The 141,055-nt window shown below is 44.1% G+C and overlaps 9 protein-coding genes across 23 annotated transcripts in view; 6 read left to right on the forward strand and 3 right to left on the reverse strand.

Annotated features, from left to right (window-relative positions):
- Positions 1–12,776: 12,776 nt before the first annotated feature.
- On the forward strand, positions 12,777–16,395 carry LOC133500277 (protein NDRG1-like). The gene is made up of 12 exons (XM_061818774.1): positions 12,777–13,034; positions 13,247–13,352; positions 13,667–13,787; positions 13,861–13,923; positions 14,014–14,074; positions 14,336–14,422; positions 14,538–14,594; positions 14,685–14,851; positions 15,018–15,117; positions 15,230–15,265; positions 15,358–15,409; positions 15,515–16,395. The coding sequence occupies exons 1-12, from the start codon at positions 12,984–12,986 to the stop codon at positions 15,703–15,705; spliced, it is 1,092 nt and encodes a 363-aa protein (XP_061674758.1). The 5' UTR covers positions 12,777–12,983; the 3' UTR covers positions 15,706–16,395.
- Positions 16,396–19,289: 2,894 nt separating this feature from the next.
- Positions 19,290–81,823, forward strand: LOC133500276 (focal adhesion kinase 1-like). Its single transcript, XM_061818773.1, has 34 exons — positions 19,290–19,596; positions 25,218–25,244; positions 31,228–31,431; positions 38,481–38,758; positions 38,846–39,012; positions 41,831–41,918; positions 42,090–42,169; positions 42,268–42,330; positions 42,421–42,475; positions 43,458–43,598; positions 44,713–44,790; positions 45,496–45,603; positions 45,978–46,095; positions 47,389–47,419; positions 47,579–47,649; positions 48,493–48,549; positions 51,281–51,378; positions 53,250–53,334; positions 53,427–53,527; positions 53,594–53,709; positions 55,011–55,111; positions 55,202–55,291; positions 55,435–55,639; positions 61,506–61,617; positions 67,009–67,086; positions 67,187–67,375; positions 67,738–67,863; positions 71,051–71,113; positions 74,286–74,325; positions 74,716–74,819; positions 76,786–76,941; positions 78,936–79,016; positions 79,108–79,193; positions 80,454–81,823. Exons 3-34 carry the CDS (start codon positions 31,359–31,361, stop codon positions 80,578–80,580), a joined length of 3,366 nt encoding a protein of 1,121 aa, XP_061674757.1. The 5' UTR covers positions 19,290–19,596; positions 25,218–25,244; positions 31,228–31,358; the 3' UTR covers positions 80,581–81,823.
- Positions 81,824–83,089: 1,266 nt separating this feature from the next.
- Positions 83,090–92,680, reverse strand: LOC133500430 (lipid scramblase CLPTM1L-like). 10 transcript variants are annotated; one of them, XM_061819083.1, is made up of 18 exons: positions 92,418–92,680; positions 92,210–92,301; positions 90,348–90,507; positions 90,050–90,171; positions 89,886–89,964; positions 87,859–87,976; positions 87,640–87,734; positions 86,503–86,587; positions 86,337–86,437; positions 86,207–86,260; positions 86,075–86,125; positions 85,915–85,997; positions 84,792–84,848; positions 84,675–84,709; positions 84,291–84,346; positions 84,159–84,203; positions 83,947–84,080; positions 83,090–83,808 (listed from the first exon to the last, which is right to left on the reverse strand). In XM_061819083.1, exons 1-18 carry the CDS (start codon positions 92,616–92,618, stop codon positions 83,739–83,741), a joined length of 1,638 nt encoding a protein of 545 aa, XP_061675067.1. In that variant the 5' UTR covers positions 92,619–92,680; the 3' UTR covers positions 83,090–83,738. The 10 variants fall into 10 exon arrangements, 4 of the variants coding, with proteins under 4 accessions (XP_061675067.1, XP_061675069.1, XP_061675070.1 ...); XM_061819085.1 differs by lacking the exon at positions 84,792–84,848; XR_009794892.1 differs by lacking the exon at positions 83,090–83,808 and having other exon boundaries at positions 83,993–84,080; positions 85,915–85,953.
- Positions 92,681–93,048: 368 nt separating this feature from the next.
- mrs2 (magnesium transporter MRS2) lies at positions 93,049–103,411 on the forward strand. Of its 2 annotated transcripts, none has more exons than XM_061819089.1 (12): positions 93,049–93,675; positions 94,424–94,488; positions 95,524–95,560; positions 95,965–96,077; positions 99,562–99,723; positions 99,810–99,940; positions 100,813–100,929; positions 101,362–101,431; positions 102,082–102,164; positions 102,244–102,361; positions 102,550–102,659; positions 102,760–103,411. In XM_061819089.1, exons 1-12 carry the CDS (start codon positions 93,261–93,263, stop codon positions 102,785–102,787), a joined length of 1,449 nt encoding a protein of 482 aa, XP_061675073.1. In that variant the 5' UTR covers positions 93,049–93,260; the 3' UTR covers positions 102,788–103,411. The 2 variants fall into 2 exon arrangements, with proteins under 2 accessions (XP_061675073.1, XP_061675072.1); XM_061819088.1 differs by having other exon boundaries at positions 93,050–93,675; positions 102,550–102,663.
- A 1-nt stretch (position 103,412) lies between these two features.
- On the forward strand, positions 103,413–112,352 carry fez2a (fasciculation and elongation protein zeta 2a). 2 transcript variants are annotated; one of them, XM_061819091.1, is made up of 9 exons: positions 103,418–104,180; positions 105,631–105,739; positions 105,904–106,047; positions 106,147–106,279; positions 107,190–107,449; positions 107,529–107,609; positions 109,804–109,879; positions 109,969–110,034; positions 111,405–112,352. In XM_061819091.1, exons 1-9 carry the CDS (start codon positions 103,897–103,899, stop codon positions 111,419–111,421), a joined length of 1,170 nt encoding a protein of 389 aa, XP_061675075.1. In that variant the 5' UTR covers positions 103,418–103,896; the 3' UTR covers positions 111,422–112,352. The 2 variants fall into 2 exon arrangements, with proteins under 2 accessions (XP_061675074.1, XP_061675075.1); XM_061819090.1 differs by lacking the exon at positions 111,405–112,352 and having other exon boundaries at positions 103,413–104,180; positions 109,969–110,488.
- A 2,603-nt stretch (positions 112,353–114,955) lies between these two features.
- On the forward strand, positions 114,956–116,995 carry clec3ba (C-type lectin domain family 3, member Ba). 2 transcript variants are annotated; one of them, XR_009794896.1, is made up of 4 exons: positions 114,956–115,342; positions 115,416–115,511; positions 115,727–116,316; positions 116,440–116,995. XR_009794896.1 is itself a non-coding variant. In XM_061819093.1 (3 exons), the coding sequence occupies exons 1-3, from the start codon at positions 115,243–115,245 to the stop codon at positions 116,125–116,127; spliced, it is 597 nt and encodes a 198-aa protein (XP_061675077.1). In that variant the 5' UTR covers positions 114,956–115,242; the 3' UTR covers positions 116,128–116,995. The 2 variants fall into 2 exon arrangements, 1 of the variants encoding a protein (XP_061675077.1); XM_061819093.1 differs by having other exon boundaries at positions 115,727–116,995.
- Positions 116,996–117,201: 206 nt separating this feature from the next.
- Positions 117,202–126,542, reverse strand: LOC133500429 (CUB domain-containing protein 1-like). Its single transcript, XM_061819082.1, has 9 exons — positions 125,864–126,542; positions 124,872–125,078; positions 124,300–124,662; positions 123,860–124,228; positions 121,612–121,809; positions 120,322–120,690; positions 119,375–119,722; positions 119,205–119,292; positions 117,202–117,957 (listed from the first exon to the last, which is right to left on the reverse strand). The coding sequence occupies exons 1-9, from the start codon at positions 125,922–125,924 to the stop codon at positions 117,525–117,527; spliced, it is 2,436 nt and encodes an 811-aa protein (XP_061675066.1). The 5' UTR covers positions 125,925–126,542; the 3' UTR covers positions 117,202–117,524.
- Positions 126,543–126,587: 45 nt separating this feature from the next.
- On the reverse strand, positions 126,588–129,450 carry LOC133500434 (transmembrane protein 158). The gene has a single exon (XM_061819092.1). It carries the CDS (start codon positions 129,385–129,387, stop codon positions 128,701–128,703), a length of 687 nt encoding a protein of 228 aa, XP_061675076.1. The 5' UTR covers positions 129,388–129,450; the 3' UTR covers positions 126,588–128,700.
- Positions 129,451–139,617: 10,167 nt separating this feature from the next.
- The window catches only part of lars2 (leucyl-tRNA synthetase 2, mitochondrial), a 39,320-nt gene continuing 37,882 nt past the window's right edge, over positions 139,618–141,055 (forward strand). For all 3 annotated transcript variants that reach the window (XM_061820682.1, XM_061820683.1, XM_061820684.1), the window contains exon 1: positions 139,618–139,762. The gene's annotated coding sequence lies outside the window, so the exon portion shown is untranslated. The remainder of the gene's footprint in view (positions 139,763–141,055) is intronic.

Below are 141,055 nucleotides of genomic sequence, written 5' to 3' on the forward strand. Positions count from 1 at the left end.
ATGTGAATGTGATGTGAATGATTGCTTGTGTATGTTTCCCACTATCGAGCGGCGACCAATCCAGGCTCGATACCCGGCCTGAACGTCACCCGGGGGAGGCTCCAGTTTATCACTATCATGAAATCATGAGAAAATGGGTGGGTGTCGTTACCCAAAGAAAATCTCACACAAATACATATGCTGCACCTCCAGACTCAAAGGTTGACATATTTCAGGCTCACAATGAAATTTTACGATATGGCAATCGCTTCATTTTGATTGCGGCAGCAATGACACAACCGCCCTCAGGTATTTATATTTTTAAGAGCATAAACAATTAATTTCAGGCACTCAGTAAACACTGGACACACACACAAAAAAAAAAAAAAAAACCCAAAAAAACAATCATACGCTGCCCTACAGGTGGTTGATATGCAACAATCTGTGATCAATGCCACGAAGCAAGTCAGAACAGACTTTGCCAATTTGATCCGGCGCGAGATTGCCATCTGCGTCGGTGCCGCAAACAGCACCGCGGCGGGTTTCAACACGGTCGTCGCGATGTTCTCAGGAAACACGAGCCGAGTTCCCGGAGGTCAAACCTCAGCTGGCAGTCTTGTGATTTTTGAATAGCCCAAAGGACACTTCGGGTGCAGGGTGCCGACTCTCGCTCACGCCGTTGCACCAAGGCCGCCGACTTGATTCGATCCGTAAACCGCTTGAGCCTGTTGCTCTGCCGCCTCTGCCAAGATTTTGCTCGTTTGAATTGTTTGCTCGCTCATTCAAGATTGGCTCTTTTTCTCTCTGAGTCTTCCTTTGTTCAACGGGTGAATGTCACGAAACATGTTTTAGCACTCCGGTCGTTGACGTGCGCGGAGGTTAAAAGTTGGTGACTGGCTGTCATATTTGCGATTAAACAAGCATCCTGACATAAAAAAAAATAGGTTATCCGGCCATCAATTCTCACTACGGTACCGCCAGGGTCGTCGGTGTTCTGGTGCCAACCGGGGCTGACGTTTGGCAAGAAGTGGGACACGCCCTGAACTGGCACGTATTGACAAACAACCGTTCGCGCTCACATTCATACCTACCAACAATTGAGAGTCGTCAATTGACTTACCGTGTATGTTTTTGGAATGTGGGAGGACACCAGAGTACTTGAAGAAAACCCGTTGTGTTGCATTTCCAGCAGTTTTTGCAACAAAACAACGTTACAACTTGGCGCAATCGTACAATGTATGACGTTAAGAAGATATTCTCATCCATCTACATTTACTGAGATACATACAAATGATCATTTCATTTAGTAATCCATTTTACAATTCAAAAGGGAAAGGAACATGCTGCATTCACATTTATCCATCCATCCACATTCTTTGCTGCTTATCCTCACGAGTGACAAGACTAAATTTTGGGGGCTTTTTGGGGATAATTGTTAATTAAGTGTTAATAAATGCTCGTCAAAATTTAGAACGACCGTGCTTTTTATTGCCGGCGGACCAGGCAGGACTCCACTCATCCATTTTCTTTCCCGCTTATCCTCACGAGGGTTGAGGGGCGTGCTGGAGCCTATCCCGGCTGTCAACAGGCATGAGGCGGCGTACACCCTGGACTGGTTCCCAGACGATCGCAGTGCACATGGAGACAAACAGTCGCACTCACAATCACACCTACGGGCAATTTAGAATGTCCAATTAATGTTGCATGTTTTTTTTTTTTTTTGGATGTGGGAGGAAACCGGAGTGCCCGGAGAAAACCCACGGCAGGAACGGGGAGAACACGCAAACTCCACACAGGAGGGTCCGGGATTGAACCCAGGACCTCAGAACTGTGAGGCCAACGCTTTACCACCTGACCCACCATGCCACCAATTCACATATATGTCACACCATATTTATGTATTAACACTGAAACTGACACAGACATCCATAAATATAACCACCAACGTATTTGTTTATTATTAAAAAGAAATCGGCTTTAGACTGAATGTTTATCTGCATTACATGTGAACAAGTGGGAATTTTTGTCTGTAAAATGTCACTTTAAAAATGACAAATCAAAGCCTTGGCTTATAACAACTAGCAAATATTTTTATGAGTGTACAATAATACAAAAAAGAGAATGTGAACACTAATTAGCATTCAAGAAACGGGACTCGCCGCATCGTGCATTCCTCTCACAGGTCTTTTCTTCCGGAACCTGCGCACGTCACTCCGGGCAAGTTGTGCCACTTCTGATAATAAATTTTTTGTAAAGTGCACTTGGAGAATTGAACACGTATGTAGCAAACAAACATTTACATAACATAACTTAAATATTGCAGTTGGATTTTGCAAGCCTACTAATCAGCAGACGAAGGTGTGAAGGAGCTTGAATCCGACTTCTTCTAGGATGTCGAAACACTTCATTCTTTTTTTGTCCATCATGGACAACCATGGAGTCGAGCATATTTTTAAGAATCTGCCATTTTTAATCCTAGACAACAACATTATAGATCATACATACGGATAATATTTTGATGCAGCACATTTACTGTCTCTCTGCTGCCATCCGGTAATGACGTGATCCCTCATTGCCTCGCTTCTAATTTTGCTCAGAAATGTCTACTCTGACTTTCCGGTGTATTTCTATTTTATGAATACAACAAGAGAACAGCTGGACATACTGTTATTAAAGCTAAAAGTCATATCTCCCGGTAGAGATTTATGTTTTCAGGAATATCATTTGGCAACAATTAAGAGCTAATTGCAAATACAGCGAGGATTTGTAAAACCTTTTCTGGAAGACTTTCTTGAATTAGTAAATTATTACAAATGACGGAATTAATGCACAAATATTAATTTACGTTTCCAATTTAGATCGGCTGTGACATCTAATAGTGTTTAAGCGGCGGCGTCGCCATGGCGCTGAGTAGTTTTGAGACCGTGTAATTTGATCGATACAAATAGTTACATGAGTACTAGCAGTAAGTATTATTTATTGCATGTTTTCCCAGCACTGGTGCTGAGTTCACTCCAGGGGACAAAAAAACTAAACACGGAGGGTCAAACGAGGATGGCAAACAGGAAGTAAAAACGAGTGTTGACATAGATATATTATAATTATCGTGGAGCACATATGACTCGCAATGAGAAGATGCCGGTCCGGATCTCTGTCGGACCTGCTGCGTGTAACGTTTCCCCTTTCCTTACATTCACAAATTTGTTTAGGGGGAACTGAAGATCAGTGTTAGGGGGGCTACGACAATAAACCTTTGTCGTAATAAACACATACAAAGATTTTATTTTTTTGGGGGGGGGGGCTTGATGAGTTTTTAAGGGGGGGGGGGGGGGCGCAGCCACTCTAATGTAGGCCTAGTGACGCCACTGACCAAAAGCATAAAGGTTAGTAAACAAGCGAGTGATTCAACAAAACTAAATACTGTCCACCCTGAAGAGTGGCCCAAGTCCTGACCTCAACCTGATAGAGACGCTTTGGCATGAATTTAAGACAACTCATTCTACATATCCCAAGAATATGAAGCAATTTCTTCAACCGGAGCAATCCGAAATTCTGTCACACCGTCGGGGACGTCTGACCGACAATGACAGGAAACCTGTGGTTGAAGTTCTTGCTCCCAGAGGACGTTGAAACATTTGACGAAATCCAAAGGTTCGCGTGCCTTCTCAAACCCGCAGTGTGCTGTTTACACGTAACATTCAGTAAAAACACAGAAACATACCGTAGAACTCTTTGTGAGGTATTTAACAAAAATGCTGTTTGTAAATTGTAGTAACTTGTGTGAAAATCAGGTCATATTATAAAAACAATTCATGCAGACATACAGATAATACAAAAGGTTTCACACACGATTTCCAACAGTATTAAAATCTGATATATTTTATTGTATGTGCAGATTGATATAAAGTTAGATAGCTAGGTTAGAATAGTACAGGACATGTATGAGGGCTGCAGAACAGCAGTGAGGTGTGCCCTAGGTGTGACAGAAGAATTTAAGGTGGAGGTGGGACTGCATCAGGGATCCGCTCTAAGCCCCTTCCTGTTTGCGGTAGTAATGGATAGGCTGACAGATGAGGTTAGACTGGATTCCCCTTGGACCATGATGTTCGCAGATAAATGGCTGTGCTATTAATCCACTCCATCCAGGTAAAATAGCATCATATTATGTTGTTAACGTGAAAAAAAATAGAATGTATATCTTTATGAAGTGTAATTCAGCAGAAAGGCTCCCTCTTTGTCTCTCAGATAGGAAACATTTTCATAAAAAAAGGGGCTGTGCTTGCATCAAGCTTTTTATTTGTCAGTCCTGTAAAATATGAACAATATTTTCATTTTGTTTATTCTGCCTCCCAAGGCCCCGCACAACAGCATGGCAAGCGTGGGGGGACGTCACCTGAAGCAGATATGGAAGACTAAGGTTTTTACAACTTCCTGTTGAAGTTTACTAGGATGAATCAGAATTTAAGGTGGAGGTGGGACTGCATCAGGGATCCGCGCTGAGCCCCTTCCTGTTTGCGGTAGTAATGGATAGGCTGACAGATGAGGTTAGACTGGATTTCCCTTTGACCGTGATGTTCGGAGATGATACTGTGATCTGGAGTGAAAGGAGGAACAATTAGAAAGATGGAGGCAGGCACCGGAAAAATGCAGCCCTATGGGGGCACAAACCAGTGCAATCTGTAGGCCGGTCCCAAGCCCGGATAAATGCAGAGGGTTGCGTCAGGAAGGGCATCCGGCGTAAAAACTGTGCCAAACAAATATGAGCGTTCATCTAAAGAATCCCATACCGGATCGGTCGTGGCCCGGGTTAACAACGCCCGCCCCCGGCACTGCTAACCTGCAGGGCGTCGGTGGAAATTCAGCTACTGTGGGTCGAAGACAAAGAAGAGGAGGAAACCGGATCCAGCGTCAGAAGAAAAAGAGGAATGCACAGAGCCTACAACTGAGTGTAGGGACTTTGAATGTTGGGACTATGACAGGAAAAGCACAGGAGTTGGTTGACATGATGATTAGGAGACAGGTTGATATTCTGTGCATCCAAGAGAGCAGGTGGAAAGGTAGTAAGGCTAGAAGTTTGGGAGCAGGGTTTAAATTATTCTACCACGGAGTAGATGGGAAGAGAAATGGAGTCGGGGTTATTTTAAAGGAAGAGCTGGCTAAGAATGTCTTGGGGGTGAAAAGAGTATCAGATCGAGTGATGAGACTAAAATTTGAAATTGAGGGTGTTATGTATAATGTGGTTAGCGGCTATGCACCACAGGTAGGATGTGACCTAGAGTTGAAAGAGAAATTCTGGAAGGAACTAGATGAAGTAGTTCTGAGCATCCCAGACGGCGAGAGAGTTGTGATTGGTGCAGATTGTAATGGACATATTGGTAAAGGAAACAGGGGCGATGAAGAAGTGATGGGTAAGTACGGCATCCATGAAAGGAACTTTGAAGGGCAGATGGTGGTGGACTTTGCAAAAAGGATGGAGATGGCTGTAGTGAACACTTATTTCCAGAAGAGGGAGGAACATATAGTGACCTACAAGAGCGGCGGTAGAACCACGCAGGTAGATTATATTTTGTGCAGACGATGTAATCTGAAGGAGGTTACTGACTGTAAAGTAGTGGTAGGGGAGAGTGTAGCTCGACAGCATAGGATGGTAGTGTGTAGGATGATTCTGGTGGTGGGTAGGAAGATTAAGAAGACAAAGGTAGAGCAGAGAACCATGTGGTGGAAGCTGAGAAAGGAAGAATGTCGTGCGGCCTTCCGGAAAGAGGTGAGACAGGCTCTCGATGGACAACCGAAGCTCCCGGAAGACTGGACGACGACAGCCAAGGTGATCAGAGAGACAGGCAGGAGAGTACTTGGTGTGTCATCTGGTAGGAAAGGGGAGAAGGAGACTTGGTGGTGGAACCCCAAAATACAGGGAGTAATACAAGGAAAGAGATTAGCGAAGAAGAAGTGGGATACTGAGAGGACTGAGGAGAGGCGAAAGGAGTACATCGAGATGCGACGTAGGGCAAAGGTAGAGGTGGCAAAGGCTAAACAAGAGGCATATGAAGACATGTACACCAGGTTGGACACGAAAGAAGGAGAAAAGGATCTCTACAGGTTGGCCAGACAGAGGGATAGAGATGGGAAGGATGTGCAGCAGGTCAGGGTGATTAAGGATAGAGATGGAAATGTGTTGACTGGTGCCGGTAGTGTACTAAATAGATGGAAAGAATACTTTGAGAAGTTGATGAATGAAGAAAATGAGAGAGAAGGAAGAGTTGAAGAGGCAAGAGTGAAGGACCAGGAAGTGGAAATGATTACTAAGGGGGAAGTCAGAAAGGCACTACAAAGGATGAAAAATGGAAAGGCAGTTGGTCCTGATGACATACCGGTAGAGGTATGGAAGCAATTTGGAGAGATGGCTGTGGAGTTTTTGACCAACTTATTCAACAGAATACTAGCGGGCGAAAAGATGCCTGAAGAATGGAGGAAAAGTGTTCTAGTTCCCATTTTTAAGAACAAAGGGGATGTTCAGAGCTGTGGGAACTATAGAGGAATAAAGTTGATGAGCCACACAATGAAGTTATGGGAAAGAGTAGTGGAGGCTAGACTCAGGACAGAAGTATGTATCTGCGAGCAACAGTATGGTTTCATGCCTAGAAAGAGTACCACAGATGCATTATTTGCCTTGAGGATGCTCGTGGAAAAGTACAGAGAAGGTCAGAAGGAGCTACATTGCGTCTTTGTGGACCTAGAGAAAGCCTATGACAGAGTACCAAGAGAGGAACTGTGGTACTGCATGCGTAAGTCTGGTGTGGCAGAGAAGTATGTTAAAATAGTACAGGACATGTATGATGGCAGCAGAACAATGGTGAGGTGTGCCTTAGGTGTGACAGAGGAATTTAAGGTGGAGGTGGGACTGCATCAGGGATCAGCTCTGAGCCCCTTCCTATTTGCAGTGGTAATGGATAGGCTGACAGATGAGGTTAGACTGGAATCCCCTTGGACCATGATGTTCGCAGATGATATTGTCATATGCAGTGAAAGCAGGGAGCATGCAGAGGAACAATTGGAAAGATGGAGACATGCACTGGAAAGGAGAGGAATGAAGATTAGCCAAAGTAAAACAGAATATATGTGCGTGAATGAGAAAAGTAGAGGGGGAAGAGTGAGGCTACAGGGAGAAGAGATAGCGAGGGTGGACGACTTCAAATACTTGGGGTCAACAATACAGAGCAATGGAGAGTGTGGTCAGGAAGTGAAGAAACGGGTCCAAGCAGGTTGGAACAGCTGGCGAAAGGTGTCTGGTGTGTTATGTGACAGAAGAGTGTCTGCTAGGATGAAGGGCAAAGTTTACAAAACAGTGGTGAGGCCGGCCATGATGTACGGATTAGAGACAGTGGCACTGAAGAAACAACAGGAATCTGAACTGGAGGTGGCAGAAATGAAGATGTTGAGGTTCTCGCTCGGAGTGACCAGGTTGGATAGGATTAGAAATGAGCTCATTAGAGGGACAGCCAAAGCTGGATGTTTTGGAGACAAGATTCGAGACACCAGACTTCGATGGTTTGGACATGTTCAGAGGCGAGAGAGTGAGTATATTGGTAGAAGGATGCTGAGGATGGAGCTCCCAGGCAAAAGGGCGAGAGGAAGACCAAAGAGAAGGTTTATGGATGTGGTGAGGGAAGACATGAGGGCAGTTGGGGTTCGAGAGGAAGATGCAGGAGATAGGCTAAGATGGCAAAAGATGACACGCTGTGGCGACCCCTAACGGGACAAGCCGAAAGGAAAAGAAGAAGAAGAAGGAGGCAGGCACCGGAAAGGAGAGGAAGGAAGATTAGCTGAAGTAAAACAGAAAATATGTGCATGAATGTGAGGGGCGGAGGAGGAGGAGTGAAGCTCCAGGGAGAAGAGATAGCGAGGGTGGACGACTTCAAATACTTGGGGTCAACGATCCAGAGTGAGGGTGAGTGTGGTGAGGAAGTGAAGAAACGGGTCCAAGCGGGGTGGAACAGTTAGCGGAAGGTGTCTGGTGTTCTATGTGACAGAAGAGTCCCCGCCAGGATGAAGGGCAAAGTTTATAAAAGAGTGGCGAGGCCGGCCATGATGTACGGATTAGAGACGAAGAGACGGGAAGCAGAACTGGAGGTGGCAGAAATGAAGATGCTGAGGTTCTCGCAAGGTTCCAGAGAGCAGACTTCGATGGTTTGGACATGTTCAGAGGTGAGAAAGTCTGAGGATGGGAGTTGCCAGGCAAAAGAGCGAAAGAGAGGAAGACCAAAGAAAAGGTTGATGGATGTGGTGAGGGAGGACATGAAGACTGTGCGTGTTAGAGATGAAGATGCACGAGATAGGCTTGGATGGAAAAAGATGACACGCCGTGTCGAGTCCTAATCAGGAGAAGCCGAAAGGAAAAGAAGAAGAAGAAGAAGATTGCTATAAAACTGGTGGGAGCGGCTGCTGTGTGGACATTTAAATAAGAAGAAGAAGCTTCAGAAGCTTTGTCTTGACCTTTCCAGCAAAGTGCAGGAAAGACAATAAAATTAATTCTTTCCTTGATGGCCACACACGGCACTCATACTATAAAAGGAATCACAAAACGCGCCTGTGTGCTTTCTCACGTACACGTGCAAACGCACACGCATACACCGCGTTGTGTAATGCTCATCAAACTATGAAAACATAAAGAAACATGTAGACTCATTTAGCATGATCCCATGCAGGCAGTTGTAAAAAAAAAAACGAAACAACAACACGCCCACTCAAGCATGTAGCAAGAGGCAGCAGCTGCTGTGTTATATTTAGAATGTTTTGAAAGCTGAGAGTCAGACATTGAGACTTCACCTGCATGCTAGAAGTACTTGCCATGGCAGCATATTGTCGGCCTGACAAAGAACGTCTGTAAAATGAGACGTCATTTCCCCCTGAATCTTGCTTCTTCAGCTTGCTGACACTTTCGGGATCATGCTTGCGACTTTGTAGGCGCGCTTTAGGGTTTTATTTCTGTTCGAGCAGGACTGTGACCCAGCGAGGGCTAACACCTAAGTCACATGCCCTAAACGTTTTGCTCACATGAAAAAATGGCTGGATTCAAACACGCATACATACATATATCCATTTTCTGACCCGCTTATCCTCACAAGGGTCGCGGGAGTGCCGGAGCCGATTCCAGCTGTCGTCGGGAAGGAGGCGGGGTACGCCCTGAACTGGTTGCCAACCAATCACAGGGCACATGGAGACGGACAACAGTCACACCTAGGGGCAATTTGGAGACCCCAATTAATGCTTTGCTCAACAGCACCTCGAAAATAGTCCGAAAGCAGCATCTCTGCCAGACTTTTCGCAATTGAATTTAGTCTACAATGGGACTGGGATCATCATCGAAAGGCCGAGCAAGTGGTTACAGATGAGCTTCTCCTCCATATACTTGCAGCTGTAGCTGCAAGTGCACTATAAAGTATTTTCCACGTTTTCAGTTGCCGCAGGTGCTGTAATCACGTGGCGAAAACGTTTTGCCTGAATTGTTTCTCATGTAGCATCAGGAAAAGCCTACATGAATTATTGAATGAAATGGTGGTGGTTTTGGAGCGCTCTGATCTAAAGTAGCAGAAAGTAGCTCAAATCTCCACCAAGTGGCTTCTACTGGTAAGTGACACAACTGAAATTTTACTGTCCTGTACTTCCGACGCTTTGATACGGAGTGGTACACACACTGACCAAAATAAAAAAGACTGGATAGCCGCATACACATCGAGGGGTATATTGCGTTGGTTGGCCGCCATCTTGGTACTCCCCAAATTAGTGGAGGACATAGTTTCCAGGTTGGATTATGGCGGGGGGGTTTTCCTCAAAATTTGGCATGTAGGATTAAAACTGATCGTGTGATCTTGACGTTTTTTCAGTTCTGGTAACATGAAGGATTTTTAAGCCCACTTGGTAAGACAAAAAAGGTGAAGAGCAAAGGAAAGACGTATAAGACCGTGACTACCAAGAAACCTTGCATATTACCTATGGCCCCATTTCCGTGACATGTTAACTTTTCCAAAAATACACCCTGAAGCACTATCATCATAACATAGCCCCCCCCCCAAAAAAAAAAAAAAAACTAAGCATTTTTTGTCATACAAACGTCAATCAGTTAGATATATTTTTGGAAAAAAGGACTCGCAATGGGAAAATACATGCTAAACGTGTTGTTCATTTGTTGTCTCTGCGACGTCCTATTTCAGACAGAAGATTTAAACTCGTTTCCTTGCATTTGAAAATCTAAATTCAATTTGCAGAGTTCTGTATAATGAAATTCATCCAAAAAAAATCACATAAAATGTGTTTTCTTGCTCATCCACTGATGAACTTTGGCAAAATATTGACGTCGCTTTTTCGCGAAAAACCGCTGGCCTATAAAGGTGAAGCAGAGAGTGAACAGTGAACAACAAGGACCGTAAAACTTTGTTTGAGTGAATTAAGATATCAGAAAATTAAAGAAAAACCCTACAAACAATCTTTGACAGTGTCAAAGTAAATCTTTCTAATTTACCCGTGGAATGTTTTTTCAGAGCCACGAAACTGGTGAGGAACGCACAGGTCGGCATGCTTGTTTTGGGAGGATCAAGATGGCGGATGGCAACTTCAGTTTTGGTGGCCAATGAACCATCCAGTCTTTTTTTTTTTTTTTTTTAGATCAGTGGGTACAAACGTCTAGGCTGGAAAAAAAAAATTAAAACATTAAAAGCTGTCTTGTAATTAATGTCATCTTTGCCAGAAATGCAGCCAAGTGATTGGCACGTCTGCCTCACAGTTGAGGAGTCCTGGGTTCAAATTTGCGCCTGTGGACCTCCTATGTGGAGTTGCGAGTTCTTACATTCATACTTAATTGGGTTCTCCCCAGGTACTTTGGTTTCCTCCCACATTCAAAAAGGCATGCCACCTAGATTACTTACCCAAACAACAACAACAATCAACTTGCATGCAACATCACTCACCGTAGTGATTAACTCGCAGTCTCGGGGTTCTAATTAACTTTAAAGCTTTTTCGGTGCCAAGACCCAAGCCGAACTCGGTAGAACAGGTAAAATATGTTGAGTGACCTTTCCTGTAAATCAACATAGCTGCTGAGTAGAAGGCCCTTTGACGCTGTCATAAAATAATTCCAAAAAATGTGGGCCAGCAGTCAGTGAATAATTAGGCCAGCGGGTCAGCGTTTCATTAGCGTTTGAACGATGCTAAACGGGCTTCACGCTGACGCGAGGCTGAGTAAGACCCATCTGCTGCCCTCGACTTTCCAGCCACGACTAAAAGGATTACCCGGCTGGAGCTGTGCACTTCTCACAAGTGTAAATAACTCTGAAAGACGGAACTCTGCGCAGTCTGCTTTGTTTCCGTTCAACCAGCTGTTACTCTGTGCTGTAAACACTTGAATGAATCCTTCAAACCCCAAAAAGTTTTCAAACCAGCAATGATGCAGAATTCTGATATCTGACTGCGCGTTGGTCACTCTTGTATATTTGCGTCCTTAGTGTTCTGCATCTATATTAAATACGTCAATGTAACAAAGTTTAAGCAAGCAGTTTTTGCACTCCAGTACGAACACTTCATTTAAGTAACATGAACATCCAAACATTTCCAGTTTATCAGTGATTAAAAAGTAACACATTTTTTCACATTCTTTTTGAAATAACCAGATATCAATCATTTGTTGTATAACCCCACCAAAACCTTTGCAGTTCCACCTCAAGTCCAACCCAAAAATGATATACAGGACCTGCTTTTTATTATTATTATTTTTTTTTTTTTACGCTGTTTGCCCTTTATAAACTGCAATGTTTTCGTGTCTGCGAGGTTACACAATGTGGAAAATATTAATGCTTCCAACGCCGTGGGAACATTTCTATCAAAGGCCCTTTTCTGCTCCAGCGTGACTGTGCCCGAGTGCAAAAATTGAGGGCAAACTCAAATGACGTCGCCCCCGATCGGAGCTTTTGTCGGAAGAAGGGCAGCGTTTGCGAGTCAGGCCCTTTCTTCCGAGATTTCCTTTGACCTTGTAAATTCTCTTCTGGATGAATAGAGATATTCCCAAATCGTGTAGAAAATCTTACAAAAGGCTTGGGAAGACCAACGCCTTGTTTTTTCGGTCCTGCGGCTGAGTGCGACCGTTCCTTTCCATAATGTTCTGTATCTATTTGACTTGACATTGCACATTACATATTTTTGCCTTTGACACGTCTGCAGCGAGACCTCAGGGCGGACGTTCAAAGTGGTCAGCGGTACATTAGTGGATTGCAGTCAAGTGTCAAGGACGGCTTGTCCGAGCAAGTCCAATTCTGTGAGCAGATGGCGGGTCCAGATTAAGAAAATGAGCTGCAACCTCATGCCTTGCTTGCTGCTGACGCATATGTGCCTTGTTTGTTTATTGTTATCAATTTAACGCAAGAACATAACCCAGAGAAGCAAATGTTAGAATAATAACATGCTGTCTGATCTTAGATTTACAATTTTATCAAGTATAGTTTTGGTAAGTAAAAAGATATACATATATATAATGAATGTCACTGTCAATGTCACTTTCATAAAAGAAGTAAAACCGTATGCGTATTGATGCAGTCATGCATGAATTGTAGCATTTCTGTTTTGCTTTCTGGACCATAAAATACATCATAACACTGAACAGAAACATCATGTGCTGTATACAATCATTATGCGCTTGATTAATTCTTGGTAGGGAATCCCGTCCTGGCCTGTTGGTGGGGCTGAAACAGCCTCAGGTGAGATTAAACCTGGGGCCAGTTGGCCAAATGTGAGCCAGGTTGGACTTGAGGCTTTAGCGGCAGATCAGCGCCGGGGGCGTACATAAAGCCGCTCAAGCGGACGCCCTGTCGCACTTCCTGCACTGGTTGCGGCGTACTTGGGACTCCCCGAGGGTATTCCACTGCAGAACAAAATCCGCATTTACAGGACACCTCGCTGTTGAACGCAAGTTCTCCCCCCGTGTCTGTAATTTTTGGGCCTTTGGTGCACCAGTTGTCATGGTTCTGGAAGAGAATGAATGCGACTCTGTCTTCGAGCCTCAGATCACTGTGAGTATTTTTAAATATTGCACAGTTGTTTTGATGAGAAGACCTTTTTTTTTTTTTTTTTTTTTTGGGAATGTGCTGCAACATAATGTTCATTGTTCTCCCACTATTTTACTCAACTTTTTAATTTTGTTCAGCGACAGAACGACCCCGTGACCGGTCTTCATCCGGACGCGTCTAAAAGTGTGAATTCTTTTGTTTTTCTCTTATTCGAGGAGGAACACGTCGACACTCAGTACGGGAAGGTCCACTGCGTCATGACGGGAACCCCCAGGGCAAATCGTCCCGTCATTCTGACCTATCACGACGTCGGACTCAACCGTATGTATTTCTTTATATCCACTATGAATCAATAATAGTATCAAGTAACTATTATTCCAATTACATACTACATAAAATCACGATATAGTTCATTGAAGAAATATCAATCCTCCTGCTAAATGCAAATGTATGGTAGTATCATTTTTGAATGTCACAACAAGCTACAATAATTGTTATTATCTTTAATTATCAATTGTCTTGTGGAAAGTAATTCACACACTTTGAATTGTAATAAATTACCTTTAATTTCAATAATATTACAACGGTTGATGTGTGCATGTTTTCTTTCTTTCTTTCTTTCTTTCTTTCTCCAGACAAGTCGTGTTTTGAGGCTCTGTTTGCACACGAGGACATGCAAGAAATCCTCAGACATTTCCCCGTTTGCCACGTTGAAGCCCCGGGACAACACGAAGCGGCCAAAACATTCCCTACATCGTGAGCGGTCTTTACGTTTATTCTTAACAGCGTAACAATATCAGTATTACATTACTGACTTGTGACATTGTAGGTACTCCTACCCAACGATGGACCAACTGTCCGAAGCGCTGCCTGCTGTGCTCAAACACTTCGGGTGAGGCGGACCTGATAATCCTCAGGTTTTACCACGATAATCTCAAACTAATGCCGCAGATCCGGGCTTGACGCTGAATGTGATTCTCAGGTTGCGCAGTGTGATCGGACTGGGAGTTGGAGCAGGCGCCTGCATCTTGGCCAACTTTGCTGTTAGTACACAATTCTTCCCTGAATCCCTTTTGTGAGCGTGACAATATTCTTGCTCAAAGTGAAAATATAGAATATAGACAATGTAGGTCTGTACTTGAATTAAATAGCCTTAGCGAATTCTACCAAACCTAAGAAACGAGACCTTTCAATGCCATATGGCAGCTGTTGTTGTCTTATCATGGATGCACTGTATTGCCTAGACCTGACATGACTACGGACGCCGCTATCTGCATTTATACCTTGTGTACGTATGTTTTTAGCTGAATCACCCTGATCTGGTGGATGGATTGGTCCTGATCAACATCAACCCAAACGCCGAGGGATTAATTGATACCGTCGCAAACAAGGTCGGCAGTTGAGTGTGTCTGGTCTGCGCGTGAGCGATTGGTCACACCATAGCGTGAACCGATTGACTGTCAGACTTCTGCTATATAAGCGCATGTTTGTCCCTCTGCACTCCAGATTACCGAGTGGACTCACACGCTCCCTGACACGATTATCACACACTTATTCGGAAAGGTTAGCGGCAGTGGCAACAAAGGCACGAGTTGATGATCTGATTCCGCGCGGTCTAACGCTCCCGGTCTTCCTTCCGCGCTGACGTTTTAGGAAGAGATCCAATCCAACCACGACCTCATAGCTACGTACCGCCACCACATCACCGCGACCATGAACCAGCACAACGTGGTCCAGTTCTTCCGCGCTTACAACAGCCGTGGCGCCCTTGAGGTGGAGAGGCCTGTTCCTGGAGGAAACGTCAACGTCAGGACACTCAAGTAAGAAGCACCTTCCGGCTTTTACCGAACAGCTGTGGCCAAAAGTCCAGTTTTTTTATTTCTTTTATGTTACCAATCCCATTTACTCTGCTGTCAGTCATATTACTAGACTTGACATATACGTGTCGTTGCGTGAAGCACCTCTCCGCCCGTGTGTTAAACCCAGATGCTCCACGTTGCTGCTTGTTGGAGACAACTCCCCGTTTGTGGAGGCTGTGGTTGACTGCAACTCTAAACTGAACCCCACAAAGACCACATTGCTCAAGGTAAGCAGTCACATCGGTATTCTAATATTCGCACTATTATCGCTCGGGTAACTTATCAAACTGAAAGAGATGAATGCAAACGTGACCCAATGAAGCTACTTTGCCTCTCTAGATGGCGGACTGTGGCGGACTTCCGCAAGTGGCTCAGGTGGGCCAGTTTGTTGAATGATCACTGCAGTAAATCTCCACATTAAACAGCAAATAAATCGTAAATTTGGTATATCCTTCATCTCTTAACAGCCAGCCAAAGTGATTGAAGCCTTCAAATATTTCATCCAAGGCCTGGGATACTGTAAGTGATAAGAAACACACCTGGGAGAGTTCACATTTAATTACACTTCAATGAATATTCCTGAATAATCCACGCTCACAATGCCACAAATATCGTCATCCGCAGTATCCAGCGCCAGCATGACCAGGCTGCGGTCACGCACCACCTCGAGCTCCAGCGTCTCATCCCTGGAGAACTCTCGGAGTCGGGCACACGAGAAGCGCGGACGCTCCCACACCGACGTCTCCATGGAGAGCCTCTCCAACGGCAACATGGACCGCATCGTTTCCAAATCCACGCATGAAGTGGCGTGCTGAAGCCCGCCGCCTGTGCTCACCCGCCTAGCTTGCGCTCGCACCTGGTTATTGCCTATCTCCGCAACTGCACATAAACGTCACAGTCGTAAAAAAACAAGTGACTGCTGTATGCTTTTATTGAGCCTCATTTTCATGTTCGCCATAGTCAACTTCTTGTCTCAAAATGTAGCTGAAAATTTGGGTTTCCAACTGAGGATATTTATTGTCCTTTTCTTACCTCGGAGAACTGATAGCACAAAATATATTGATATTCATGTCATTGTATTTTAGATTTATTTTTTCATCTCTTCTTAATCATCCATCCATCCATCCAATATACAAGCCGCTTATCCTCACAAGGGACGCAGGAGAGATGGGAGCCTATCCCATTTGGCTTTGGGCAAAACTGAACTGGTCGCCAGGGCAGATATCGGGAAATGTTCCCACGCTCTCCAAACCAAAATCAAGTTTGTGTATCACTACACCATCAGTGACTCTCTTTTCTTAATTTTTTTTTTTTTTTTTTTTAGATGTAATTACTGATGAAGAGTTCAAATCGGTACCTAAGGCTAGGTGTTTATCGACACTTCAATTTACACCGCTATACACAAATGTGTGAAGATACACTTTTAACAACTTCTTTTAAACAGAAGTTACTCATAGAAATGTGTGTATAAATCAAATGAAGTAGGATAATCCTATATTCGTGTTACAGAAGTACGGGATAATTCATCATACAACAGATTAAAAAAAAATCTATAAGTATGTCATAAAAATGTTCATGTATTCTTTTATATAAAAAAATACAATGAAGATTTTTCATTGGTTGGTGGGGGGGGGCTTGTAGTAACTAGTTGAAACGAAACATTGTAAAATATTAAAAGATGCATACAATATTGTGTTGTAGCAAATAAAATGATACACCCAAACAGGAGTGGTAGCGTTTCTTTCTTTTGATCGGTAGATGGCGCTCTGCGCGTTGCATTTGATCCATCGCATTCGTGGAAAGCGTCAACACGACTGCCATCCATCTGGCATTGCATTAGATATGTTTTTAATACGGATTATGGTATTAGCCGAAGCCTCGTCTTTTCCCAGATGGTCTGCATTAAATAAAAATGTGTAAAATTATTCTGATTTTTTTTAATACTTCTTTGTTTCCATCCTTGCAAAGTCCATGACACAAAAACACATTTTAATTCATTTTAATTTTTTGCAACTTGCAACACTTCCATGATGCAACAGTGAGGTTATTGCATTCCTATTTTTCTATGCAGACACGCCCAGTTCATCGCACACATCATGCAATCGATGTCACCCCCCCCCCCCCCACCCCGAAGATGGTTTGTGTGTCTGTGTATGCAGGTGCCCCCCACCCCCCCGCATGAATGAATGTACTGTATGTGCGGGGGGGAATCATAAGAAGCAGTATGAATGCACTGCGTGTTTAGGTGTGTGGGTTGATGAAAATGGATGATCCAAATGGCAACACGAGCTGTCAGCGTTGAAAATCGCACATATTTGTGTTTGGAAGATTCAAAGGCGGGGAGGGGGGGGGGGGGGAGGGGGGGGTGTCTGGATTAGCGACTCTTTGCACTGTGACACTGTGATGAATAATTTATGAAAGGAATCTCTTCGGGATTTATTTAAACATGAGACATATGCCCTGGCATGCTTAAGGGCCAATAGATGGGCCATCTTTAACTATAGATTATGTGACTGCTTTTGGTAGTTTGAGAATAGATTTAAACAATTGAATCAGAGAAAGAGATCGTTGGTGTTTTATGTACTGTACTCCTAAAATTATACTTTTCCCCATATGAAGTCTTCTAAATAATCGCGGCCCCGCCAGTGGGGAGTTTGCATGTTCTCCCCGTGCCTGTGTGGCTTTTCTCCGGGCACCAGCCTTCCCGCGTTCAAAGTGTAAACCGCCTCCTGGGATAGGCTCCGGCACTCCCTGCGACCCTTGTGAGGATAAGCGGCTAAGAAAATGGATGGATGGATATATACACACCCATCCACACATACAGTATAAATCTATTGTGGTCTTGGTCAACAGATGAGGCAATGTGATGGAAAATGTACACCCCCCAGATGAAAGTACACTTTATTTAGTGCGCGTCTACTTTAAAATGGTCAGCGTAAGGGTTTGTATGTTTTCTCGGATTTAAAAACGAATGGCGAATGAAATCTGCCGATTCTTTCCTCTTCTCCCACCATGGCTTTACCCAACAGAATTCAATTTCATTTTGTCGTGATACTGCTTATTACATGTGGATGGTGTAATGCATATATGATTGTGATTGCGTTTGATTCTAAATTGGAATTTGCTTGTTTGAACAACTCAGCACTATATTTGCACTTCTCTATTTTAACTGTAGAGGTTTGTTCTGTGCTTATTACTGCATATGTTGATTCCCGGATTGTTTTGTTTTTGTAACACATTGCATTCATGCAATAAAGCCATTCATTTCCTGGACTGCTTATCATGCTCAGGATCAGAGCAGAGGCTGGAGCCTGTCCCAGCTGACTTGGGCCAAGAGGCCTTGGACCATCCATCCATCCATCCATCCATTTTCTTGGCTGCTTATCCTCACGAAGGTCGCGGGGAGTGCTGGAGCCTATCGCAGCTGTCAACGGGCCTGAACTGGTTGCCACCCAATCGCAGGGCACATAGAGATAAACAGATGCACTCACAATCACAGCTAGGGCCAATTTAGAGTGTCCAATTAATGTTGCATGTTTTTGGGATGTGGGAGGAAACCGGAGTGCCCGGAGGAAACCCACGCAGGCACGGGGAGAACGTGCACACTCCGCACAGGCGGGGCCGCGATTGAACCCGAGACCTGAGAACTGTTTACCAGCTGAATCACCGTGCCACCGGCTTTGGACTAGTCGTCAGTCAGTCCACAGGCAACTCGAATCGGAATCGAATGGGAAGTTGTGCCACTGCAACGCGACCAATCACACTGTATTTTCCAAAGTAGGGTAGCATCTCTGCAACAGCTGGTTAGTTGCATTTTATTTTCTTCAAAATATGAGTTGACTGCCGACCCTTAAATGACGAATGGGTCGATGGATGGGTGAATGGGTGATTCTAAATGTGCGTGTGAACGGTTGTTTGTCTACATGTGGCCTGTGATTAACTGGTGACCACTCCCGGGTGTTACCCCGCCTCTCGCCCAAAGTCAACTGGGATCGGCTCATCAGCTCACCTGCATGCTGACTGCAAGATTCATAAAGAAAACAAATTGATGGCTGATCACATATCGTCTAATTTCATAAACGTTTCTAGTTTTGTAAGACCCACCAGGTCAGAGGTGGTCTGTTAGGAAAAGAATCTTCATCCTTTGATCCTTTGTGAGGATAAGCGGCTTGTATAATGGAAGAAAATCATCTGTTTTCTCTTCTTGACATTGGGATTGTGCTTGTGTGACGTTTCTCATCTTGTGTGAATGTACGTAAACAAACAAACAAAAAAAAAAAGAACAATAATGGATCCATGTTACATACGCGCGGCGATACCTCGGAAAGTCGTCGCGGGCCCCTGGCGGCGCTGTGGACGTCTCTGGGCCCCCAAATCCTCCCGACCGACTGCAGCCATGTTGGGAAGCCTCCGCGCTCCAGCTGTAGCGACGCAGCACGGCCCGGCACGCCACGGCGCGGTTGCTACGTCGCGTCAGTGACGCCGACAACCGGGCACGGCGCTGTTGTGGACTCGCGCAGACAAGGCGAGGGGGACCCGACAGCGGGCAGGCTCAGCCTCCACCAGTCGGACTTCAAACCACCGGGACTCATGTGTGAAAGCCGAGCCTGCTGACTGGGGGAGGAGGGAGAAAAAAGAAAAAAGAAAAAAGAAAAGTGGCCTTTGACTGGGAGTAGGTGCGGCCCGGCTCCGGGAACCCCGAGCGGGTGAGTATTGATCCGCTTTGGGAGCGGAATGGGTGGGAATAGTCTGCCGCTAGCCGAGCTAGCTTAGCATCGCAGGGCTAGCAGTCAGACAATGGGCTGGATGCTGCACGGGGCTCGTGTTATTGTACACACATATTTAAGGTTCATGGCGCACTCCGTCATCCGAACACTGTGCTCATTTTCCACACGGTGCAGCCATTTGTATTCCAAGCTGAGAGGTGTGAGTGGTGCAGTGGCCGAAACCACCCCTCTGGGCTTCTCCGGTAACTTGGGTGGAAAAGGTGAATACCGGCACTGATTTATGTCATCCACAATCAAAAAAAAAAAAAATCGGAAACGTGTTTTGTTTCCAAATAAGCTCTCCCCGGTGTGGTGCGTTGTTGCAAGCATGTATTTCTTTAGCAGACAAAAGATGTTTTATAACCATCTTCAAGTGTTTGACTCGTTGGCTGCTTGTGCAATCACAAGATTGGGCACTGCTCACAGCTCTCATATTAATAATTTGATTCACATGCCACAAATCACCAGGTTCAACTGATTCTTGTGTTGAAGTGGAGAGAAATAAACCTATGATGTCATTTATTACATTGTCCTTTGGGTGCCCCCGTGCTCACAAGACCCCCCAGGAAACACCCAATGTTGGATGATAATAATCAGGACTTTTGTTCATTAAGATCATATGTTTGTCTTTATGTACAAGTCAGGCTACTGTTGCCACTTCTGACTCACTGCTTTCGGACATGTCAGCATTTATTGTTTCTAGGTCATTCATCAGGAAATATCATCTGTTCTTTCATTCCAAAGGTCAAACGTTATTACTGGATAATGCTACAATTCACACCTTCACTGTTATGTCTGCAGTCTTTTAATTATAATCACCTTTTCCATCAAAAATTATGCTAATGTCATCTTAAATTTAAATTGTAATTTGCCTAACGGTGACTAGACATTTTTTTTCAAGCCCCCCCCCCAAAAAATGATGCCCCCGGTAAGGCTGAGCTCGTCTCCATGTGTCACTTCTCACATTTCTGCCACTAATCCGAAGAGGCGGGGGCGAAGGACGCAACACTGACAACGTTGGATCGATGGTCACACCTGTCCGGCTTCTGACACGGGGAAATCGAGACAAGGGAGAGGGGGGGCGAGCGGTTGAAATCGGAAGCCGGGGGCGGGAGTCGTGCACCGCGGGAAGGGAGAGAAATCGACTGCCGGGGGGCATGTGTTGTGACACTCAAAGGTGTGGGAATTGGAAGCAATCAGAGGCGGGTGTCCTCCCTCTGCGATATGACGACATACGACGCAACGAGGAAGTGAAGAGGGGAAGAGAAGGGGAATAGATCCAAGTTTAGAGCGGAGGTGGAGGGTTAGGGTTCGGGCCAAAAGGCTTCCAAGATGCACTTCTGGGATCTTCTAGGCTGCTCACATAAAGGTAAGTAGGTGGCAAGATGGCTCGGGAGGGTCCGTTTGGCGCTCGGGCGGAAGGCAGGTAGAGAACGTCTGACAGGCTGAAGGCTGGAAAGGAATTTGCGTCGCTCGTCACCGTGCAAGCAGTTGCATGTGGGAGCCTCGCACGCAGGCCGAGTGTGCAGCGCAAATAAGGACACGGGACGCGTCCGATACGGTGTCGGCCTGTTCTGTTTTGCTTCGATAAAACTGTCCGCTTGCTTTGACAAATTAGTGGATGGGAAGGAATGAAATTGTTGTGATTTCTAAGCCTCCTGCCAAGACATTTTTTCCACGTTGTTTACGGTTTGGTCTTGATTGGTTACCTCGAATGCTAATTCTCTTTTCCTGTGGTTGTGCAGTTTTTTAAAATCAAATGTAAGGATGGGATGTTTTGGAATTTTACTGTGGCTCTTACTCTGTAACTGAATGCTCCGAGAGAGGTTAACAGTCGAGTTCACATTTATTTGCCTTTCTTCTCGTACAGAACCAGACGAAAGGAAAAAGGGGCATTGCCGTGTCTATGTATGGCTTTACACAGCAACTTTTCTTCCCTCAAACATTTAATTAGATGCGTTGCGGTGTCAGCGTCTGCTGTGGCGTGTACAATACCCATTCCTTGTTGGCGTTGTTCACGCAAACATAGCGACTCTGGGAAGATGCGGAATATTCCCAGCCGTAATGTTCAACCGCGAAACGGGTTTTTGTAATCGCTCGTTTGTCGGCCATTTCCTCTGGACTCCCTTAAAACAAGGATGGACTTCAAAACGGTGTCGCTTTGGTTGCTTGCTTATACAACACGAGTGTTTTGGAGATTGAAAAGTACACAAACCTTTGAGAGCGGGTCTCAGAGTGGAACTTTTTTAAAATGTTGTCATGTTGTATATTCAAACTAAAAAAAAAAAAAAAAAAAAAGCACTCATCTTCAAAAAATAGAAATGGCAAAAGACATCACCCCAGTAGTGTTTGTGTCTTCTCCAGTAAAGTGTACATTTACTACATTCGTTGGATTACTTACCATAATCTTCATAAACATTTCATGTATACACAGCTGAAGCAAATTCAAAAGTTGGTTTGTCTGCCTGGAATGTCTCCTTACAAAGTGGGATTGCAAAACCACTTGCACCGGATCAATTTTTGTATGGAAGCACCACTCTTCTTTCTTCTCTTCCTTTTGGCTTGTCCTGATGAGGGGTCGCCACAGCGTGTCATCTTTTTCCATCTAAGCCCATCTCGTACGTCTTCCTCTCTAACACCCACTGTCCTCGTGTCTTCCCTCACCACATCCATCAACCTTTTCTTTGGTCTTCCTCTCGCTCTTTTGCCTGGCAGCTCCATCCTCAGCACCCTCCCACCAATATACTCAATCTCTCGCCTCTGGACACGTCCAAACCATTGAAGTCTGCTCTGTCTAACCTTGTCTCCAAAACATCCAACTTTGGCCGTCTCTCTAAGGAGCTCCAACCTGCTCACTCCGAGCGAGAACCTCAGCATCTTCATTTCTGCCACCTCCAGTTCTGCTTCCCGTTGTCTCTTCATTGCCACCGTCTCTAATCCGTCCTTCATGGCTGTCCTCACCACTGTTTTATAAACTTTGCCCTTCACCCTAGCTGAGATTCTTCTGTCACATAACGCACCAGACACCTTCTGCCAGCTGTTCCGACCTGCTTGGACTTGTTTCTTCACTTCCTTACCACACTCACCATTGCTCTTTACTGTTGACCCCAAGTATTTAAAGTCGTCCACCCTCGCTATCTCTTCTCCCAGGAGCTTCAGTCTTCCCCTACCGCCCCTCTCATTCACGCACTTATATTCTGTTTTACTTCAGTTCATCTTCATTCCTCTTCCTTCCAGTGCGTGCCTCCATCTTTCTAATTGTTCCTCCACCTAATCCTGCTTTCACTGCAGATCACAATATCATCTGCGAACATCATGGTCCAAGGGGAATTCGGTCCAACCTAATCTGTCAGCCTAACATTACTATTATTATTACTGTTATATTACTATTGCGTTACTATGGAAGCACCATTACAATGCAAATATCGGTATCATGACTGGTACTCAGTCATAATTTAATTACTTAGTAGGGTGAAGCTTTGGTCTAATAAAGGATAACCCGTGGAGACCGTATTGCGATATCTTGCGTTTTGGTCGGTCAAGATTGCTTTATCCATCCCTCCATTTTCTATACGGCTTGTCTTGTTCAGGGTGACGGAGAGCTGGAGCCTATGCCAGGTGACTTGGAGCAAAAAGCGGAGGACAGTACACCCTGGTGTGCTTGCTGGTCAGTCGCAGAGGACATATAGGGACAGAGAAACATTCACACCGTCACCGAGTGAGAACTGAAATTACCCAAGTCAGCCAAATGTACAGCTACACCATCAGTAGCGCAAGGTTATTGGACTGAAATGAATTCCTTGACCTACTGTACGTCACTCATCCAATAGCCCAGGATAATTTGAAAGGATTTATCAGATTCTTCCCATTAGTTAGCCAGTGTAGTACCTTTTTTTTTTTTGTTTTTCTTAATCATATTGGTTAGTACTGTAACTTTGAAGTTTCAGAATGCAGTGGAACGTCGACAGATAGCAAGTAGCGATGACTTTTGACCTATGTCAAACCTCTCGGACCAGATGACATTTCAATAATCTGTCTGACGGGAAATACATTTTTTTTCAAGGGTCTGTTAAAAAAAACACGTCGGTGCGGGACTATTTTGCGGTGTTTAGACAAAGATCCCGCGTTTTTTCGTTGTGGGGAGCATCATTTAAATGGTTCAAACACAACAAATTTGACCGAGCACTAGAAAAATGTAAACAAGGAGGAGAATGCCATGTTCAACAACACCACGCTGGAAAAAAAACAAACCAAAATAAAAGCCCAAGTGGCCAGAACAATGAGAAAGTTAGAGTAAGCATATCATTAACAGTATTTATTAATTTATTTGCAATAATTTATTTAATTACAGTAAGTTGCACCCGTTATTACTGTTATGATGATGTAACGTCGATTTAAACTTATCCCAGTGGCCAATCCTTGAGTTCCCCCGAGAGGTCATCGGTGGTTTAACTGTTGTTAACTATTGTAAACTATGCAGGAGAATACAAAGATACTAAAGTACAGAGTACCCAAGTATATTCAATAAATGAACAAGTCATGTAAACGGTCACATTGCTTCATCTTGCGATACATCGGTGATGTTGTCAAAAGTTGCTGATCGGCGATCGACCCCAATAATCCTGACCGTGACTGTAAAGCCTAAATAAAAACTGTTGTGCAATCCCCTCAGAGTGGCGTCAGTTCTTGGTTTGCGGCCAGAGGCGGTCATTCTCTCGACGCTGAGCTGGAGAGAGAGAGAGAGAGAGAAAGAAGGCGAAGAGCATCAAGCGTAGGAGGAGTGTAAAGCTTTTGTGTTTACACCATTGAAAAGATTTGAGGGAGCAGCAATGGCAGATGTTTCGACGCTTGCTCAGATGACCATTTTTCATTTTGGGTCATTGTTTGTGAATGTCATGTCTGGGGGAATACTAGGTATATGCAGATCAAGTAATTAGCTTTTTTTAAATATGACCATAACACCAGAAAACATTGAAGTACTGCATATGTGTTCGTCTCTATGGAAACTCTGTGGGGCTGTGCAGGCCCCATTCCCTCCCCCAAAAATAATAATTTAACATATTGTCTCGCTGTCAATAACCAGATCAGTATAATCTAATGTCATTCTTCAGCAAGCACTCTTGGTTATGTATTAGTCGAGCAGATTTGTCATTGTAATATTTGAGGAGCCTTTTGTTTTCCATTTTGTAACGTACAACATTTGACGCTGATCCGTCGGATTAAATGAATAGATTTTACAAACTGAAAATCAATCAATCACTGAGCTTTTGCAAGTGAATTTAAAAAAAAATATGATCACAGCATCATGTGAGTCTGTGAGACTGTCATTCGCTGTCTTGACTAGCAATGAAATCAGGAAAAAGGTGGATGAACGGTCTCGTAAAAGTCAAATCATTCGCACATACTGTATGTTGCTACTTCACGCTCATGAAGTATTTCAGTGTTGTTTATCACTTATATTTACGTGTATTTCTATATAAATCAATCATGTTCAGCCATCAGTTGTAGTGATTCAACAGATTCCAAGTAGTAATTTCTCTTTAATCCTTTTTGTGTTTCAGATATTTCTGGAATATCCCACTATGCTGGTGAGTGCACTTGTGCCGTACCTCTCTTATGTTAAGTACGCATCCTGAATAGATTATCTAATATTTCTGATGCTGGATGCTGTCAGCAAAGCTTTTTTCTTCACTTTTGTGCACTTGAAAAAAAGATAATTTCTCGTATTATTACTAGGGTATTATAATGAATAAACTCATACTTAAGATAAAGCAATATTAAAGTGATGGGGACATGGAATCACCTCAAAGTTCTTGCTTGGCATTCATATGAATTGTTGTCAAAGGAATTATATGATCTTCCTTGAAATTATGATTTTTTTTTTTCCACTCTTCTCATTTGGGGATTGCAATTTCTTTCTGTGAGAGCTTTTATTTGTGTGTGTGTTTATTTCCTGGCACGGATTTAGGTTTTGAACTAAAGCTAGAGACTTTATGGCTTTGTAGGCCTTCCTTGGCTGTTGCTAAGTAACCGTATTACAGTAGGATGTTGTATATTTGGAATTGGAAATCCGCTCCCCTCCAAAGGTACCGTAACACAGAGGACGGTTCCTCCGGTTTTACTGGAGACTGAAAACGTTTGGATTTAGTGACATATGAATGTGAGACTAGAGAGCAACAGTTCAGGATTTTATTATTATATTTATATAAAATGTAGAATATGAAAACTCTACAGTGCTGCCCTGCACCGCCGACCCTTCCTTTCTCCAAACCGTTGCCTTTCCATCACCTTCAAAGGTTTCATTTATCATTGTCTCGTCAGTCCATCCCATAATTCTTCATGCTCCTCTCTGTGCTTGTTGGCAAATTACAGCCTGGTCTTCCTATTCATCTTGCTAATGCATCTCCTCGTGTAGCCGCCGTACATTTGTTCATGAAATCTTTACCGATCAGTAAATTGTGAAACTTTCACATCCCTCCGGAGATTGTTGTCGATGTCAACGTTGTTGAAGGATATTTCGTCGTAGCCCTCATAACTGCTGCTGTTGTCTTTTGTCAATGTGTTCGGCGTACCCAAATCTAAATCCGAGCGTAGACTTTCAGTGTTGAGAAACACGCGTCAGTCTCGTTCCGCTACTTATGCTTACATGATAAGTGGGTGGATTAAAAAAAAAAAAAAAAAGCGGTATCTTCCAAGTGTATAGTACCGTAATTTCCGGCCGACAAAGCGCACCTGGTTACAAGCCTCACCGAGTACATTTGTAAAGGAAATACCATTTGGTAAAATACATACGGTGCAGCTGTGTAAAAGCCGCAAGTGCCCACATTGAAACTCACATTGAAACACGAGCTATTTACAAAGAAAAATGGTACACAGAAAGGGTTTAACGGTAGCGTTGCGCTAACACTAGTGCTAACGCTTGCGCCGTGCTAAAGCTACCACTAATGCTAACAAGGCCGGATAAATTAAAAACTTACCGGCAAATATCACTGAGACACGCCAGTAACACAGCAGAAACATGCTAGTACAGCGCTAACACTAGCGCAGCACTAACACGGCCAGTAAAAGTCACTTCCTCGGCACATATATTCCACCGGTCTCATTCTTACCTTTTCTGCTCGAGTGCCCCCATGCAGCCGTTAGAAAAAATGCACAAATTAGCCGCATCACTGCATAAACCGCAGGGTTGAAAGCGTGTGGGCAAAAAGTCGCGACTTGTAGGGTGGAAATTACGGTAAATCCAATTGCAAATAATTGAAAATGAAGTCTGAAATGTTGATCTCATCAATTCACCTTTTTATGTCAAACCAAGATGTTTTCGTCCTACAACAGAAATAAACCAAATGGCCTCACACTTTTGCAAAACCTTTGGAGGGAAGTGTATGTGATGCTGGAGGAGATTACAAACATAAATCACGTTTCCTAACTTTTACTTGGCAAACCTCAGCGGTAAATGTGTCCCGGAGCTGAAGTCGGGACTGTGGCCTGTAACTTGATGAGAAGATGCACTCGCACTGCTTTGGAACACAATGCGGTGACTTGTTTAACCTTGGGAATACTGCAGATTAGAAACAGCGCATTTTATCATCATACGACTGTTACCTGGACACAATTTCGCTGTGAAAATCTATCATGTAAAACTGTCCAAGATCCAGATGTTGGGGGTAAGCCCCGCGGGGCAAGAGGCAACTTGTTTGACTGCAAGAATAAAAAAATAACAAAAAAGTTTGGTTTTTTTTTTTTAAATGAAAAAATTGTCTCTTGGACATTTTTTTTTTTTTTTAAGAGTGTCCAAGGGATAATTTATTGATTTCAAGATTTCTACATGTACTTTAAAATTATTAAAAATGCCAAATTTTAATGTCACATTTAAAGAAAAAGTACTAACGTGCTTAAATATCAAACTCAATACTTTGCTTTTAAAATGCCCAAAACTAAATAAATCAAAAATGTGCCTTAATCAAAAGCCTTTGAATGTTATCTTTTGGAAGAAAAAAAAAAACGTAACAGTTGTCATAGCACATAATCACGCGGAACAATATTCTTACATGTGAAGTGCAAATATTTGTAGTAATTGCATTGCATCTGACAAGCAAAACTGCAACTTGTGTCAGTGTTTGGCTGCTTAAAAATTTAGTCGGAGACACTGGCAACAATTTCATATCACAAGATTTGGGCTGCCGCCTGCAAATAAAGATTATAACAAATGTACAATGAACAGACTGTATTATCGCATTCCTCATAATTAAAAAAAAAAACAAACAAACCCAGGGGGTTGTTTACTTTTATAGAAAACTGTTCAACATCACAACAGGCCATTGTGAGCCAGATGGTTCTTTTTCAATGATTCCGCTTGGATAAATAGCGAGTTAGCCATAAAAAAACAGCAATTAATGCTTAAAAGTACAACATCTGATGGGAGTGCAAGAGAGCGCGAGCATAAACCGGCTCAAATCCTTCAAAGACCCAAGAAAACTACATGCAAACAAAAGCGACAAAAATTTCAATTTGAAACTGGTTCAGCCACACAAACAGAAAAATAGAATATACGAGTATGTTTTGAATGTTTTCAGTGGTGAAAAGCTGAAGCTGCTAGTTGGAGGGTAATCCTATTTACATTTCAGCATCTATTTTTGTTATTACTCTTGTGGCGTCTGACTCAACGCCAACCCCTCGCAACAAACACACACACACCACACACAAATCTCTGCCGGTTTGCACTTTTTAATACCGCAGTCTTCACTGAAGCCATAACGGAGCTTCTTGCGCCCTCACAAATTCTCTTTGGGTATATACCGTAATTAATCAAAAATAATGTGCAATTTTTTTCCAAAAATATTGACAAAAAGTTAATAGAGCGCATTATATTTAGGTATGGATGAAAAATAGAAAAATACAATCACATTGTATAGTCGTGTATCGGTACATAGTGTGGTAAAAAAAATTATACTTATACATTTCGAGATGATATTCAATGTCTTATGTTACACATTTTATATATATTACAGCAGGGCTCAGCAATCTTTTTGAGGCTGAGGGCTACTTCGTGAGCACCGATCGTATGAAGGGCTACGTGACCTGTTTGCGGCAAATTTCAGACTCAGTTCATTACACATACATAACATTTTTTTTGTTTTGAATTATTGTAGTAAATGACAGTACAGGTATTTTAAAATTTTAATTCACGTAAGCAAGTCAGATTCAGAATTTAAAGCACAAATAATACTAACAATTTGTGGCCTATTGTATTTCTAGAACATACCTCGCAGGCTACGGGTTAGTGACCCCTGTATTGCGGTAATGAGCGCCCCCAACCAGAGCTCTCAAAGTTCCTCCGGGAGCTTGCATTTTCCGATCGTTAGCGTAGCATGCTTGTTGCTACTGCACCGAAGATCAGAAACGACTGCCCATGAGTTTGTTTCAACTTAAAACTAAGACAAAAAATGTCGACTACAACGGCTAGTTGTGCAGCCCCTTTTAAAAGAAATGTTTCATCACTCGGGCCAATGACGCCGCCAACCCGGAAGTTGCGCCGCAGTCCGAAACAACGATAGCGTAGTGGGGACATTAAAAACAACGGGGAGTGCACACAATTGAAATGATCGCTTTTTAAAAAAAAAAATGTGCCCGTTACGCTCGTTTCTACGTAGCTTGAGCTCACGTTGTTTTGATAGCCACCTGACACCAGACTGAAAGATGCTACGCATTGGAGCCAAATGGAGGGGGAGAGATTGCGCTGCGCAACCCAAACTGTTGGGATTAAAAGAAATATTTCAAGTCATCAATGATGAGTTCAACAGTGACGCACCAAAGGTAGCTACTATGGATCTTTTTCGAATTAGAGATGAGTCAGATGCTTCTTTTGAAGGCTTGGCCAACGATGTGTAATGTCGTGGATTAATTGCACTATGCACAAATGTTTCATTTCAACAATGGAATAGAGTTTATATTTTTAAGACTGAAATATGTGTTAACAGTATTAATAAAATGTTGTGCCATCATTGAGCGTTTATTTTAGTTGGTTGAAGGATTCTGTTCGGACAATTACAGGGACCAGGACGGGCGTGTCCTGTGCCCAGTCCCGAGATTAAATTATGGCTACATCAGCACGTGCACAATGATTATTATTAATGATTGTTGGACAGACAGTTTTTTTTTTTTTTTTTAAACAATAAAGGTACAAACCTAACAAAATATAAATACAGATCATTCCTAAGCATATGGGTAGAGGCAAATTGGTGGTCCGCATTGTACATTGGTAGAAGGGTTTTCCTAATTTTTTTTAGGTCAACTTTGGGGGTGCGCATTATACTTCAGGACGCATTATACTCGAGAAATGACGGTAGTCGATATGTACTTGCTTGGTCTCCTATCAATCTCCCACTTTCTGTCATTTACGTGTTTATCTGTATTCGCACGCTCACACTTTTGCATATGCAAACTCCTTTTCTTAAGCTTGAACAAACACACACACACACACACAGTGGTGCACTCAGAGCTGAAACACTGCACTGCACGCACACCGCGCTCGTGATCAGCTGCGGCAGCCTGCGAGGCGATGTTCGGATCCCCGTCGCTGCAGAACAGCGCCTGACTTGGAAACGGATCCCCGGCGTCGTTTCCCCACCCTCGACCCGCGATTGCAACATTTTCCCGGACGCGCTTTCTTTCCGCTTTGGTCGCTCCCGCCATCATCCGTCTGGTCTCTGTCAATTTGTCGCTCTGTGACATCAAACACCTGCTCGACCTCGTTTACCTGGACGCTTTGCATGATTTAAAGCTGAGCTCGTCTCTGTGGTCTTTTCCTCACGTGACTTTCCGCACTCTTTTTAATCTCCTTTCCTGCTTTTGGTCTCTTTTGTGTTTCCTGCTCACCTCAAAGTCAGCCGCTGCCTTCCATCTCTTCCTCGCTTGTGCTCCAGTTTCCGTTGCCCTTCTTTTCTGATGCCAGTTCTTCCTTTTTGGTAACCTTGCGGAATGACAACATCAAGCCAGCTACCTTTTGTGGACCCTGAGACCGAAGGCTGCAAGTGGACGATAACGTGGATGTCGTGACTGCTGGGAGTCGCCACTCTTTGGAATTGAAATCAAGGATTGATTATTTGGATAAACACCCGCTACGTGAAAATTCAAATCCGAAGTTCCTTGTGGATTTATTGAACTTGTGGATGACCTGAGGTGCAAAGATCTCCTCATGAAGGGAGTCAGTATCTTCATAAGGATCATTTTATGAGTGATGACGGACTTTTCCTGATTGAAGGTCACGCTGTGTTGCATCAGATGATGAGATTACAGCACCCGAGAATAATAGCACTTTTGTATTTTTATGAATTTATTTTTTACGTCAATGTGTTCCATCACATCAAGCTTGTCTCATGCCTGACCACTTGATGGATGATTCGGGATGAATGCATTGACCATCTTTCCTTGCCTACCCATTCCTATTTGGCACTTTTGTCAGCTCTTGCTCCATGGAGCGCCCCGATTCTTAAACTTCAACAATGACTGCAATCTTCGAATTAGTCTTTTTTCCCCTCCTTTGATTGCATTTAATTTTCTTTTTCCCTAAAGGAATACTCATTGAGTCGCCCCAAATGCTCAAGGAGACCACCGCGCTTAGGCTTTATGCTGATTTCAGTGCCTAGCAATTTCATTTTTGGGGTGCTGTGGCCAATATTGGAACAGCGCCTCCTACACAACAAATGGAGAACAATGGCTGCATCCCGCTCTGCTGGAGCAAGGGGGCGTGCATCTACGCCCAGCATCGTTTACCAAGTATGTGCAGGAGTTTATTCAGAGAAATCTGGTTCACATCAAATGAAAGTAAATCTGATACCCCGAAGCCTAAATTTTAATGTTTAATTGGATGGCCAGGAGGAGCTTGAAATACTCTTGTGTTCAGAGTACAAGGAGCTGTGTTTTATGACGTACCATCATTTTACTGTTATAATTCCTTTTCCGTTGCGTACTCAAAGTTGTCATATTGGACTGAAGTTGATATATTTGCAACTAAATTGATTCATTTCATTATAATTTCAAATAAATTAATTTAAGTGAATGATGACCAAGACAAGGGGGCGTTCCAAAAGCAATTAGTCAAATAATTGCACCAAAAAGAGATTACTATGATTTGAAATGATTTTCATTTTCTTGAACAAAACTTAATCAAGTCAACTTGTCCATGAAATATGATCCTTTAAGAACCCATAACTCCTTTAAATGGTTATGAAACAGTGACTTTTTTTTTTTAACCGTGTACACCACAGGTGTCAAACTTGAGGCCCGGGGGCCACATCTGGACTGCTGCATGCTTTTATGTGGCCTGCGAAGGCAAATCATGTGTATCAACTTCCATGATTTAAAAAAAAAATAAAAATCTGTACCAATGTTTTAGAGTCATATCATGAAATGATAACATTGAGGTATTGCAAGCATTTTTTTTTTTTGCAAACATGAATAATAGTTGAAATACCCATTACCCTTCATTTCTGTTTCCAAAACTGGTTCATAAATTTAATGTGTAAATATGATGAGGCTGTTTAAGATTTCAGTGGTTTCACAGTCAGGGAAAACTTGAACTACAATGTGGCCCGCAATAAAAATGAGTTTGACACCCCTGGTGTACACCATGAAATGGCTAACTGGCCCATGCCTGTTTGGGGAGTTCATCTGTTGTAGATGCTTTGTTGTTGTTGTTTTTTTTAGCCATGATTTCTTGGACTTGTTTAAAAGGGTGCTGCATTGACATTTGCATTTTTGGTACAAGTAGTAGTTGTAGTTTAGTATTGAAACACACAGTACTGTATAGTAGGCTTTGAGTCTTTATCTTCTGTGGACAGAGACAATCATCCTTGGCACGGTGAGCCAGAAGGCATTGGGGGGAGGGGGAGGAAATTGTGTGAGGATGAGAGAAAGACGAGCGGGAGGAAGGAAGGAGCGAGGTGGTTCAATACAACCGGAGGATCATATTTAGATGTGAAGGAAGGAACTGAAAGGTCTGAGAGTGACGGGAGGAGATTAGTCGGGGCATTGCGGGGGCTACGGTTAAAAGGGTAAGGGTTGCGAAGGAGCCGTAAAACGGGGTGGGCGGGATGCAGGATACAAATGGGAGCAGCGAGGAACTGCAGAGAAATAAAACGAGTGGTTTAAAAAAAAAAAAATACGTCGAGGCCAAAAAGAGGCTCCCCCAGGATTGTGCCAGTAACCCAGATAGCAATTAGATAAGAAGAGAAACCGTCTCACTGCTGCGCTTTTGGGCTAAATTTCAACTCTCCAGCTTTCTGTGGTTCACCAAGCTTGCAGTCAAGTCAGTGGAACCCCACAGAGAAAAGGGGGCCGTTGGACTGGCAGCCGCCTGCCCGCGTGGCCGAGTTGATCTAGAACTTCATTTTCTTTGCCAATGTGCGAGGAGATGCAAATAGAGATTTGTCAAACGCGTCAGTATTGAAGAGCCATATTGCCGTGCGGTACAACAGATTTTTTTTAAAGCACATTTGTCCAGTAAATAAGGGGGATGCAATTAGCCGTTTAGTTCCTTGATGTCATTCTCTGCAGGTGACAAAAATCATTTTGTCCAAAGCTGATTTATCATATTGGGTGTATGTGTGCGTTGCCGACAGACAAAACGTAAATCTGACAGCCATTCAGCCTCAGCTCCAGTTCAGGGATTTAAGCTTGCCCCTGTTGTGTAGCGCCAAAATAAAACAGAACAATACCTCTTTTGATGACTGCTACTTACAGCCTTTGATCGCCTTTAAGTCTTGTGTAACAACGTTTACTACACTAAGTAGCTCAATATATCGCAGTACCAGTCTTAATGTATTTCAACTTCACAAAATGATTAAATAAGCTGCGCTTTAAGTCTAGTTTTAATTTTAAAAGGACCAAAACCAGCAGAACGTGCTTTGTTAGTCTGTAAATTTAACAGTTGTGCCTTGTAACTCAAATTATTTGCATCTCAAACCAAACTTTCCCAACTGCGCTGAATGGCTGTGCTTACAATCCACTCCATCCAGGTAAAATAGCATAATATTATCTTGTTAACATAATAAAATAGAATGTATATCTCTATGAAGTATATTTCAGCAGTCTCTCGCATAGGAAGCATGTTCTAAAAAAGTGGTTGTGCTTGCATCAAGCTTTTTATTTGTCACTCCTGTAAAATATGAAGGATATTTGTATTTTGTTTATTCTTCCTCCCAAGCCACCGCACAACAGCGTGGCAAGCGTGGGGGGATGTCACCTGAAGCAGATATGGAAGACTAAAGTTTTTACAACTTCCTGTTGAAGTTTACTTGGATGAATCAGAATTCAAGGTGGAGGTGGGACTGCATCAGGGATCCGCGCTGAGCCCCTTCCTGTTTGCGTAGTAATGGATAGGCTGACAGACGAGGTTAGACTGGAATCCCCTTGGACTATGATGTTTGCATATGATATTGTGATCTGCAGTGAAAGCAGGGAGCAGGCGGAGGAACAATTAGAAAGATGGAGGCACGCACAGGAAAGGAGAGTAATGAAGGTTAGCCGAAGTAAAACGGAATATATGTGGTAAGGAAGTGAGGAAACTGGTCCAAGTGGAGTGGAAGAGTTGTCGGTACATGTTTGGTGTTCTATGAGACAGAAGAGTCTCCACGAGGATGAAGGGCAAAGTTTATAAAAACAGTGGTGAGGCCGGCCGTGATCTACGGATTAGAGACGGTGGCACAGAAGAGACAACGGGAAGCAGAACTGGAGGTGGCAGAAATGAAGATGTTGAGGTTGTCGCTTGGAGTGAGCAGGTTAGAAATGAGCTCATTAGAGGGACGGCCAAAGTTGGATGTTTTGGAGACAAGGTTCGAGGGAGCAGGACTTTGATGGTTTGGACATGTTCAGAGGCGAGAGAGAGTAAGTATATCGGTAGAAGGGTGCTGAGGATGGAGCTGCCAGGCAAACGAGGGAGAGGAAGACCAAAGAAAAGGTTGATGGATGTGGTGAGGGAAGACATGAGGGCATTTGATGTTAGAGAGGAAGACGCACGAGATGGGTTTAGATGGAAAAAAATGACACCGTGTGGCGACCCCTAACGGGACTAGCCGAAAGGAAGAAGAATCTCATTTTCAAATCTTATCTTGGAAACATGATATTACGTAGATAAATGTTAGATTGGTGCAGAGTTTAACATGCGGCGCTTGTGCACCTGTTTACATTGAACTGACTTTGTAAAGGTTCATAAACTTGTATAGTCACTGCTATTGGTAGTCTAGTAAATAAGTAGAGGTCGAATAAAAGCAGGGATTTTGGTCCTTACCTGAATCATCTCACACATATAATCCAAGCCTGTCCAGTGGACACGAAAGCAACACCGAGGTTTGATTTATCTCCTCCGTGCTCAAGTGTCACCTAGTAAACTCGGAGGTACTAATTAATCCAATTTTTAAGCAGGAGCTGTGAAAACGTAATTTGATGGGTTAGGTACAACAGTAAACAGTTTAAAAGATGAGGCACAAAATGCACGGTTTGGTTACAGTTCACTTGCTGCCTCAGGAACGTCCCGATTCAGGCTATTGTTGTGCGACTGCAGTTACGATGCACGAAGGCCTACGAGGACATCAAACAAAACACAGTGTAGAAAAGTCAAGGTTATGGGGTACAATGTGCGAACCTCAATTTGTAGCAGAGAAAAAAATTCAACCAAACTATTACGGATCATTTGTGGAGGTGGACGGCGGGTGAATATTCCCTCCAGAGAATGACAAAATCTGCTTCTCGTACTTTTTCTGCTTCAGTGACAGTGAAAGCAGTTCGGAAAGGTCATTGAACACCAGAACGCGCGCGACATTTCTATTATGTCCTCCGAGCCCCGTCAGGCTGTCAGTGGCAGACTTCAAGTGCCACTTTAGCCGCCTTGCAGGTGTGAGCAGAGGAAATGCTTCGGAAGAACACAGTGCGTCCTTTACTCGGGGAACACATTCGCTCTGTCTGAGTTTGGACCGCAGCGTTTCCCCCTGCTTCAGAAATCATTTACTTAATATCACCTGATTTGTGTTGAACTGTGGGCCTATTAGGTCTCCATAAAAGGACCTTGTGTCATTGGTTTTTCCGAGCTGCTGTTGACTCATTTGCTTGAGCGGCCAGCTCGTGGCTTGTATAAAACGCGCACGGGCACAAAGTCACGCACTGTGTTTGAGTGCATAGGCCCAAAAACGTTTCCCTTCTCCGAGTACTACGGCCGTTAGGTATCCGGGTATTTGCATTTGGCACTTTAAGATCATTACATGAAGTACGACCCTAAACCTGCACTTGCGTATTATAATAGTCAACTGTGCACGATAAGGTGAAATCATATAACACATTATGTCATTAGTCTCACATTGATGGTTTTTGGGTGGTTTTTTTGACAGCCCCCTATTGTCTGGTTATTATACATTTATAAATTAATAATTACTTAATTATTAATAGGCGAGGGTCTTCTCTAATTATGATTTGAGTCATCTCTAACGCCAACTCCACTGCTGTTATGATATATATGATGAATTCTTTCAGACATTTATCAGTTATAATCTTTTTTTACTAAGAGATGGTAGGATTATTAAATTAATCAACTAATTCAAAAATTAATCAACTAATCTGTTATCAAATTAATCCACAGATTTTTGATAGTCTATTATTTAGAGGCATTAACTTAAAAATTCAAATTCTGAGGTTCCTAGTAACAATTAATAATACTATGTATTATGCAGTAAAGCAATTCTATTTATGTATTTCTTTATTTAGATTTATGTTACGTTATGTTCTCCTTAATTATTAATATGAAGGGGTCTTCTACTTATGATTTCAGTCATCTCTCACACCAACTCCACTGCTGTTATGATATATGATGAATTCTGTCAGACATTCATGATTGTTATAATCTTTTTTTTTATTACGAGGTGGTAGGATTAATAAATTAATCAACTAATCTGTTATTAAATTAATTCACATATTTTTGATAATCGTTTGTTTGGAGTCCTTTTTTAAACTAAAATTCTGAGGATCCTGGTAACAATTAATAATACTATGTATTAAGTAGTAAAGCAGTTCCATTTATTTATTTATATTTATAAATGTTCTACTTAATTATTAATATGAAGGGGTCTTCTACTTATGATTTCAGTCATCTCTCACACCAACTCCACTGCTGTTATGATATATGATGAATTCTGTCAGACATTTATTACTGTTATAATCTTTTTTTAATTAAGAGGTGGTAGGATTCATAAATTAATCAACTAAGCTGTTATCAAATTCATTCACAGATTTTTGATAATCGACATTTAAAAATCCTCAGAATGTGAGTCTCCTAGTAACAATTAATAATATTATGTATTATGTAGTAAAGCAGTTCTATTTATTTATATTTAAAAATGTTCTATTTATTGTAAAAACCAAGCAGAGAGGTTATTTAACCCTAACCATGCAGCACTAAGGAAACTTTTCAAAATATTCAGTATTGATGAAAGCATACACAATTGTTGTGATTAAGTAAGGAGTTTTGTTATTTTGGAAGGTTCATACGATCAGTGCTCACAAAGTAGCCCTCGGCCTCAAAAGGGTTGGTGACCCTTGCTCTAGTCCCCCTCCATAACCCCTCTGGACTGCTTTCAACGCCATGAGGATATCGGCTGGCATCTTGTTGGGCCAAAGCTCCTCGTGGTGGGAGCGTCGTAGTCAAACGGCCGAATCCAAATGCGCTGCGATTCTCTGCCGAAACGCTGTCAAGAGTGTGAAATGATTTTTCAGCATGCAAAAATAAAACTAAAAGGGTCGAAAAGGCAGGAAAAGTACAAACAAAGGAGAAAGATAGCAGAGGAGAAGAACTGTCAATATCCCTTTGCCGTCGAGCGTTCCGCATTCACTGCGTGATGGCTAACGTCCGCGCAAACATGAAAACGTCGTCAAACAAACCAAAACATTTCTGCTTCCAAGGTGAACGTTGGGTAATGGACAACCAGCATCGATCCGTGCTGTTACTCGTGGTCGTTGACAGCTTAGTCAGGTGGTGTGAACATTATTGGATATAATGAGTCGACGAGGGCTCTGAGATGAATACTTCCTGTGGTGTTTTTTTTTTTTTTTTTTTTTGTATCTATGCCAATTTATTCCACCAATGACTTCTTCAGGATCTCCTGATTAGTTTTCGTTTTTTTGCCGTGTCATTAAAAGATATACATGATATGAAAATGTACCGGAATTCCCGGCCTGCAGAGCGCACCTGGTTGAAAGCCTCACCGAGTACATTTGTAAAAGAAATAACATTTGGTACCACATTGAAACCCGCGTTGAAACACGAGATATTTACAAAGAAAGACGGTACTCAGAAAGAGTTTAACGCTAATCCTAGCCTGCGCTAAACGTAGCGCTAACGCTAATGCTAACAGGGTTACAGGTTAAAATAAAACTCATTGGTAAATATCACTGAGACGCCAGTAACACGGTGCCAACACCCTAGCACAGCGGTAACGCTAGCTCAGTGCTAACAGGGCCGGTAAAAGTCACTTCCTCGGCACATATATTCCACCGGTCTCATTCTTACCTTTTCCGCTCGAGTGTTCCCTTGCGGCGCACAAATTAGCCGCATCGCCGCATAAAGCGCAGAGTTGAAAGCGTGTGGAGAATAGTCGCGGCTCGTAGGCCGGAAATGACTGTACTTTGAAGCTGAAAAAGGCAGTGTAATAATTCCAGATGTTTATACTCTGATTAATTCTCATCAGACGAGGTTGTAATTTTGTTTCGCTTATGTAGAATGATTAAAAACTTGAAGAATTTCTGAAGGGACTGGTAAACTGATCTTATTTGTTTTCCCACAGAATATGACGGCCAGCTAGCCCCAGTAAGAACATCCGAGTCAGGCATGGCAACGTCTTCCTACTTGGAGCCGAACCTTAATCACTCCGCAGCAAGTGGGTGTGGAGTGAAATCCCGCTCCGGCGGATCCGGCGTCGGTACCAGCGGCTCTGCTGGCGGTCTTGAGCGGACTCCGGGTTCTATGGACCGGGTTCTGAAGATCTTTCACTACTTTGAGACAAATAGTGAACCCAGCACCTGGGCGAGCAATATCAGACACGGTGATGCTACGGACGTCAGGGTATGTTCGATTTCGATTTTTCGGCGTTCGTCGTCGTCATTCCGTCATCGGCCCCTCACATTGTTCCTTCCTTCCTTGTTTCAACAGGGCGTCATTCAGAAGATCGCCGAAATCCACAAATTGCGCTGCGTCACCTCACTTGGCCTGCGTTTAACCCATCTGCACACGGACGCGCGGCATTGGTTGCATCCTGACTTGGGAGTCTGCCATGTCAGGGAGAAATATGAGAAACAGCACCCGCAAGAGGAGTGGAGGTACATCCATCCAACCATATTCTTTGCCGCTTATCCTCACGAGGGTCGCGGGGACTGCTGGCAGGAGGCGGGGTACGCCCTGAACTGGTCGCCAGCCAATCGCAGGGCACATAGAGACAAACAGCCACACTCATAATCGCACCTCGGGGCAATTTAGAGTGTCCAATTAACATTGCATGTTTTTGGGATGCGGGGGGAAACCAGAGTGCCCACCCGGAGAAAACCTGCGCAGGCACGGGGAGAACATGCAAACTCCACACAGGCAGGGCCGGGATTGAACCCAGGACCTCAGAACTGTGAGGCCAACGCTTTACCAGCTGGACCACATTGCAAATATAGAAAGGTTTTAATGTTATCATCTTACTATTTTATCTAGCTCAAAAAAGCTCAGGAAAAGCCCATTAGAGCCATTTAGGACATGACGTGGGGGGACAAAAAAAGGTTGGTTTATTTTAGGTGGAGGAGAATGTTTTTGTTTTATAAAATATTAATCCCACTTTGGTGACTGGGCTGTTTTGTTTTCTCCTTTTATCTGTGTTGTTTACCCTTTGCGGCTCCAATTGCCCAAAACAATTTCTTGCACTTTTTGGTTTGTTTTCAAATCTCTGGTGTTTTGTCCAAGCCACCCAATGGGCTGCGGCTGCTTATGGACAGATGGAATCTTTGAGGAAGCCATTCGAGCATCTTTAAAGCTATCCGTAAATTGCAATTGCCTGGATGCGTGCTTATTTGACGATATCATGCTTCACCGGAAGCGATTCACTCAATGCTGCAATACATTTGAAATAAGTTTCTCATTTTGCAAACATGAAGCAGACGCGCAGCGCCTCCGGGGGCCGCAAGCCCACAGGAGTTGCTGCTGCTGAGCTATTGTTAGAACGGAGGCAGCAGCAGCAGCAGCAGCAGCAGCAGCAGCCCAAGGGATAGACCGACTCCATCGCGCTTCTCTCTATCTCCCTTCACTTCCGGTACTTTCTCTCCATCTGTCTCTTGTGGCCGCACTTACCATTTTTCACTTTGATCCGCATCCTTTCTTCCTCCCACATCTTTATTTTTACATCTGGCTCTCAGCTTTCCAACTACTTTATCTTCTCTCTACCACCTTTTGCTTCATTCATTATTGAACTGTTTTTTTTTATTTTCTTCCCATTTTCTTCTGGGCCTTGATTTTGACTCATCTGTTTGTAGGCCCGTAGCATCCCGACTCATAATTCTCCTGACCCAATTTCCTCCATTGTAGCCATTCCTTTATGTCAATCGCATAATAAGGTTATAACACTGTTCTGAGCTATTTTGAAATAATTGCATTGTGCCTCATCGGTTTAAATTTTCCCTACAGGGCTCTTTTGTGCATTGTTGAACAGTGTACATTGTTAATATACACTCAAATTAGTGACTTCCTTTGACATGGTGCTACTCTTGTATTGAATAAAAATGCAGTATTTAGAGTTTTAAGTGGCAAAGCAGATCACTCTTAAATCCAGCATTTGATTATCTAGTTTTATAATGGTCAAAACGTTATTTTTGGTATACAGTGATGCCTCAGTTCTCGACCACAATCTGTTCCAGAAAACGGTTCGAGAAGTGAATTGTTCGAAAACCGAATCGATGTTTCCCATCACAATGAATGGAAAAAGAAATAATGCATTCCAAGCCTAAAAAATGTGACTTTTTAAAGCATTTTTAAAAACTTTTCCTGATAATAAACTGCATTGTAGAAATACATGTATAGTTTAAATGCTTTATTTAATAAAATAATTGAAGAAATATATTTATTTTTTGCTTAAAATGTATGCTTTAATAGTAGAGTACGCGAGGCTTGGAGTGCATATGTGTATCTGTAGCGAGTTGGCCCCCAGCCTTGTAAACTTTTTTTATTAACAAAAGTGCAGAATAACTTTAAACAAGCAGCTCGCCTTCTACGGAGCCATGATTGGGGGTTAATACAGTCGTCTTCAATAAGAAGAAAAACAACAGTCACTACCGGGACACGTCTGCGTACAGAGGCTGCGTTATACACAATAACAAAAGAGCGCTGCTTGCGCCACGCGCAATGTTATATCCGGGTTTTTATTTGGGGGGCGTTTCCTGTTATTTCCGAGTTTTTCAGGGGTGTGGGAATTCACAACAAAGCCGTCGTGGGTCAGCTGGTCTGGCCGCACTCAATACGGGGGCGTTCGAGTACCGATTTCCGTTTGAAAACAGAAGCAAAAAAATCTCAAAATTTTCATTCGAAAAATGATTTGTTCGAAAACGGGGACGTTCGAAAACCAAGGCTTCGCTGTATTTTTATTATGTGCCTTTCCTCCTGATATTTTGTCTTTATATGCTATTGTACCGTATTTTCCCCACGATAAGGCGCACCTCATTATAAGACCCACCTTCAATGAATGGCCTATTTTAAAACTTTTTCATATATAAGGCGCACCGCATTATAAGGCGCATAGAATAGACGCTACAGTAGAGGCTGGGGGTACGTTATGCATCCATTAGATGGAGTTTAGGCTCAATATTGATCCATATATAAGGCGCACCGGATTATAAGGCGCGCCGTCGGCTTTTGAGAAAATTAAAGGCTTTTAGGTGCACTTGATAGTGCGGAAAATACAGTATATCTTTCTGCAGTGGGCATAGGTGGTTTGAAATCATTTCCGGGGATTCTATTGCTTTAATATGTGCTGTTGTCATTCTATAAACAAAGACAATAACAAGAAAGATTTGTGTCATTGATAAGATCAGGATGCTGCAGTGTTATTGTGTTGCGCGTGAAGGTATGTAATATCTGGATTGTCATTAACGTTCTGTCTTCACTTCTCAGGTATGAGCTCCGAATGCGCTACTTTCCTAAAGGTTACCTTAGTCATTTCTCAGAAGACAAACCCTCGCTCAACTACCTCTATCACCAGGTGTGATCACACAGAATGCGAAGAAACGGATACTAGAGCGACTAAAAATAATAGTTTAAATTCCTGTGACGTCCACAATTGCTTATGCTTGCAACACTTTTTCTCCTGCCTTTAAATCAAGAATTACCTTAATAGCGATTGTAAGATTTGTAATATACTTTGTTTGAACAGGTAAAGAGTGATTACATGCAACATATCGCCGATCAAGTGGATCAAGAGGTTGCTTTGAAACTCGGCTGCCTAGAGATAAGGTGGGACAACGCACACAAGTAGTACCTCTTGCTCAGTACTCAAAAAGGTTTTCTCGGTTTGTGTTGATTCTAATTGCAAACATCTTTCCATTTTACAGGCGTTTCTTCAGAGAGATGCCAGGAAATGCCCTCGACAAGAAATCCAACTATGAACTCCTAGAGTAACATTTGTTTCATTACATTGTCGAATTTGTGTGAATATTCAGGTCTCCAAAGCAATTTTTGGTGATGCTACTATTTGTTTGTTTTAGGAAAGACGTTGGTTTGAGAAGGTTTTTCCCCAAAAGCTTGCTGGACTCTCTTAAGGTAAGAGCAAAACGACATCGTATCAATAGCAGAAATGTTCTTGGTCAATGCCATATGACCTCATCCGCTGCCAACTGTGGTTGACAAAACAAATATTTGCCTTGTTAGGATAAAGATAAATATTTATGCCTTCCTGCGATTCTGAGAGGTATAAGTGGACTAAAAATCACGGATGAATGGAATTCGAACAGTTTGGGGAGCATGCACCAATACGCATTGAATACTCGGTTGCCGAACATCCCTGTAAATCGGATTTCGTACAAAAATTTAGAGATTTTTTTTTTGCTTCTGTTGTGGAACGAAAATCGGTACTCGAACGCCCCCGACAAAACCCGGAAATAAAATAAAGCGCGCGGCCAGACCAGCTGACCCACGACACGCTTTGTTGGGAATTGTGTTCCATTAGTATTTCTGAATTTTTGTTTTGTTTCAAAGATTTCGTTAACTCAAGTTACGAGTGAACGTTTTTGGGTGTTACATTTTGTAAAAATAAAAAAAAATGTTTTTTGCTTTTTTTCCCCCTTCATTATTGCTTGTTTAAAGTTATTCTGGACTTCTGTTAATTAAAAAAAAAAGAAAAAAAAAAGGTTTACAAGGCTGGGGGCCAATTCGGTACAGATACGGCAATGCACTCCCAGCCTAGCCTACTCCACGACTGATTTTAAGCAAAAAATAAATATATTTCTGGAAATTTTTTATCATATAAAGTATTCCTACTATGTAGTTTATTGTCAGTAAAAGCTAAAAAAAATTCTTTAAAAAGCCCAATTTTTTTAAGGCTTGGAATGCATTATTTCTTTTTCCATTCACTGTAATGGGAAATATCGATTCAGTTTTCGAACAAATCACTTCTCGAACCGTTTTCTGGAGCGGATTGTGGTCGAGAACCGAGGCTGTACTGTATTTCAAGGGCCTGTTTGAGGTATTGTGTAATAAGCTCCTTATTTGTATGTTAAATGTCTGTCTTTCTCCATTTTCTCAGGCAAAGACGCTTCGTAAGCATATCCAACAGACGTTTAAGCAGTTCGCCAACCTCAACGATGAGCAGAGCATCCACAAGTTTTTTGAAATCATCTCTCCCATCTACCACTTCGACAAGGAGTGCTTCAAATGCGCATTAGGGGTAGGACGGCATTCACGTCAGAGTCCAAATGTTCCACGTTTAGACGGGCTGTGAAGGTCATTCACACGTTTCCCATGTCATTCTCGTGGAAGCCCGGAATTTATTTAGCGCTCTGTGTGGAATGCTATCATGTTAATGACTTACCAGAACCAAGCAAGGTCAGATTAAACGTTTCCACGTTTGTCCCACAGTCTTACTTTCTCACCGGAGAGAACAATAGGTCAGGAGATTATTATTAATTTAACAATATACTTCTTTAACTTGTGCTTTATAGTGATATACAGTGGAAAGACACTACGTCAAGTTGAGAAGTGTTTCTTGACTTCGTCCCACATCAACACATGCATACAGGAAGTCAGTCACTGTGACTGCTTGCGAGTGCGATGGCGCACTCGCAAATCTGCACAGTCAAGCACGAAAAATCACGTGCGTAAAATTTGTTACGAGTAGAAATAGATATTGAAAGACGTCGGTTATTTTGTGTAGTCTTGACCAATGTTCCCTCTAAGCTGCGCAACTACGCAATTGCGCACTTTTGCACATTCTCAGCGCACATAAAAAAAATGACCCAGCGCAGTAGACCAGAGCCTGACATGCTTTTTTTTAACATGGAAGCACACTGTCTATAACGACCTGCTGCTCAGCCTACTTCGACTTCCTCGTTGACCAGACACCGCCTCCCTTCACTCTTAAAGGGCTACACTCATAATTACAAACAGAACACACCCCCGCAACTTCTTATCTGCGGGCATGACCGACCACATCTGTACATTTTTCAAATGTGAGTGACTGGGAGGTCCAAGGCCATGAATTTCTACTCAATCAAGTGACAACAATAAGCAATATTGTATTGTTAATTTGATGTTTCTGACGGTGTCAAACTAATATTAATATTTGTATGGGGAAAATATTATTCATTACAGTTACAGTGCAGTGTAGCTGTTAAAAAAATGTTTTTTGGTACATTGTTTTACTCTTTTCTATTGCTGGGGTATTAACTTTCGTCAAAAGAATTGTTATGGATAACATGGCTTGTAGAGGTACAGTTGAGTAAATTCTCACATGAGATGATACGGATGAAAAAAAATGAACGTTTTTTTTTCTGTCTTTTCAGTCCAGCTGGGTCATATCAGTAGAGTTAGCGATCGGACCAGAGGAAGGAATCAGCTACCTCACAGACAAGGGCTCAACGGTGAGTATTTTCATCTCAGTATTGTAGCCAATGTGGCGGCACGGTGGATCAGCTCGTAAAGCGTCGGCCTCACAGTTCTGAGGACCCGGGTTCGATCCCGGCCCCACCCGTGTGGAGTTTGCATGTTCTCCCCGTGCCTGCGTGGGTTTTCTCCGGGCACTCTGGTTTCCTCCCACATCCCAAGAACATGCAACATTAATTGGACACTCGAAATTGCCCCTAGGTGTGATTGTGAGTGTGGCTGTTTGGCTGGCAACCAGTTCAGGGTGTACCTCGCCTCCTGCCCGTTGACAGCTGGGATAGGCTCCAGCAATCCCTGCGACCCTCGTGAGGATAAGCGGTAAAGAAAATTGATGGATGGATACTATAGCCAATGTTACATCGAGCATATTTTTCTCTAGTTGCACTCCTGTACAGATCATCGTATTCTATAATTAGAGTCCAGTTTTAGCTTGTACTGTTCCTCTTTGAGCTCTTAATTTATTTCATATTTATCAATTTGAGAATATTTAACCGGGAACGGCTGAATGGGAGTAAAATTGCCCTTTCCCGGTGTTTTGCTCCAGGACAACAAATTAACTGTAGCTCACTACACTGCCCTCTACTGTTCCGTCTCAAGGGTGTAGTTATCACATTTGCTCCTCAATTTGATGTTTCGAAAGCTATTTGACGATAATTGGTTGTGATCTGATTTCATGTCTCCAGCCCACCCATTTAGCGAACTTCAACCAGGTTCAATCCATCCAGTATTCACCCTTGGAGGAAAAGGACAGGAAAGGCATGCTGCAGCTCAACGTGGCAGGAGCTCCGGAGGTGACAGCACACGCACAAATTGTCAAATAATGCTTTTATATCGACTGTCTTCACAGTGACGTCAAGTCAATCTGAATTGTTGTGTAACCTACGCGTGTAACCACCATCACATGCTTTTGAGTCATTCTTTTTCTTTTTAACTCGCCGCGACACGGTTTCCGGGTTAAGATGGAGGCAATGTCAGCATGCGTATGTCAAGGGTGGGCGTACGGCAAAATGGTGTGCGAGTGGAAAATCATGTTGTCATGATGTCATAACTATCTTTTTTTGTGCACGGGTGAACAAATTTATGTCTGGATGTGTACTTTTGGAAAATGTTATTTGTTCTAAAATTGCCCTCCTGATCAGGAGAATGTTTGTGTGTTTCTGAGCAGCCTCTCACGGTCACCACAGCGTCACTGACGACAGCGGAAAACATGGCCGACCTGATTGACGGTTACTGTCGACTCTTCTCCTCAACAAGTCACTCCTTCATCGTCAGAATCCACAAAGGTGGGACACACTCCCACTTCTGTGTATTTTTAGACTGATTGCCACAGCAGTGGTGGTTTTATGTGGAGAAAACAAATGTGTTTGTTTGTGTTCTAATGTTGTCAATATAGTGCAGCGATAGTCAGACAATAATCAAGATTTGACCGGAGATGTTTGTCACTTTGAATACCGACCAACGTCCCCTCTAATTTTCGACGTGTCTGAGCAAACACGCTAAGCCCGTGAGCGCCCCTTTTGACCACTGTGAGCAACATCAGGCGTAGGCGCTGTGGTCAGATCGGTGTCATCCATTGAAGTCACATCCCTCATTAAAAAATTCAGATTACAGCCTCTGCATTACCATCAGAAAATTTCAAGAACAATCTTGTGTTTTTGCAAACTTGCAATGAAAATGTCAACAAACAATAAAAAAAATACATTGCTAACCAAGCCAACTGTGAACAGTACATTTGAAATGTCGCCTCCAACTTTGTTTCATTTATTTATTTTCAACCCACAATGATATCCCCGTCTGTTTTTCTTGGTGTAAAACTGAATTATTGCTTGCAGAATACCTTTTGCAATGGATGTTGAAAGCTGAATGATGCTACCAAACAGTTTTAAGGTTAATGTTATGTTGTCTCCTATTTTTAAAATACAGAATTAGCTTTTTGTGCACTGTATTGTCTGTGCTTTCATTCTCTTATCAGGCTGCGCCAATGTGCAATTTTAACATTATACACCATCTCATCCTGTACTTTCTACTTTGGCTTCAGACCTGACCTTTTTTTACTCTCATCCACTTTCACCACTTTTTCTTAATTCTTCTTCTTCTTCTTCTTCTTCTTCTTCTTATTATTATTATTATTTACATGCTCCGACATTCATTAAACCAACAGCATTTCTTTTCTTTTCTTTTTTTTTTTTTTTTTTTTTACTTTTGCCATTATTATCTAGCGTAAACATGAGCAGCATGTCTAACTCGTCTTTGCTCTACATTGCCCGGACTGTGTTTCCAACTAAAGCGCCGGCGGTGGGCTGTGTTTGTAATTATGAGTGTACCCCTTTAAGAGCGCGAGGTGGGCGGGGTCAGGTAAACAAGGAAGTAGAGTGTGTGGCATGGTGTGGCCGAGCAGCAGCTTGTTAGAGACAGCGTAAGGCAGGCTCATGTGCGCTACAAGTGCGCAATTGCGCAGGTGCACAGCTTCGAGTGAACATTGATAACAATCCTTTGTTTTGGGTTTTTCTAAAAATAATTGTCTGCAAACAGCGATGTGTTACCGCTCACCACAATGGCTCTGTTTTGTCTTGCAGAGGGCGATAGAGCGCTACCATCCATCCCAAAGTAAGTACAGCAACATTTGATACGTTCTGCACGTCCGACGTTAGTTTCAAGACAATTAAAATGCAGCAAAGTATCAAAACTGTCTGTTCAGGTTTCTTATTTCTTAACATGAATGCTAACAACACAAGAACGGGTGTAACTGTATTTTTTCCGGCGCAGAGTATCAAATCACGAGAGGCGGATGGAAAAACGGATGGACGGCGTACGAACCAGAGCAGTTTGTGTGTCAGGTAAAAGACTCTTTGACTCTCTGCGGTCCCTTTCGCTGTCCGCTAAGTAAAATGTTCTGAATGACTGCCGAGTGTGTGTGAACACGCCCCCCCGCTTTTTCCCCTATAAAGCCCCTTCTGTGTTAGCAGTGAAGTGTCTCTCGCTCTCTCAACATATGTTTGCATGGAGAGCTTTAGTCACTGCCACTCGGCTTTAACTCCCTCAGCGTTCTTAACCTGTGACTAACTCCCGGTTACGCGGCAAAACCTGAACATGACCACAAGAAAAGATTCAATGCAATGGATGTGGCTCTAACTGTTCGTGCATACTAATGTTCCAAATTCTCTCCTCCCTTTCTTTGTATGCATCTCTTGATGCATGCGGCTTCTGCAGGGCACAATAGTGGCGACGGTAAACAATATCACTTCTTTTCTATTCCTTTTGCTTGATTTGGTCGTACTGCACGCATTCAAAGAGTCCATCTGCGCGTCAGCAACTGATGCAGCTTTCTCCATGACTCAACCTGTTATTGTCACGCATTCTGGAAAGAACAAGCATTTCCATCCCTCCCTCTTCCTCTTTTTGCGTCTGCCCTCTCACCGCCACACATCACTCTTTTCTGTCCCCGTCGCTTGCGTCTGCAGTAGCCTGAGCGTAATTGTTGTGCATGTGCTCCGAGTCGGCTATGGTGGCATTCTTTTGGACAGGTAATTGTGTCCGCGCATTTCTTCAGCTAATCATTTGACTTCTATGGTCATTTCTGTTGATACCTTATGTTATTTTTTATTTCTTTTTTTTTTTTGCAATAACATTTGAGACTTCAATTTTCTCTTTTAGTCACCGCTGTCTCTTTTCCTCTCCAGAAACAGACGACTATGCTGAGATCGTAGATGAGGAGGACACCTATACAATGCCTTCAAGTAAGTAGACCAGCGTCTACATGGTGAAATCGAGTAGATTTAGAAAGTGGGAGTCTCGCTTATTGGGTTTTGGTCAGACTTTTGTGATCTTGAGGATTGCATGATAGGCTTAGTTCAATTTGTTTGTGATTAAGAATGCGGAATTTCCAAAGGGATCGCGTGTATGCAGGCGTGGGTGTTTGTGTCCATGGTCGTCGCGTGATTCATTTTTTTCACCTTGGAAATGTCGATTTTCATTCTGAAAACGTTTTGCTTCCATTACAGTTAAACCTGTCTTGTCTTCAGGCTACTTATCTTTAGCATTGTCAGATAAACTTGCTATTTCCTGTGCCTTATATTATTGCGCACATGACCTCACGCACGAGAAAGTCACACGCAATTTGAGATTCAACTGGAAAAAAAAAAAAAGAGAGGGACAGATAAATGCCGTCTATGATTTGCTTTATCTTTTGAACATATCTTTTTGTTGCTCTCAGTCAAAACTCCTTAACCTTATCTTCAAATGACTTGGGGGCATGAAAAAGGTTTTGAATCCTCTACAGTATTCTAACCCTAACCCTAAAAAAAGCAAGCGCAGGTACCGTTCTCAGATTGAGTAATCTTACCTCAAAAAGGGAAGCACTTAAAATAATGGTGTTTGTATATTTTTATACGGCCCACGTTATATTTTTGGAGTATTTGGGTGTTGACTTGATCTGGAGTATTTGTGACAGAGAGCTATAGAGCTCGTGCACCTACGTCATCAAATCACTTGACTTTTGTTTACGTCGCCATATTGCCGGTCAAACTAAGCATTGTTCAATGCTGAGTCGGTTGGAGACGACACGGAAATATCTCTTGTAGCACGACGCCCAGTGTCTTGTCCGATACCATCAGATATTAAGAAGGTGAAAATAAACGACGGCGTGTGGAGAAATTAGATAAACTCGGCATAAGGACCCGTATTTAAAGCCGATGATAAATTGGACTTGGAATTGGAATTTGCTTCCGCTTGTCTTGGACAACTGGAAATACACACGTTGATCTGGTGAGTAAGTCATCGAGATTTACACGGAAGACTTTGAAACCGTATAAAAGTCTGGACGCATGCGAATAAATTGTTGCTGGATCTGTTCTCATCAGGCATAAGTCCCACATAGTGACAGTTTTGATGGCTTGTGAACGCCGAAGTGTGTTCGGCGACACGTTGACCTTTGCTGGAATCCAGCGATCTTTTCAGCTAGTATTCAATACAAAGACCAACATTTCAATAAATTACCCCTGGTTTTACACAAACTGGCATTTATTAACTATGATTGAGAAAGAAAGAGGGAAAAAAAAAAAAAAAGAGGACAGAGTCGTCTCCGTGGAGTGTACACGGAAGCGATTGCGGCCACACTTAACCTCCGTAAACCTTTTTTATTTGAACGCGCATTGTTCTCAAATGAGCCAACTTGGCATTATAAATACTTCTTGGAAATTTGAGATTGAGAGGAATAATTCCTACCTGAAATGAAGCGATCGCTACACAGGCGTGTGTGTATTTTGATTGGGCACCATCCATCATGTTTAATTGCCGAAATCCATCAATATTTTGTGGTCTTTTCAGCTGGTATTCCATTGAATGATCTCATTGAATATCAGTCTGGTCTGTTGTGACAAACAACACCACAACAGGTCTCTGGTATTGTAAATATTCTCCTCCGGTTCAATGTCTCCCACAATGTCGAGCAGCTCTGTTTGACCGGCAATATGGCGGCGTGAAAATGGTGACGTCGCGTGCACGAGCGCTTGCCATGTATGCTGGTAACCAGGAAAACCAGAATCCTTACTGTCTCCACTAGCAAAATCTGTTGAACTAAATGGATTTTTTGTTTTATACGCGATTTATAATTTTTATCAGGACTTGATTTCTGTCAAATCAGCAAACGCTGAAATATTCCAAGTATGGTTGTCGTTGTACTCACAGCTAGTTATTTTGTCTCCTATCAATCACCAATTTCCCCAGAATACTATGGACTAGATCAAGGTAATGATTTGAACATACATGGCTACTTCTATTGTGGTGGTCCTTTTTATTTGGTGGTTGTTGTGATCCTCATTTGATGTCTGCCTGCAACTGTAAATAAACATCTGAATGTACTGTATGATGTGAAACCCGAACCCTTCTTCTGTTCAGATGTATATTTCGATTTTTGGGGGGGCCGTATTAGTCTAACATGCAAGACATGAACATTTAAAAAAAAAAAAAAAAAAAAAAGGAATCAATATTTTTACAAGTTACAGTAAGTTTACAGTCAACTTCATCGAGAAATTGAAATCGCTACGCCTCGACCATTACCAACTCTCACCTTTTATACCATCAGCTTTACTTTTTCCCCCTCCGAGTAAAACACAAATTTGTGTACGCCGTCATGCGCTTACACAAAAACGTCATCGTTACACGGCATGCTCGGCGATGCTGTTGTTGCATGCGGACTGCTACCAAGCTTGCCAGAGTAGATGGGCAAATTCGCTCTTTGGTGCTTAATCCAGTGCACATTTTTTTTTTTTTTTACTTCATTTTTTTTTGTAACCAACAGAAAATTGAACATGCCCTACATACAATAGTTAGTGTAATCACATCCAAATGGCAACTATGTATGCTGTGCTCTGACAAGCTTAGTAATATTGTGTGTGCGTAGTAGTACGATATGTTTGGTCCTAATTGTCTTCACTTTTTTGTGTGTTCATGCGTATATTGTATATCCAGCACAGGACTACGAAATTCAACGGGATTGCATTGAACTGGGCCGCTGCATAGGCGAGGGTCAGTTTGGGGACGTCCACCAAGGAGTCTACATCAGACCGGTAAGTACACGCTGATACACACACATTATTTCTATATACTGTAATTTCCGGCCTATAAGCTGCAACTTTTTTTGCACGCTTTCAACCCTGCAGTTTTTGCAGTGATGTGGCTAATTTGTGTATTTTTTCCAACGGCCGCAAGTGGGGCATTCAAGCGGAATAGGTAAGAGTGAGACCGGTGGAATATATGTGCCGAGGAAGGGACTTTTACCGGTCCGGCCCTGTTAACGCTGCACTAGCGTGATACTTCGCGTCTCGGGATTTTTACGGGTTATTTTTTTTTTTACCCTGCACTGTTAGCACGGCGCTAGCGTTAGCACGGTGGCACTAGCATTAGCGCAGCGCCGCTTGCGTTAAAGTCTCTGTGTACCATCTTTCTTTGTAAATATCTCATGTTTCAATGTGGGAACTTGCGGCTTTTACACAACTGCGGGATATTTATGTACCAAATTTTTTTTTCCAAATGTACTGGGTGAGGCTTATAACCAGGTGCGCTCTGTAGGCCGGGAATTACGGTAGATATTATTTCAGTTGTACATTTATATTATGAATCATATATATTATTATTTGTGCGCTCCAATCTACACAGTGGGTGATGTCGATAGAATAGATACTGTAATAAAATCAGATCAGACAATAAGAGGTTGGTGCCCCACCACTTTTGTTCACACGACATAATCCTTGCACTCAGCACACTTGCAGATAATACAGCAGAGAACAAAAGGACATAATTCTTTGTGTGACGCCATGTTCAAAAGCTCTCGGCGCATGGTGAGTTTAAGAAGCTTAAATGTGAATCTTTTTATTTAAATAGACTCCGCTGCGAATGGTCCCATGACGACAGTTAAATGGCTTAATTTGTGAATAAAGTCCAAATCCCTAAACCATTGTAATTAACATTACTGCCAGTGAACTTGGATCGGCTTCTCTTTAGTTTGAAAAATGATTTGGCTTGAATACAGACATCCGTAATTATTAGTCTCTCTTTTTATCCACTCTTTTTTTTTTTTTTTTTTTTTTTTTCAAAGGAAAACCATAGATCACATCCATAAAACGTGCATTCTGGATATGAGATAAAGCTCAATGACTAGTCTATGATTTCATTTAAAAGCAAAGCAAATTTATTTATATGGCGCATTTCATACACAAAGATGCGTGTTTAAAAGCAATTAAAAACAAAGAAAAAAAATCTTATGGATGTTTAAAATGGGGAAAAAATAAAAATACAATGAAAACAGCGTACAGTCAGAGAAATATTTAAAAATAACCTACTAATAATAATATGAGATAATCTAATAGTCTAAACATCATGAGAAAAAAAAAGTGTTTTTAACCTGGATTTAATACGTGATGTCACTTGTTTTTGGATTTAAAACATTCAGACTTGGAGCTGACATCACTTCTGTTGGCATTTTATTCCATTTGTGGGCATCATAACGCATAAATGCTCCTTCCCCATGTTTGCTTGGGTCTCTGGGCTCCACTGTTGGACCTGAGTGTGTCCCTTTCAGAGCCCTACTGGGCTTATAGACCAGTAGCAGAACATTAAAATCTTTTCTGAAGCTGACTGCAAGGCATTGTAAAGACTTTAGAAGTGGAGTCATGTGCCCTGACTTCTTTGTTCTCGTCAGAATCCGAGCCGCGGCATTTTGAATGAGCTGGAGATGTTTAATGCGCGTTTTGGGGAGTCCGGTCAGAAGACCATTACAATAGTCAAGTCTACTTGAGATAAAGGCATGGATGAAGCAAAGGAAATGTATTAATTTGAAAAGGTCTTTAAAGACAATAATTAAATCCCGGACATGTTAGGTTGCCTGTATTAGTATAAAATACGATTGTTGAAAATATTTTGGTGTGTCTCTACCTTGCAGGAAAACTCGGCATTGTCTGTGGCAGTAAAGACGTGTAAGAATTCAACATCAGACAGCGTCAGGGAGAAATTTCTCCAAGAAGCATGTAAGCTTATCATGTGTGTTGTGATGAAAAGCAAAATGTGTACTTCTGGTTTGTTGGAGAGGAATACTGAGATGCCACCTTGTCACCGCCAGTAACCATGCGTCAGTTCGACCATCCTCACATCGTCAAGCTGATGGGCGTCATTACGGAGAATCCAGTCTGTATCATCATGGAGCTTTGCACGCTTGGAGAGGTAAGATAACGATGACTTGCGGTGGTTGACAGTACTTCGACGTCTTTTACTTTGCGTCTTCCACAGTTACGTTCTTTCCTGCAAGTGCGGAAGTACAGTCTAGACCTGGCCACGCTGATTTTGTACTCCTACCAGCTCAGCATGGCGTTGGCCTACCTGGAGAGCAAACGCTTTGTGCACAGGTGTGTTTCCTTATCTAAAATTATTGTATTTCTTTCATGAGGACAATTGTGACTTCATCTTGGAATAAAAATGGTAATAGTAAGAGCTACTAATAGTAACTATAAATTTATAAAATTATAAAGTTCATAGATCCACCAGGGCTTAGCAATTTGAATTTGGCTGCTTATCAAGTTGTGGATCTTCATACTGCTTCTGCCCACAATATATTTTCAGCAACCATGTGACATTAAAGCCCAAGTGTCATCCCTATAAACATTCTAAAATAGATATTGAAGTGAAAAATACATACAACATTATTCACTTCAATGTCTATACAAAAAAATAAATATGAGCGGAGAGCGCGTCATCCATGCGCAAAGTTGCGGAAGTCTCATTTGACATCCAAGTGGTCGCCATATTGGCTGCATTCACTGCCCGTGACGTCACCCCGGACATTCGCCATCGAAGACACCCTGTTGCCCCTACTATGGGACACGCCCCTTCAGACACGGAAGCGCTTTTCGAAGAAGAGATCTCACATCTCACTACTGAGTGAAGTGACCCTATCATTTTCAGGCATATTTAGATGATATGCGGATCATGGCCAAAGCATATGCGGCCAAACCAGCTCCCCGTCTGATCCAACTCCGCGCGGCGTAGGTGAGCCACCCCGGCCGAAGCCGTGATCAGCGGACACGGCGCCAACGGGCACATCGATACATTTGGCACCTCTGACTTACGTTCGCGGATCGTTTGTTACGTTCTGAAAGGATTACGTCTCTCCCCCCCCCCCCCCCCCCACGATTATTTATTTTTTTTTTTTTTTAGTAGCTCTATACAGTACCTGTTGTTTATAACCCACGAAGCTCTCATCCTTTGCACCCGTGCAATACATTTTTCATGACAAACCGGGTCTCTTGGAAACTTATGAAGGGTAAAACCATCCTCTCGAGTGTTTGAGCAATATCCAGCAATGCAACGGGCCGGCATTTTGGCTAACGCGAAGGAACAGCGAGCTACCTTCCCGCAGGTAAAACTAATAGAAACAAACGAGTCCGCTTGAGTGCGCTACTGCCCTGTATGTCACTTCCTGCTTCTTGTCCAAAACAAATCCCTCTAGAGGATTTTCATGGCGGGAGTTACAAAAAGCCATACACATCAGAATCATGTTTTGTGGTGGAAAAAAACACATGGGTCCATACCGGCTGCCGTTTTTTCATTAAGAACATACTAAAAATCATACATTTCATGACAGTGGGCCTTTAAGGATGATCGCCACCTACTAGAGACTTTAGGCTTGAATAAGGCTTTTCCTCCTCAGGGATATAGCGGCACGAAACGTCCTAGTATCGACCGTTGACTGTGTGAAGCTGGGTGACTTTGGTCTCTCAAGGTACATGGAGGACAGTTCTTACTACAAAGGTAAAAATCCTACCCCAATGGATTTTTTTTTTTAGACCCATCTAACTGGCAACTGATTTAAGTACAAGAGTTGCTCTTTCTTTTTCACAGCATCGAAGGGTAAGCTGCCCATTAAATGGATGGCTCCCGAATCGATCAACTTCAGAAGATTCACCACAGCTAGTGACGTCTGGATGTTTGGTAATTTCTGTGTTATATACTACTTGTACTGTACTTTTAAAACATGATTTGAATTTAGATGCAGTATTCGATGATTCCGTTCACCATTTACCTGTGCAAATATTTGGATCATTGGTCTTTTTTCTTTTTGGGGCCTTGTGTAGGTGTCTGTATGTGGGAAATTCTGATGTATGGCATCAAGCCTTTCCAAGGTGTAAAAAACAACGACGTCATCGGGAGGATAGAGAATGGCGAACGACTGGCCATGCCCCCTCAGTGCCCTCCTACCCTGTACAGCTTGATGACAAAGTGTTGGTCGTATGATCCAAGCAAGAGGCCGCGCTTCAACGAACTGAAAACCCAGCTCAGGTATTTATTTGAAATTGTGGTTTGAATGTGAGCAGATGAAGGTTTGGTAAATGCGTGACATTTCCCACCATCGCAGCTTTAAAAGACTTGGTCCATGCTGTTGCCATTTTCATTTTAGTCTCATAGAATTACAGTCACTGTTGATTCATACTCATGCAGTAAAGCTCTGACATTATAATGGCTGCTCATATTTATTCCTCTGCTTGTCCTCACACATCGTCATAATCTCAAGTCCTTTGGAGCCTTACTAAATTAATATACTGAGAAATATAGTACCAATAAATGTGACAATTATTGGGAAGATACCAACATCACATTGGCGGTGTAGTGGTAGCAAACATGCTGCAGCCTTTTGTCCATACACTGCCGGATAAAAAAAAAAAAAAATACAGCTTGGTTTTGTCAGGAAGGGCATCTTGTGTTCAAAGTGTGGCTAACAAATCATGCAATAACTGGCTGTGTTTGTTTGTGTTTTTATTGCCTTGCCTATTGGACTTGAAAGGCTGTCCGCACTGTCCATAGCGACTTTTGGACAGCAGGTGTCACTATACTTCCCTTTAGTCATTTTGAGCGATGAATCGCAGTACCTGTGGTCTTCATTAAATGCATGCTAATGTGTATTCACATTGCAGTATTTCTTGTCCTTTATTTTTCTTTCTTTCCAATATAAATTCACATTCGTGCTTGCATTCATTCATGATGCTCGTGATGACAGACGATGCCATTGAACAAACAATTTTGCAGGACCAAAATGTTGCTTTGTTGTCCTTAATCATAGATTTTGCACATTTACGTGTTTAAAAAAATATATATATAGTGCAACACTGAGTTTTCTTTATGCACACTTGTTGTCTGTCTCTTTTCCCAACGCTAAAACAGGAAAAGAAGCACGTTATGTGACTTGTATATTTGACTGCTGCGGTTTTTATGTCTCTCCAAACCAGGATGACTCACACCTTAAATTCCAAGATGGTAGCACCTCTTTTATTGGTTTCAGCTTTTCTTACTCTACTAAACCCAATTCCTCTGTGTCATTGTAATCTCACATTTTTCATTGTTTACACTCATTTCTTTTATTGCAGCTACATTGTGCAACGTCATAGAAATCAAGTTAGTCTTATTAGTTTTGCACGAATACGCTGTTCCCTTGATGTCTTGTGTCAATGGTCTGAAAGCAGGCCAAAGCTGACAAAATGTTCAGTACTTTATTTTAACGGAGTTGTTGTTGTTATTTGAGGGGGAGCATTCGAGAAAAAAAAAAAAAAGTCATGCTTTTAAAGGTCGAGGCGAGTTTTGTTCGCTCTCGGTCTGGAAAACATTTATATCATGTTATCAATTATAGGTTTGGGCTGCCAAGTATGCGGCTCTCGGCTTCCCTTACAGTTTTCCTAGACAGAGGACCAATGTGTGTGTGTGCGCCTGTGTGTGTGTTTACACAGTGGGCAGCTGCCAGGGGCAACATCTTGCCAATGAAATCAGAGGAAGACAGAATAGTGAGAGAGAATGAGCGCAAGAAAGAAAGGAGTGAGCGGCTCTTCAGTAGCGCTCTCCTCAAATAGTCAAACTCGTTGTCTTGTTCCGCAAGTTGTGATCTTTTTTTGTTCTTTTTTTCTATAATGCATTATCGTATATTACTGTCAACGTGGCAGATGGTTTGAGTTTTATCTTGTTAGTGATGCCGGAATTGTTGCAGTTGCACAGCTTTGTCCCTAAGTGCGCCTCATTAGTGGATTTTATTGACTGCAAAAGTTGATACGCCGCTGCGATTATATCGTCCTAAACTTGAGGTAAAGTGTCGCCGCGTTTGTCTTCCTTCAAAGACTAACAAATGTTAAATACAGTGAGAACATTTGTCCCCAATTTGCTCAACTCCAGTGACGTGCTACTGTATTTAGTGAGCGCACTAACTACGCCGCATGTGGTAAAGAATGTCGAGGATGGCTAGTTTTTTCCTTTTATGTTGAATTTTGTTCTGTATAAACGCAACCAATTTCTTTGTATAGGGTGGTAAACTGATCAACGCATTTCCCTCCTCTTTTGTCTCTTGTGACTAAATGTGACGAGAGAAAGCACTCAGACAAAGTCGTGATTAAGAAGTCGCAGCATCTGAAGAGCTCTCATGGATTTTTCACGATTTTTCACTCCGATTACATGTAGTACCTAGATTGGGATGTTTAATGGTTGCGATATCTTCTTCTTTTCCTTTCGGCTTGTCCCGTTAGGGGTCGCCACTGCGTGTCATCTTTTTCCATCTCTTGCATCCTCCTCTCTAACGCCCACTGTCCTCATGTCCTCCCTCGCAACATCCATCAACCTTTTCTTTGGTCCTCCTCTCTCTCGCTCTTTCGCCTGGCAGCTCCATCCTCAGCATCCTTCTACCAACGTACTCACTCTCTCGCCTCTGGACATGTCCAAACCATCGAAGCAAGAACCTCAACATCTTCATTTCTGCCACCTCCAGTTCTGCTTCCTTTTGTTTCTTCAGCGCCACCGTCTCTAATCCGTAGATCATGGCCGGCCTCACCACTGTTTTATAGACTTTGCCCTTCATCCTAGCAGAGACTCTTCTGTCACATAGAACACCAGACACCTTCCGCCAACTGTTCCACCCTGCTTGGACCCGTTTCTTCACTTCTTTACCACACTCTCCATCGCTCTGTATTGTTGACCCCGCGTATTTGAAGTCGTCCACACTCGTTATCGCTTTTCCCTGGAGCGTCGCTTTTCTGTTTGCGATATTTTATTTCATTTTCTTAAGATAAGCATTCTGATTTGTCATCATTGTGCGGATTCTCACCCAAATCGTTTAAAATTTAAACAAAGCGGATGAAAACAATTTGTTTTTAGTTTTTCGCAGATGTGAGCTGCGATCTTTTGCCCCCCTCCTTCCTGCCGCAACGACATGTCAGGCCATCTATTGTGCATTCCGTAATAGCTCCAAATCTCTCTGCACTCTTTTGTTATATTAGAGATTTGTAACTACAGTATTCTTAGTTTCTGTTGCCAATAGACTTCACATTGGGTCGCTCTCAGGTGAGAACAGAGTTCAACTAAAGCTGGGTGTTTCTGACCAAATCCAAGATTCAGCTGTTTTCCTGGTCTGTGTCAATAAACAGGCCTTGTTGTTCCAGATGGTGATCTGGGGAAGGACGGTTAATATTGCCAGGAGCTGAGCTTATCGTGATTTCACCCCTTATATGATCTTATTTACTTCGATAATGTGAGGCAGGTTCATGTGGGACTTTAATTTAGCGTATTTTACATAACCTCGGTGAAGAGAATGAATTAGAATGAAGGTTACGCTAACCTGAGTTGAGTATGCTGTATACAGCAGATCCAGTTCACGTTCGCCAATAGAGCGCTTCGTGTTTTACAGACTGAACCCAAAAATGATGCACAATCTGATTGATCCCAGACTAAAGTTGGAGATATTTCCTGGCCCTTGTCATTCGAATTAGTCTTGGGTCCTTCAAATGCAGTAATCTCTTCTCTCTCACAAAAAAACGCCGTTATACTCGTCCACAATGGAAAGAACAAACACCCAAACTAGGATACAATCATACTTTTACTAAAATCACCTTTGCAACATAAGCCCATTTGAGAGCGGATACATTTCATATTGAATACTTGGGGTCAACAATACAGAGCAATGGAGAGTGTGGTCAGGAAGTGAAGAAACGGGTCCGAGCGGGGTGGAACAGTTGGCGGAAGGTGTCTGGTGCGTTATGTGACAGAAGAGTCTCTGCTAGGATGAAGCGCAAAGTTTATAAAACAGTGGTGAGGCCGGCCGTGATGTACGGATTAGAGACGGTGGCACTGAAGAAACAACAGGAAGCTGAACTGGAGGTGGCAGAAATGAAGATGTTGAGGTTCTCGCTTGGAGTGACCAGGTTAGAAATGAGCTAATTAGAGGGACAGCCAAAGTTGGATGTTTTGCTGACAAGGTTCGAGAGAGCAGACTTCGATGGTTTGGACATGTTCAGAGGCGAGAGAGTGAATATATTGGTAGAAGGATGCTGAGGATGGAGCTCCCAGGCAAAAGAGTGAAAGAGGAAGACCAAAGAAAAGGTTGATGGGTGTTGTGAGGGAGGACATGAGGGCATTTGATGTTAGAGAGGAAGATGCAGGAGATGGGCTTAGATGGAAAAAAATGACACGCTGTGGCGACCCCTAACGGGACAAGCCGAAAGGAAAAGAAGAAGAAGACATTTCATATTGAATGAAAAAATAAATAAGATAAAATAAAATAGAATAGTCATTTTGAAGCTTGAGTTGGGGATATTCGTAAAATCAGTTTGTACAATATAAATGCACATGGTGGGAGTTTTCTTTCCGTCTCCCTCAGCCAATCCCTTGGTTAAAACGCACGTGTGTAATGCACATTTATACAAGTGATTTATTTTGTTTTTTTGTTGATCTGTAAACCTAACTCGGAATGTCCTCACATCGACTTCTACAAATGTGCATTCTAATGGGAATAAAGGACAAGGCCTGCCAAGAGACGAACTTGGACAGGTGCAGGGCGACACACACACACACACACAAAGACACATGGTGGCAGACAACAGTTTAGAAGGGTAATGATGACGTTTCTCAAAATAGCATTTAGTCTTGTCGAGGGCATGAGAGGCGAGTGTGTGCCGGATCATCCAAGCCTTCTGTTCTCTGTTTTGGGAGCCATCAACTCTTCAATTCCTCTGGGAATCTTTTTGATTTTGTTGAGCAGTTTTTGTCGTTTTTTTTCTCCCAGGTCAGTAAGATCCATTGTAGCAAGGAAATTGGGCTTTTATTTTATTTTCTGACATTGTATTACTCTAAGATGTTGACATTTCTGAAGATGGAACAGAGCGTTTTGACTTTTCGCTTATATTTTTAAGTTATTAGTGTATTAAGGCAGTCAGCGCACTAACAAATGTCTCGTAAGCATGTTTTTTTTTTAGCTTTGTTTTATTTGATCAATATAGCATATGGTTACCGGTATGTTCTTATTTCAGTCTCTTTAAGAGGTGTGCTCGTGATAAAAGATTTGAAAGCTTGCCTGGTTTTCAGGACGTATGTTTGTAAATTTGTTATTAAGGTGTTACAAGTACCAGTCGTTTTAAATACGAGTTTATTGTACGATGGTTCAGGTGCTGTTGTGCTTTTGGACTCTCGACAAAAGAAAAACAATTGTGGTTGGACTTTATCACCACTGAGCCACAATATATAGGACTAAAACTATTGTGGTTATTAATGCCCCGTATAGTTTTCTCCGTAGTTGCAATCCCAGATTTCAACTCTTCTTCTTCAGGGAAAAGAGATTTTTTTTTTGTTTTATTTTGTTTTGTTTGGGTGACTTGCCTTACAACAGAACCAACTCGTATGCGTTGATTTGTCTTTCCTCCCCCAAACCACTGAAAAACCAGTACTGTAATGGAATCTTATGCAACGGCACTTTTTGTGCATTTATTTACCGTATTTTCCGCACTATAAGGCGCACCTCTAATGAATGGCCTATTTTAAAACTTTTCCCATATATAAGGCGCACCACATTACAAGGCGCACCGCATTATAAGGCGCATACAATAGACGCTCCAGTAGAGGGCGGGGTTACGTTAATCATCCATTAGAAGGAGCTGCACAAAAGGCTCAATATTGATTCATACATAAGGCGCACCGTACGGTACGGTATTTATTCATTTTAGCAGTAACTCTGCCTTGATGTTTTATCTATTTTTTTTTTTTTACCTTTGATGTTCAATTTTTATTGTATTTTATTGCACCTTGTGGAGAAGCACTCATCATTTCATTGTATGCACAGCAAATAATGATATTAAAGGGTTATGATTGATTTTGATTGATTGATTTTTTTTTTTTTTTTTTACAGTACCATACTAGAGGAGGAGAAGGCCCAGCAGAAGGAAAGAAACAGGATGGAGATGAGGAGGCAGGTCACTGTATCTTGGGACTCGGGAGGGTCTGATGAAGCGCCACCAAAGGTGAGACTTGCTTTTCTTTTTTGGGGGGGGGGGTTTGAAGCTACCGTATTTATTTCCCGTGAGTGAACGTGGGGACAGCAAAGGCAACAAAGACGGCGAATATTCGATGGAATAAAAATTCGTCAGATGACGCTGACCATAATGCTGCCAATTCACAACTCAACGATGAGATTCCGATCGAAGCACATGACTTGCACCACAATTTCTGTAATGAGTACTGTAACTGGAAAATGTGACACGACCACTTGCGTTGCATGAGTCAGAAACTCTTCCCCCCCCCCCGCGCGCCCCCCCGCGCGCCTTCCACGGAAACCAACCCAACTTGTTGCTCCAGCTGCTGGCTACTTTATCCCCGCTTGCAACCATCGCCCCACTGCTGTGAACATCTGTTAACGCCTCCCCGTGGTTTCTGATGCAAAGCCACGCAGTCTGTCATGAAAACGCCACAGTGACATTGACGTGTTTACTTGCTGGCTTCACTAATCCATATTCAAATGAAACGGAACGCCACATGGGGGTCTATTTATTGTAGTTCTTTAAATTCACTAATCTAAGGGTGTTAAAATGATCCTCTCCTGGCATTGATTTTGCCCACAGCTGCCTTTTCGCTATGTGTGCGTTGCGCTCACAAAACTTTATTATTTTGTCTCTTTGTGCCTCCTCTATGTTTTTTTTTTTCTTTCTGTTGTGTTTGCAGCCGAGTCGTCGTCCTTCTCTGCAGTCCACCTTCGGTTCGGATTGTCTGTCTGCTTCCTCTCCTCCTCACCATTGCCATGCCAAGCAGCCCTCTCGCTCACAGCTTTCCCTCTGCTTCGGAGCCCCTCCTCCTCCTTCATCTACCTGCTCCTCCTCCCCCATACCTCCTCCCATGCCATCGCTCGTACATTTCCACCATTGTTGCGCTTTTCCTTCCGATCCGCCTCTTTTACACAACGCACCCTGTCGCAGTTGTTGCTTCTCCCAGCGCCACACAAACCAGGAGCTCACCTTCGACCTGCGCTCTCACGCTGACTTTTTTTCAGGGAGCCTGCCCGATGGCAGCTGCGCCCGCAAATCAAATCCCGCTGCCGCCGTCCATCTGCCCTGTTCCACCCGGTCGGAAGCAAACTGCTCCAGTTCCTTAACAAGACAGCACTTGACTCGACTCCCTTTGCTTTGCAGTCCTTATTCTCAGAGTTGCTTGTTGTCGGACGCTTGGGCCTTCGACCTCCAGAGCGCCAAATTCAAGAGAAATTCCCAAAGTGAAACCGCTCGATTGCCCCGCTGCCTAACTAATCTTACAGTCCGGCTCCAACCTGGCTTTAACCTCCTGCCCCAGCGTGGGCGGCCGCTGCCACCTGAGCTCACTCTTCCGCAACCTGACAAACTAATCCCGTGGCCCCGGTTTGCACCGACAGCCTTCGTCCACCCAAGCAAAGGCCAGGCCCTCCTTTAACTCCCCACACATCTTTTCTCACCTCCTGCGCGCTTCCCCCTCAGAGACCGTTAAAGGCAGGTGATGCCCTTTTGCAAAAACATGCATTTAACAACTACTAGCTTGCTTTTAGAGAGAGAGAGAGAGAGAGAGAGAGAGAGAGACTTGTTACATACATACTTAAATTGCTCTGATATTTGCCTTTGAGCTATTCTACAGACTAACAACTATTAAAACAAGGGAAATGATCGAAATACACTTTTAGTTTTACCTTTCCTATTTATACAACACAGAATACAATGATCTGACATTTACAATTAAGGCTTACATAGTCAAATTTGTGATTGACCCACTTTTGATGCAAAACAATTACAAAATTGTTTTCTGTTGTTACCAGTGTTGTTTCGGTTCTCGAACACAATCCGTTCCAGGAGGCCGGTTGAAAATCGAAACATTCGAAAACTGAAGCGCGTTTTGTAATTACAATGAATGGAAAATGAAATAATCTGTTCCAGGCCTACATTTTTTTTTTTTAAGCGTTTTTTTTTTTTTCGCTTTTCCTGATACTAAACTGCATAGTAGAAATACATGTATAATTTGAATACTTAAAATAATTAAATCATTTAAGAAATATATTTATTTTTTGCTTAAAATGTATACTTTAGTAGTAGATTATCCTAGGCTGTGAGTGCATTGCTGTAGCGACTCGGCCCCCGGTCTTGTAAACCTTTTTTTATTAACAAAAGTGCAGAATAACTATTAAACAAGCAATAATGAGGGGGAAAATACAGACAAATTGTTTTTTATTTGCACAGAAAGTATGTAACGTACAAAAACATTAACTTGCAACTAGAGGTAGGGTTAATGGATCAAAAGACAAAAGGAATGCAAAACAACTGTTTCAAATGTCTTCGGTGGGGGTGACTCGCCCCTTTTTAACGAAGAACAAATCGAACGTAGACTGTTTCTGCCGTCTTTTGAGCATTTTTCTGAAGTGGCTCATAAGAATGTCATTGACATTTTGCAGTGCCCTGCAACATTCTGCTTTGTTTGGGCGATGGAGTTCGACAAAATTATGGATGTCGTTCCATTTAGCGCAAATAGCTTTTATATCGGCACTCCCTGCATCTTTCATGCCTTCGGCCTCATCAGACGACATCTCCTCCCTTCCTCGCCAACGCCATCCCCAGCTAACTGCTGCTCGTTCTTCCTCCAAGATCTGCGGCCTCTGCTTGGTCAACACGGTTCCTCCTTTGGCAACATCGCCTGCTTCGAGGGCATCCTCGTGTTTCGGAATGGTGCTGATCGTCGATTTCGCCATGCCACACTTCTTCGATAGCTCGGAAACACGCGCACCAGATTCGTTTTCGGCTATCAAATCCTTCTTGAAGTTGACGGTTTTACGCACCGCTTTTCTTTTTTCAGCACCAGCAGTTACACTTGCCTTCTTTGGAGCCATGATCGGGAATTAATATTGCTCAATTGGTAGGAAAAAAGTCACTACTGGGACATGTCCGCATTCAGAGGAGTGTGTTGGTGAACTGGCTGCATCGCGTGCGTTTTTTTCCGGGGGTGCATTTGAAAGCACAATAACAAATCGTCGTGGGTCAGCTGGTCAGGGCGTTCGAATACCGATTTTTATTTGAAAACCAAAGCAAAAAAATATAGAAATTTTCAAAACCCGATTTCTAGGAAAACAGAGAGGTTCGAAAACCGAGGTGCCACTGCATTATGTTGTAATATTCTGGGTTATGTTGCAACCTTTGGACTAAAATGTCCTCCTTTTAAAACCAACCCCATCCAATTATTCTACGTCAGCGGAATGACTTTGACACGCTTTACTTGCCAAGACAAGCGGGATTGTGCTCAGGCTGCCAGCGTGCTGCTGATTGACCTTGGTGGTCTTTCATCTTCTGGCAGTTGTTTGTTTTCGTCCGTGTCAGGCTTTGTGTTGAGGTGTCCTCAGATTATCGCGCCCTATTTTTACCCGGGAGAAGAATGCCGGTCCAAATCCGGATTCTGTCGGCCGTACAAACGTGCAGCATGCGAGTCCGAAGGTTCACACAGTTGTGGGCAGTGCTTGTGAATGTCTTGCACTTGAATATTTGTTTTGTAATATTAATAACCGTCTTGAACATTTTCATGAGAAATATGAAAAAAAACCGACAATTTAAAGTTACCGATTTGCACCAGTGAGAGAACATTGAGGGAATAAAATCATGCTAACTTTGGCCGTCGGCACGAAAGCATTCAACTATTTTTACAGCCACACTCCAGACTGGTTCTAAGTCTTTGTGGCGGCGTTGTTTTTGTACGTCAGCTCAGCACTTTCAACTTTATGGTGATCAATGTGTCTAGTGTGCAGGCAATGAACTGTGCCACAAATCTTCAGCTCTGCTGCGCTACGCTTTGGTTTTCTTTTCTTTTTAAAGTTATGCTTGGGAAGGAGAAGGCATTGGGCACTCTCTTTCTCACACTTCTTTTAACAGAAAGCTCACATCCCGTGTATGTCCAAAATTGCCTGCATTTTGAAATGATACGTGTACAAAAAAAGATGACCTACGTTACAGGAGACATAACATACAGTGAAGAAAATAAGTATTTGAACACCCTGCTATATTGCAAGTTCTCCCGCTTAGAAATCATGGAGGCATCTAAAAATTTTCATCGTAGGTGCATGTTCACTTTAAGAGAGATAATCTAAAAAGAAAAATGCAGAAATCACAATGTATGATTTTTTTTTTTTTTTTTTTTTTAACATTTTATTTGTGTAATAGAGCTGCAAATAAGTATTTGAACATCTGTCTATCAGCTACAATTCTGATCAGATCTGGTCAGATGAGACCAAAATGGAACTTTTTAGTCATAATTCCACTAACCGTGTTTTGGAGGAAGACGAATGATAAGTTCCATCCCAAGAACACCGTCCCTACTGTGAAGCATGGGGGTGGTAGCATCATGCTTTGGGGGTGTTTCTCTGCACATTGGACAGGACGACTGCACTGTATTAAGGAGAGGATGACCGCGGCCATGTATTTTCGTCCTCTTTCCCTCAGTCAGAGCATTGAAGATAGGTCGTGGCTGGGTCTTTCAACATGACAATGACCCTGAAGCACACAGCCAGGAAAACCAAGGAGTGGCTCCGTAAGAAGCATATCAAGGTTCTGGCGTGGCCTAGCCAGTCTCCAGACCTAAACCCAATAGAAAATCTTCGGAGGGAGCTGAAACTCCGTGTTTCTCAGCGACAGCCCAGAAACCTGCCTGATGTAGAGAAGATCTGTGTGGAGGAGTAGGCCAAAATCCCTCCTGCAGTGTGTGCAAGCCCGGTAAACAACTACAGGAAACATTTGACCTCTGCAATTGCAAACAAGCTGCTGATAGACAGGTGTTCAAATACTTATTTGCAGCTGTCTCACACAAACAAATCGTTAAAAAAAATCATACATTGTGATTTCTGGATTTTTATTTTTAGATGATCTCTCTCACAGTGGACACGCACCGACGATGAAAATTTCAGACCCCTCCGTGATTTCTAAGCGGGAGAACTTGCAATAAAGCAGGGTGTTCAAATACTTATTTTCTACACTGTATACTGTAGGTTATGCTCTCAAACAATCTGCATGCCGTTTACTTGTTTCAGGCCCCTACCGTCATCCACCAGTAGATGGTGTTCATAAGTGGAGTGAAACTATTTAGGATGAGGGGGGGGCTTCCTGCTGTAACGTCCTATCTTGCGGTTTCTTTCACTCACAGTGAAATTTTGTGGCTCTATATTGCATCTAAATGGTAACATTAATGTTATGCTCGTGGGTACAAATAACAGCTCGCAGTGGTGTAAGCGTCTGGTTGTTTCCTTTGTTTGGGAGCTTAAACTGGGAGCTTTTAGTCTTTCGTATCCTGTCCTCTAACAATTATTTTAATTTGAAAATGAATGCCTTGTAACAGCGTATCTGGTTTCTTTCTTGCTGTGATTGTAGCCCAGTAGGCCCGGATACCCCAGCCCCCGCTCCAGTGAAGGCTATTTCCCCAGTGCCCAGCACCCTGGCCACTACCAGGTTTGCGACCATCTTCGTCCTCAAGTCAACTATGCAGAGAATGTGCTTCGTTTGTGATGTCGTGCTATATTCATGTCCCCCCCCCCCCCCCTCGTGTCAGATGGCGGGTTACCCCGGCCCTCACACGCTCCCGTCGGTGCCCAGTGCCCTTTACCCCCCGCAGGCCGCGATGCTGGAGACTCATCACGCGCACACGCACCCGCGCCACCACGTCCACGCGCACTCGCACGTGCAGCATCTGCCGCAGCCTCACGGGCAGGACGTGGCACATTGGGGCTCAGCGATGGAGGTGAGAGACCAGTCGGACAAATGTTGCGCTTTTGTCATTTCATTTGTGTTGGACGTGGAAGATCGCTCCTCACCCATCCGATCCCCATCTTACGAAATTTTTACCCCAAAGTCATATATTTTTGGATGCTGATGGAGCATCGAGTTAAAATCGCACAACCCGTGGACATGCAATTTTTTTTTTCATTATGTCTGCCCACTTTGTTGCTGCTGCTGCTGCTTCTCATCAGTTTGCCATTTGGTTTTTGTGTCTGTGTGCACGTCTGCGTGTCTTCATCCCGATGTCGCACGTTTTTTTTTTTTTTTTTTGTCTTTTGCATGGCCGTGGCGTCCTTGTGCGTATGTGTCCGTGTTTGTGTGTAGGACAGGGAAATAGACACGCAGCAGTGTGTAGGCCAGCAGTGCCTGTTAATGGAGGAACAGCTGATGATACAGCAGCAGCAGATGGAGGAGGATCAGAGGTGGCTGGAGCAGGAGGAAAGGCTGCTGGTAACGCAAAGCACACACACGGGACAGGTTTTTCAAACTCTATTCACAGATTGTATCGAGCAAAAGTATTAGTATGACATTAGAATGACCTAATATGACAAGCAAAGTCTCCCATTTGAGTGTGAACTCAAGATGTTTTTGTTACCTGCATGGAAAAACAGTCTTGCTTGCATTTCATTTTTTTTTTTTTTCATGTTTTGAGTGATGTCATTTTTATTTTCCATTCACAGACACTTATCATTTTTCGTCCAATTCACCGTTGTATTTACCAAGGACAAACTCGCATCTCACGAGAAGTACTTTACTGTACTTTGGAAGCAGTTATTCTCTCGTGTTGAATAATTCGTACGAACATCCGATTCACATTGTCGTAATTTCCGGCCTACAGAGCGCACCGGATTATAAACCTCACGCAGTATATTTGTGAAGGAAATATCATTTGGTACATACATACACCGCAGCCGTGTGAAAGCCGCAAGTGAAAAACGAGATATTTACAAAAAAAGATGATCTACAGAAAGAGTTTTCAAAGTTTTAATACCTTAGCTTAACATAGCAGGTAAAAAAAAAGTGCCCACTTTGAAACAGGAGAAAGACGGTACACAGAGTTTTAATACCGTAGCTTAGCTAAACATCGCAACAACACAGTAGCATGGTTTTTAAAAAAAAAAAAAAAAAAAACGTACCGGTAAAAACAGCCACGGCAGCTACACAGTAACAACACGGCACAGCAGTAACAAATCCGGTTAAAAAAAATATATATACCTAAATCAGTGAGACGTGGCAGTAACACAGCAGAAACACCCTAGCGTGGCGCTAACATGGCTTGTTAGAAAAAAATAGCAGTAAAAATCACTGAGATGCGGCAATAGCACAGCAGCAACACACTAGCACAGTGCTTACAGGGCCAGTTAAAAAAAACATACCGGTAAAAGTCACTTCCTTGGCACATATATTCCACTGGTTTCACTCTTACCTTTTCTGCTCGAGTGCCCCCTTGCGCCCTTTAGGAAAAAATGCACAAGTTAGCCATCATCACATCACCACATAAACCGCAGGGTTGAAAGCGTGTGAAAAAAGTTGCGGCTTTTAGGCCGGAAATTACGATAGTCGGTGACCTAGACGTTTATTGCTTCAAATTGAAGAAGCGCAGTTTCATTTTTCATTAAGAATCAAATTCCTAATGAAGCCTCAGTTAACAGCTGTTACATTCTGGCGACATTAGCCCCTCTCAGAATTGCTCCGAATTCCAGTTGCCGTCACGGCAACCTGCTTGCAAACAGAAGACGATTGTTTGCCTAGAACTGCTTTTATTTTAGATCCTTACACTCAGACTTATAAGGAAAAAAACAGGGCGGCTGGTTACATCATTGTGGAATCCAGTTCTGTAAAGCCTCTTCTGTGGCATGTACTGTATGCAGAAATGATGTGTTGCAGCTTCCCATAGTCAAAAATCCAAAATGTTCCGTAATTCCCGGCCAACAAAGCGCGCCGGGTTATAATCCTCACCCAGTACATTTGTAAAGGAAATACCATTTGGTACATACGTACGCCGAAGCTGTATTAAAGCCCCAAGTCCCCACATTGAAACACGAGATACGTAGACAGTTTAACGCTACCACTAACACTAGCGCGGTGCTAAAGCTAACGCTACCACGGCGCTGACAAGGCTGGTTAAGAAAAACTTACCGGTGAGACGGTCTGAGCGCTCCCCTGTGCTGAAAATTCCCCTTGTAATGAATGTGCGTGCGTTACTAACAGGGGAACTCTGGGTACGTAGTAGACGGTTACTGGGAAATCCCCCGGTCTCATATTTCTCCTCCTTCTACGTAGGGCGAGCTAACATATGTTATATCCGAACCGTAACGCTGACAAAAAATAAATAAAAGTATACACATATCTGTACGTTCGCTCTGTTCATCTTTCTGAGACGTCCATAGCGAACATGAACACTCGGCGACACGTTTTCGAACGGTGCACGTTGACGCATGGATGCGGCTGTTTCAGACCGGCCGGAAGTTTACAAAATATACGCGCATGCGCATTAATCGCAAGAAGACTTTTCAGCACCGGGAGCGCTCAAACCACTCACTGCAGCAACCGGCCACGCTAGCACAGTGCTAGCGTGGCCGGTAAAAGTCACTTCCTCGGCACATATATCCCGGTCACTTTTCCGCTCAAGTTCCCCCTTGAAAATGCACAAATTAGCCGCATCGCCGCATAAACCGCACAGTTGAAAGCGTGTGGAAAAAGAAATTACGGTATACTTGCAGTATACAAAGATAACAATGAAGCGAGGAAAAGTTCCTCCAAGATGGTTTTTTTTTTCTACGATCGTGCGTGTGCGGGCGTTTGCAGGCAGGTGGGGGCTGTGGGAATTCCAAGCTAATGATAGCCTGAAAGAAGCTCACACACACACAACCACCAAGTGACGACACACAAGTTCACTCGAAAACGGGCATGCGTGTGTATTTTGCAGTCTGGTTTTATAGCGCAAGTACCTTCAGGGAGGGGCGAGAAGGAAGAGGAGGAGGAGGAGGAGGAGAAGAAGATGGGCTTAGGGGAGAAAGTGGTCGACGTGACCGCTCATTGGCAGCCCGCTCCATCCCTCCTCTCCATTCCGACCCCCCCCCCCTTCCACTTTTCCGGGTTTTCGTATAAAAGTGTGCTGGAGGTGTGGATCTGTTCTCCACTACGTGAACCTGCTGGCACACACACACACACACACCACACAAGGATACAGACAAGAACCAGTCGCGCTTAGACACATCGACCTGGACTTCATATATGAATTCCTTTGCTATGCTGGTCTTCAAGTCCTGCCTTGGACAACTGGTAGGCAAAGGAGGGGGATGCCGGGATTGTAACAGAAATTGAAATTGGAAAAGTTGTGGTGAAGTTGCTCAAATGTTTACGCGTGTATGGAAGGAGTTTGACTAGCATCGTGCGGCTTCCTGCTGCGTGTTCTCGGCTTTATTGCAAGTCTCGTGCTCGATTAAACTTCAGATAAAAGTTTGTTAGCATTGTCAACGGTCCGATCACATTTGCGTCCGCTTTTCTGTCATTAAGACTTAATTACAGTATATTGAATTTAGTGTTCATTCATTGCCGTGTTGTTCGAATCCTCGTCTGGAGACGAGAACTTTTTTGTTTTTGTAATTCTTTTTATTTTTATGTGCTTGTTTAGAAGCCAGAAAACCGAAGTTCCCGAGGAAGTCTGGACCGAGATGACGGAGGACTGCAGCCACCAGTAAGTCGTGCGTCCGTCTTTCTTTTTTATTTTCATTTTTATTTGTTATCAGCAGTAGCTTGACAGCAGAAGCGTTGTAAAGGAAACGAGTCATGTTGATAACGACAAATATAACTGTCTCGGATGGATGGATATGCATATGAATGACTCCAATGATACTCGGGACATCTGGAATTGTTCGCATTGCACTTCATGTGCAGCTTTTGGGGGTGGAGGGGGTAAATATTGTTCTTTTATGAATGATGTTCAAACGAGTGTTGATCAAAAGTTAACTTTACCCTCTGTCATCGATTGTAAAAGATATTACCATAATTTCCGGCCTATAAACTGCGACTTTTTTCACACGCTTTCAACGCCGCGGCTTATGCGGTAATCCGTCTAATTTGTGCATTTTTCCTAATGGCCGCAAGGGGGCACTCCAACGGAAAAGGTAAGCGTGAGACCGGTGGGATATATGTGCCGAGGAAGTGACTTTTGTCGGTATGTTTTCTTTTAACCACCCCTGTTAGCGCTGCACTAGCATTAGCGCTGTGGTAGCGTGTTGCTGCGTCTCAGTGACTTTTACTGGTATGTTTTTGGTTTTTTTAACTGGCCCTGTTAGCTCCTCGCTAGTGTTAGCGCCGCGCTAGCGTGTGGCTGCTGTCTTACTGCCGTCTCTCAGTGATTTAGGTTTTTTCTTTTTTTTACCACCGGCCCTGTTAGTGCTGTGCTCCCGTGTTGCTTGTGTAGCTAGGTTTTTTTTTCTTTTTGTTTTTTTTTACCAGTATGTTTTTTTTTTTCGTTTATTTGTTTTGGTTTGTTTTTTGCAGATCTGTTCGTGCTACCATTTTGTTGCAATGTTAAGCTAAGCTAAGGTATTAAAACTCTTTCTGTCTAGGGTTATCATAGTTAGCGTTAGCACGGCGGCACTAGCAATAAACTCTCTGTGTTTCTGCTGTGTTACTGTTGCATCTCAGTGATTTAGTTTTTTTTTTTACCAGGTTTTTTTGTTTGTTTTTTTAGCAGATCTGTTCGTGCTACCGTGTTGTTGCTATGTTATGCGGTGCTAGCGATAAACTGTCTGTGTACCGTCTTTCTTTGTAAATAACTCATGTTTCAATGTGGGTTTCACACAGCTCCACCTTATGTATGTACCAAATGGTATTTCCTTTACAAATGTACTGGGTGCGCTCTGTAGGCCGGAAATTACGGTAATTGTTGTCTCGCACTATCTGTCACTGGTAAAGACAAAAATTGATACAACTGTCATAAATAGTTTTTTTGAGCAGTTACATGAAATTTCACACGGACGTCTGCGATGACTTGAAGTCCGCGTTCCGGTTGGTCTCACTGCAAATTGCCGGCAGCATGTGCTTATTTAGATTCCAGTAAAGGGGTTGTGATCATGCAGCAGGAAGTAACCCATTTGTGCTGGGGTCAGCAAAGAGGGGTCAGCGGATTCCCACATCACGGCTGCTTTTTTTTTTTTTTTTTTTTTTTTTAATAGAAACCCGTTGCGTCAACAGCGAACAGCGGTGTTTGCGCTTCTCTCTCTGCGTCTGCGTTTTCCCGCAATCTTTTGGTGTGGAGTTTACTGGGTTCTGCTCCAAATCTGGCCACCTGTAATTACCGCCAGGAAAAGGCAGGGAAAGTATTCCGAGTGTGAAGCGTTGGCGTCACAGGAAAATCCCACACGGGTCGTTTCGAGCGAAGCCGTGTTCAGACCTGGAATTAACCCGCTCCCGTGGTGATGAAGTCACAGACGGAGAGATCCAAGCCCGCGTGTCATGCGGGACTTTGCTGCCATTTCAATCTGTAACCTTCTTTCGAGCACCCAAAGCTTGCGTGGGTGCGCTTGATTTATAATCGCCTCCCCACCCCCACCCCACACTTTTGATTTTCGTGCAGAAGGCTGACTTTTATCTTAAACATTCCCACCCCATGGCGTTTCTAGTCATATTTAAGAATATTATAGACTGAATTAATCTGATCTCATCAATCTTGAAACAGGGCATTTGTTCCCTAAAATAGATTATTTTTAAAAATCCCAATGGAACTAGTATGATTTGACTTTATAGGATATTTAAAAGGCGATCTCTCAAAACGAGTCTTTTTACCTTGCTGAAAATGTTGAAAAACGTCTAAATAATTACAACTCGGAGCTGGTAAAGAGTCGACCTCACAGTTCTGAGGACCCGGGTTCGATCGAGTTTGCACGTTCTCCCCGTGCCCGCGAGGGTCATTTCCGGGTTTCCTCCAACATCCCAAAAACTTGCAACATTAATTGTACACTCTAAATTGCCCCTCGGTGTGCTTGTGAGTATGGCTGTTTGTCTCCATGTGCCCTGCAATCGGCTGGAAACCAGTTCAGGGTGTACCCCGCCTCCTCTCTCCCCGCGACCCTTGTGAGGATAAGCGGCAAATGAAAATGGATGAATGGAAATTCAATGTAATTCATACCAGGGAGATTCTTTTTTTTTTTTTTTCTTTTGTGTGCGTGAGCGTGCGCCATAAGACGTTGGCCTCGCAGCCTCATGTTGCTTTTGGCAAGCGAGATATTTCTGTCTGTCTCTGCAATCCATCACACCGCGTGACCTCCTCCTCCCATAGAATGCGGCATGCGGTGGGAAAAGTTCCCCTCCTATATGTGGGGCCGCGTGTTAGCCGAGTCGAAAATTTAGGGGTGTCTGTGGTTTTTTTTTCAGCCAGAAGTCTCCCATTGCACAAAGACCTTTTCTCGGCATTTGCTTCTTGTGTTTTTTTTTTCTTTTTTTTCACAAAGAGAAGCCAAATAATTGACTTAAAAATGAAAAGCTTAACTTGACTGGCACCATGACAAAATTCAAATTGCACTGTTTTATGTCGGCAAGCACCAATTTGTCAAGGAAGGCTTCAGGGTTCTTTGTGTGTGTGTGTGTGTGTGTGTGTGTGTGTGTGTGTGTGTGTGTGTGTGTGTGATCACATAGTACATTTGGATGTGCACGGAACATGGTGATAACCCGCACACACATCGTTTCAAATGACAACTAGAAAACAGAGCATTCTGTCATGTGAAGATTAAAACCTTTTTTTTAATTTTACTTTTCACCGGAACGTCGTCTCGCCTGTAAAGTTGTATAATTTCCTCTTAAGCTTCTACTTATGCGCGCATACTTGCTAACCCAAAGTATTGTTGATGTGTTTGTTTGTGCAGACGGGAAACCAGCACATATACCAGCCCGTTGGCAAAGCAGGTAATAGACATGCCCGTAACCTTGAAATTACAGGCCCCCGACCACAGATTTTTTTTTTTTTTTCCCTTTCCACTTAAACCTCTGAAGTGCGCACTTTAGGGCCTAGCATGCTTCATACAGATATCGATTTGTCTCCATGCAGCAGACGACGTCTTCATCATATATCCTGTACTTTCCTGTGCACGTTTTTACCTTTTTTTTTTTTTTTTTTTTTTTTTTGAGGAATGTATTTCTGTTTTTGCATACAACCTTCATTTCATATTTGTTTTTCCCCACACTACTGTTGAATCCCGTGAGATTCAACAATAGTGCGGGTAAACGCTCATGAAATTAGCTCGGGGGCTGGGTCGACTCCACTCGAGAACTTAGGAGATGATGTTTCCCCCGCAGAGCTCGCGGCCCCCCCGAAGAAACCACCCCGACCCGGGGCCCAGAGCCAAGGGTGCAGTCTGGTCGGTCTGAACGCTGCGGACAGCTACAATGACGGAGTGAAGGTACGCACGAAAACATGCAACGGCCAAAAAAAAAATAAAAATGAGAATAAATGGCCTGAAATTGTAAACGTGCAGCATATTCTTACTTGGATGTCATCATCAAACAAAAGCGACATAATTTGTATCGAATATATACAGTGGAGTACTTGTTTTAAAAGGCTTTCCCAATAACATGTCTTTCTTTTGATTTGCCTGCTCCCACTGTCACTCCTCTTCCTCCTCCTGTACGCTGCATTAATGTTGAACCGCCCCTCAGCCTTGGCGGGTAAGCAGCACGCCATCTGTCTGTCTGTCTATCTTCGTTCATCACACACCTTCATTTCACTACTCCTCTATCAATTCCTTACTTCTTTCTCGCTCTTCCCTTTTTATGTACCGCAATTCCCCGGCCTACGGAGCGCACCTGGTTATAAGCCTCACCCAGTATATTTGTAAAGGAAACAGCATTTGGTACATACGTACGCCGCAGCCATGTAAAAGCCGCAAGTGCCCGCATTGAAACGTGAGATATTTACAAAAATAGACGTTATACAGAAAGAGTTTTCAAAGTTTTAATACCTTAGCTTAGCTTAAAGTAGTAACAACACGGTAGCATGAACAGGGCCGGTTAAAAAAAGGAAGAAAAAAAAAAACATACCGGTAAAAAAAAAAAAAAAAAAAACAGCACTAACAGGGCCGGTTAAAAAATAAATACCGGTAAAAATCACTAAGATGCAGCAGTAACACGCTAGCAGACCGCTAACAGGGCCAGTTTAAAAAAAAAAAAAATAGTAAAAATCACTGAGACAGGGCAGTAACACAGCAGCAACATGATAGCGCAGCGCCAACAGGGCCAGTTAAAAAAAAAATACATACCGGTAAAAATCACTTCCTCGGCACACATATTCCACCGGTCTCATTCTTACCTTTTCCGCTCGAGTGACCCCTTGCAGCCGTTGGGAAAAAATGCACAAGTTAGCCGCGTCACCGCATAACCCGCTGGGTTGAAAGCGTGTGGAAAAAAAGTCGTGGTTTATAAGGTCGTAAATTACGGTAGTTACTAAAAGATGATTCCCCCCTGTGTTTTCCAACCAATATCAGCTTTTACCAACAATATAGTAAAAAAAAAAAAAAAATGTAATCACACAACTGCAAAGAGTAGCAACTGCATTATGAGCAGGTTTTTATTGCCCTATTAGATTTTCCTGTAGGCATAATCAGTCCCCGCCTGCCGTCTTGTTGTGCAAGGTTATCATTTATTTGCATATCTGTTTTCATCCTGAAAATATTTCACTGAATAGCGGCTCTAAGAATCAGGCTTTTTGAAAGTTGTCTGATTTCGAGAACAAGGATGTACGTAGAAATAATGAGTCAATTTGAAAATTCCGAATGGGAATCTGCTTCAGAATTGTATTGTAGATTTGTGTGTCTTACTGACACCTTGTGGCCGTTTGGAAGAAGCGCGCATAACTATGTGAGGATTGTTGTTTGAGGTTAGCAGAGTGGCATGAACATATGTCATATCTCCATTCATATCGTTATTTAAATTTATTGAGTTTTTGGGTTTGATTTAAACACTCGCTGTGCGTTGCAGCTGTCACCCGTTTTGTCCATAAAGTTTGGACAAAACGGGCAAAAAAGGGATTAAGCCCCCCCCCCCCAAACGGTATTTTATTCAATAGTGATATTGACAGCCAACATCTCCAATATAATTTCCAGCCTTTGTGACGCAACGTACCGCCTATAGAACTGGATCGTTTTGGTAGAACTTGACTTTTTGTTTTAATCCAACAAGTCTGATGCTCATCTTTCGGATTTTCATCATCACTCATGAGTTGCTTCCCGTTTGGCGTCCGTAGCGTTCGTCCACCTGCACAACATCCGCCGAATGAGAACGTCGTACATCTCGTCTGTGTCGTGTCCTCGTTTTGTCGCGGTTCCCGTTGCGTTCCGTCGCCGATGGATGTTTGTGCTCGTCTTGGCTCAGCTGCAGCCCCAAGAGATCAGCCCCCCTCCCACGGCCAACCTGGACCGCTCCAACGACAAGGTGTACGAGAACGTGACGGGCCTGGTCAAAGCCGTGATCGAGATGTCCAGCAAGATTCAGCCGGCTCCTCCCGAGGAGTACGTCCCCATGGTCAAGGTAACGCAGATAAACGATGTTGTTTTCGAAAGCTGGTTTGCCCAAATCCAGAAAAGTGTTTTGACGCCAACAGACTGCACGCTGTCGGTCCAGTTTTGCATAATTTACTGCGGTTGAGGTGTTTTGCGAAGATTCCAAATCGTCGGGTAGGGTGTGTGCCAATCCCGCATAACGTGGTTTAAAACTTGGGACAGCAGCAATTCTTACAATATCCCGGAATGTCGAGTGAAAATGCAGAATTAAAAGCGGTTTTGTCACAATACGACATGACCCCTTCGTGTGACCAGCTCTACGGGAAGTAAATATGTGCCAACAGGCTTTGAATTTGAAATATAAAGTGATCACATTTTCAATAGTTGTATTTCAGTGCAACTTTTCAATGTTAACAATTCAACCCGCTGCAATTCGCTGTCTGAAATTCACCGTCCGTGCCACCAGGCGGGGTTACTCCGGGTCACAACCGAACAGCCAGCCAATCGCAGTTAAGCTTTCTTAGTCACGTGACGTTCCGTAAATCCTGTTTTCTGTGGCATTTCAAATTCAAATCCCGGCGGCACGTTATTGCTTCCACGCGGCTCTCAGATCATTCAGAAGCTTCCAAATTCTATTGCTAAATAGATATTTTGTGTTTTTGTAACATTTGAAAAATGTTGCTTACATGAGTGGATGGAAAAGTTGTCATTTATTTTTTTATTTGATTATACTGTTAGTATTACAAGATCTATATCCAAGATAGTGAGCGATGTGGTCGAGTGTATCGGTCCAACGCGACGTAACAAGTTTGAGACTTAAACGTTAATAGTAATTACTACAGATCAACTTCTTTAACATGTTTTGCTGTACGGTGTAGAAATTCTAGGATATATTTTCGTATATATTCTGTATCTATACTTTAATATGTATAATGGGGGGAAAAGGACAATTTTACATGTCTTTTTATTGAATAGTTCACTTAATTCATTTGTCTTGAGATAAGATGGCATCTTTTAATGACAAATGTGATTTTGTGCTATCAAGTGATAAGGGGATGGGGGGCAAAAATATCTGGGCTTGGCCCTGGGGGGAACTTCTGCCCAATTTTTTTTTTTTTTTTTTTTCTGGTCAGGACTTAGAAATTTTAATTTCAATATTTGTCTGAATTTTGTTCACAGATATCGCCAGAATGCACCACCGCCATCCATTTATTTCAAAAATTTCCCAGTGGGGGCGTGCCCCCGGAGCCCCGTAGTGCTCATATTTGTATTTGCAGGAATTTTCACAAAAGTCCACTTTCATCTCTATATAATACTGTTACTAATTTGTGAAAATATACCAACTTGGACTACGTTACCGACCTTTGTGTGTTTTGGGGGAATAATAAGCATTTTACACGCACAGTTGTTGTCGCGTACCAAATTTGTGCAAATTTATGCAAATTTCACAATTTGCATCATTTCAAAACAAGACCGAAAACTTCATCTATACATGCAGGATTTCGAAGCCTTTACTATTGATCAGTTTATGGCCAACTAAACCAAAGAAGAACTTCCCGAACGCTTCCCAGTCGATGTTTCCATTTCCTCCACGATGGGTCTGACTGCTGTGTCGGCTTCTTCTTCGTCTGAATTCCAACGTCCGTGCCGTCTAACTGGCTCAAATTGATAACCTCGTATTCCTCGCCGCCTTCGTGGGACCCTTCAAAATAACGTTCATCGCTCGAATTATCGGAAAATTCATCGGCGTTCTTACGGTGTATTCCGACGGGATCCGTGGTGTTGTCACGACGTCCTACGTCACGCCCCTGATCGGCTTTTTCCGTCCTTTTCTGACAGATTCATATTCAGCATAAAACTGTATAATATCAGCAAAATGGTGCATTCCCTTGCAAACCTTTTTTTTTTTTTTGGGACGAGGCCCTCGGTGTCTGATAAATAAGAACTGCCGGTTCGACATCATCGTATTTATCCGAAGCGCGCGAGTCACGGTGAAAAGATTTTGTGGTTTCCCGTTTTCAGGATGTGGGCCTCGCATTGAGGACGCTGCTGGCCACAGTTGACGAGACGCTGCCGCAACTTCCGGCCAGCACGCACCGAGAGGTAAACGACGGGCCCCGTGCAGAGACGACCGCGATCTCTGCGTCATCGTCATTCTTGTGGCTCTCTTTTTTTTGTCTTTGTTATTTCGCAGATCGAGATGGCGCAAAAGCTTTTGAACTCCGACTTGGCGGAGTTGATTGGGAAAATGAAGTTAGCGCAGCAGTACGTGATGACCAGGTGGGGCCCTTAACGCCGCAATATACAACGAATAATTGGGCCGGGGGGAGATTTTCATGAATATAAATCAAATAATCAAGTGAGTGTTCCACTACTTTTACTGACGTTTCGTGTATTTCCGGGGATATTATTTCTGTACGGGTATCAAAGTCCAATACTACTACGGTTTCTTTTCTGTGGCTGTATGTTTCAATTGAAGTCACGATAAATGTTACATGTCATTAAAAATCAGAAGAAATCTGTGCGGGTATTGTTTTTGGGATAAGTTCTCGTTTTATACCAAGAAATAAAGGTACTGTAATTTTTGGCCGATAAGACGCGACTTTTTTCACATGCTTTCAATCCTGCGGTTTATGACCCAATGTGGCTAATTTGTACATTTTGTTCTCACGCCCACAAGGGGGCACTCGAGCGGAAAAGGTAAGAGTGAGACCGGTGGAATGCATGTGCCGAGGAAGTGACTTTTACCGGTCCGGCCCTGTTGGCGCTGTGCTTGCGTGTTACTGCCGTGTCTCAGTGATTTTTACCATTATGGTTTTTTTTTTTTAACCGGCCCTGTTAGCGACAGCGTGGCGGCGCTAGCGATAAACTCTCAGTCTACCATCTTTCTTTGTAAATATCTTGCGTTTCAATGCCGCGCAAATGGTAGCGATAAACTGTGTACCGTCTTTCTTTGTAAAATATTTCGTGTTTCAATGTCGCGCTAACGCTAAGGCTAATATCTCGTGTTTCAATGTCACTTTCAATGTGTGCGCTTGCGGCTTTTACACGACCGCGGCCTATTCTTTTGAATTTGTATGATGAACGCTCATATATGTTTGGCACAGTTTTACGCCGGATGCCCTTCCGGACGTGATCCAGGCTTGGGTCAGGCCAACAGGTAGCACAATAATGTGCTGCCCGACGGGCTGCAGATCATCAAAAAGTAGACGCAATCACAATAAACGCAGTGAGCACATGAAGTACACAAATCACATACTACCTGTATTAACAAATATAAAGGATATGGCGATTTAAAGTATATGTGGATGGAGGGCATTCAAACCACCATCGTTAAACGTTAACGGTTTCCCGAGTCCTCACGGCCCTCGTCGTACAAGTACTCAATGGTATTTCCTTTACAAGTGTACCAGGTGAGGCGTAGAAGCAGGTGCGCTCTGTAGGCCGGGAATTACGGTATAACGTTTTGAAATATGTTGCTAAAACGATGAGATAGTTGATATCTTATTTGGAAATGTTTTTATTTTTTATCGTGTTCAGTCTCCAGCAAGACTACAAGAAGCAGATGCTGACCGCCGCTCACGCCCTGGCGGTGGACGCCAAAAATCTGCTGGATGTCATCGACCAATCCCGGCTCAAGATGCTGGCCCAGTCCCGCCCCCACTAGCCTCACAAGCGCCGTCTACAGACCGCCGGATCCGGCCGCTTCCTTGTCAGCGACTCGCGAGGCGGGCGCCCCGATGCCGTCGTCACCTCGGACGAGTCCTTATTTAACTCCGCGCCGCCGCGAGATCTTTTTAAAGAAGCGGGAAACAAAAACAATTCCTGAATCAGGGATTTGTCACCGTTGCTCCGTGCGGACGAGACCCGGGAGAGGGGGAAAAAGTACGACGGTTTTATCAGAGGAGAAACCGTGGGCGAGCCCGGCGTGACCCAAGTCCAAAACGGTTCAGGTTCTCAGTGTCGGGAGTAAGCCAAGCCATCAGAAGCGGACTCTTCCGGCTTCAGCATATCGCGAGGAAGAGACTCCAGCATGTCTGCAGTTTTCTTTCCCGGTCACGTGACGCGGAAACCTTCAACGTCTCCGTGCCCAATTTGTTCTTCCGCTTCCCGTTTCACCGCCGTGTCGCCCCTTTTTTTTTTTATTTATATTTATAGCATCGCAAACGAGACGAAGGAAAGACACGATGCAAGACAAGGAAAAAAAATGTATTTTTTTTTCTTTTCATTCTTTTTGACTTCTCACAGACTCTTCCTGTTGTCTTCCTCCCTCTGCTCCGGTCTGAGCAGTTTTGACAGACTTTAACGAAGCCGCCTCAGCTCTCACTCGACCCAGTTCGCTCCTCTTCTGCCGGATGTTTTTTCTTTGAATTATTATCGTTATTATTGTGCATCTATTTTTTTCCTCTTGTTTTTTTTTTTTTTCTTCTTGGTCTAAAGAGAAAATCTCATACACATTCGATCCCAGCAGTCGGGCGACGGGGGACGAGCCGTCTCTTCGTCGCGCTTTCACCGTTCCCGCCGTCGTATCCGCGACTCGAGCGCGGAGCGGGGGTGGAAGGCCGCGGGGGTCCGGCGAACTCGCCGGGAACGAACCGAAAAGGCAAAAAGCTTGCGGCGTGACGCGGCGGCGTGGAGGAGAGCGTATTTGCACAGCACCAAAATGATTCGAGTACAGTAGTTGGATCCGGGTTTGATTCTCGCGTCAGGCACCTGGGTTACAAATGTAAAGTAAACAGTTTATTTTATCTCTTTGTTTTTCGTGTAAATCTGATCGTGTCGGGATACTGTACATTATTGTAAACTGTGGCGGTTTGCGTCACTGGTCACGTGTACAGAAGTCGACGAGTCAACACTGGTTTTTATTTTGTCTTCTGGGCTTCGTTGGCCTTCTTGTTACATAGCGGGGGGGGGGGGGGGGCAAAAAAAGCAAAATAAAAATCATGCACAAGTGGAAAAGGTGTGTCCCATTTCACATTTAAAAAAAAAAAAAACTCAACTGAGCCACTTGCCAAAATACATAAATCACAAGTGGCAAAATGTATTTTTCTCCATACAGTTCAAGCGTGTCGTAGTCACATGTTTAAAATAAATCAAATGCGAGGTACGCGTGTGTTGCTGTCCAATGGAAAGATGTGAATTTCCAAACCTCGTGTGTCTTCCGTTTTTAGACAGAAACAGAAAACTGTTGAATTTGGTTAGTTAAAAAAATGTCTGCTTTTTCATTGGACTGCAATAATTATAATAATATACATGAGATAAGCGGGGATCCCTTTGTGACGAGCGCTTTAGAGAAATGATGCCTTTTGTGACGTGTTTAAGTTTCAGATGTCCTCGCGTGGCGGCGCCAACTGGTTAGAGCGTTTGGCTCAGTTCTGAGGACCGGGGGTTCCAATCCTGGCCTCACCCTGTGTGTGTTTTCTCCGGGTGGGCACTCCGGTTCCCCCCCCCCCCCCATCCCAAAAACATGCAACATTAATTGGACACTCTAAATTGCCCGTAGGTGCGATTGTGAGCGTGACTGTTGTGTGTCTCTCCGTGCCCTGCGATCGGCTGGCAACCATTTCAGGGTGTACCCCGCCTCCTGCCCGTTGACAGCTAGGATAGGTTCCAGCACTCCCCGCGACCCTTGTGTGGATAAGCAGCTCAGAAAATGGATGGATGGATGTGCTCACCGTGTTGGCAAGTAAGTGAGTGTTGTCTTGCGGTGTGTGTGTGGCATTTTTTTTTAAGGTGTGTTTTCATAGATACTGTACTTGTCTGATATTATTCTCCTGTCAATCATATTCTCAATTGTTTTCGAAAAAAGCTCTTTTTTGCACGTGTGTGACTTGCTGCACGGCTGCTCGACAAGTTGTCTGCTTTGTTTTGCGCAGTCAAGCGGCAACTCCTTTGCATGGCACCCTCGCGAAGAAATCGAAATATGTACTCGGCGTGTCATAAAACCACATTCTTCACGTAGAAAGTTTCTCTCGGCTTGTCCCGGTCGTCGTCGCCACAGCGTGACGTCGCAGATGAACGCTCGTATTTGTTTGGAACAGTTTTTACGTCCGGATGCCCTTCCTGACGCAACCCACGTGTCCCGTGTTAAGATTGAAATGTGTAAAAACGAGAAAAATGTAGACACGCGCGTGCACAGAATGTGTTTGTTCCCTGTAAGTCATTGCACAACCTGAACGTGAAGCACAAACAAAAACATCGTTTTATTCAGCAAGTGCAAAATCGTAGCCGTAGGCAATTACAAAGTGTTTGGCGCGTTACATTTCTTTTCATATTCAGCACTTTGCATCGGGCCTATTTACACTTGCAGTGAAAATACGGATGAAATGAATATTTTGGGCGGCACGGTGGCTCAGCCGGTAAAGCGTTGGGCTCACAGTTCTGAGGTCCTGGGTTCAATCCCAGACCCGCCTGTGTGGAGTTTGCATGTTCTCCCCGTGCCTGCGTGGGTTTTCTCCGGGTGGGCTCTCCCCCATCCCAAAAAGATGTATATCATTAATTGGACACTCTAAATCGTCCGTAGGTGTGATTGCGAGTGCGGTTGTGACCTGCGATTGGCTGGCGACCAGTTCAATATGTAACCTGCCTCCTACCCGTTGACAGCCGGGATAGGCTCCAGCGCTCCCCGCGACCCTCGTGAGGATAAGCGGCTAAGAAAATGGATGGACACATGAATATTGTGAGCATTAAGAACGTGCATCGATTATTAATGAGATTCCGCACTCTCGCGGATGACGCATGTACGACGGCGTGCGTGAAAGAAGGAAGTTGAACGAGGCGAGGAGGCCCGGCGAGCTCGAGGTCGACGTTTGCCGTCTCGCGCGCTCACTGACTCTTTTTGACTTTCCTGCCGTGGGATCCGCTCTCGGGTCTTCTGGCCTTCGGGCCAAAACGCCTGGCGGAGAAACACAAGACCAGACATTCGATCAACAGCGGCGTAGTAACGACGCTGCCGATAAGACCTTTGACCTTGGTTTTTCAGGCCCAACGTGCATCAATGATAACTACAATCCCGTTCGAGAGCGTCCGCTACCTTCTTTGGTAGAAGTAGACGAGGAAGAAGAGCTCATCTCTGAAACAGGAGAGTTGGTGCGAAGACGAGAAAGCCTCAGATGAGGAGAAGATGGCGGCACAGGAGCAAAGGTCTGAAATCAGCGTGTTGACTCCCTGGCAGAAAGGGGGGAGGGGGGGGGGGGTTTAAATATGCCTGGCAATGTCTTGAAAAGATACAGTCATCCCACTCACTCTGTATAGCAACACTGCCCCCTGCAGGTGGGTGACTGATCTCAGCTGTGGGGGTCAGGGAAAGACCACATCGGCATTCAACTTCAAGGAGCTCGGAAAAATATCATGCAAGGTTTTGACAGCAGGACTGACCTTGTGATTAATGAAAAGCTGAGGAGCCATGGACAGAAATCCAAACGCGTAAACTCCTGCGGTGGAAAGCGAAGAGGAGTGGTGAGTCCCACTGACTGGAAGGAGAGGGAAACTTCTGGTCCTGCATCGCTGGCATATGCCAAATAGTTGCACTCAAACGATTCATTCGGAGATACATTTATTTACAATTTGTAAAAAGCGAGCCACCATTTTGAATGCACCAACAAAACAACTGGTATTATTTGCGATTTCTGCAGCTTCAGCCCAAAATGACACGTTCAAAGCCTTCTGAAAAGTAGACTGGCTCATCTGATCTATCGAACAATCTGTGTTGCTCAAACATATATCATGAAGAATATGGAAATATAATTCATATGACCTCACCGGTTACCAGGCTGTTGACCATCCAGGAAAAGTAACTGTTGAAATGGAACATTGCATTTATGTTAATTCAAGAAACGAAGGCCGCAGATGAAAAGAATTTCATGTCACAATATTCACCCATGGGGGAGGAGACCTTCGTCCCGCCAATTTTGGTTTTGTTTTGGTTTGTTTTTTCTGAAACCGACAGCAGGGCCACTTCATTCGTAAAACGACATTTTACTCATAAAATGTTCACAAGTTCAGGAATTCATAGTTGTAGTTGTTATTTTTAATTATTTTATCACATGTTCAAATGTGAAATTATTTATTTCAATAACTCTTTAAAAACAAATTAAAAAACATTTAACATAATGTTTCTGTAAAATTATACATTTGACTATTTTTGCTAAATCGCTCATAAATATATATTTAATTAGAAGAATACAAAATGGAAATAAAACAATATGTGTATAATAAGCGCAATTGTTTTAAATTATAAAATAATTCATTGTTATTTTAATTCAATTATTCATGAATTAAAAACCCATGAGATATTTATACATTTGTAATCTATTTTATGTATAAAGTATGAATTAACCTATTATTGAATGTGCTAAATCAATTGCAATCAAAATAATGAAATACATTATAGCTGACCAATTTCGACAAGATGCTTGGCGGGCCTCATCAAAGAATGTAGCGGGCACAGTGTGGCCCACGGGCCTCACTTTTGCCACCCCGCGGCATAATTTCTTCGTGCCACAAAATGTATCGACCTGAAGTGCGTTTTCTGCGTGCGCTTCCTTCCTTGTTGCGTGTAGGACCATTCATCCATCTGTTTTCTTAGTCGCTTATCCTCACGAGGGGGGAGCCTATCGCAGCTGTCAACGGGCAGGACCCTGAACTAGTCGCCAGCCAATCGCAGGGCACATGGAGACAAACAGCCGCACTCACAATCACACCTCGGGGCAATTGAGAGAGTCCAATTCATGTTGCATGTTTTTGAGATGCGGGGAGAACATGCGAACTCCACACAGGCGGGGGCCGGGATTGAGCCTGCGACCTCAGAACTGTGAGGCCAACGCTTTGCCAGCTGATCCACCTATTAACCTACCGCCTTATTAATAAATCAAATGTTAAAAATGAGGGAAGTGATTCGCAGGAAGGGAGGCGTCAACATCCCAAGCGGCCCGCGGAAGCCGGTCGGACTGTACCCCGAATCCAAACGATGAGAAGCCATTTTGACGGCGAGCTTACTCACTTTCTTTGCCGTAAGTAGGCCAGTGAGAAAATAGCTCCGCTGATGCACAGAGGACAAAGCAAGTAGGACAAGTACGCGGACGCCTGGGGAGAAACTGCATGTGAAATGGGGGGGCGGAAGAGAGATATGAAATCATAACATCGGCAAAAAAAGGAAGCACCTGCTTGTCGAACTGGACGGTCCTCTGCTCTTCTTCGCCCAGCTTGTGGATCTGCACGTAGAGACCAACTCTGCACGGTCACGCCGCTTTTCACTTTTCGCTAACGGGAGTCGCGCTCCGTCCGGTACTCACGCAGGCTCGTCCCCAGTTCGCCTTGATCCCGAAAACTTTGAACACCTTCCACACCTGACGAGACAGCGTAGCAGCGCTCCGTTCCAATTGGGGTTCTTTCTGACGTGCCGTAAACAAACAAAAAAAATACCTCTACGCACGCTGCCAGCCCGACAGGAAGTAGCACGAGCAGGCTGGTCTCCTCCAGCAGATGCAGGAAAATCAGCAACGTGCCCAGACTTCGCCACAAAACTGTTTGTGAACGTGTGCACAATGTAGTTTTTTTGTCTTTGTCTTTGCGCGTGAGAGCCTCTCACCGGAATTCCTGGACATTCCCGCCGTGCTCTTCTTTTTCCTCCAGGAGCTGATGTCGTTTTTGAGAGCCAGGAGTTCACATGCGAGCTGTGGAGGTTAGCGGTCGGCAACCCACAGACAAACAACTCATCAAACGACAGGAAAAGCCTACTTGAACATCTGAGCTGGATTCGAGGCGAATCAAATGCTGGGAAGGTCCATGCGGGCTCCCGTTTAACATGAGTTTGGGATGAATTCAGTCACAATGCGACCGCATCCTTAGTTACCACAGGGTGTGCACACTTGTGCAACCTCATTATTTTGGGTCTTTGTATTTAAATTTTAATTTTAAGATGTCATTTTATTCCCAATTGAACTGGTGACATTAATAGTGAAAAAAATGCAAACATTTTTTTTTTTTATACAGTAGAGCAGTGGTGTCAAAAACATTTTTGTCACGGGCTACATTGTAGTTTCAATTTCCCTCAGGGGGCCGTTATGGTGAAACCATAGAAATCTTGAACGGCCTCATCATATTTACACGTGAAATTTATGAACTAGTTTTGGAATCAAAAATCACGCGCAATGGGTTTTTCAACCATTGTTCATGTTTGGTAACACAAAAATGCTCATAATATCTCAACATGATCACTTATGACATGACAATTTGAAATGTTGGGATATATTTTCACAAGAATCACGGATTTTGACGTCAATGATTTGCCTTTGCGGGCCACATAAAATCACGTGGCAGGCGGCATGTGGCCCCCGGGCCTTGGATTTGACACCTGTGCAGTAGAGCCTCGGTTCTCGACCGCGATCCGTTCTAGAAGGCGGTTCGAAAACCGATTTGTTCGAAATCCGAATCAACTCCCACGCAAGTTATGTTATTTTTTTTTCAGGGGTTCGTTCGAATTGACAATTACAAAGCGCGTCGCGGGTGGGTCAGCTGGTCGGGCCGCGCGCGTTCTGTTATTTCCGGGCTTTGCTGGGGGCGTTCGAGTACCGATTTTCGTTCGAAAACAGAAGCAAAAAAAAAAAAAAAATCTCGAAATTTTCGTTCGACAACCGAAGAAGCTGTACCGTATGACAAAAAGGTGGCATTTAAACAGGGCGTGTGTCGACTTTTTCCACGGACTGTACGGTCAAACGTGACTTACTTGCAGGGCCGTGACGAGGGCGTTCAGCAGTAGCAGGTACAGATTCGAGCCCGCCAGGGTCCCTTTAATCTCATCAATGTACGCCTCGGAGAAGCCTCCGGAAAAAAAAACAACAACACAAATACTGTAGATCCAGTCACTCTGTTTGAAAATTCCAAGAAATATTGTACGGCATTCCAGATCCATTTTTGGGAACAAATCCCTCCTTGATATCCTCACCGAACTGCCGCAGGGAGTAAACCACGTCCTGGAGATGGACCCAAAATCGGAAGGTCCTCAGGGAAACGCCCTCGTAGGACACAGTGAGGGGCAGACCAGTGGCGCTTCCGTTGATCTCCTGCGGACGGACGCACGACAGCGGCGGCGCGTTGCGGTACGGACGCCCCGACGCGGACCGGAAGGGTCACAGAAAGCCGTCGGAAGCGGGGCCTCCTCGGAAAAATGGACGACGAGCGCCTCTTTTGGATTCCTGCCCTTGGGCTTGCTTTTGGGGCACGTGTAGTCCAAATAGTACGGAAACGTTGAACACGTGGAAATGCGCGTTTCAAACGCACGCTCCGATTCAATTCCCATAGAAACTCACCTATTTGCAGATTTCTTTTGAAAGTGTTTTTTGTTTGTTCCTTTTGGGGAGGACCAATCCCAAAAACCACATATTGCCCCAAAAAAAGTTGATTTTTTGGGGAGGGGGGCACTTATAAAGGCACTCACTCTGATTTGACGGGCACATGTGCGCCATCGCACTCGCAAATCTACACAGTCGAGCACAGAAAAATCACGCACGTAAAATTTGTTACGAGTAGAAATACATCGATATTGAAAGAGGTGGCTGATTTTTTGTAGTCTTGACCAATGTTCCGTCGAAGCTGCGCCACTACGCAATTGCGCATTGTCGCACACTCTCAGCCCACTTGAAAACCGATCCAGCGAGCGCGGTAAACCGCAGCCTGATGTCTTTTTTTTTTTTTTTTTTTTTTTTACACGTTTATAGCAATGAGCTACTCACTGATTTAAAAAAAAAAAAAAAAAAGACTGGATGGCTCATTGGCCACCAAAGCCGAAGTCGCCATCCGCCATCTTGATCCTCCCAAAACAAGCACGCCGACCTGTGCAGCGTTAATCACCAGTTTCGTGGCTGTGAGAAAACATTCAACAGGTAAGTTAGAAAGATTTACTTCGACACTGTTAAAGTTTGTGTGTAAATATTTTTTTTTAATATTCTGACGATCTTAATTCGCTGGATCAAAGTTTTCTTTACGGTTGTTCACTCTGCTTCACCTTTATAGGCCGACGATTTCCCGTGAAAAGCGATGTCAATATTTTCCCAAACTTCATCAGTGGAAAAGCAAAAAAAACCAAATTATTCTCTGAATTTTGGGAGGAATTTCATAATACAGAACTCTCCAAATTGAATTTGATTTTCAAATGCAAGGAAACAAGTTTCAATATTTTGTCACAGAGACAACAAATGAACAATGCGTTTAGCGTGTATTTTCCCATTGCTAGTCCTTATTTCCAAAAAGATATCTAACTGATTGACTTGAAAATGTCATGTTTTTATGACAAAAAATGCTTAGTTTTTTGCTACGTTATGATGATAGTGCTTATTTTGGGGAAAGTTAACACGTCACGGAAATCGGGCCCTTGGTAATATGCAAGGTTTCTTGGTAGTCACGGTCTTATACGTCTTTCCTTTGGACTTCGGCTTTTTTTTTTTGGCTTACCAAGTCAAATGAAAAATCCTTCATGTTACCAGAACTGAAAAAATGTCAAGCTCACGCGACCAGTTTTAATCCTACATGCCAAAATTTGAGAAAACCCCCCCCCGTCATAATCCAACCTGTAAACCATGTCCTCCACACGTTTTGGGAGTACCAAGATGGCGGCCAACTGGCTTCAACCAATCGACACACCGCTTTCCGGTGTTTTTTTTTTTTTTAGATCAGTGGCGCTGTTGCTCAGGCTACCTCTATTTCTTAGTTTACTTGACACCGCCCCCCTCCGCTCTTAAAGTGGTACACTCATAATTACAAACGGAACACACACCCGCAACTTTATATCTGCGGGCGTGACTGACCACACCCGTACATTTTTCAAATGCGATTGTTTGATGATTTGGGCTTTTCGTGGTGCGGCTCCCAATCGGCCGAGTAGCGACGCCCATATTGGGTCGATCCCGCAATTTGACCCGGAAGCCACACATTCCTCGCGCTTTGTGCAAAGTGTGCGACGCGAGGCTGCTTCACCAGGAGATCTCTGACCCTCAAGCTGAGCTCGTCGATGAGCAGCAGGGGAAGGTAGACGATGCGTCTCCCTTCCACGGAGCTGGCGGAGAAGGTTCAAGTTGAAACGAACGGCATCATCGCAGTCCCGTCGGTTCGCCGAGCTGGATTTTTACCACGTGACTCACATTCTCACGTAGCGGCGCATGTCGCTGGGGAGTCCTCCCTTGGTGAAGTTGAAGTCCTCTGACATCATCGTGACTGACAGGCGGGGTCTCCAGTGGGATACGCGACGCTGTACTTTGGAGCTCTAATCAAGACGCACACACGCGAAATCAACTCCGGGCCGACAACCGGTCCAGGGTGTACCCCGCCTCCTGCCCGTTGGCAGCTGGGATAGCGTCCGGCACTCCCCGCGACCCTCGTGAGGATAAGCGGATGGATGGTACGAGTAGTACTGCATAGAGTAGAGGAGTGGACGCATACCTTCTGCAGGTCTCTGGGGCTGATCTGGGCGGTAAGCAGAGCTGCGCGGTGGACCTCTCGCCTGTCCTCCAGCGGGGAAACGCCGGCCTTGTGGACGTACACCACCGCGTACAAGCTGCCGTTGGCTCGAGTCTCTTCCGGGAGGGGAACGTTCACCCGGCTGCGTGCGCGCGCCAAAAATGTTTTTTTTGATTCATAAGAAGCCTCTCGGTACATATTCCGTTTATTTTGGCAAGGCATTCACAGGCCACTGCCGATAATGCTGATCGAATACTACCGTTACTGCAATTTTTTTTTTTATGCTAGGAATAGGATTGTAATATGTACTGCAGTGGTGTAGAAAACAACTGCTGAACATATTTATACTATATACTACTAATATTGTACTTGGCATACGTACAGGTTCCAGTGGGTAAAATACCAGAAAGACGTCTCGTTTTGATGCCGTCCGTTAATTATTACTAAACAAACAACTACAACCGGTATCATCAAAATAAACACCCTGACTGAGTATTCATATTACTGGAAAAGTGGCATTTTATGATAGTTATTGAATTCAATCTCATGGAAATGTGCAGCTATACTTAATATTTTGAGCAAAAAGTGTATTCCCCCCCCCCACCACCCTTTTTTTCCATTAATAAATCACCCGTCATCTTCACCTCAAGCAGAAGCAAATTACGAATCGAAACAAAACCTCAATCTAATGCGCCGCTCCAAATATATCTCAAGTTCATAAAATATTTCCATTTTCTTAGCCGCTTATCCTTACAAGGGTCGCGGGGAGTGCTGGAGCCTATCTCACCTGTCACCGATAAAAATAACAAAATACAATATAATTGACTAATTTTGACGAGAGAGTGTGAAGTTAATGCACCAAACGCAACACCGGCCGTTGCTAATGTGCATACGCTCGGCGGGCCGCATTATAGAATGGAGCGGGCACAGTGTGGCCCGTGAGCCATACTTTTCCCACCTCGCGCTACCCCATGGCATCATGTCTTCGTGCCAGAAAATTTATTGACCTGAAGTGCATTTTGTGCGTGTGCTTCCTTCCTCATTAAGTGTAGGATTATTCATACATCCATTTTCTTAGCTGCTTATCCTCACGAGGGTCGCGGGGCGTGCTGGAGCCTATCCCGGCTGTCAACGGGCAGGAGGCGGGGTAGACCCTGAACCGGTTGCCGGCCAATCGCAGGGCACATGGAGACAAACAGCCACACTCAGAATCACACCTATGGGCAATTTAGAGTGTCCAATGAAACCGGAGTGCTGTGCATAACATTCATTAAAAAAAAAACTGGGAAAGTCACATTTTATGATCGTTATTGAATTCGATCTTGTTGAAATGTGCAGCTATACTTCATATTTTGACCCTTTTTTTCCATTAATAAATCACCTGTCATCAAGCAGAGGAAAATTACGACTCAAAACAAAAGCTTTGCTCAAAATAGTTATCTCCATTTCATAAAATATTTCCAATTTACAGTATATTCATCCAACAGCAAAGGTGAAAAAAAAATCAATACAATTAAGCCAAAAATCACTCGCTTAAGTCAAAGGAAGAAGCCTTTACCGTAAACTATGGAGCAAAATCATCTTTTATAAATTAAATTACATTTTTGTGTGCGTCAACTCACTTTAAAACTAAATACAGTACAGTAATAGCTATTATGCTGCCCTACAACATATCATAATCATTATTATTTATCATATTATTCGTGTAATAATTGCTTTTTTTTTTTTTTACCTAATCCCCGTATCAGACTACACAGTAAGCCGTAAAAATGGATTACCACTTAGTTATACATATTTGTATCAATTCAGTAAGGAAGTACAGTAGCCAGTCAACGTTAACTCACCTCTCAAATGTCGAGTGAGGGTCAAAAGGATCGATTGTGAGAACCGGGTGGAGCTGACTGTTCTCTGGAACAAGGCAGGTGAACACGCTCAGCTGGACACGCGCAACAAAAATACAAGAAAAGAAAAATTAAATGAAAATTAGACAGCATGCAAGATATTTGTCAGGGGTGCGGGGGCACTCGCGGCAACCAAAACGGTTCGGGTTACCTGCAGTCTGGGTCGGTCCGACAGGTAGGAAGTGATGCAGCCCTCCCGCCGGCCCTCCTCGCAGGTTTTGGCGTTGAGGAATCCGTAAAGCAGCCACGCGGTGTGGCCCACGTAGACCACGAAGACCCCCAGGAGGAGTTTGGCCGTGGCGCTCCTCTTGCCGGACGCGGCGGTCGGCTTGGAGCAGCACGAGGGGAGCATGATGCGGGGTCGCGATGATCCAAAACAAAAAAAAAAAAAAAAACACAAACAATCAAAGGAGTGAGAGGGAATTGGATTCGGCTTGTTCCAGGCGGATTAAGGTCAGATGCGGACCCACCGCAGCATCCTCCTTCCCTGAATTTTTTTTTTTTTTGGTCCTCCTTTCGTGGATGCTGATCAAAGAAGATTGCGGGTGCAGCTTTTGCGCGCGCTAAACGACGCACGGAGGAGCTTCCGATTGTAGATCGAAAACGTGTCACGGGATGATTGCACGAGTTCCGATTGAAGATCCACTCAAGTGAACAAAAACAATTTAAAAATGAAGAATTTTGAAGCTGGAAAAAAAATATAGCGTGTTTTTACTGTCGGTATGAAAGAGCGCGAAATAAACGTGGGGAGTGAGCTTTAGACTCTGAAGATCTTTGGCGTTCCCGCGGTGCATTGTGGGTAAAGGACACGGCTCCCATCCCGGAAGTTTTCGCCGCCGGCCGCCGCGAGAATTTCGCTCGCAAGCCGTCACGGAGGCGAAGCTGACGCTCTAACTCGATTTGTTTATCGGCCACGCGAAGCTTTCTTGCGGTCGTTGCGTTTGAGGCGAGCGTCGGCAAAATTGGAACTCGATAACCCGGCTCGTTAGCGGCTATGCTAACTCCCGACCGGATGTTCAAAACACAAGTCACGTGTGTTTTTATTATGGGGGGGGGGGGCGAGTTCTCCCGAGCTATCCTCGGTCACAATTCCTCGTCCTCTTTACGCACGATCTTGGGAATTAGCTTTGCTCTGGAAATGAAACTCCACAGAATGCTGCTGAGTGAGTGTATGAAGTGCTCGAGGATGTATCTGCGGTGCACGGGACACCTGCACGCGAGGCGTGCTCTCTCTCGCATGGGGGGCGAGCGAGCCTTCGGTGCCGGTTCGGGTCGGTACGCGGTGCCACCGCTGTACTACGGCGAAGGGGATCCTGGGGGACTTCGTTTGCTGCTTGAGTCCCGAAGAGGAGCGCCAACTTGCTCGGCGAGAAAGAAGAACCTGCTGCGAGGAGGACCGTCCTCTCCTGGTAAGACGTTGACAAAAATGTCCGCTGTTGGCCTCCCGTTTGGTTTTTTTTTTTTTTTTTTTTTTTTTTTTTTTTCAAATCAGAAACCGAAAGATGCTTCAGGTGACGCTCCAAATGTTGTACGCACATTTTCTGGGGAAGGAAAAAAAATGCATGCCTTCATTTCAGTGACACATGATCTCAGTGGGCATCTGTGGCCATTAAGGACTCCACCATAGATAGAAGGATAACAGTGTAGTAATAACCGAAGTGGTCACAATGGACCTTTCCGACCTGTCAATCACTCGTATAATAATAGCCAATCAGATCGCCGCATTGTCTTGACACGCCCCTCTCGGCGTATTGTCCCACAAGCAATGCTGGTTGTCAGTAGCGTGCGCTTGGAAAAGTTCATGTTGCGAAGAAAATGGTCTTTAGATGCGCTTGGGGAACGTGCAATTCTGATGAAAGACATCCTGCGACGTTACGAGGGGCCCGCTTGATTCATTTTCCAAAGGCGGAAGACCGCATATGCCCTCATGTTATCTAGAATACGCGATTGAGAATCGACTTCAAACATTTTATGTTCAGTCGCCGTTTTGAAAGCTTGTGGGACATGGCTAAAGGGGGCGGAGCTTATGATCGCCATTGGAAAGGCCCATTGTAATAGAAAGGACCTGATTCATCTCAGCAGCGCCTACGTCAGTACACTTGCACATGAACACTTTTTAATGAGTATTCTTTTTATGTTGTGTGTGCCTTTCAACAGGGTCCACGGTCCGCCACATAACGACCGAAATGCCTCTTTCCATTGTCCCGCCGCCTTTTGTCGTGGTAAGCTGCGTTATGATGACAAAAAAACTCCATTTCAGTCATGGCTGACCTCCTTCCCCGTCCGGGGAAAGCACGGTGTCATATCATGATTTTTGTGTGCGCCGAGTGGCACTGCATCAGATTTCACATGACAGTGAATACTCTGTTCTTGATTTTCGAACGAAAATCGGAACTCGAACGCCCCCGACAAAACCTGGAAATATCATAACAGGCGCAGCCAGACCAGCTGACATACGATGCGCGTTGTTATTGTGTATAACGCAGCCTCTATACGCAGACGTGTCCCGGTAGATACATTTACTGACTTTTTTTTTTTTTTTTACTATTAACCCCCAATCATGGCTCCGAAGAAGTGACACTAAAGAAGTTTTTTGGGAAAAGAAAAGAACTTCCGGGGGGGCGAGTCACCCCCACCGAAGAGATTTGATACAGTAGTTGATAGTTTTGCACTGCCTTTTTCTCGTGGACTTTAATAATGCTCTGTTCCATCAGCATTTCTGCATTTTTTTGTTTCAAAGATTTCGTTAACTCGAGTTACGAGTTAACGTTTGTGTGTGTTACTTTTTGTAAAAATAAAAAAATATTTTTGCTTTTTTTTCCCCCTCATTGTTGTTGGTTAAAGTTATTCTACACTTTTGTTAATCCAAAAAAAGTTTACATGGCTGGGGGCTGAGCCGCAACAGATACAGCAATGCATTCCCAGCATAGCCTACTCTACTACTAAAGCATACATTTTAAGCAAAAAAAATAAATATATTTATTAAATAATTTTATTATATAAGTATATCAACTATACATGTATTTCTACTATGCAGTTTATTATCAGGAAAAGTTAAAAAATGCTTTAAAAAGCTCATTTTTTTTTCGACTTGGAACGCATTATTTCTTTTCCCATTAATTGTAACGGGAAATATCGATTCGGTTTTCGAACAGATCGCTTCTCGAACCGCTTTCTGGAACGGATTGTGTTCGAGAAGCGAGGTTGTGCTTGTATTTGCATCCAGTTGTAAAATCATTTCTCCTTTTCTTTTACAGATGAGATTCGATCAGGAGGGAAATGTTACATCATTTGGTAAGGAAGGAAAAAAAAAAAGACCCGTAATTGTTTTGTCTTCCTCTGTTAAGGTTGATTTGCGTACAACTCTTGTAGATTAGTTGAGAATGATTTTTCCAAATTGTCACAAAGACGTTCTTTAAAAAAAATGTCTCAAACATTTGCAATGGTGAACTTGTAAGTTGCCAAGCAAATACAAGACCAGTTGACGTGTTGTGCCAGTATCATCAGATTTTTGTTGTTGTTGTTGTTGCTACAATATATATATATTTTTTTACATGAGCCATGCAGTGGCGTCGTTCAATATACGTACATGTTGCGTTTGTTTAACCTGGGGTTTCCAAAGTCCTGTAAGACGTCAACAAAAATCAGTTTCTTGCAACCCTTCACTCACTCCATCCGCTGTTTCCTTCCGCTTACAGAGAAGAAGAAAACTGAGCTTTGCCAGGAATTAAGTCTTCAGGCCAGGGATCTTCGGTTCCAGCACAGTACCAGTCTCACCACCAGAAACAACTGCATCATCCTACGAATGGAGGTATCCTAATCTTGAACAAAACGTCTCCTCTCAACAAAACGAAACGCAGCATTCACATTCGACGTATTTCTCATGGCTGTTTTGATTTACATCTTTTTTTGTGTCACATTATATAACCCATCGTATTGCACCCCAATGTTTCAGTCATAAATGAATCACATATAAGATGATTTTCAAACAACGGATCTTGCAATACAATGCTCAAGAAACCTCAAAGCAATGCCGGGAATTCTCGAGTTTGGTGGACTATTTCCACTGCGGGCAATCTTTCACATTTGCAACAGTGCAATGCGTCCCCGCGGCGGTTTGGGAGATGCCGTAGTAGAAGAAGCAAGAGTCCTCGCGGCTGATCTTTCGACAGGGTGCCCGGATATCCTCTTTGCTCGCCACCGCTGTCAAGATGAGGTAGTCGCACTCGTGCTCGCACCTGAAGACCGGATCGTGCACCGGGTCAGAATCGAATTCGAACCACGGCCAGTGTTCATTGCAATCGTCACCTGTCCTTTTTTGGTCCCGTTCCAAACGCTCGGCACTCCACGCATTCTGCGTGAAGCTGACAGTGGCCCGAGCAAGTGGGGCAACTCTCGCAAGTCGGGCCGGCGTACGGTGGCTCGCAGCGACAAACTCCGCACTGGCACATCCCTTTCCCGTTGCACAGCCGCCGGTTTGATGCCGTGCACGAAGTCGTATCCAAGGAGCAGCCGCAGTCCTCGGAGACCCAGTCGTCGTCGCAAACGCACCGTCCGCACTCGCACTTGCCGTGACCGCTACATATGCTACGGGGGAGATGAAATATGGTCAAAGGATGCCCGCTAACCACACCTACAAGGGATTATTGTGGTTAGATACCTGTTGTTGTAATACGGGCAATCAAAATTGCTGCACTCGCAGAACCTTCCGGTGTATCGTTCGTTCGGGTTGTCTCGACTCTGACACGAGCAGGTGCCATCGACGCACGTCCCCCTGCCGCTGCACAGTGGAGCGTTTGGTCCCTCGCGACAGAATCTCTCGCGATCAGATCTTAGCTCTCGCTCCATCTGGCAGTGCCGTCCATGGTAAGGCCGGTAGCATTCGCAAGAGCCGCACACCAGAGCTCCGCGGCCGTTGCAGGCACGACTGTTTTCCTCGCGCTTTTCCTTGCAGTCGCACCCGCCTGGAGGAAACGGGCCAAAACGTGCCTCAACTCTTGCAAAACTGCCTCTTTTTAATAAAATCGTGAGAAAAAAGTTGGTCCTACTGACACTGCACTCGTATCTCCAACTTGACACTTTGCGAAAAACCTCGAGGTGTAATGCGGACAGACCAGGGTCCCGTCTTGTTCTTTCGAGTAACGTCGCCAGCAGTAGTGTGACAATGCGCAGGATCCACGTTCACCTGGATCATGAAGGATACTCGTTGGGATGAGTGCTTTCTGACATCAGAACACCAGCCAACGTGAAAAGGGGGCAGAGTTGAAGACTCTGAGATTGTTTTTGTCAAAGCGTCAGAAATGGGCTCATCAGCAGAGACTGGAAGGTTTGGAGACAATGCTAGAGAAGCCAGCTTGACGTGGTTCGGATGTGCAGACTGCATAGGAGGGACATTTACTCGTTGTGCTGATCCCCGATTAGGGTTAAACCAAAAGGAAAGGACATTGTGTGTTTTCTGAGTGCACATTTTGCTTGAGTACCAAGAGAGGAACTGTGGTACTGCATGCGCAAGTCTGGTGTGGTGGAGAAATTTGTTAGAATAGTACAGGACATGTATGAGGGCAGCAGAACAGCGGTGAGGTGAGCTGTCAGTGTGGTGGAAGAATTTAAGGTGGAGGTGGGACTGCATCAGGGATCCGCGCTGAGCCCCTTCTTGTTTGCGGTAGTAATGGATGGGGTGACAGATGAGGTTAGACTGGAATCCCCTTGGACTATGATATTCGCAGATGATATCGTGAAATGGAGTGAAAGCAGGAAGCAGGTGGAGGAACATTGGAAAGATGGAGGGACGCACTGGAAAGGAGAGGAATGAAGATTAGCCAAAGTCAAACAGGATATATGTGCTTGAATGAGAGGGGCGGAGGAGGAAGACTGAAACTCCAGGGAGAAGAGATGGCGAGGGTGGACGACTTCAAATACTTGGGCTCAACAATACAGAGGAATGGCGAGTGTGGTAAGGAAATGGAGAAACAGGTCCAAGCGGTGTTGAACAGCTGGCGGAAGGTGTCTGGTGTTCTATGTGACAGAAGAGTCTCCGCTAGGATGAAGGACAAAGTTCATAACAGTGGCGAGGAAGACCAAAGAAAAGGTTGATGGATGTTGTGAGGGAGGAAATGAGGACTGTGGGTGCTAACAGAGGAGGATGCACGAGATAAGCTTAGATGGAAAAAGATGACACGCTGTTGCGACCCCTAACGGGACAAGCCGAAAGGAAAAGAAGACATTTTGCTTGAGCTCCCCGTGCCGGCGCCACGTCTCAATTATCCTGACCTCCACCAGGATGTTCCCGCGTTCCCTGTCGCCGAATGTGACGTTGAGCCCAGCCGGCAAGGGGCTGGTGTCCATTGTCAGCTCCGAGATTTTCGCCGTGGTGGTGATGCGAAGGGGGAAGGACTGGCTGAACCCGGGCCTCAAATGGAGGCTCAGCTCCTGGGGCTGCAGGGACAGAGTCCCACTTGCCAGTTCGGTGCTGTAAAAGTTCATTTGGAGACTGTGAGAAGTCGAATACAGAAACTGAAGTGCCCTAAAAGATCGGCTTGGGAAAATATATGGCCCAAAAAATCCCGACTACTCATCGAACTATGCCAAGTTTAGTTTAGTGAACAGTTAAAGAACCGTACCCGCTGTCATTCCTGGTGACACGAAGACTCCCTCGGGGGTCGTTCACGTGACGCCCGTCGCAGCCGGCCCTCCGAAGCCCGCCCCGGGTGTGGCAGCGATGCCCCACGTGAGGGTCGGCGCACCACGCCCACCGCGGACCCGACAGGACGCACTCGCCGCAGGTGGACGCCGACTTGAGGCAGGCAGCCCGGCCGGGCGACAGTAGTTGTGACCACGACAGGGCGATTAAAAACAGCTTCGCGGCCATCCTGTTGTTCCGCCAAATTTTACTCCTCACATGTTTCATTGGGATTTTTGTGTTGTCATATTTACAGTATATCATTTTTCCTGTAATATGTTCCAGTTACCGCCCAAATACGAGACTTTAGAGTGGGTTTACTGAAAGCTGGAGTGACTTACTCAAGTTCCTGAAAGCTTTCCCTCTCGGCTCTCGGTTGCTTGGTCGCGTCGGGCTGTTGGGACGGCAACTCTTTGACCAGTTCAGCGTGAAATTACTTTTCGACGCTCCCGCAACCCGGCTGCTCATGGAACAGTTTTCTTGCTTTCCAAACCAGCTTATCGATTTAGCCCCTGGCCTCAAATATTTACCGATCAGATCAGACTAGTTGGACCCTCTAACTAACTCTGCGACTGACTACAAGTTCCACGAGATGTCATTGTCGTTGTCTCCGCAGTCATTAAAAGCCATCGTGACCCCGCACTGCCTTTTGGTGTTGGATTTCCGCGGGCTGGGTCTGGAGCGCTGGCTGGTTCTGGAGCTGGCCCCGCAGCTGGCGTCCCAGACGCACTCCCTGCCTTTCGAGTTCAGAGCGCTGGAGGCCATCCTGCAGCACAGGGTGAGTGAGGGCCGTCGCTCGATCCTTGGACCCGCGTCGAAGCGCCTGGCGAGATAAGGCTGGATGGAGCGCGTGTTCGCCAACAGGTGAACAACCTGCAAACCCGGCTGAATGAAGTGGAACCGGCCATATTGGACGTTTTGGAATCGCTGGTGGATCCCAAAATCCTGTCTGCCGATAGAAGTAAACTGCACATCTTGCTGCAGAACAGTAAAAGGTTGGTAGAAACCAAACTTCCACATGAGGGGAAAAGACGATTTTCTCACAGTTTTCACAGCTTTCCTATTTTACCGTTTTTTTCCCGCCTACAAGCCGCGACTTTTTTCACACGCTTTCAACCCTGCGGCTTATGCAGGGACGCGGATAATTTGTGCATTTTTTTCTGACTGCCGCATGGGGGCACTCGAGCGCAAAAGGTAAGCGTGAGACCGGTGGAATATATGTGCCGAGGACGTGACTTTTACCAGTACGTTGTTTTTTTTTTTTTTTTTTTTTTTTTTCCAACCGGCTCTGTTAGCACTGCGCTAGCTTTTTGCTGCTGTGTTACTGCTGTGTCTCAGTGATTTTTACTGATGTCTTTTTTTAAACCGGCCCTGTTAGCATCCCGCTAGCGTTAGCGTATTGCTCCTGTGTTACTGCCGCGTTCAGTGACTTAGGTATGTTTTTTAACTGGCCCTGTTAGCGCTGTGCTACCGTGTTGCTACTGTGTAGCTGCCGTGGATTTTTTTTTTTTTTTTTTTTTTTTTTTTACTGGTATGTTGTTTTTTTTAGCAGCCCTGTTCATGCTACCATGTTGTTGCAATGTTAAGCTAAGCTAAGGTATTAAAACTTTGAAAACTCTTTCTGTGTACCGTCTTTGTAAATATCTCGTGTTTTAACGTGGGCACTTGCGGCTTTTGCACAGATGCGACTTATCTATGTACCAAATGGTATTTCCTTTACAAATGTACTGGGTGAGGCTCTGTAGGCCGGAAATTACGGTAATTTTATAGGCTACCAAATGTTAGTGTTGAAATCTTGTTAAGTTTATATCAAAACACTGGTTCACTGGTTTTCTTTTATTTTTGTTGTTCTTGAAATTGTGGACAGTTTGTCAGAGTTGGAGACCGACATTAAGGTTTTTAAGGATTCCTTGCTGAAGATTTTGGATGAGGACGAAATCATCGAAGAACTCTGCCTCACCAAGTGGACGGACCCGAGAGTTTTGTAAGTCACATGCTCCAGAGCATTCGTTTTTATTTCTAAACAGGCAACAACAACAAAAATATCTTATGATTAAAATATTCAAGAATTGATAAATTATACAATATTATTTAAAAAAATTATGATGCATTTGGAATCCTTAGAATGGGTCAAACAATAGCTTTTCTCAAAATCATTTTGGAAAATGGTAAATGTGCTCAGATTGATGTTTTTAAAACACATGAACACTTTTGCCTTTTTCTTTTCATTTCCAGCTAAAAGATTAATTCAAAATCTTTAATTTAATCCAAAATGTGCTGAGCGTACTGATGATTTTTGACTGATTTTAGTCCTGCATTATTGAAGGTTTTGCTTGTATGTGCATCTCTCTCTTCTTCTGACGTACGTTTTGTTTGTCTGTTTGTTTTCGTAGTAGTAAACATTTTGTCTTTGTAGTGAGGAGAGCAGTTTGGGGATCGATCATGCCGAGGAGATGGAGCATTTATTGGATAATTATTACATGCAGGTGATGGAATTTACTTGACGTAACCGCTGAGGCACAATAATATCCCAGATGTTTACACATTTGTAACCTCCACACAAATCTGTGTTTTGACGTACCGTAACTCCCGGCCTTATCGAGCGGACCTGGTTATAAGCCTCGCCCAGTACATTTGTAAAGGAAATACCATTTGGTACGTACATGGGCCACAGACGTGTCAAAGCCGCAACTATCCACATCGAAACGCGAGATATTTACAAAGAAAGACGGTACACAGAGAGTTTGACACTAGCACTGCCGCGCTAACGCTAGCATCACCGCGCTAATATTTACACTAGTTCCGCTGCGCTAATGCTAGCGGCACAGCGCTAATGCTAACGCTAGCACCGCTGCACAAACAGAGCTGGTTGAAAAAAAACAACATACTGGTAAAAATCACTGAGGCACGGCAGTAACACGCTAGCGCAGTGCTCACAGGGCCGGACCAGTAAAAGTCACTTCCTCGGCACACGTCGGCACTGGTCTCACTCTTGCCTTTGCCGCAGAGTTGAAAGGGTGTGGGGAAAAAGTCGCGGCTTATAGGCCGGAAATTACGGAGTTTTTTGACAATGATGAAGGTTAGAAGCTCGCTCGTTTCTTATCCTGCGCTTGTGTGGTCACACCGGTCCAAACAGGCCGAGGAGCTGGGGAACAAGGCCCGCGAGCTGAAAGGCCTGATCGACGACTCTGAGAGCGTCATCTTCATCAATCTGGACAGGTACGTCTCGCTAAAATGCGCGTGCGAGCATCGGCGGCAGAACGTCGCGGTGAAGGTTCCGCCGCTGTGTCTGCCGTAGCCATCGAAACGTGATGATGCGATTGAACCTGCAACTGACCATGGGCACCTTCTCGCTGTCCTTATTTGGTCTGATCGGCGTGGCCTTCGGGATGAATTTGGAGTCGTCTTTTGAAGAGGTGACTTCTTTTTGGGACATATTTTCCACTTTCGGCCTTCGTAAGGTCCTCTGAGGCCAAAGTAACGTTGATCGTATATTGTGGAAATTTGTAAAAGATTTGAAGAACCCCCGCGCGTCTGCGGGCTCCGCAGCCTGAGCCGAAGTCACCAAAAAGATATTTTTGGACATGTTTAACGTGTGTTCCAGGACCCTCGCGTTTTCTGGCTGGTGACAGGCTTCATGTTCCTTGGCAGCGGCCTGATTTGGAGGCGACTTCTGTCGTTTTTGGGACGACACTTGGAGCCCGCGTTACTCCCGCAAGTAATTCTCATTCACACGTTTCACGCACGCATATGTTTGGTTCAAATCAATCGAAGTGATGACAGTTGTCTTCTTCCTTCTTTCTGTGTTTGATAGATTCCTCCAGTTTGGAAGAGAAATCTGAAAGTATCAGACATGAAGGCGGGAGTGAGATGATGACGCCACGAGACTTGAAGTGGCCGAGCACTTTGCAGGTTTTTCCCCAAGATGACGCAAATGAGGAAAATCGGGATCCTGTTGAACTCTCGTGCGTAAGTCCTTGTGCAGACGCGGTCTTCGCAATGTGTAACCAGTTGCGCGGTACCTCTCGTTCACTTCTCCATTGGTGGGAGGGGGAAATAATAATTTCGGTGTGTCATGTAGAAAAATGAGAACTGTGTCAAGTGTCGTCTTCGCATCTTACATGGTACTACATCGTATCATAATTGTGTCACAGGCATGTATAGTTTGTGGCATATATTAACTATACGGCATTTTTGTGTGGAACTATTTCAAATACATATCCCTGCCCATCGGTCACAGTGCACCTCATTTTTATTATTTGATTGGATTTACCGAAATGTTGAATCTTCTATTTTTTTCCCCCAATTGTCAGAATTGGAGTGAGCCTGATCAAGTTTGACTTGAACTTTGAACTGTATACAAATGATATTATAACTTGTGCCAAGCAGATATTCTAGTATGAAACAGATGTTTTGGTTGCAGAATATGCAGTATAAATTTGAAAAAAAAATAAAGAGCAAAGATATTTTTCCAGAAACATGGAATCATACTGTTGTTTGGATAAAAATCCTAAGTCGCCCCAAAACTTTTTTTTTTTTTTTTGGGGGGGGGTAACAAATTGTGATAAATTGTGGATCACAATCGAATGGAATACAACTGATGAACAAGTACTCTACTGTATTTTCTTTTTATGAAAGGTTGTTGTTTCGGCCGCTAGAGGGCGCTTTCACGTTTAAATCACTTGGACATTTCTAATACTTCCCCCCCAAAAATTGAGTGAGCCACACATTAATGTGCACATGATGATGATGATGATGATGATGATGCGACGCGTTTGCGCGCCAGCCGGCTCCGTGCAGCTTGCATCTTGAGCTGCAGCTGCAGGACGGCAGCCCGCCGGAAAAAGAAGAAGAAGACGATGGGCGGGTGGGGGCTTGATGCCACGGGCTTTCGGCGCCCCGCTCATCCGTCAGCATCCCGCCCCGGCCGGTAGGCTGTCCAGGGTGGGCTATGGCGGCCCCCGCGACTCGTTCGGACGACGGCAGGCCGGATTCGTGTGCAGATGTGCCGCCGCTCCTGACGGCTTGCGACGCCGAAGATGATGACGGGCGACCTGCGGGGCCTCGGAGGAAAAGCGGCTGCGATTTGGCATCCACGGAGGACTTGGTGGAATATTTCGACGGGACTTTGTCTTTGTGCTTCGGGGACGAGAACCCCGCGAGCCCCCCGGCGGGCGACGGCGACAGCGACGCCGTGGCTGCGATCGCCGAGGAAGCGCTTCTGCGGGGGGACGAGTGAGTTTTGCTCCTCTTGTCCTCTCCGATCGTCATCCAGCCTCACCTTTTCATTTGACTGCAAGCTCCAAATTTATTAGATTTATCGCCTCTCCAATGATCTTACCGTGCGAGTTCGTCGAAACGTGAATGATGCGCTTTAAAATTACGACCTTTGTACGTAAAGCGGATTCCGCCGTCGTAACCCCCTGTGCAGGTTTCTCCGTTTAAAACGTCTTTTCTGCATATGCAATATTTTAATCTGACGCCATCATATCAGCATTGTTTGCATAGAAAATACCAGACTCGTTTTAATCCGCTATTAGTCATCTTGTATGCGCACGTTTGAAGCATTAGTCATAGTCTACGTAATACTATACTATAATAATATACTCGTACTGTACTTATACTATACTATACTATTAGCTTTTTGTACTGGGGAAAACAAAAAAACGAAGCGAACCACTACTGCACCGTGTTGCCAGAATCATAAAAAAAAAAACATTTGCATATCATTTTAGCTCTTCGATTAAACTGTGCTTGAAGTTCTAAGGTCTTAAATACGATTTAAGATTTGGATTTAAAAAAAAAAATAAGAGGGTTATTTACACTATCGATCAAAGTAGTTTGTTTACAAGAAGTAAAAAGCGGATTAATTTGGTATGTTGGGCTGCAACTAATGACTAACTATTTTTGTCATTGATTAATCAATTAATTTAATAACATATCTTCATTTCCTGTCATTTCTTTAAAAGAATGCACATTATCTCAAATTGACAATGCAGAAAATGCACAAATGTGGTTAAATTATGACTCCGTCACTAGTTTGGTCCGTAAAATGTCACAAAATGGGTAATCGTAAATCATAAAGGTGTATATAATATATGATTTTTTTTTAATAAACACCAAGATAATCAGTCATCTTTTGTGGAGGACTACAGAAATCTGAAAGTATTTCTGGTTTGAGGGTCTGAAATTCTGAGGATTTGGTCAATTTCAAGTTAAACGTCTCTAAACAATTAATCAATTACTTGTCAATGAATCAGTTGGGCAGCACAGTTCTAAGGTCCCGGGTTCAATCCCGGGCCCACCTGTGTGGAGGTTCCATGTTGTCCCCGTGCCTGCGTGACTTTTCTCTGTTCACTCCGGTTTCCTCCCACGTCCCCAAAATATTGAACACTCTAAATTGCCCCTAGGTGTGATTGTGAGTGCGGTTGTTTGTCTCGATGTGCCCTGCGATTGGCTGGCGACCAGTTCAGGGTGTACCCCGTCGACTGCTGGCACTCCTCTCAACGCTTGTGAGGATAAGCGGCCAAGAAAATGGATAGATGGATGGCTTATTTAGATTCAAAGTTTCTTCCATTTATTCTTCAATACGGGGCTCTTTACATGTTTTGCAGATTCCAAATTTCTGTTGGGGGGTGTTATGTGAATTTGGAGCCTCCAGATGTGACTTGACGTGTGTCCACAGGATCTGGAGCGCCTTAACGAAAAGCTACGGGCAGACGTTTGAGATGGATTGGAAACATTCCCGAACGCGCTCCCTCCACGCACCCGCGTTCACCCCGCAGGAGATGGCGGTCAGTGACTCCCCTCCCCTTCCTCTCCCCTCCCGCAGTGTCCCACTTTCGCTCGGCGCCAAATCTCTCTTCCATTCATCTGACAAAATGTCAAGCGTGCCCCGAGCAGTCGTTGATTGAATTCCCCCCCCCCCCCCCCCCCCCACCGCACCCCCACCCCCCAGTGCGTCGCGGCGTCTACTCAGAGTCGCCGGACGAACGACCTGGCGGCGGATACGTCCGAAGCGGACGAGCTGAGGGAGCAGCTGGACATGCACGCCATCGTCGTCCCGGGTCTCGGAGAGGAGCCGATCTTCACGGCCGAGCAGGTGAGCGGCCCCCGAGAGAATCCAGATGATGCAGCGGAGATCGAGAGGTGAGGCTCAACGGCACCGCGGCAGGCCTGATGTATGCGTGTGTGTTCGCAGGTGATCGAGGAGATCGAGGAGATGATGCAGGACTCGCTCGACGTCGAAGCCGAGGGCGATCCTTCGCGGTCCGACTTGTCCACGCTCTCCTTGGATTCTCGGCGGCCCGGGAGAAGTCCCAGCTGCGACCAAAGTGAGTGTGCGACTCCACCGGACTTTGCAGGTGTCCATTCTGGAATCGGGGCAACTGGTTGTTGAAAATGTTCTGCTTGCACCCATTGAAGTAACATCAAGGTGAACCATCTTCAACAACCAGGAAGAGACCAGTCCGTAATATTGAGGGGGGAGGGGGGGGGGTGGATATCCTCCCAGATTTTCATACCGGAAGTAGCCGGGGAGCCGTAGTACTCATAAGCATTGTCAAATCTCCCTAGCGTAATTTCCGGCCTCCAGAGCGCACCCGATTGTAAGCCTCACCCAGTACATTTGTAAAGGAAATACTATTTTTGTGCAAAAGCCGCAAGCGCACACATAGAAATCCACATTGCAACACCGGATATTTACAAAGACTGTACACGGAAAGAGTTTTCAAAGTTTTAATACCTTTAGCTTAGCTCAACATAGCAGCAACACAGTAGCACCAACAAGGCTGTTAAAAAAAAAAAAAAACAACATCCGCGGCAGCTACACAGAAGCAACACGGTAGCGTGGCGCTAACGCTAGCGCAGTGCTAACAGGGGACAGTTAAAAAAAAAAAAAAAACATACCGGTAAAAGTCACTTTCTTCGGCACACATATTCCACCGGTCTCTCTCTTACCTCTTCCGTTCGAGTGCCCCCTTGCGGCCGTTCGAAAAAAATGCACAAATTAGCACTGCGTAAGCCGCACGGCTGAAAGCGTGCGGAAAAAAGTCGCGGCTTATAGGCCAGAAATTACGGTAATTTTCTTGAGGAAATTTTACACACAATTAGAAGTTTTTGTGATTTATTTCACCTCCTCTACAAATGGTTCAGCCCATGTTTTCATTTAAAAAAAAAAAAAATCAAACGTGGCGCCACAAAAGTTAGCTCGCTTCGGTGAAGCCTCAACGGCGGCCATTGCAGGAGTGCGCGGGCTCGACGTGGCGGCGCTCAGCGAGCGTGCGGAGGAAACGGAGCTGGCCGTCAGGAGGCTCTCGGAGGAGCTGGTGCGGCATCTGGCCCTCCGGGACGAGCTGGACTTCGAGAAGGAGGTGAAGAACGCTTTCATCTCGGCGCTCATCGACGTGCAGAACCGGCGGAAGGAGCGGCGAGAGGCGCTGAAGAAGAAGAAGAAGAAGAAGACCTCGAAAGCGGCGGCGCCAGTGGAGAAGCCGCTCGGATCGGTGAGTTGATCCCGCCGCGGATCTTCTCTGTTCCGTGGCCCGGTTTGACGCTGCCCTGCTGTTCTTGCTCCGTCCTCAGCGTTTCAGCGTGGAAGGTCTCTCTTCTGTCATCCAGAACGGCTTTCGCCAAACGTTCGGGAGCGCGTGCAGCGAAAGACAGGTTTCTTCATTTCGGTTTTCGCCGAGCAGCCGCATCGACGCTACTCTCCAAATAGACTCTGACTTTTGGGTGAAACTTGAGGTTGGACCTAAAATGCACAATAACTTTTGCAGGTGAGCTTCATTTGGCCTCGAAACTGTTCAGTGTTTTAAAACCGATTCTAATTGGACCGGAAAATGGATTTGTCCAAACATAAATCAGAAAAGTACTGAAATGGTTCCACATTCCCGCGTGAAGTGGTCAAAATATATATTGTGCATTCTAGATTTGTCCCAAAGTTACACTTAAAAGCTAACTTTTTGTGAGTTGTGTGAATATGAGCAAAAGTCTCGGGACAGTGCAACATCATCAATTAATTACCGAAGGCCACGGCGGTGACTCGTTCGAGTTCATAGGCCGCAGTGTTACGGATCGATTTTTGCAACGTACAGATCAAAGTGGATGTATGAGCTGTAGGTAACGTTTGTAAAGCAAACCGATTAAGCTCAAGAAACCGTTTTGAAATTTCGGTACGTTGCTGCATGCCTCTGGAAATAGTGATAACCTCAACTGCAAACCTGTCAACTTTTCGGAGCGCCAACCTGTATAAACTACCCCAAAAAAATCCTTATAGAGAGCAAATAATCCTTATAACATACCGAAGCAAATTATATGTCAAAATAACGGAGGGAAAAAACACAAAGTTTTTCAATGATTTTATTGTAGCTCTCCATAATGATAATATCTGAATTTAATGTCTAATTATCAAAGTTTATTTAGTGGCATTACCGTGTTCAGAATTGTATTCATGTGTAACTTTCTTCACCAACTCTAAATGCCGACGCTTCGACTCGAAATTACAGCGTCCATCCTTGTTGACTTTGCATTGAAACGGAAATTTTTCAGAATGCGTATGATTGATGATATACGGCCGTTTTCGTAAGATTCACCACAAAATCCGTACGAACGACCGTACGAGTTGACAGGTATGTCAACTGACTCATCACGCCGCGCAAACTGGAGCGTTTTATATTCGTTAAGCATGTGCAATTATTTATTAACGACAAAAAAAAAATGCATTCAAGTTGTCGCTGTGCGTGTATTTTCATTTTTGGCATCTTTTAGCCTTCACAAATGGGCCGCTGACATTTACACTGAGTGATGGTCACTGCGTCCTCCAGTGGACAAAATTAGCAACAGCAGCTACTTTGATTGGAAAAATGAGTTTTCTCAATCCCGACGGGCGGGATTGGACGCCGTCTGGCATCCTTCCCGCGCTTCTCACATTCCCAAAACATAAGTTACAGTAATTTCCGGCCTACAAGCCGTGACTTTTCCAAGCGCTTTCAAACCCTGAGGTTTATGTGCATTTTTAACGGCCACAAGGGGGCACTCGAGCGGAAAAGCGAAGAATGAGACCGGTGGAATATAAGTGGCTATACAGGAAGTGACTTTTAGTGACCCTGTTAGTGCCGCGCTCACGTTAGGGCTGTGCTAGCATGTAGGTGCTGTGTTACTGGCGTGACAAAGTGATATTTGCCGGTAAGTTTTATTTGAACCGGCTATGTTAGCGTTAGCGCTGTGCTAGTGTGTTGCTGCTAAGTTACTGACGTGTCTCAGTGATATTTGACAATAACTTTTATTTAACCAGCCCTGTTAGTGTTAGTGCTAGTGTTAGCTCGGCGTTAGCGCTAGCATTGCTAGCATTAAACTCTCTGTGTACCGTCTTTCTTTGTAAATATCTCGTGTTTCAACGTGGGCACTTGCGGCTTTTACACAGCTGCGGCGTATGTATGTACCAAATGGTATTTCCTTTCCAAATGTACCCGGTGAGGCTTGTAACCAGGTGCGCAATGTAGGCCGGGAATGAGCAGGTTTCCAATGACGCCATCTTGTGTGTGATGGAGGTCAGAGAACACAGGTGATAGGTGAAGTGTGAAGTTTTTAATTTATCCGATTGGTCGTTGGAAACCTATATTCCGGTAGATGAAATTTTCTGGCGAGCGTCCAAGCATGCACCTCGACTCTCAGCCAAAGTCCCAAATCTTGTCGCCTTGGCCCCGCGCTGTCGTTTGCTGGAGGTGTCAGGTGTCCCAAGACTTTTGTCCACACGGCGTCGTTTGGCTTCCTGCAATCACAACGTGTGCTGCGTGAATCCAGATTTGATCAACAGCTCATTGCTGCTTGCACATTTTCATTTGTCACGTCCCAAAAGTATCTGACCACCGTCATCCCGTACGAAAACAAAGGACGGCCTCCTTCCGTCGAGGACCTCCAGATCCTGATCAAAAGTATGTTTTCGTTCTTCTGCGTGGTTGAGTTTGACTCCTGAGCAGGACCGCTGCCAAGCGAGCGCTCACTCCCATCTCCCACGTTTCAGTTCTGCACGCCATGCGGGACGACAGCGACAAGGTTCCCGCTCTCTTGACAGACTACATTCTCAAAGGTAGGCCGCGCTCCGACTGCACTTTACAAGACACATATTTTCATGTAGCGTTTTAATCCGTTGAGTTGACTCTGGCCAAGCGTCTGTGTTTTATCAGCTTCTGCTAATTTCGCGAACCCGACCTAGTGACCTCAAAATGATCCACGGTGACCTTTGACCCAATTGTGGGACTTGGAAGGTGGACCAGAATCTTTTATTTTACTTTCCCATTGAAATTGTTTTTGTCATCGTTTGTTCTACGGTCCAAGCTTCCACCATTTTTGAAAGCTTTTTTTATTTTTATTTTTTTAACTGTACGAGCGATTAAAATTAAATTAGTGAAATTAACTTTAGAAATCTATAAGCAACAAACAGTTCTAGAAATAAAATATTGTTTTAAAAATTCAAACTGTTAAAAGCCAAAGAGAAAAAGTGTCTGACTAATTAAATAAATGAGAGATTAACGAAATGAATAAATAAGAAATAAGAGGGTTTTTTTACATTTTTAACATTCACTGCTGACACTAGTGTAGAAAAAAATCAGCCACGAATGTTGTGAAATATTAAAACATACTACCTGTATGCATGTAAGACTACATTTTGATCATCAAGTCCAAATTTGGTTGATTTCACATTTTTTTCATAAAATCCTAACCTATTGGTCAGTGCCCATGTGGGTCTATTTATTTTAGTTAGGTTTTTTTTTTTTTTTTTTTACAAATTATTGACCAATCTACTTATTTCCTTCATCCTTGTTTGACAAAATAAGTGTGGCAAAAATCCAAAGGCGCGTGCAGAGTCCAGGGGAGGTTTGTGACGTTTTCTTGGTGTGTTTGTTGCTCGCTGTGGCGCGCCGACCCTTTTCCGCAGCGTAACTGTGGTGCACTTTGACCCCAGTTTTCCCACTTGGACACTTTAATGATTAAATTTGATACACTTCGCCGATTGCATGTCTTATTTTTCATCGACCGGTGCCATCGACTTAAGTGTAAAAAAAAAAATGAAAAACACTGAGACGCGGCAGAAACACGCTAGCATGGTGCTAACGCTAGTGCGGTGCTAACAAGGCAGGTTAAAAAAAAAAACATACCAGTAAAAATCACTGACATGGAGCAGTAACACAGCAGCAACACGCTAGCACAGCGCTAACGCTAGCGCAACACTAACAGGGCCGGTAAAAGTCCCTTCTTCGGTCCATATATTCCACCGGTCTCACTCTTACCTTTTCCGCTCAAGTGCCCCCCTGCACAAATTAGCCGCATCACCGCCTAAACTGCAGGGTTGAAAGCGTGTGAAAAGGGTCACGGCTTGTAGCCTGGAAATTACGGTATGTAGTGTGTCTCCCCCCCCCCCCCCCGCCTCCCTCACACATCACTTATCTGTCGTTCCAGTTCTTTGCCCAACGTAGCCTCAGGAGGGGGATGAAGCCGCCCGACTGCGAGGTTCCACATAATCAATATGATTGTTTCTCCCAAACCTAAAGCACAATTATGTCGCAAATGCTTCATTTCTTCTCGAGAATGTGCGCCGGTATTTTATTCATTTACTCGTGTTTCTTGTGATCTTATTTTATTTTTTTTTATGTACCTGTGTTTGTTTGGATTTTCATTTCCTGTCCAAGGAATACGACCGAGCGGCAACGCGAGCACTGCAGCTGCTCCGCTTGCGCGGCGCAAAGGGCTTTGCGTTAATCCAAAGTGCTTACAACCTGCTGAGCAATGATCAAATGTGCACAAAGCGCAACGGGGGCTTCCGGGCCTAATCTACACTGAGGTCAACTCGTATTAGCAACTCAGCCGCTGCAATTTATTAAACGGCACCGAGACTGCCAGACGCAAACAAGCAGATCGGGCGTATGCAGAAAGAGATCAGGGAACACACTGCAACACATAATTCCGAAGTTCGCAAAGCGCCATACTTTATACAAACCGATATGCATTCAAATACTACCAGCATTGCACCGACAAGCTTTTATAGAGCTCGTGCACGTGACGTCACCATTTTCACAGCGCCATATTGCATATTCTTCTCAATCTCAAATTCCCAAAAAGTATTTATAATGCCAAGTTGGCTCATTTGAGAACAATGTGTTTAAAAAACAACCAAAAACAAAAAAAACGTACACGGAAGCGTGTTGCAGCCACATAAACTTTGGTAAACCTCTCCCTGACAGATGTTTTTTTTTTCCCTAATATGCATTGTTCTCAAATGAGTCCAATGCATATTTAAAAAAAAGAAAATAAACCGTCGGTCACCCAGAGGGGTACGTAAGTTAACGTGTGGCCGGAACACGCTTCCGTGTACCGGTGCTGAAGCCTATCCCAGCGGTTTATTTTCTTTTTTAAAATACGCATTGGACTCATTTGAGAACAATGCATATTTGAAAAAAAAAAAAAAAAAAAGTCTGTCACATAGAAGTTGACCAAAGTTTAATGTGTGGCCGCAACACGCTTCCGTGTACGTTGGAGACGACTCCATCTTATTTTTAATTATTTTTTTTTTTTCACGCATTGTTCTCAAATGAGCCAACTTCGCATTTTAAATACTTCTTGGGAAATGCCACGGAGAAGCCAAGACTCTTGCCCTCTTTTTTTTTTTTTCTTCCAATCATCGTTAAGGAATGAATGAATGATAGGTTTAGATGGAAAAAGGTGACGAGCTGTGGCGACCCTTGATGGGACAAGCCGAAAGGAAAGAAGATAGTTAATGAATGCGAGTTTGTGTAAAACCAGGGGTCATTTATTGAAATATTGGTATTTGTATTGAATACTAGCTGCAAAGATCGAGATGGATTTCAGCAAAGGTTAAAGTGTAGCCGAACTCGCTTCCGCATTCACGAGCCGTCTCCTCGTTGAGCACAGATCCAGCAACGAAGTATTTGTATGCGTCCAGACTTTTCTACACTTTCAAACTTTTCCGTGTAAATCTCGACAACTTCCTCACCAGCTCCACGTGTAGATCCAGTTGTCCAAGACAAGCGCAAGCCAATTAACAGTCCAATTTCTTAGCGGCGAAAACATCGACTTCCGTATTAAATATGGATCGTCTATGCCAAGTGTCTCATTTTTCCACGTACCGTCGCTTATTTTCGCCTTCTAAATGTTTAACGGTATCGGACAAAAACTCTTGGCGTCGTGCTATAAGTCGTATTTTCGTGTCGTCTCCAACCGACTTAGCATTGAGCAATGCTTTGCTTACGCTTGCGACCAGTCCCGTGAATTCGGTGACGTATGTGCACGAGCTCCATAAGCACGGCGAAGATTTCGTTTTACGAGAAACATTTTTGCACTGACTCCAGCGAGCGAATTGGAGCCGTCATGAGTGCCGCTGAGCCAAGCGTGTCGACGTGCCTGCTGCACGTTAAATACTTGCAGGAATTCTCACTGTGGAGGTTTTGTATACATGCTGCCTTTATAACTTTTTTGTACACGGTAAAAGATGTATTTTCTATGAATGTCGTATGTCTAGACCATGTGTTTCCTGATTCAGTGCTCATTTATTTTGCAAATGTTCCATTTGAAATATATTTATAAGACCACATCCTAGTTTGCTGTCTCTGATTTTTTTTTTTTTTTTTTTTTTTTTCCTGTCGTTGTCATATGGTTGAAATTTTTTTTAGTATTGACACAAATGTGAAATTAAACCAGCATATGCGCATGTGGCACAAACTTAAAAAACAAGTGACTGTTCAAGCTGTGGAAAAATATTGTCCTCATAAAGATGCGAAATAAATAAAGTCAAATAAGAATGTAGATCGAACATTTTGTCATGAAAATAAAATTAAATTACATGAGGTTCCTACCCAGAACGCATCTGATTGTAACATTTCTTCACTCTTAAAAGATTTTACAGTGACTGACATTGTCAATCAAAACTCAACACTATTAATTTTGTCAAATCAGAATATTTGATGCTGTTCTTGGGTAAGATATGATACAATATTGTGCACTGATGGTGTGGCTAATCGGCGGGTATTGATGAACAACCTCAATATGATGGACCAATGGGGGGAGGGGGTGTCCGTTGTACTTTTTTCATGGCCTAAAACACCCAATCAAGTGCAAAACTACTTTAAATGTTTATTTTAACAAAAGTAAAGATTTGTCCAAACTCATCTCGCTGGTGCATGGGAGCGATGACTTGGCGTACCAACTGGACACAAATTTTTGTCTTTTAATCCGGGGACCATTAAACCTTCCTCACTGACCCCCGCTGTCCTCATGTCCTCCCTCACAACATCCGTCAACCTTTTCTTTGGGGCAGCTCCGTCCTCAGCACCCTCCTACCAATATACTCACTCTCTCGCCTCAGGACATGTCCAAAAAATTGAAGTCTGCTCTCTCTCACCTTGTCTCCAAAACTCCAGTTCTGCTTCCTGTTGTCTCTTCGTCTCTAATCCGTACATCATGGCCGTCCTCATCGCTGTTTTATAAACTTTGCCCTTCATCCGAGCGGGGACTCTTCTGTCACATAACGCACCAGACACCTCCCGCCAACTGTTCCACCCTGCTCGGACCCGTTTCTTCACTTCCTTACCACACTCGTTATTGCTCTCGATTGTTGACCCCGAGTATTTGAAGTCGTCCACCCTCGCCATCTCGTCTCCCTGGAGCTTCACTACTCCCCATCCTCTCATTCATGGATGGATGTTGTGAGGGAGGATATGGAGACTGTGGTTGTTAGAGAGGAAGATGCACGAGATAGGCTTAGATGGGAAAAGATGACACGCTGTGGCGACCCCTAACGGGACAAGAAGACTAAACCGGGGTCCGTCAAATCAAGGTGTATGCCTGTACGCTGATGAAAAAGAACACAGCCGACATTTTACTGGCAACAATTGGCTTCCCAGTTAAAAGTGACCCAAAATTGATACCATACATCAAATATTCTCTAAATTTGCCACTTGTAAAAACTTTTCTTTGATGTGTAGACACCTACAAGAATCTGTAAATGTTGCAGCTAGAAAGGAAAATGCACCGATGGCATGTTTGACGGTGGACTTCAAAAACAAGCTTTTATGAGGAGGCGGAAAACATTTGGAAATCAAAGAGCCCTTTTGTGCTTGAGCGCGAGACTGTTTGCCCGCCTCCTCCTCGCACTTTCCAAAACGACACAAAGGGCTGTTGGACATCTGCAAAACATTTGCGCTCTCCGAGTGAACGCCGGCGCTCGAGGCTGCGGGCAGGCGGACGTCTCAACCGAGAAGAGTCGCCCGAAAGGAAGGACACCATGGGACGAGTGCGAGGCCTTCGCCTGGTCTTGTGCCTTCTGCTGCTGACGCACTGCGCCCACCAGCAAGCGCCGGAAAAGAAGAAAGGCGCCAAGAAAGGTAAGGTCACGCGTCACGTTTGACCTCACCCCCCCTCGCACCGTTCTTCCGACATTTCTCTCAATCACGACAGAGTCCACGAACGCTGCCATCGAGGAACTGAAGAAGCAAATCGAAGGCATCGTTTTCGACTTGAACTTGTTGAAAGAGCAGCAGTCTCTGCAGTCCAGTAAGTTTGTCGCAGAAGTACCTCCGGACTGACCCTGACAGACTCGGATTGTTAGGAACGTGCTTACGCTTCATGCAAAGTAACGGGTCGTGATCCAAGGCTAAATCTATTTTTATCTGTGTGTCAACAAACGGGAACGTAATTGCGTCGATCCAAAGCAAAAGCACGTCATGTTCAATCAAATCTTCTCCGTCCATCCGCGCAATCCACGTCAGTGTGCCTGCGCGGAACCAAGGTCCCCGGCAAGTGTTTCCTCGCCGAGCCGGTCAAGAAGACTTTCCACGCGGCCAGCGACGACTGCGTCGCCAAGGGGGGCAGCCTGGGCACCCCCGTGAACGGCGACGAAAACGACATGCTGCACGCCTACGTGCGTCAGAGCGTCGGCCCGGACGAGCCCGTCTGGCTGGGCGTCAACGACATGGTGACCGAAGGCCAGTGGCTGGACCAGTCGGGGTCCGACGTGCGCTTCAAGAACTGGGAGACGGAAATCACCACGCAGCCGGACGGCGGCCGCAGCCAGAACTGCGCCACGTTGTCCACCACGGCCAACGGGAAGTGGTTCGACGAGAGCTGTCGGGCTGAGAGAGCTTCCGTGTGCGAGTTTAACATCGTTTGACTTCACTCGCGTGACCCCCGATCGCCTTCAAGATGCCATGTAAGACCAGTTAACCGCTAAGTACATTTTTATATAATCTCATCATTAACCGCCCGCTCGCAGGCAATAAGCCATTTTCAGCATTTAATGTTCAAGCAAGCAGAAAACCCAAGTTGCCTTCCGTTGAGTCGGAACGGGGGAGATTTCAAGGTAAACGCCACTGGATTCCGATCCTTATATTCTTGTATTTTTATAGACCAAATAAACTTTTTTTTTTTTTTTTTTTTTCCTGCAAATGATCCTTTGTGGCATTTCTGTGGTGTGAAAATTCAGTTTCAAAGTGAAGCCGTTTTTGGTGTCCAGAGCGCAGCGAGTCATCTGCTCAACCATCAGGGAGGGAAAAATAATGACGGTCAACGTTTGATTCGTTGCATACTTCCTGTCAACGCGATAGCAATCGGACCAGCGGGTCGCTTACGGGCAAAGACGATCGCAAAAACTCTCCAAGTTCGGCTGGGCTCGATGTTTGCTGCTGTACGTCACGGACTCAAAGGTTTCTGAGTCATTTGAGCGGCTGACGACGCGCCGAGCGGGAATTGTGCAATCTCTCCCGCCCTCCGCATGAAATGACCTCAGAACATTCGACGCGCCCGCAGGAAATGATCAGATGAACATGTTGAGGCAAATAACTGCAAGATTGAATTTAAAATAGCCCAACGGAGAATTTCTGCCGAGAAACAAAACTTCTGAACCGGTCCAGAACTCCAGAACAAACATTTATTCCAGACGAATGCAATCTCGGGCCACTAAATAAACTTTGCCAAATTACGACTGAGGAGCCTCTGCACGTGTGCTCCAAGATACATTGGACGGCACTCATTATAGACGTTGAAGATCTGGAAGAAGTGGCCGGGCAAAGGGAAGTCCGGGTATCCCCGCTGAAGCGACTTCCCCCGTGACCCGACCCGGAAAAGCGGGAAAGATGATGGATGCATGAATGAGTATGTATAATTTTCACTTTTGGAATTGCAATGCTCCAAAAAGAATGATGTCTCCTCCAGTATTTGCAGTCATTTACTACATCCCAGCTGTACATGGTGAGTTTTAGTTTGCTTACAAGCTTCCATGCAGGCAATGAACAAAGGAAGCATCTCTTTACACCACTTTATTATCATTATTACTAAAAATGGCTAAAAGGCTTCTGTTATGGCCACTCCTCAACACAGTTATTCCAAAAGTGCGACGCCGTATCCCAAACGAAAAGCCGTCCTTGTGACACAGTCTATTTCCATCGGTCGGACGCAGGAAAGCGAGATCCGGTTTCGATTTCACCAGAGAAGCGGCAGGCGAGTTTGTGAATTTGGTGCAAAAACCCGCGCAGGGAAAACGAAAGAACGATTTGGAAATCCAGCATCCAATCAGTTGCCTCCCTCCGGCTCCAGCCGTGCGCCCATCTTCGCCGGGGACTCGTCCGAGGAGGACCGGCCCTGGTAGATCACGTTGTCCACGAGGGCGTAGCTGTGGCTGGGGGGCCTGTTGGGAAGCGGCGGCGCCCGCTCGGACGACGACGGATACGCCCGGTAAACTCCCGTCTCCATCTCGCCGTCGTCTTGCGACGGCTGCGAGTCCGCCCCCCCCGGGAAGGACTGGTACGTGTCTGACTCGTTGTAGATTCCCATTTCCGCCCCTTTTCTCAGCAGGTGGGTGTAGACGAGCGTGTCCTCAATGGAGGCGTAGACGTGGGACTCGTTGTCTTCGCGGGTTTTCGGGAAGCCGTTGCGCCGGGGCTGGAAGGCGCTTCCGTTGGGATTGTAGATGGACACCTGATGCTCAAGCTTCTTTTTCTTCTTCCTGTTTGGTGGCAGGCAAGAGACAATGACTGTAATTTCCGGCCTATAGACTGTGATTTTTTAGTTTTATTTTTTTTTTTCCCACAAGCTTTTAACCCTGTGGTTTATGTGGTGATGCGGCTAATTCGTGCATTTTTTTTTTCTCCTAACAGCCGCATGGGAGCACTCGAGCTGCAAAAGGTATGAGTGAGACCAATGGAATATATGAGCCAAGGAAGTGACTTTTACCGGTATGTGTTTTTTTTTTTTTTTTTTTTTTTACCATCACTGTTAGCGCTGTGCTAGCGTGTTGAGTCTGTGTTACTGCTGCGTAAATCTCAGTGATTTAGGTATGTTTTTGTTTTTTAACTGGCCCCATTAGTGCGATCATATTGTTGCTTTGTTAAGCTAAGCTTCTTTGTAAGTACCTCATGTTTTAATGTGGGCACAAGTGCAGCTTATCTATGTACCAAATGGTATTTCCTTTACAAAAGTATGTGTGGGGCTTATAATCAGGTGCGCTCTGTAGGCCGGAAATTACAATAGTTCCATACGAGAGCTTGAAAAGTTTAATTTTAAACGTCACGCTGGTTTTATGTCTGTAACATGACAAATCTTCTTAAGGCTAGTTATGATTTCTGTGACATGAACTTATTTATGCCTGGTTGAATTGTACTTTGGACTTTAGTGATGAAAAGGCATACTCTTAACGAGTTCTGCAGATTAATGCACAAATTCATGAAAATATAAATAAAAGTAACAAAATTGCTGCCATGGCGATCAGCAATAATCGGAGTAACGTTTTGATTACTATGGAACATATTGAGACGATAACACGAGCTAGACTTGAACAGTGAAATATCAAATCAAAGAGTTGTATTGAACTGTATGTGCAACTTCAGCCTTCACAAAAAAATAGCAATGTTAATTTTGCTGAGCATTTTTAGTGGGTTGGTTAATGCGTGAAATAGTGTGCTCCAGAACTGCAATACTTCTCACCACAGCTGTTCCTAATACTGTTGCACACTTAAGATTATCCAAATATTCCAAAACCCTCTTAGCCAGTGTTTAGTTATTGTCGATTCAGTCTGTTTGATACACAATTTCTCATTCTATAATCTATTCTCACCTCATAATGAATGATAACCTCAAAGAAAAACTGCTGCCATCTGCTGTATTTACAGTAATTCCACTTTGTTGGGAAAAAAAAACAAACAAAAAAACCCAAAGTGTACTTAAGAAGGGTTGTGATAAATTTCAAGCACTTACTTGATGACAAAACAGACCACCACCAGCACGACGATAAAAAGGAGCACCAGGGCAGCGACCACACTCACGATGATAATCAGCAGTTGGTCTGAATGAGAGAAAACATTTGACCGCGTTCAGCGTCAAAATGGAATCGTCCAGATAGATAATAGAAGTGTAAAAGGTGTAACCTTTCTGGACCGTGATCTCGGCGATGACCTTGAACTCTCCTCTCTCGGGCATGCAGTTGGACATGTTGAGGTAGAAGCTCTCGGAGACGCTGACGTCGTCGGCCGCCTCGTCTTCCCTGCGGCTGTAGTCCTCCTCCAGACTGTCGAACCTCTGCACCCGGATGTTGGTGTGGCGGTTGGCACACTTGGGCTGGCTCAGGTTGACGAAGCTCAAGTGCGCCTCCATCTTCGGGGGGAGCCTGACGATCCAGGACACGGTGGCGTAGGACTCCATCCCCGCTGGCCAGCCGGGCGTCCCCAGGAGGAGGGGCTCCTCTCTTTTGGGCGACACTGTGAAGATGTACCTTTCTGCGTCGGGGAGATCATCGTCAGGTTCGTACGCTTTTTCCGCAATCACATCATACACGATTGACTGTCGAGATTCATTTTTCTTTGTTTAATCATCGCACAGTACTCAAAGGAACAACAATGGGTTAATAAATACTCATCGGGGAAGGGCGGGGAGATTTTAACAAAAACGTTAATGCAAAAACAAAACAAAAAAAAATTATCTGATCATTTGATTCATCGATCGAATAACAGATTCTATAAATATTCGACAGTGACAGCCCGAGAGGCAGACATTTTTAAGTAGGATTCAAACATGGCTCAGCTGGCACGGCGTTGGCCTCACATTTCTGAGGACCCGGGTTCGATCCCGGCCCCGCATGTGTGGAGTTTGTGCCTTTGTGGCTTTTCACCGGGCACTCCGGTTTCCTCCCGCATCCCAAAAACATGCAACAATCATTGGACACGCTAAATTGCCCCTAGGTGTTATTGTGAGTGCGGCCGTTTGTCTCTATGTGCCCTGCGATTGGCTGGTAACTGGTTCAGGGTGTACCCTGCCTCCTCGTGAGGATAAGCGGCAAAGAAAATGGATGGACGGATTCAAACGGTCAGTTTCTTACCTGCTATGTCCTCTTTTAAACTAGCAGTCAACAAAGACTTCCCAGACTGGATGAGGGCTTTGCCCCCCACTCCGGCCACAGTCACCGATACGTTGCTGTGGATTTGGACCTTCTCAATGGCCCCCCGGGGACAGAAGCGGCCGACGGCGGTGCCGTCGTCCTCCGTCAGGGTAATGACGCTGTCGTCGCACGATCGACCCGGCAGAGACTGCCGCAGCGGCGACGTTGAAGAGCCGAGCTCCACGGTGCCGTGCGGGGGAGGACGCAGGGCCCACGTCACGGCGCTCAGGGGGGACGGCAGGCAGTCCGGCAGGGAAGGCACCGTGAGTGGCACCGGGAACTTCGGACAGTCTTTGAGTTGATTGCACGCTGAATAGAAATATATAGGACAGCATAAATGAAGGATTTTCTACAAAGGTGGACTCAAACTGTAGTTCCGGATTCAGCATACAGAGCATCAGGAATGGAGTCACAGAGCTTTGTTATGGATCTAGGTCTTGTTACAAAATTGGATACACTCACATTAATAACAATAACAATACCCATAACAACAACATGGGGGTGGGGGTGGGGTGGACAAAAATACTTTTTTTTTTTTTTTTTTTTTTTTTAAGAAAACTTTTATGGTGTTATCGTATCGGGCACGGTGGATCAGCTGCTAAAGCGTTGGCCTCACAGTTCTGAGGTCCCAGATTCAATCCCGGACCCGCCTTTCTCGAGTTTGCATGTCCGCCCCGTGCCTGCGTAAGTTTTCCCCGGGCACTCCGGTTTCCTCCCACATCCCGAAAACATTCAATGTTAATTGGACACTATAAATTGCCCCTAGGTGCGATCATGAGTGTGGCTGTTTGTCTCTATGTGCCCTGCGATTGGCTGGCGACCAGTTCAGGGTGTACCCTGCCTCCTGCCCGTTGACAGCTGGGATAGGCTCCAGCACTCCCCCGCCACCCTCGTGAGGATAGGCGGCTAAGAAAATGGATGAATGGATGTTGTGATTGTGCGGTGTTGCGTGTCGAGAAAAGAAAAACTTCAATCTATTTTGGAATAAAGCTGTCATGTCATAAAATGTGGTGAATACATGTGATTAGATTAGATTTCCTTTCAATGTGATTTTGTTTTATTTTAATTATTTACAGCACAAAACATCACACTTGATACATGAATGGATAAAAAAAAAAAATCAGATGTGAAGAAACATTGACTAAACTGTACTGGAATTGGGAGAAATGAGTGACGGGCGTGAGTAAAAGCTGATAAAACTCAGCCGGCGTGAGTCAAATATGGATTTACCGATGACGCCACTGGCTATGACGTTGACGTCTTGAGGAAGGCAGTCTTGGAAAGACAGCAGAGAGACGGTCCCGGGCGGCACCGTGATCTGCTCCCTTGTCGCGGAGTTTATTTTCATCTCACAGTCGGAGGCAGATTTCAGCCTCTCCAAGTGCACGGAAAGGTGCTTCGTTTTCCTCATGTCCACAGTGCACAACACTGCGGAGAACCGTGAAAAAATGTTAAGTCCCGGCCTTTTTCTCCTCACGTATATCCGCGAGGCAGAGGCAAAACGGGATCCCTCCCTTCAACGGGGGAGTTTCCCGCTGAGCTGCTGTCATTCGTGACTCAGCGGTGAGGCAACAAAAAGCCTCCTGACCTTGCCACCCCGAGGCATCCATAAATCCCGCTCGCCACATCATCACTGCACTTTCGTTGTTTCAAAACGATTAACAAAGACTTGTACAAAGCAAATTGTTGCTGATTGAGATGAAAAAAAAAAAAAAAAAAAAGAAGCAAGTTTTTCCACAAAGAATGCTTCCACGTTATACACCGTATTCCTTTTTGCCAACGCAGCCCGTTGTGTTGTCGCAACAGCGTATGAAAATGGAAAATGTGCCTTGCCTGCTGCAACATGTTGTATCTCATTCAGTCTTACAAACTGTCAAACAAGCTCCTTTGATAAAAATGTGATCATTTCAGAGGTAGTTTGAGAGAACAAAACGAGTAACTACAGTGAGGCCTCGGTTCTCGACCACAATCCGTTACAGAAAACAGTTTAAAAAGTGATTTGTTCGAAAACCGAATCGATGTTTCCCATTACAATGAATGGAGAAAGAAATAATGCGTTCGAAGCCTAAAAAATTGGGCATTTTTTTTAGCTTTTCCTGATAATAAACTGTATAGTAGAAATACATGTATCGTTTAAATGTTTTATATCATAACATTTAAGAAATATATTTATTTTTTGCTTAAAATGTGTGCTTTAGTAGAAGAGTACGCTAGGCTTGGAGTGCAATGCCGTATCTGTAGCGACTCGGCCCCCAACCTTGTAAACTTATTTTTTTTTTTTTAATTTAACAAAAGTCCAGAATAACTTTAAACGAGCAACTTTCCTTCTTTGGAGGTTAATATGGTAGTCCTCCATAAGAAGAAAAACAGTCACTACCGGGACACGTCTGTTACATGCGTTATACAAAATAACAAAAGTGCGCTGGTTGCGTCGCACGCGTTATGTCATTTTGGGTTGTTTTGTTTTTTTGTTTTTTTTTCAGGGGGCGTTCGAATTGACAATCACAAAACGCGGCGTGGGTCAACTGCTTGCATTATGTTATTCCCATTTTTTTTCGGCAGCGTGGGAATTCACAACAAAACGCGTCATGGGTTAGCTTGTCTGGCCGCGCGCAATGTTATTTCCGAGTTTCGTTGGGGGTGTTCGAGTACCGATTTTCGTTCGATAACAGAAGCAAAACAAATCTTTAAATTTCAGTTCGAAAACCGATTTGTTCGAAAACGGGGACCTTCGAGAACAGAGGCTTTACTGTACTTTGTTGAACTCCCGTTTAACGTTTTAGAGCAATAGCAGGAAGACTTCCACCGAATTAGAAAGGATCTTCTCATTAATGGCACTGCTGTTCCTTTAAGCTTTTTTAAGTCCAATGAAGAACCCACTTAATTTTGGTGTATTTCGAAAATACCTGCAGATCCAGAATGTTTGTTTTCCATTTTTTTTAAACCAACATTGTGAGATTTAGTTCTCATAAATAATGCATCAATCAATATTAACAGCAGCAGTAATAAAAAAAAACAAAAACATTTTACCAGCTTGGTGAGTGCAGCTTGTTACTTAACACATAACAACTCTTAACTTACAGTCCCCACTTTACACATCTAAACTGTCTGAGTACAAATTCTGCCTACCTAAGGCCATAAATATTCAGGATGCGGCACATACAATTCATATCTGGACCATCACAGCTCTCGGCAAAGGAAATTCCCAACCCAGTGAGGTCTACAGGTTCAAGACTAAATAAAGGATTTTGACCCAAGTATTTTAAACAATGGTTTCTCTAAACATCTGCATCACAGATGAAACTTTTGAACTCCACATAATTGAAATCATCTGGATAAAAACGGCTGCAATTCCTTAAGAGCAAATATTAGTCAAAAGTACAATAAAATGACCAACTGATTGCTTGTTTAAAAATTCCAAGGCGTTAATGTATAAAGGTAAAACCGTCTTACGCTAATTGTAAACCGGTTTACATACCTGGTGAGCTCGCTCTTGAGGATGTCACCTTGAGTTTCAGGGAGAGTCCTTGAGAATCAGCCCGTCTTCTGTCCGTCTCACAGTTCCTCAGAATCAGAGAAAATTCTCCCCGAATTTGAACCGGCTGGGGGTCCGTCAGAGCCGTCACCAGGGCCAGCCTCCCTTTGCTGTGGTACTCGGCCGCAGTTTCCTTCTTCAGGCAATGCGGCTCCGTGAGGTCCAGGAACTCAATCGCGACCCTGTTTATGTCCGTGACCTCAAAGTACCACTCCATCACGTCGTCGTCGGGAAAACTCCCGGGAAAGTTTGGAGACAGCACCTCGGAGGAAGACTGCCCATGTGGCAACCTCACTGTGATTTTGGCAAGAGCTGAAAGAGGGGGAAAAAAACGTTTAGACTCAGGACAAAACTGAGAAGATTCTGTGAAGGAGTTAACTTACATTTGATTTCCTCCCCAACAGACACGGCAAACTGGTCACTTTGGACCCTCAATCCTGGCGGGACATCCAGAGAGAAGCTGCCCTTGTTTTGAATCTGACCACTGCTGATGGGGCCAGCCCTGCAGTATTTCCCAAGGACCGCAGTCCCCGTTGCCTGGAAGGCCTTGAAGGTGTAGGTGTGCATATCTGGGCAGGTTTCAGATGGAGGAATTTGTCTCAGGCCCGTCTTGCTAAAGTCCACTTGGATCGACTTCGGTCCCGAGTCTTTCAGGTTCCAGGTGAATCTGCGGTGGAAATCCCACCAAGGATCGACGCCCGAGTCCGTCTGCGTGATGTCACCAATGCACGCCTTTGTGGTACATTCTATGTAGAGATGCAGTATTGAGGGAGCGTTATGTACTGTATATATAAAGATATTGATCTTACTAGTTTTAACGTCATTATTTACAATAAATCAATGAATTATTTCATTAGATAAAGGAATGAAAAAATACAAATGTGAATGTTCAGTGAGCATTTAATGCACACATTTTACAAACCAAACGTCATATTCAATGAATTGTAAACATTACCTATGTCTCGTATGATCTCCACCATGAATTCATCTTCGGGTCGGGGGCAAGTGAACTCCATCGTGACGGGGGTGTCGCCTTTCAACAGGAGTGACTTGTCGCAGCTGCGCCTCGCCCCACTGCACACTTTGCAAGACGAGCCCGCGGCCTCGCCGCTGATGTTGACGGTGGTGCCGGGCTCGGGGGTGAGAGTCACTCTCTGGAACCCTGCGAATGAATGACGGCCTGCGTTTCACGCCCATTGCAGGCTTCTTTCACTTTCTGAACTTCCGTGCTGACGTCCGGTTTGCGACGGCAAGCTTTTGAGTCATTTAGCTGAGATCTAATACCTCAATGCTTTTTAATTATTATAAAGAAACATTGACTGAATGCTTTGATCTTGGTTCTTAACAGTAAAGTGTGGTATAAAAATCAGATGGAAACCTGTCATAGGAAGGCCAGGATTCAAACCCAGAACCTCAGCCTTTCGAAGCTAACCACTAAGTCATTGTGTTGTAACTACATAACTGGATGTAATCAAATCCGATTTAAATTTGGCTTAATATTACAGTTTTTGACCTAGCTTATTTTACATCATGTAATTTCATTCAAATTGGATATACATTAAGACTATAACCATTGATAATGATTATGTTTGTGTCTATAGATCAAGGTTTATATTATTTTCAAGTTTGTGTTTTCATATGATTATCCATATATGGCGTGTCCAAGTTAACATAGTTTAAAAAAATCCATCTTGATAATGTACACAAGAGGTTGCGGCTTACTTTGCTTGGTAGATTCCCCCCCCCCCCCCCAACAGTAAGATTGCATTATGAGTTTCATTTTCCATAACACTGCTGTTTGTTTTTCGCCTTTGAAGCAACGAGTACAACTCCCTAAAATTACCACAATAGTACTTCACTGTTAGCCGTCAATAAACCAAATAATAACGTAAACCTGCGTAAACAACTCCGTGTTTTCTCGGCTTGATATTCAAGCTCTCGACTCACCTGAAACCGCGAAGACGACGCAGGAGAGAAGAAAGCAGAGCGGAACGCCCAAAAGCGGCATGCTGGCCGACAATTCGCAGGTACGCCAAGACTTCGTCCCCGAGTGAGTGAATTCACTGGACCTTGGAGCACGGCGGACCCATCGTGTCTCGGTCGGGGGGTGAGAAGAAGAAGAAGAAGAGAAGAGTCTTCCTCAACTTTCAGCTTCCTGGTTGTGCGCGTGTGTTTGCGCACGAGGGCGTGGTCAACTGCTGCAGGTAAACTGAGGGCAAGCTAGCTTGCTAGCTTATCTTCACACTGATACTAGTTTATCATTAAGAGGTGGAAAAAGCAGCTACTACACACGCTGCCTACTTTCGGTGTTCAAAAAAAAAATAAATAAATAAGAGAATGAATGACTCTAAAATGCACTTGCTGGGTACAAAAAAAGAGAAAGCCTATGACAGAGTACCAAGAGAGGAACTGTGGTGCTGCATGCGCAAGTCTAGTGCGGCGGAGAAATATGTTAGAATAGTACAGGACATGTATGAGGGCAGCAGAACAGCGGTGAGATGTGCCGGAGATGTGTCAGAAGAATTTAAGGTGGAGGTGGGACTGCATCAGGGATCCGCGCTGAGCCCCTTCCTGTTTGCGGTAGTAATGGATAGGCTGACAGACGAAGTTAGACTGGATTCCCCTTGGACCATGATGTTCGCTGATGATATTGTGATCTGCAGTGAAAGCAGGGAGCGGGCGGAGGAACAATTAGAAAGATGGAGACACGCACTGGAAAGGAGAGGAATGAAGATTAGCCAAAGTAAAACAGAATATATGTGCTTGAATTTGAGCTGTGGAGTGAAGCTCCAGGGAGAAGAGATGGCGAGGGTGGACGACTTCAAATGCTTGGGGTCAACAATACAGAGCAATAACGAGTGTGATAAGGAAGTGAAGAAACGGGTCCAAGCGGGTTGAAAGAGCTGGCGGAAGGTGTCTGGTGTGTCATGTGACAGAAGAGTCTCCGCTAGGATGAAGGGCAAAGTTCATAAAACAGTGGCGAGGAAGACCAAAAAAAAAATGTTGATGGATGCGGTGAGGGAGGACATGAAGACAGTGGGTGTTAGAGAGGAGGATGCACGAGAAAAGCTTAGATGGAAAAAGATGACACGCTGTGGCGACCCCTAACGGGACAAACCGAAAGGAAAAGAAGACTTGCAGCACCACCACTAAGGTGATATTAAATGTAATTTTTGATAATAGTATGGATGATGTGATAATCACTGATGGTGTAGTGGTACACACGTCTGACTTTGGTGCCCCACGTTGTACTAGCGACCAGTTCGAGGTGAAGCGAGGCTTTCGCCCGTAGCTAGCTGGGATAGGCTCCGGCACTTCCGTGACCCATGTGAGGATAAGCGGCTTGGATAACGGATGGATGGATGTCTATGTGGTTTCTTGCCCTTAAATGAAACTTTGTGCTGATAAGTGTCTTAAGTTTAAAAGTTGGATCACTTCATTAACCAGCGAAATCCGAATTATGGTCAATGTTCGTTGGGAAACAATTCAGTCAAGTGAAAAACACGATGGTAAGATGGTGACCGAGCATGGACGTGAGGGTGTACTATGATCCCACTGCGTGAACTACCTAGTGTAGTTCAATGTGTGTCGTAAACCAAAGACCCCCAGTCAAACAGCTCAGCATGGGGTGGGTGCCTTTTCTCAACATTCGTCTGGCTTTAAGTTGCCGGTCTCCTGCAGGGGGGGTTGGCACAATGAATAAGTCATCTTTCTGTGCTGAGCGCTTCATTTGGAAGCTTTGTTGTTATTATTATTATTATTATTGGAGATTTTAATGACGTTACAGAATTAATTAACCACAGAAACCCTCAAGCCGGACCTGAAGGATCCCAGAGAGGAAATAAAGAGTTCTGCGTGGCTTTGTTTTCTTGTGATTTTATTCATCTTTGATCCATTTAAAACAGAGCTTTGTCTTATTCGATTAAAGCCTAATGACATCACTGATTTCATTTAATGTTTGTTTCATTCCCTCACCCGCTGAGTATTGAAAAGAGAATCAATCAGGAATCAGATCGATAAGCAGTATCGATAATGGCATGGGAATCGATAAATTCTCATCAGTTCCATTCTCAGGCATCATGCCGCCTCTCGTATTACAGAAGCATTTTTTTTTAATCTTCCAAAGAGGAGCAGACCGATGCTTTTGTCATTGGGCAAGATTTCACCATTTTAAGATTTCCACACACGTTGTGTTTAGGTGCAATCAGAAAACATAAATCTTTGTTCATCATCAGAATAAACAGCAGCTACCTAAAAATAGATGTCATATCGTATTTTATTGTCACGTGTATTGTTCATAAGTGTTACAGATACAAATAAAGCACGCACTTTATATGAAGCTCAATATCATAAATCTAGCATTATAAACACGGGAACCCTCTTAAACAGCTCCTTTGTCGGGAGAAGGCGTACATTTGATAAATACGTGGATTATATTTGCTTTCGGTACATGTGCAGTGCAAAAGTTGGACGCGGGGAATAAGGCAAACATTCTAGAAAGGTTCAAAACTACAAAGGCGGTTTAAAGAGAAAAATGCGCAGACTTTACGTTGACTCGGTTTAAGCTAGATAGATATACAAAAACAAAAACGTCGCTATTGGTCCCAGTAGATCTCATTCATTCATTCATTCATACCTCAATCCTCTGCGGGGGTTTCCAAATGACCCGCATTTTAATAAACAGTCGCCCGTTCATTGTGGCAAGAAGTATCATGGCTACAATCAGGATCCAGTATTCGCTCCAGGCAGCACGTGCTCGGTCGGCCTCGACTGGACGAGGTCAGTCACCTGGGTCTCCTCTGCTCCATCCCGTTGGGCAGGAAGCCTGCAATGATGGGCACCGGCCATATGAGAGCGGCAACGCTCCACACGATGATGACCAGAGTCATGAAACACGCCACAAGTGTGGACTCGATGGGCTTTCTGTTCAGCCGCCAACTTTTGTCACCCTTCAGCTCGTCGAGGCTGAAATCCACGCAGCAGAAGGTGACCCGGTCGCCGCTCTGCTGGCCCCTCGTCCTGCCCGGCCCGAGCCTCCGGTAGGGGGACAGCCCGCAGCCCACGCACAGCCTCAGCTCCTGCTGACCCCCGGTGGTCCCCAGATGCTCGATGACCACGGGCGAGATGGCCCGGTTGAAGGAGGCGGAGAAAAAAGCCCGTCCGTGGTTGTTGGTGGTGTAGATGAGCACGTCGCACTGGAAACCGGAGCTGCTGTCCCAGCGGGCCACCAACGAGGCGGGCAGCAGTCTGTGCACGCTCACGTTGCATTGGGACGGCGCGTCCGGAGAGGCTTCGCTCCCTTCCGCGGACCTCCTGGACAGGCGCACGTCCACCCCGAGGTCGGCCAGGAACCTGTTGGAGGAGTTGACGGGCGGCAGCAGCATGTCCTCGTCGCTCCAGCCCCGGCATCGGCGGACGAGCCCGGCCACCGCGGTCAGAGCCAGCAGCAGGGTCGGACACTTGTTCAGCATGGCCCGGGACGCGTCTCTCCAGCTCGCATGGTGCGTGGGGCGAACTGCTGGCGATTTTTTTTTTTTTTTAAACCCGATGGACAGATTGTATCCTCTGGTATCCGACTGGTGCGGTGAATGGAACCGTCCAATGGCTGTCACATGCGCGCAGCCTCCTCCCTCCCTTTGGCTATTCTCCTCGTCCAACTGTGTCCTGCGCGACGGTGGCACCCTCCGCGGGCTCCCCTCACACCCCCCCCCCCCCGCCCCGCTCCGCCATTCACCAAAAGAAAAACGACACAAGCGACGACGATGCTGTACAAAGAGCTTGGACCGGTTCTCCGACGCAGAACTTTCTTGACATGTTATAGCGACGAGAAGTAAGAAAATACAAATCCTTCGTTGTTAGATGATTATTATTATTATTTTTACAACCCTTTTCCTCCACAAACTCAAAAAACAGATATATCAACATTCTACATCTTACTTTGTTGTTGACTTATGAGGGAGAAAAGAAACCAGGAAGAACAGCAACGTCATGATTCAGAGAAGCAAGACATTGCCACTTCATTCCCTTATTTAAAAGAATTGTTTGATGGTTCTGGGAATAATTAGTAGCATATACATTGTGTGTGAAAACACAATCATCTTGCAGCTCTTTTTTACCCCTGTCTAATCTGAAGGGGAAAAATACATACAAGTGTTATTAAGTTGTTAGCATTAGCGACAGTGAAGAAAAGAAGCATTTGAACACCCTGCTATATTGCAAGTTCTCCCACTTAGAAATCTTAAGAGAGATCATCTAAAAAGAAAACTCCAGAAATCACAATGTATGATTTTTTTTTAATGATTTATCTGTGTGATACAGCTGAAAATAAGTATTTGAACACCTGAGAAAACCAATGTTATTATGTGGTACAGTAGCTTTTGTTTGCAATTACAGACGTCAAACTTTTTGCTCATAATTCCTCTAACCGTATTTGGAGGAAGACAAATGATGAGTTACATCCCAAGAACACCCTCCCTACTGTGAAGCATGAGGGTGGTAGCATCATGCTTTGGGGGTGTTTTTTCTGCACATGGGACAGGATGACTGAACTGTATTAAGGAGAGGATGACTGCGACCATGTATTGTGAGATTTTGGGGATATCACACAGAAAAATCGTTAAAAAAATCATGCATTGCGATTTCTGGATTTTTTCTTTTTCGATGATCTCTCTCACAGTGGATATGCACCTACGATGAAAATTTCAGACCCCTTCATGATTTCTAAGTGGGAGAACTTGAAATATAGCAGGATGTTCAAATATTTATTTTCTTCACTGTAATGTAGATTTTTGGTCACTCGGTTCACAACTTTAGCAATTGGCTAAGAAAACATCTTTTTGAAAGTAACAGTCGGGGAAACGTTACCCGGCTCCTGTAGATATTGGTTTAAAAAAACAAAACAAAACAGGATCCAATATGTTTTTCCTTCTTCTTCTTTGTCAGTATGACAACTAATAAAAGAGGGAAACAATTTTGTGTGCTAAAGTGTTTTGGTATACATTAAAAAAAAAAACACCTTTACTTTGTACTTTTGAACGTATGAATATGGTTCTTCTACTTAATTAGATCACGTGAGTACTTCTGCTCTGGATACAGGATGCATCCCCAGGTTTATGACAAATTTGACTTCATTAAAAGTCAAAATATTGTTTACGACAAATCCAGTCTGGAATTAAGAATCTTATGACTTTGAGGTAGTCTTTGATATTATTGTACCAAAGTCACAGTTCATTTTTACTGAAAATGAAGTCCAGAACTTATATAACTCATCTAGCCAATGCATACAGAGATGCAAAGTTATGGAAATCGAATGGATGCAAGTGCTGTATGCAGTACAGTGTACATCGTAATTTCCATGGTAATGCACACTTAAAAGCCTCAATATTAGAGGCACTGTATTATGTACGATGTGTAAAACAAACACAATGCAGCTCAGCCTCTGGTGAGCAGACGCCATGCTGTCCAAATTGGCTCTTTTCCACTTGCTTGCTTTCATTTCCTTTACTGAAAATTAAATTAGAATACTGAATTCACACTTTCCGTGAAAGAATATTTTGCTTCACTTGAAATGTCGTCAAATGTCATCCTGTTGACACCGAAGCTAAACGTTCATATTTTTTTTTTGTTCCCCCCTTACTGTGACCAAATGAGATCTGAAACGTGACCTTCAAAACAAAGCACTGTGACCTTTGGCATTTCCACCATGCGCCCCCTGAAGGCAACACTAGCATGTGTGCGGCTTGTGATGCAAACAAGTTTGACACCCTCCGTCTATAATGTCACTTACATCAGAAGGGCAAAATATTAGTAATTGCTTTCATTAAACTTTAAAAACACAAAAAGCAAATAAATACTTTGCTAACATTGTTATCTTTGTAAAGGAGGATCCCCCGCGCCCATAGAGCTCGTGCACCTACGTCATCAAATCACATGACTTTTGTTTACGTCGGCATATTGCCGGTCAAGCTAAGCATTGCTCAATGCTAAGTCGGTTGGAGACGACACGGAAATATGTCTTGTGGCACGACGCCCAGAGTGTTGTCCGATACCGTCAGACATTTAGAAGGTGAAAATAAACGACGGTACATGGAAAAATTGGGTAAACTCGGCATAGAGGATCTGTATTTAATGCCGAAATCGATGTTTTCGCCGATCAGAAATTGGACTGTTTATTCGGTTCCGCTTGTATTGGACAACTGGATCTAAACATGGATCTGGTGAGTAAGTCATCGAGATTTACACGGAAAAGTTTGAAAGCGTAGAAAAGTCTGGACGAATATGAATACTTTGTTGCTGGATCTGTTCTCAATCAGGACTAAATCCCACGTTGTGACGCTTTTGACGGCTTATGAGCGCGGAAGCATGTACGGCTATACGTTAACCTTTGCCGGAATCCATCGATCTTTTCAACTAGTATTCAATACAAATATCAAAATTTAAATAAATGATATTGGTTTTACACAAACTCGCATTCACTAACTCTGGAAAAAAAAAAGAGGACGAAGTCATCTCCACGGAACGTACACGGAAGCGATTGCGGCCACACTTAACCTCCGTAAACCTCTGCGACTTTTGGACACGCATTGTTCTCAAATGAGCCCACTTGGCATTCTAAATACTTTTTGGTCATTTGAGATTGAGAAGAATAATTCCCACTTGAAATGAAGCGATCGCTACACAGGCGTGTGTGTATTTTGCTCGGGCACCACCCATCACGTTTCATTGACGAAACCCATCGATATTTTCTGTTTTTTCAGATGGTATTCCATAGAATGATCTCTTTGAATATCTGTCTCATCTGTTGTGACAACCGACAGCACAACAGGTCTCGGGTATTGTAAATATTCTCCTCCGGTTCAATGTCGAGCAGCTCTGTTTGACCTGCAATATGGCGGCGTGACGTCACGTGCATGAGCTCTATACTGCTAGCTTGTTGTGGATCTCATTAGATAGTTGTTGTGGGATGTATTATGCCAGAGTTGATCGTGCAATGAACTATATTGCTATACAAAAGACCAGATGTGGTTTGCACTATATTGCAATTATAATATAGAAGCATCAAAATAAAGCGACCAACCTGTCAGGCTTCTGTGCTCGTTCCGGAAGGTTAAGCTTCGCTAAAGATTGAAAACAAGTCACTTTAACAATAGACTAATTGCGCTGAGTCGTCAGCTCAGCGGTAAGAGATGATGGGGTTGCAAAATAATCATGCAATGAGTATATTTATAATCATGGAAAATGTGTCAGAAGAGACAATGAACTATTGGAAGGAACTGTATCATCGAGCAGGAATAACAACGAGATTGATTTATTTTCTTCCGCGACGTCCTCTTTGCAGTTGATGAAGCCAACAAGCGTGTTGTTTAAAAGGCGGGCTCGGCTCGGCGTCGTCGATGCGACGGTCAGCCGAAGTGAAAAACGCTTTGGCCCCAATTTGCACATGAAAGCACTCGTCCTCTTGTTGCCTTTTAATTGTGACAGAATATTCCACTCAACCTTTTTTTTTTTTTTTTTTTTTGCTTCAGACAATCGCACGCTTGTTTAGTTTCGCTTCTGCGCATTCAGACATTTCACTCTTTCCAAACACGAGTCCCTCCATCTCGGATATGACATTGTGAACAGAGCAAAAAAAAAAAAAAAAGTAAATGGATTTCTTATTCATTAATTATGCTATAAAAATGTAAATTGGTTTGGTGACAAAAATACAAATGGGACTAAGACAAAGTCTCTCGTGCCAAAGGAGAATGCATAAAAGATTCATCGGCTCAAAGTGCGGCTCTTTCCGCAGGAAGCGTTTGCGGCACGACGCCGGCCGGCAGCGGCTCTGTGCTGGATCGGACGCCATTAGTCTGAAACGCAGACTCTGACTTAATTAGGAGCCAAGAAGAAGCTCTGTGCATCCCCATAACCGCAATGTTCAGGTCCGCTCTCACATCGGAGTTGGGTGAAACCCTGATTTGTCTCCTGCGGGCCCGTCGTGCCACCAATCACTGCCGAGAGTCATCACCACGGCAACCAAACAGTGCTCTCCCCGGAGGTGCGAGAACAGTGGAGTCCACTGATGAGGAACAATCCAGTATGTTCAGTGGAGGAAGACAGCCCTAATATTTCACTGTCGCCGCTGAGGATCACATTCGAGACAGTAGCAGGGTACAAACTCCTAGGAGTCAAAAACAGTACTAAATGTACTAACGTAATATGAATTCATACGATTTTGTCTATATGGAAAGAAGAAAGGGGAGTCGGTTTGCTAATGGCTAGCATGTCTGCCATAGTTCCTAGGTTCTGATTCTGAATCCTGTCTCAGCCCAGCTACATTCTGGCATTTTCTCTGGCTCCCTCCCACAGTCCCAAAAATCTAAACGTTGAGTTAATCGAAGACTATTTCATGTAAACGTGAATTAACACGTGAGAGGTTTACTTGTCTATGTGCCCTGGGATTGCCAAGCGAAGACTCCACAGCGTACGACATCTGGGCAGTGTCAGCCTAGACGATCTCTCCTGGTCCTCGAATACTTTGGGAGGGTGCTCAAAAGAAACAATCTGGCGGGCAAGCTGCTGTAGACCTTTAAAAAAAAAAATCCTGTTCGAAAGCCTCTTGACCTTTCGCATCTGCGTGGGATGCTACCTGTGCCGAGGCAGACAAGAAGAGGCTTCAGAGGGTGGTCAAAACCGCACGGAGGATTATCTCCCAACCTCTGCCCTCCGTCGACTTCTTCTCCACTTCCTGCTGCTTGAACAGAGCTAGAGACATTGTTCAGGACAGCTCACACTGGGCCATTATCTGCGTCTCTCCAGACGTCGCTACAGATGCGGCAGACTGAAAATCAGCTTTCATCCCAAAACTGTTACCATATGAAATGTTAATATAAACAAAGCCGGCATCGCGGCACTTGTACTGACACTTTATTCACATGGACTGATGTTCGTTGTCTTGTTTCTATGCGCTTGCATTTTAAGTTGGGGCTTTGGCTCTTGTTGTGCAACCTGTGACAAATTCGGATTCTGGTATGACTTATGTAGTCGAGTCACTGTCTCCTAACTCCAAAGGGGGACCATGACCAAGTGCCCCTGCACGAGATGCTGAACCCCCAGTTCCTCCTGATGCTTCATCATCAATGGGTGACTCTGTTATAGCAGTTTGAGAAACAGTAACCTTGTGGTACTTCCATCAGGATACATCCTGATATTCGCAGATTCAATTGATCAGTAATAGGTGTGGTTTGGACTGTGTTCGTTCTGGCTAAAAACCAAAATGAAAAGAATTCAATTCCCGTTTTACTCTTTTAACAACGAGGCCACACATCAACTCAACAGACACCTGGCTGAAGCATGGGGAGTAATGGAGATCCTGTACCTGAGTCCGGACCTTGCTGTATAGACGCAAGACCCAGGTGTTAAATTTAGACATAGCTTGCACACCATAGGTACCTTTTGTGAAGAAAATCTACGAGTTTACCGATATAATGTTTTTGTCGAACAGTCACCAAGATAGGGCACACATTCACGGATAGCGAGCCAACTCACGAGGAGTGACAGGTGGTCGGTACTTTTTCATTTCAATTCCTTCTAATCGAGCATTTACAAACCAGTATTTGTATTTTAATCAACTGCCGTAGCTCTGCTTGGAGTCGGTTGGCTGCAATGAGAAGAAAAAGTCAGTCATTGGCAAGCTACGTCAACTGTCTCTTGTGGCAAAGTGATTGATCGCGTCGATGCTTTAAGAGCTCCTTGCAACCACATGTCTGACCCTCCCGCAAATCATGAACCCAGCCATGCTTCTGTCCTCCATGTGAACAGATAAGTGAAGGACAAAACGGGGCTGTCGATGTAAAATACGCCCAGCAAGTGACATCGCACTTATCAGGCTTTGGGAATGACAGTCAAGGGGCACGCCGAGACCCGTCAGGCTGCTCCTTGCAGTTCTTCGGGAGCTGAGATGGTGTGAGATCGCCCCTCTCTGGTCCGACGAACGTCGGCAACTCACTTCTCTTTGATCGGGAAGTGCAGAGGAAGGTCACCTTGGACAGGTAAAGGCGAACCCGCCCAACCCAAATGCATTCAGTGATCAGTTTTCCGCATAACGCGCTCCTGCTACAGCAACTCCGTGCGGTCATTTATCTTGCGCTTCTCCGCTCGCGAAGCGCAATCGTCCCCCAGAAACGGGCACAGAGAACCGCCAGGGTGATTACCAGATTTTTTTTTTTCTTGGTGGGGGAACAGGGAGGCGGGTGTGGGCAGAACTGGATGATTGGTTCCTTTCAAAAGAGATTTGTTTGAAAAACAACCAACAATCTGCCGGGACCCAAAGGCAACATAGCAATTCCAAAACAACTTTACATTGGTGCAATTATACAAAGCTATTTTGGGGTGCTCATTAGAGAAAAATGGAACGAAGTGCAACACTGAGCCAAAGATGGACTGTTAAGAGAGGACGAGACTTTTCTCAGAAGTAATTCCATGCCTGTTTTTTTTGTTTTGTTTTGAGCGAGTTGTTGCTCTACAGATTTGCAGTATCAGAATTGCCAACACAGACCGCATGAAGCCTCCACCTATCCCCATCTTTCATTTTCATCATTTTTCCTCACGCCCTTTCGTAAAACTTTTGTATGGATTCAAACACGAGGCAGTAAAAGTATTCACCAACGTTATTGAAAGAAAGTTGAAAAACGAAAAACTCTCAAAAAGCTGCGATTTCCGACTAGTTGTAGTTTGATTTCTCTCTGTCCTCGAATAAGTCCGCTTCCACCAGATGCCAGGAGGCTCGACTGACCTCTGCATCCGCACTCGCAGGTCGGGTCACAATACGCCGAAGTCGTACGAATACAGTTTGCAGTTTTGAATGATGCTTGTCACATCTTGTACATGAATATGCAGGCTCCGGATCTGATTTGGTTGTGTAGGTGTTGTTGCCAGCCAGGGTTGTAGGCAGTTGCTTGGAGACTAAATGTGTGAGAGAGGAGATCGGCTAATGCATTAGGCAGAACTATTATGTGTGAAAATTGTGTCCATGAGGGTGTCATTTCAAATGTTCTCGCGCTGTTAAATAACATGAGTCAAATCACTCTCACAACGTGTTCTGCGTTTGCTCGATGGCAATTGATACAGTCCACTTGTAAAATTCGGTCGGGAGCCCAAAAACAAATCTCATAGTCGTGTTTTGTTTGTCTTCTTACTGTTTTTAGTTCGATTCCAATGCTAATTACTCGGTTTTTATTGCCTCTTCATCCATTCGGCTTTATGCAATGTGCTTTTTCTTGAGTTCTGAACGCAGCTCGAGATACTACGCAAATGAGTCGAGTGTTACTTTCCGGGATGTTGCTCATTTCAACAAATGATGAGCATATTTTAACAGCCGGTGAGGTCGCCACGCAGATACTGAGAAAATGAGGACGAAAGAATCCGATTTATTGGTCAGCAGGCCTCTTATCGGTTTCCTGGCAGAGCTCGATGCGATGTGGCAGAAACCCATTTGCCCCGTTCACTCTTCCACGCCATCCGGAGCCGGCTCAGCCTGGAACAGAAGGGGCCCCGCTCGCCTCTGATGTATGACTGCGGGGCTACAGTGACGCCTCACGTTTAATCTCCCAGACGTCGGCGTCACGCTTTTGCTTTCGCCTGCGTCCGCTTGGACCGGTTGACGCCGTCGCGACTTCTGTCTGCATTACAGATCAAAGATTGCCGTCTTCCGTCTGCGATGAGGAGCGCTGCGAGTGGAGGTGCTCTCTCAGCCAGCGGTCTCTTTGCATTGGCATCAAAGAAATGTTCCTCTCACGTGGGAACTCTCCCGAGAACGCGCTTCCGTGGTGGTGGGGCTGTAAATGACTCATTTCAGGCGGATCTCGCGGCACGTCTTGGATTATAGTTAACATCATTTACTCAGGTTATTCATCCATCCATCCATCCATCCATCCATTTTCTGAGCTGCTTATCCTCACAAGGTTCACAGGGAGTGCCGGAGCCTATCTCTGGTGTCAACAGGCAGGACGTGGGGTACGCCCTGAACTGGTTGCCAGCCAATCGCAGGGCACATCGAGACAAACAGCCGCACTCGCAATCACACCTAGGGGGAATTTAGAGTGTCCAATTAATGTTGCATGTTTTGGGGCTGTGGGAGGAAACCGGAGTACCCACCCGGAGAAAACCCAGGCAGGCACGGGGCGAACATGCAAACTCAACAAAGGTGGGTCGGGGATCGAACCCGGGACCTCAGAACTGTGAGGCCAACACTTTATCAGCTGACCCACCGTGCCGTATAATTACGTGCAATAACATAAAATGAGCTCGCTCCGGGGCTCGCCGGAGAGCTCGTTCTGCCAAACGCGTCATTCCATCCGAAGAACCATCCAAATTTATTTTAACATTATTTACAGCCACTGGTTCAAATCCGTATGGAAGTATTCCTCCGTCTTCCCGATCAACCGATACTGCTGTTTCTTCATCAGATGAGGATAAATCCGAGAAATCAGCGCCGGGCATAAATGGCGTCCCATGTAATCGAACGTTTGGAACGGCACGTAACACGTCACATCCGCCCGCGTAGGTCATGTGACTCGCGAAAATGGCGTCGCCCCTGAAAATGTGTAATTGTTGATATAAATCTTCTCAAAACACTATTTAACGTCACATTGTCAAGGCAGAGTACATATTACATGACTTATTGGATACATTGTTAATGCAAACCACCGGAATTCCCCTTTAAATACTCACCTGTGCATGCCCCGTTGACTTGAAAGTGATAAACACTGTCCATTTTTTCCATGTTGCTGTGTGAATGTGTGAATTATGCTGGGTTCCTGTGTGAAATGCAATAATATTAATAATCTATTGAAGATAAGATGTGTTGTCGCTCGATGCTTTATTTGTGTTGAATCATTTCCTTGCATCACTTTAATATTGCGGATGTGTATACTACACACCTAACCTGTTTCTGACTGGCATTTCATTTGTCCAAAACCAGATATTGGATAATATTTCTGCAGGGAGAGCAGACACAAAAAGCCAATTTTCTTTTCTGAAGCTTTGATGAACTGAGCAACAGTGAAAAAGGGGGCCATGTTTTAGCAAGCGTCTACATTTCCGGTAAACCTTACACCTTGTTTTGATTTCTGTGTGTTGTGCGTCAGGATTGGGGAATTCGTGATCTGTATCAATCATTATTGTGATCATTTATTACAAAATCTATCTATCTATCTATCTATCTATCTATCTATCTATCTATCTATCTATCTATCTATCTATCTATCTATCTATCTATCTATCTATCTATCTATCTATCTATCTATCTATCTATCTATCTATCTATCTATCTATCTATCTATCTATCTATCTATCTATCTATCTATCTATCCCCACAGAGTGCAACGATTCATGGTGTTTTAAAATATGTATAATTCTAAAAAAAAGTTGTCTTACAGCACATGACAACCTGTGCCAAGCAAACCAAAATAAGAGCGTTCGTCTGAGACGCCGTTTTTTCACAAGATATATTTACTAAAATTACTTTTCATGTCTGAGTCCTGAAAGAAATTTGAATATATATATATTTTTTTAAATATGAGCGTTCATCTGAGACGTCACGCTGTGGTGAGCCCTAATGGGACAAGCCGAAAGAAATTTACCGACTTACTATTCTAAAATAATTTACCGATATGTGCTTTTTCCACGTTACGTCACCATTGTCCGTATCAATAAAGGTTTATTGTAAGCAAGATGGCGGCGCGCGTGGCGCATTCTTGCGCCGCGGAAACAGGTCACTGACAGCTTCGTTCGTGGCTGCACATTAGATTTGCTCGGTGGAATATTTCACCACGCAACAGCCAACGACGCGGACTTAAAAGAAAGAAGGTAAAAAGCACTCTGCTTCCTATAGTTTACTTTTATGCGCCGGAAGAAGGACACGAGTGGGACGAACTCTGTGCATAACAAAAACTAAACGATCTGTTTAGTAGCTGAATAGTTGGTTGGGCAGATTGATATTCATGTCAATATAACAATATATTTTTATTACGGTGGCTGTTGCTTGCAATGTTGCAGAACTGCAGTCCAACAGAGCTGTTTTGAAGGATCAGGTACAGTTGATCGCTGCTGGTTTCTGGCCAGGTGAATGAAAACTTTTGAGTAGTTTCGCCATTACAAACCAAGTACACTTTAGATTATCGTTGAGTCATCTTAAAACAACACACTCATTGTAATTAAGATGGTACGATGCACAAATAATCCTCTTCTAATATTGCTTACCGGTTCCAAAACGAGTTTCAATTCATTTGCAGTAATTTCAGACATTTAGCATCTCCGTGGAATGATTTTTCTTTTAACCTGGGCTCTTTTTGTCATCATTTTGTAAGTACCCATCCATGATCTGAGCTGCTCATCCTCACGATGGTCGTGGCTATAATGGCACATTTCTCATCATTGTTTTGTTGAAAAAGGCTGCACACTGCATCAAATTGCCTTTTAGCAGTGCCATCTTCCCCTACAGCCTCATGAAAGAGTTCAGTTTTTTTTTCAGGTAGTGTAATTATAATAATGCTAAATACCAATCATTAATAAGGCAATGAAACAATACAAATGTGGAGCATAAAACATCGGCAAATCACCTAGAAAGCAGTTTACATGGTTTTGGAGTCACTTGTTTTTTTGCAGCTAATGGTTGAGCCCGACAGTCGCCATAGAAACACATTGTCAGTCTCTCCGCTGTGCCTTGGCTCCTGTCACGCTGCCGTGATTCTTGAAGGAAACGTTCTCACAAGTAACTTAGCAAACACATTGCACATGTGAAATTGTCCCACAGTTTAGTTTCTTCATCTGTGGGCTTTTCTGCTTTTCAATGTATTTTTTATTTTTTTTTTTTTTTTTTTGCAAACTATCTTTTCATCAGTTTTTTTTCAATAGCTTTTATTATAGGCGAGTGTCGCGTTCCCAAAATGTTTTTATCTGCTTTACGTCAGTACTCCAGTAATCTTGTATTTTAACACAACAGAGCTTTTTATAGAATCCTGCGCAACTTCAAAGCGAACGGACTTCATCCACATTTTCATATCCGGCTTGTGTCCGCTAAATGGAGATTATATGACGTAAAATATCCCACTGTGGCGCTAATACTCTGGACTGCTTACAATAGCAGACAGTGAAGGGAGT

The sequence above is a fragment of the Syngnathoides biaculeatus genome, chromosome 5, assembly GCF_019802595.1.
Source record: "Syngnathoides biaculeatus isolate LvHL_M chromosome 5, ASM1980259v1, whole genome shotgun sequence".
Lineage (NCBI taxonomy): Eukaryota > Metazoa > Chordata > Actinopteri > Syngnathiformes > Syngnathidae > Syngnathoides > Syngnathoides biaculeatus.

Excerpts from the sequence above, each read along its gene's own strand:
- LOC133500277 (XM_061818774.1), top strand. The coding sequence starts at position 12,984 with ATGGTTCTGGAAGAGAATGAATGCGACTCTGTCTTCGAGCCTCAGATC. Across the intron at positions 13,035-13,246 it reads TCTTCGAGCCTCAGATCACT|GAGGAACACGTCGACACTCA; the intron begins GTGAGTATTTTT and ends CTCTTATTCGAG. Across the intron at positions 13,788-13,860 it reads GCCAAAACATTCCCTACATC|GTACTCCTACCCAACGATGG; the intron begins GTGAGCGGTCTT and ends GTGACATTGTAG.
- LOC133500276 (XM_061818773.1), top strand. The coding sequence starts at position 31,359 with ATGGAGAACAATGGCTGCATCCCGCTCTGCTGGAGCAAGGGGGCGTGC. Across the intron at positions 42,331-42,420 it reads TCCAACTATGAACTCCTAGA|GAAAGACGTTGGTTTGAGAA; the intron begins GTAACATTTGTT and ends TGTTTGTTTTAG. Across the intron at positions 42,476-43,457 it reads GCTTGCTGGACTCTCTTAAG|GCAAAGACGCTTCGTAAGCA; the intron begins GTAAGAGCAAAA and ends CCATTTTCTCAG.
- LOC133500430 (XM_061819083.1), bottom strand. The coding sequence starts at position 92,618 with ATGCTCCCCTCGTGCTGCTCCAAGCCGACCGCCGCGTCCGGCAAGAGG. Across the intron at positions 92,302-92,417 it reads CGGACCGACCCAGACTGCAG|CTGAGCGTGTTCACCTGCCT; the intron begins GTAACCCGAACC and ends GCGCGTGTCCAG. Across the intron at positions 86,588-87,639 it reads CCCTCGTCACGGCCCTGCAA|CTCGCATGTGAACTCCTGGC; the intron begins GTAAGTCACGTT and ends TAACCTCCACAG.
- mrs2 (XM_061819088.1), top strand. The coding sequence starts at position 93,261 with ATGCTAACTCCCGACCGGATGTTCAAAACACAAGTCACGTGTGTTTTT. Across the intron at positions 95,561-95,964 it reads GGGAAATGTTACATCATTTG|AGAAGAAGAAAACTGAGCTT; the intron begins GTAAGGAAGGAA and ends TTCCGCTTACAG. Across the intron at positions 99,724-99,809 it reads AGGCCATCCTGCAGCACAGG|GTGAACAACCTGCAAACCCG; the intron begins GTGAGTGAGGGC and ends GTTCGCCAACAG.
- fez2a (XM_061819090.1), top strand. The coding sequence starts at position 103,897 with ATGGCGGCCCCCGCGACTCGTTCGGACGACGGCAGGCCGGATTCGTGT. Across the intron at positions 106,280-107,189 it reads AAGTCCCAGCTGCGACCAAA|GAGTGCGCGGGCTCGACGTG; the intron begins GTGAGTGTGCGA and ends CGGCCATTGCAG. Across the intron at positions 107,450-107,528 it reads TGGAGAAGCCGCTCGGATCG|CGTTTCAGCGTGGAAGGTCT; the intron begins GTGAGTTGATCC and ends CTCCGTCCTCAG.
- clec3ba (XM_061819093.1), top strand. The coding sequence starts at position 115,243 with ATGGGACGAGTGCGAGGCCTTCGCCTGGTCTTGTGCCTTCTGCTGCTG. Across the intron at positions 115,343-115,415 it reads GAAGAAAGGCGCCAAGAAAG|AGTCCACGAACGCTGCCATC; the intron begins GTAAGGTCACGC and ends CAATCACGACAG. Across the intron at positions 115,512-115,726 it reads GCAGCAGTCTCTGCAGTCCA|TGTGCCTGCGCGGAACCAAG; the intron begins GTAAGTTTGTCG and ends AATCCACGTCAG.
- LOC133500429 (XM_061819082.1), bottom strand. The coding sequence starts at position 125,924 with ATGCCGCTTTTGGGCGTTCCGCTCTGCTTTCTTCTCTCCTGCGTCGTC. Across the intron at positions 120,691-121,611 it reads CATAGCCAGTGGCGTCATCG|CGTGCAATCAACTCAAAGAC; the intron begins GTAAATCCATAT and ends ATTTCTATTCAG. Across the intron at positions 119,723-120,321 it reads TTTAAAAGAGGACATAGCAG|AAAGGTACATCTTCACAGTG; the intron begins GTAAGAAACTGA and ends TCCCCGACGCAG.
- LOC133500434 (XM_061819092.1), bottom strand. The coding sequence starts at position 129,387 with ATGCTGAACAAGTGTCCGACCCTGCTGCTGGCTCTGACCGCGGTGGCC.